This window comes from Rutilus rutilus, assembly GCF_951802725.1.
Source record: "Rutilus rutilus genome assembly, chromosome: 14".
Taxonomy (NCBI): Eukaryota; Metazoa; Chordata; class Actinopteri; order Cypriniformes; family Leuciscidae; genus Rutilus; species Rutilus rutilus.
In genome coordinates, this window is record NC_140219.1 from 31,016,346 (window position 1) to 31,138,241 (window position 121,896).

At 39.3% G+C, this 121,896-nt stretch overlaps 7 protein-coding genes across 9 annotated transcripts; 5 read left to right on the forward strand and 2 right to left on the reverse strand.

The window, feature by feature from the left end:
- Positions 1-22,642: 22,642 nt before the first annotated feature.
- Positions 22,643-34,262, forward strand: LOC311303605 (uncharacterized protein). Of its 2 annotated transcripts, none has more exons than XM_084430160.1 (7): positions 22,643-22,871; positions 26,889-27,039; positions 29,018-29,161; positions 30,929-31,060; positions 31,137-31,334; positions 31,974-32,099; positions 33,770-34,262. In XM_084430160.1, the coding sequence occupies exons 1-7, from the start codon at positions 22,780-22,782 to the stop codon at positions 33,995-33,997; spliced, it is 1,071 nt and encodes a 356-aa protein (XP_084286286.1). In that variant the 5' UTR covers positions 22,643-22,779; the 3' UTR covers positions 33,998-34,262. The 2 variants fall into 2 exon arrangements, with proteins under 2 accessions (XP_084286286.1, XP_084286287.1); XM_084430161.1 differs by having other exon boundaries at positions 31,140-31,334.
- A 1,218-nt stretch (positions 34,263-35,480) lies between these two features.
- LOC311304336 (L-threonyl-[L-threonyl-carrier protein] 4-chlorinase) lies at positions 35,481-38,354 on the forward strand. The gene is made up of 8 exons (XM_084431295.1): positions 35,481-35,526; positions 35,654-35,700; positions 36,047-36,279; positions 36,633-36,876; positions 36,966-37,057; positions 37,135-37,274; positions 37,739-37,843; positions 37,928-38,354. Exons 3-8 carry the CDS (start codon positions 36,150-36,152, stop codon positions 38,009-38,011), a joined length of 795 nt encoding a protein of 264 aa, XP_084287421.1. The 5' UTR covers positions 35,481-35,526; positions 35,654-35,700; positions 36,047-36,149; the 3' UTR covers positions 38,012-38,354.
- A 17,240-nt stretch (positions 38,355-55,594) lies between these two features.
- On the reverse strand, positions 55,595-59,551 carry LOC311304002 (glutamine amidotransferase-like class 1 domain-containing protein 3, mitochondrial). The gene is made up of 5 exons (XM_084430811.1): positions 59,437-59,551; positions 58,857-58,977; positions 58,563-58,734; positions 56,543-56,744; positions 55,595-55,929 (listed from the first exon to the last, which is right to left on the reverse strand). Exons 2-5 carry the CDS (start codon positions 58,962-58,964, stop codon positions 55,737-55,739), a joined length of 675 nt encoding a protein of 224 aa, XP_084286937.1. The 5' UTR covers positions 58,965-58,977; positions 59,437-59,551; the 3' UTR covers positions 55,595-55,736.
- An 824-nt stretch (positions 59,552-60,375) lies between these two features.
- On the forward strand, positions 60,376-66,404 carry LOC311303744 (uncharacterized protein). The gene is made up of 9 exons (XM_084430374.1): positions 60,376-60,490; positions 60,922-61,029; positions 61,654-63,330; positions 64,015-64,114; positions 64,196-64,344; positions 64,427-64,539; positions 64,616-64,705; positions 64,809-64,931; positions 65,030-66,404. Exons 1-9 carry the CDS (start codon positions 60,436-60,438, stop codon positions 65,255-65,257), a joined length of 2,643 nt encoding a protein of 880 aa, XP_084286500.1. The 5' UTR covers positions 60,376-60,435; the 3' UTR covers positions 65,258-66,404.
- Positions 66,405-84,839: 18,435 nt separating this feature from the next.
- On the reverse strand, positions 84,840-89,306 carry LOC311303738 (uncharacterized protein). The gene is made up of 10 exons (XM_084430368.1): positions 89,130-89,306; positions 87,490-88,977; positions 87,318-87,410; positions 87,120-87,224; positions 86,918-87,027; positions 86,619-86,810; positions 86,356-86,518; positions 86,009-86,174; positions 85,499-85,593; positions 84,840-85,409 (listed from the first exon to the last, which is right to left on the reverse strand). The coding sequence occupies exons 1-10, from the start codon at positions 89,284-89,286 to the stop codon at positions 85,324-85,326; spliced, it is 2,655 nt and encodes an 884-aa protein (XP_084286494.1). The 5' UTR covers positions 89,287-89,306; the 3' UTR covers positions 84,840-85,323.
- A 1,065-nt stretch (positions 89,307-90,371) lies between these two features.
- On the forward strand, positions 90,372-93,712 carry LOC311303739 (piggyBac transposable element-derived protein 3-like). 2 transcript variants are annotated; one of them, XM_084430370.1, is made up of 3 exons: positions 90,372-90,669; positions 91,317-91,376; positions 91,919-93,712. In XM_084430370.1, the coding sequence occupies exon 3, from the start codon at positions 92,101-92,103 to the stop codon at positions 93,520-93,522; it is 1,422 nt and encodes a 473-aa protein (XP_084286496.1). In that variant the 5' UTR covers positions 90,372-90,669; positions 91,317-91,376; positions 91,919-92,100; the 3' UTR covers positions 93,523-93,712. The 2 variants fall into 2 exon arrangements, with proteins under 2 accessions (XP_084286496.1, XP_084286495.1); XM_084430369.1 differs by having other exon boundaries at positions 90,372-91,376.
- Positions 93,713-94,337: 625 nt separating this feature from the next.
- Positions 94,338-99,231, forward strand: irg1l (immunoresponsive gene 1, like). The gene is made up of 6 exons (XM_084430371.1): positions 94,338-94,496; positions 94,872-94,935; positions 95,154-95,341; positions 96,906-96,998; positions 97,543-97,748; positions 98,139-99,231. Exons 1-6 carry the CDS (start codon positions 94,479-94,481, stop codon positions 99,064-99,066), a joined length of 1,497 nt encoding a protein of 498 aa, XP_084286497.1. The 5' UTR covers positions 94,338-94,478; the 3' UTR covers positions 99,067-99,231.
- The last annotated feature ends 22,665 nt before the right edge of the window (positions 99,232-121,896 follow it).

Sequence of the window (121,896 nt, forward strand, 5' to 3'; positions counted from 1 at the left end):
ACGTATAAAATGTAAAATACAGCAGCAGAAAAAATACAAATGCATAAATGCACATCTTCACATAGTACCTTACAGGTTCACTGTTTCTCGCAATGATGCAGTGGCCCTCTTTACTAATTAAGCTATCGGCCTATGAGGCATTCCACGTTCCATGTTTCAACATGCTTATTTTATGTTAACTCTTTTTTTCTTTCTATGTTTTAGGAACTACAGGATACACGACTAGTGGGTATACTTTTCTTTACCGTTCTTTGGGGGTAGGCTCTGTCCCGGTGGAATTATTCCTCCACCTATTTTTGGGGGTCGGCTGCGCCCCTGCCTTCGTCTTCAGGCAGAAAATGCAGATTCCGTACCCTCAGGTTACGAGCTATGGACGGGTTACGAGCTTTGGCGTAGCTATCTACGCCAAAGAACTTCATATCATACTATTTGCTTGCTGGGCTGTTAATAAATGTATATTTGTTACGGTATTTTGCCTCCTGAGTCTTTCTGGTAGAACTGAATTTCATACCTATCAGTCAATGGTGAAAGCTCATGGCTCATTTCTTCTGGGGATACAAGCAGTAATTTTTCTTGAGCCATAAACCATACAACCCACCACCACCACAACCAGCAATCAAATAATTGATTGTTAATCAGATGAGATTGGAATCACAATGCATGTTCGCTCTGTGGATTTTTCTGCCTGTTTTAACCTGGGCATCTTCAAAGACATGGACATGTATCTCCAGACAAATGGTAGATGCCTGCTATCTCTCTCTTTGCGCTTGACAGACCAGTCAATGCTTTTAATCAGCTGATTGGAAGCCAAAGCAAATCCTATTCAACACAGAGGCAGGTGAAGGGAATTGATTCACCAACAAATGGCCTTGGGAGATTCATTGCAGATGTTTACTCAGTGTTAGCTCACCGATATTAGATTCTTCCCTGACCCCGTAACGTTATAGCTGTATAGTGATGGAGACAACCCAGGATCATTGGAAAAACATGCTTCTACCTACATTTTTGCAAAACTTCATGGACATACAATTCACTGCAGTTTTCAGCTGAAATGAAAACTAGTGGTAGTAAAACACCAACAACTTTTATTAATTTGTACACAAATTATGATTACAAGGGCAGATTATCAATTAATAAAGACTTGCTGTTGTTTTTTTTTTTTTTTTTTTTAGTTTTTTGCCTTTATTATTTATTTATTTATCTTTTATGAATTGTTAAATTGATATAAAAGTAAAATTGTCATATGTCAAGGCATTTAAAGATGTATTTTTATTGTTGTCCATGCAGTTGGCATGGTCTTTCATTTAGTGAGCCTGCCCTAGGTTAAGCCAGTCTAAACTGAACCTTGGGAGGAAAAAGTGGGGGCATGCTGAAGCTATTTGTGCATATTTTTCTGGCTGTAGCAAATAGTTCCCTTTCAAATTGGAACTTGACACTTCATCCTGGATTGATGCTATGGCGAATGTCATCAGCGTGACTGGTGTCTGCAGCATGAGTAAACACTACAATAATACTCGCCAATAACAGTCCATGACGTCATTACCGGAGCACCCATGAGTATAGGAGGGTGACTGCAATGTACGTCATCAGCTTTTTTTATCTTCAGGATCCGGTAGTTTGTATTAGCGGGTATTCAAAGCAATCATCATGGATAAACACTCGTGCAAGGGTTTTAGGAGGTGTGTACCTCGGTGTCCCAGGATTTTGAGACCTGAGGATACACACGACCTGTGCTTTATGTGTTTGGTTGAGGGGCAAACACATTCAGTTCACGATGGAGCTGAATTTGGCCCTATTCTCGAGGGATGTGGGACAAGCATCTGCGCCCAGCAGCTCGGGTTATTTTTTCTAATTGTCTAATGAGTGTATTGAATGACTTTTATGAGGTAATATATGAGCTCTCAAGCTTTCTTAGTTTGAGTGATTATGAGACTTGATTAGCTTATTCATGATAGTTTATTTAGAAATGAGTAAAAAGGAAGAAATGATATTCAGTTTAGAAACGCTTGAACTGAGGAGCTACAATGAGGAGCTACAACACGTGAGATCAAAAATGTATTTTTTTTTAATTATTATTTACATTTGGTAATAAAATAGACAGAATTTGAAAAAAACTTTATAACAAAGCACAAAGCAAATTGTGATTTATTGGATAGAAGGTGCACTACAATGTTCTGTTCGTTTATCAACTAAAAATCACTGACTACAAGATTGATTCTTCAAATTTAAGAATTGATATTCCTTCATAAAAATAAGAAGCAATTAAAAATGTGAAACAGTTATTTTTACCCAGCCCTATTTTGAATCAATATTCATATGGATCATGCAAAACAAAAATGCAGAATGAATAAATTACTACTATAATCAGCAGAGATTTACTGTAATGCTTTGTCTGCATTAGGAGGAAAACAATTACATGAAAAAAGTAGAATGACTTATGTTTGGAGATCAGTGTTGTACTTTTACCAAATAATACTGTGCAGAGAGGAAAATTTTGCAAATACGATTGAGTCAAAAAAGCTTAAAGCAGAACTTGGTAACTTTTTTAACTTAATAAAACTGTCTAGAAATCATTTGGATGGTTAAACAACCTGTTCTGGTGATATTGTTGACTTTCCCCGCTCCCCCCAGCGTTCCCAGGCGGAAAAACCAACCTTGCAACTTGGGGACTACCATCCCGGCAAGATAGAAATTGGAAGTGTCGTGAGAAGCGAGAACGAGAACGAGCGCGAAACACGAATTGCTAAACGGCAATTCGACATAAACACACACGCATGTATGATGTATTACCCACCTCGGTAGACATAGCTCCACACGATACAGTTGGCTTGCTCCGATCAAAACAAACGCACATGAGCAGCGGTAGAGAGGGGGAGGAGGCCGCCGCAAGTTTTTTACGACAGTGTTGGGAAATATACGCCCCACAGCTGTAGGGGGAGCTCGTGGGGAAAACATGCGACAACAAAAGGGAAAATCAGCAAAGAAGTGACTAGAGTTCGCTAGAGTTGCCGAGTTCTGCTTTAAGAGCAGACGTTAAGGAAAACTTGATTTAAAGTTTGGAGAATTATGAGCATGGTTTGCTAAATTAGGAATGTGTTTTGGAGTTGAAATATTGAAAGGGGGTTATTATTCTGTTGTGTACTTGCCATATTAAGATCACTAGTTGTGAAACTATGGTTAAACAAATGGAAATGCTGAAATATCAAAATAATGAAAACAAATTTTAGAGGGCAACCAAATCATATAATGATTAAGATTGGGCTTATAAACCAAATTGGATTTTACAAGCATTGGACATTGATTCAAGTACCTCTAATGAGGACGAAGAAGATGATTGATGAGCCAGACCCTGGATGTATGTGCTAGCTAACCTCTCCCCAAGGGTGACCCTCTACGATGCGCAAAGTGTCTGGGTCGAAGAACATATCTACACCACAAGAAAACTTTTAATATTATAATGGATTTTTATGTTTGACATACTCTACATAACTGTGACAACAACAGGCAATGCTGAACCAATTTTATCCTCACACTTATAACAATGTTTTATTCTTTTGTGTTTTATTATCAAGTCTTTTACTCTCTTTAAAGAAACAAAATGAAAATACAACTGATAGAAAGCAAAATGTATGGAGAGAGATGTTTGGCTCGAATGTTCCTCTGGAGTGTGGTGGCATAATCTAGTTACTGGAAAGGAGAATGGGTGACTCAATTTAGTCACTAGGTAGCATAACTGAGGGGGCTGGATTTTGAAACTACACTCTGGAAAAGGATAGTAAAAGTGGGGCTTAAATAAGCCCCAGAGGAGGGAATTTAGAAGATTTTATTATTTAGAAAATAAGTAATTTAGCTATATATTTGTACACTATTATTTCCTCTGTGTGTGACTTTGGTTTGACTTTTGGAAGCCTGACGAAAGGCATGGAATGTTGCCATTCTATACTGAGAAGTCACATGGTACAAGACATTTACCCAAAATATCCATAGGGTGTGTTACCATCTTTGGAAAAGGATCTATGGTATATATGTGTAAGCTGAGCAAAAATCTGGAGCAACCGTCTGCAGAAGACGGTCAGCTTTGTTGTAAAATAATGTCTAATATTTCTGGCATCAAAGATCTCTGAGAAGTGATTTCGAAAAAGAGAAACCACAACAGTAGCCGAGGCAGAGTGGAGACTGAAGTTGTGGGGATCGTAGGTCGAGATGGCTCTCTTGCGTTCCTCAGTCACTCAGTCTGCTGAATCAGGTACTGTCTCTTGAGTCTTCTGATCCACCAGATAGCATGTTGTTGGAACCATCCCGCCAGGATGAGGCAGAGTGGTTGAGGAGGGCGAGGATATCGTGTGAGCCAGTGAGCCCTCTCAGACTGCCAGCCCCGCATAAGAGGAGTTGTTGGAGATGATGACCCGTGCCACGACTAGATTGGATCTAGTTTGGGGGTGCATGCAAAAGATAGGAAGTCGCTTGTGACAGACTCGACAAGTGGTTCATGTCAGGCCATAACCGTCCCGCTCCAGTGAGCTTTCCGTTTCCTCCTGAAATTCACACTTTGGAGAAGTCGTGGAGGAAGCCATATTCAGCTCGCATCTATCCCTTTCAGCATTCAAATGATTTAAATGGTTGAGGGATTGTGTGAACAGGGATATGTGATGATGCCTCCTCTTTGAAGCAGTAAGTCAGGCCAGTGGTGTCTTGCACACGATGGCCATGCTGCAGGCATACCAGGATTTGGATCAGGGGCAGGGACTCCTGAAGCGGTTGCTGAGCCTCACCACTGCACCAAACAAACAGCCATTGGATTGGTTTGCAGCGATCGACCTAAAGGATGCGTAGTTTCATGTCTCCATTCTTCCTTGACATAGTCCATTTCTACGTTTTGGTTTTGAGGCACAGGCAAACCAGTACACGGTCCTCCCATTCGGGTTAGCCCTGTCCCCTCGCATCTTCACGAAGATCGTCAAGACAGCCCTTGTGCCACTCCTGCAATACGGGGTTTGCATCCTGAACTATCTCGACGACTGGCTTGATTCTAGCTCACTCTCGAGACCAGGTTTGCGAACACAGGAACATGGTGCTCCGGCACCTCGCCCGTTTGGGCCTTCGGGTCAACTGGAAAAAGAGCAAACTCTCCCCCGTGCAGAGGATCTCTTTTCTTGGTATGGAAATCGACTTGGTCGCCATGTATGTGCAGCTTACGAACGAGCACGCGCAGTCACTGCTGAACTGTCTGAGTCAATTCGAGGGCAAGAATGTGGTTACACTGAAGTTATTTCAGAGGCTCCTGAGGCATATGGCATCCACAGCTGCAGCCACACCGCTCGGACTGCTTCATATGAGACTGCTTCAGCACTGGCTTTGCGATCAAATCCCGAGATGGGCATGGCAACAGGGCAAGCTCCGAGTACCAGTTACTCGGGCTTGCTGTCAGACCTTTACCCCATGGTCGAACCTCTCCTTTCTACGGGCCGGAGTACCCTTAGAACGAGTTTCCAGGCATGTTGTTGTCTCAACAGATGCCTCCACCACGGGCTGTGGTGCCATGTGCAATGGACATGCTGCCACGGGCTCCTGGAAAGGACCCCAGTGCCTTTGGCATGTCAATTGCCTCGAGTTGCTGGCAGTACGCTTGGCTCTGCTACGCTTCTGGGCGTTGCTCAAGGACCAACATGAACTAGTCCGTTCAGACAACACGGCGACAGTAGCTGCCATCTCTGCGCACCACAACCTTTTGGAGTCGAAAACAGTGGGACAGCATGACCTGGTCGTCAGGTTCCTGAGGGGGGTGAGGAGACTAAATCCTTCTCACTCTCCTATTATACCGTCTAGGGACCTCGCAGTGGTCTTATCAGCCCTGCAGAGAGCTCCCTTTGAGCCATTGCGATCAGTGGAGCTTAAGTTCCTGTCAATAAAGACAGTGCTCCTGGTCACTTTGGCCTCCATCAAGAGGGTAGTGGACCTGCTGGCATTTTCGGTTGACGAAGCGTGCCTAGAATTCGGCTCGGCTAACTCTCACGTGATCTTGAGACCCAGGTCTGGATATGTGCCCAAGGTTCCCACCACTCCTTTCAGAGATCAGGTGGTGAACCTGCAAACGCTGCCCTCAGAAGAGGCAGACCCAGCCTTGGCACTGCTCTGTCCAGTATGCGCCCTCCGTGCTTACGTAGACAGAACACAGTGTTTCAGGACCTCAAACCAGCTCTTTGTCTGTTATGGTGGGAAGCTGAAGGGAAAGGCTCTCTCCAAGCAAAGGTTGTCTCACTGGATAGTGGACGCCATTGTCTTGGCTTACCAGATGCAGGGTCGACCATGCCCCCAAGGCGTGAAGGCACACTACACTAGGAGTGTGGCTTCCTCCTGTGTATAAGGTTGCATTAAAATGCATACGGTTCATATGTGTATTTAAAAGTCTGTTAAAAATGTGCAATGCAATGTGTTAATGCATAGGGTGTCAAATGTTTTTGTAATTGGGTATTTTATTATTTTTTTCTGTAAAGGTTATCTACCTAATTTGAGTTTGAGCTTAAACCAACTTGTTCTACTAAAATAATTACTATTTCAAGTCTCTTATCTAACTGCAGACTAAGTTAATCTGTTGGGAAACTGCTCAATTGTGATGTGAATGGAAATCAACAGACTGCATACCAACTAAGATTGTAACAACTTTATTGAAGATTGAAAGTAAAGGCCATTTTTGAGATGATCTTTGTGTCCATGGTTGACTAAGCTTTTTTTTTAGTTAGAGGCAGGACTGATGTGTATAATCCAAGAAATAACTCGACAGCACAGATCTAAATATTCACCTTAGACCACTGGGGGAGCAGTTCTTTTTCGTTCTTTGCTTAAAAGTAATCGGATATTCCTTTGCAGCCATTTACAGTTAGCGAACATCCAGACGCCGTCCATGCTGCTGAGATGTGCTTTCCTCTCAATAACAAAATAACAGCGGTGAGAAAGAAGCAGTTGAGAAAGCATCTAATAATAGTGATGTGGATATATTTGCACAAGCTCTGCAATTCACCGGCATCATGTTGACAGGAGGTCATTAAAATTACGCTATTACAGTGTCGCGGGACATCGAAAGGGAAAGCAAACTAACAATATAGCTGACTACACCACCCTGTATACAGGGAAATGTTATACTCAATTTATTGCCCAAACAAGGGCACACAGGTTCATAGTTTCACAAAACTTCATTCAGCAATAATCAAGCAAAGACTTTAAAGTGGGCCAGAGTATGCACACAAAAGACAACCACTGCTGGAAGGAGGCCGAGGTTTGCCAGTGGCATGTAAGCTAGCTTAATGAGCAAAAAGCTCATATTTTTCAAAGTCTTACCACCCAGTGCACAAGCTCACCATGCACTCAATTGAAGTCACGCATGAATACACTGTACTTAGTGACAGGAAACCCACCACCACACACTAGGGCTGACTAGCTGCCTGCCCTGAAGCCTCGGCTCCTGCAACAGAAGATAAAATGAATAATATACAGATACAAAATAATAATAATAACAATAATAATTATTACTATTGTAATGCTTACAATTAAAAAAAAAGAAAAAAGAAAGAAAGTTGAACACAAACACCTACTAAGAGGTTAAAATAAGACACTAAAATGAGGTGATTATTCACACCACATCATTTGAGCAAGACAATTACAAACTAAGCAAAGCAAGTCCAAGTTAAGCAAATAAGACAAACTGAAACAAATACACACTGAGCAAAGTGGAGAACCAGTTTAGTAGCAGAGAATCGAATGCAGACAAAGCAGCACCGTCAGAGAGTGTTGCCCTACAGGGTTCACTGAATGAAAGGTGTCCGAGAACACAGACTATTCCTCCTAAAATTTAAACATAAAATTACTTATAACATAACTATTAATGAACGCTGTGCAACAATAGTGATAGTTCCACATAACTTTATTCCGTAGCTAGTTGAAACTCCAAAACACGCGTACACAGAAGGGCATCAACATGTCAACAGGACTGCGGGAAGAGAATGTGGAGAGGGAATGGCAGCCGCCAGCAACCCACAGCAATGGACTGGACAAACCAAATGAACTGTTGCATTAAATCACGCAACTTTGTGCTAACTGGTTAGCCAAACAGCACATACCTCCAAGCAGAAGGGATCAAAAACCAGAATGGGTGGTCCCTGGCAGTGACGTTTACAGACGGTGCTCAAACACACAAGCAGTGCCGTAAAATTCCCTTTTATACGCTCCCTCACGGGATATAATTGGATCACTTGCGCACCCGAAGGCATTAGGTTAGTTAAAAAATATATATAAAAAAATCAGTACGACCCACTACAATAGCTTGATGATAAAGTATATTTAAGAATATAGACTACATATATCTGGCTATGTGAGACTATAGTTTGAATTAATCCAATTTATTTGCATGACACATTGACATTACAGTACAGAATAGCTCTATCTGAAGAGATTATCCTGAACATTAGCCGCTTTCCGACCGGAGGAACCTTTTCACAGTTCCTAGAACTATTGGCTAAAGTACCCGGATGTCGGCGTGTTCGCACCGCAGGAACTAGGAATGATTTTAGTTCTAGGAACTCCATTTGGAGGAACTAATTTAGGTCCTACTTCAGAGTAGGGTCTAAACCAGCACTATAGGAACTACCCGTGACGTTAGTGTACGCTGATTGACCGAACGCACGCGGAGCACCAGCACCCGCCATTTTTAAAACAGCTAGAATGTAAACACACAGATTATAGCCTATATTTACTCCAGAAACTAACTATACAAACATGGAAAACAGTGATAGATGGGCCTCTAAACCTTTATGCTGAAGAGAAAATCCAACGCAACTTTGAGGGGACCAAGCCAAACATGATTATGTTTATCTGCCCAGCTAGCAACACTGGACATCAACCACACGGCATAGGCTAATAACCTTTTTTTAATATACTGTCTACTTTCTATAACAGTTCTATCTAATAACATATTAAACAGTACTGTTAGACAAATCGCTAACTAATAAACACAGAGAATGCGAGCATTGTTTGCTCTGGCGTTCTCAGCGCCGCCAAAATAAAGGTCCGTCGCGCCGTCAAAATAAAAGTCACCTTGCTTGCGTCACTCCCTTACCCCTCCTATCAGTTCCTATGGCCGCTTGGCCAGTGCGAACGCAAACAGCAAAACTGAGTTTGGGGGAGAGTAGTTCTTAGAACTGTTTAGAAGTGGACAGTTCCTAGAACTAAGTTCCTGTAACTACTTGGTCGGAAAGCGGCTATTGTATCTGTGTGTCATTGAATGGAAGAGAGGTTCCCAGGGGAGCTTGTAAACGTCACATCCTTTTGATTATCCTGGAAAAACATCCGAAGTCCTTCACATAAAAATCAGTCTACAGGATTTCATAGACACCCTAGGAAGTCAGGGAAGGTCTTGTTTTTTAAGTTTTGTTACAATCTGTTTACACATTGGCAATACAAAAGCGATTAATATATGAAAATTCATACATAAAGCCCCGTTTAACAAATCCTTGCTTCTCTCATGAACTCTCATAAACCTGCTGATTAGTTGGAATAAATTATTTTCGAGGACTTATGGCTTTTTCTTACTCAAAGCCATTGTATGGCTTTAGAAGACTTGCAAAATAGCAAAAGTCATATGGACAATGTGTATACTTTTATGGTGCTTATGTGCAATTTTGGTATATATTATTATGTATGCTGTTATTATTATATTATATAACATTCTTTAGACATTCATCTAATGGTGGTGACTAAATAATTATTTTCATTTTGAGGTGATTTAAACCCTTTAAATTTTCTCCACACTCTTGGCAGTGTTGAGGATGAATGAAAGATTTCATGATGCAACTTCCTGATTTTATGGCTCAAAGAAAGCAACCTTTTCCATTAAGAATAAAAGAAATGAACTACATGATAGATGCCATGACTGACTCAGCTAGATTTTAATTTAGTATGGAAACTCACAGATGCCACAGAGTGTTAGTGTTTATCACACCTCATGACTGTGTGATTCATCATTTGTCCACACGTCAATATTCATTCTCCCAATGCATGAAGCAACAGAACATTCTAGTGCCAGAAGTTGAAGAGATTCATCCTCATAAAAGCCAGCACACAAACACAGGATTATATACCACTGTATCTGAGAAGGTTGTAGAACGAGTGAAATATGTTACCTGCTCTTCATTAACACAAGAGGTCCACCAGTCGGCACACCCACAGACTGCAGATTTTATAACATGGACTGTGATATGCATATCTGACTAGAGTCCTTTTTGCAAATGTTTGCTGTGTTCTGTTCAAAGTCAGATCTGTGACCAAATGTTCTTTCTTAAAAGCTTCTTGTTTTTTCAGTAAGCGAAAAAGGTAGATGTAAAGGTGCAATTACATAAGCACAAAAAAAGGTCCATTAATCCCATACAGAAAAAAAAAAATATTGAAATATATTTTAAAGTGTCAAAAATATATGTGGCATATATTCCAAATACATTGAAATATATTTGCATTGTTGTTCACTTATATTTATCATTTTGAAATATATTCTGAAATATAACAAAAATATATGATGTTAAGTGTGACATATATTTACATTTATAACATGTAATGTAAAATATATGACAAAATATATGGTCATAAAATGTTTAGCTTGCTAAAGAGTTGCCGGTTCGATCCCTGACCAGTAGGAAAAATGTGGGCGGGGGAAGTGGTAGAGCACTGCTCTCCAATGCCCACATCCATGGCTGAAGTGGTCTTTCTAAAAAATAAATTGAAAATGTGTTGTTTGTTTGTGAAAATGTTAACTTTTTAAATTTCAAAATATATTTCAAATGAAACAATTTGCAAAAGTTAAAACATATATGAACATCTATTTAACTAAAATATATTTATTGGGCCAATTTCAAATATTTGCATATATTCCAAAAATATATTTTGAAAATATATTTCAAATATATTTCTTTTGTGTATGGGATAATACAGCAATGCACACAGAGTTCTGCTCACACAGAGGTCACTTTAAAACCAAGCAGCTTTCTGATGGTCAACACAGCGATTTTGAATGACCATCTTAAACCTGATGCAAAGCCCATGTGGGGAAATGTTCCACCCTCATGCGAAATTCCAGATCATGCCAATTCCTATTGAAATTACTATATTTTGAGCTTCAAATTTAGCCAAGCAAAGGTGAATGTGATTGCACCTTCAGTCTGAAAGCCAACTTGTGCGCAAAATTGGAATATTGCGTAAAACATTTGTGAATAAAGCACTGTTTCCATGCCGTGTGTTCAAGAGAACAAAATTGTCACTTCATGGGAAATTGCCGCAAAATAAATGTAATAAAAATGGAAGTTGCTGCAATTGGGGAAGCCGCTGTCGATCTTTTTTCCTCCATCATAAATGACATGCAGCTCAGGGTGTGCCGACAAAAAGCAATAAACGCTGTCATGTTCTCTTGGGCTCGGATGCCTGGTGAATGCAATCATGTGAGACACTTTTGGGCAGGAATTAAACCAAATCATGCTGATGACAGACTTTGGCTCAGGCATTTCAGAATGATCCAGCCAACATTTGAGATGCTGTGTGATGAAATTATTCTTCTGGTTAGTTCAGTTTTCCAATCACATCTACTGTTGAGGAAAAGTCAGAAAAAGAGTTTATTGTTGCACATCTAGGGATTTATCCAGTTAATGTGTTTCCAGCGCAGTGGATGTGGATGTCTCCAAATCGGAAAAAAAATATTTCCACCTTAATTGAGCGCATACGTTTTTTTATGCGCATTTGTACAATTTGTGGATGTAAAATAGGTGGATGGACACATCTCATTTTATTCCAACTGAAATAACTTCACAACATTATTATGACCATAGTAACGGATAACAAGGAAACCAGGAACTGAAGAAATGCAAACTAAAAGTCCCTGAACTAAACATAATGGTGACAGGTACATGGTGTGTCTTTGTACGTGTCTTTAGTAAATCCTGACAGTAGTTTTTTAACTCCAAAAGAGGGTTTGCAATGGTGCAAGCTGTTAGTAAATCTGGCCCAAAGGATAATATAGGGGCCATTGTGGACCCCTACAAGTGTTCATATAGGGAAAACCCCTCTACTGCAGATGCTATCTCAGTGTGGTTAATTTAGCCCATGTTCATTTGGAGAACAGATATTCATATGTTAGACTTTAATTCTTGGATTTTAGCTCAGCTTTTAATACTATTATTCCACAAACTCTGGTGAATAAGCTGGCAATGCTTGGTTGTCCATCTTGGTAGTCCATCTCTAGGTAATTGGATACTGGATTTTCTAACAAATAGGCCACATTGTGTTAGAATTCACAACCTCTCACCCTCCACCATTATGCTTATAGTGGCTCCCCACAGGGCTGTGTCTTGAGCCCCATTCTGTACACTCTATACACCTATGATTGCACAGTCATGCGCTCGAGCACTTGTATTGTTAAATTTGCAGACGATACTGTAGTGATAGTTCTAATTTCCAACAATGATGAGTCAAAGTACACACAGGAGGTGGATCTAATTGAGGATTGATGCAGAGCAAATCACCTCTGCATTAATGTGAAGAAAACAAGAGATGATTGTGGACTTTAGGAAAGGTGGCAACATCCCTCCTTCTCTAGACATTGGAGGAGTAGCTGTTGAGGTGGTCTCCAGGTTCAAACACTTGTGAGTGCATATTAGTAATGAGCTCACGTGGAGTAACAATAGCCTGGTAAAGAAGGCCCATCAACGCCTATATTTCTTGAGGAAATTGAAGCATGCAGGCATTGGCATTTCAATCCTCACATCCTTCTACAGATGTATGGTGGAGATTGTCCTCACCTCCTGTATCACTGTGTGCTGGGGATATTGTTCCGTTGCTGACAGGAGGGCACTACAGCGGATACTTAAGTCTGCCCAGAAAATCCATCAGTTTGCAGTTTGAGTACAGTTTGCCATCTGTAAGTGATATTTACATCACTAGATGCTGAAGGAGGGCAACTTGTATTATGACTGAGGGACCTTGCCCACCTAGAAAATGGTCTATTTTCAATTCTTCCTTCAGGAAGGGGGTTGCACAGCATTAGGGCCAGAACCACCAGCCTAAAAATATAGCTTCTTTTCAGAAGCGGTAAGACTGATGAACTCTACATCAAAGTGCTGCATTAAACTGTACCCAATTGTGTGATGACAGTATTAGCGATAAGTGTTATTCGCACATTGTTATACTAATTAATTGATTTATAGATTATTTTAGCGTTTAAGTGGAGGGTATTACTTATTTATTTATTAACTTCTATATTATTTTTCTATTTAATTTGTATCGTTATTTGTAATGCTTTTATTTCACTGATTTTATTCTATTACTTCTATTATGAATGTTGTTATCTATTGTTATTCCTGGGACCTGAGTACAACATTTCTTATCTTTCATGCACCGCATGATTTGGAATGACAATAAACTGCTACTACTAATTTGTACCAGATTTAAATCCAACTCCCCACTGATAAAACAGCTAAAACCAGCCTAAGATGGTTGCCTGGTCATGCAGGCTGGTTTTAGAGAGGTTTTGACCACTTATTTAGCTGGTCAGTCAGGGTGACCAGCTTGAACCAGCTAAGACCAGTCAACCACTGGCTGGTTAGTCAAAAATCTGGCTACCTGTATGTTAGACTGACCATGTACTGTAGTTAATCTCTGAATATCTGACAGGTGGCCTTGTACCTGACTCCCTGCATGCTTTTAAAGTGGTTTTCTTTCTAATCAAGAGTAGGGGAATAAAGCAAATTAAACCTTTTTTTCCAAAAGCAGTGCACTCTAATATTACAAGCCCTCAGAGGAAAGCCGCTCCTTTGGAAAAGAGAGAGCTGAGAACCACTTTTCCAATTAAAGGCCATGAATGAAATCTGTGGCAGTGCTCATTTGAAAGTCTTGATCTATAAGAGCTGTCTGTAGCCGAAGGCAGAGCCGTGACTCACTGCAGTCCAGCAGCCCACTGTGGGAGTCTGAAATCAAACCTTGCCAATTGTGTCCTCTTCCTCTGTCACATATTACAATGTTTATGAATACAATAAATAAAGAGACTAAAAAGTAGCCTGTGGGCAGGGGAAACAATTGTCACTGAAATCTCATTTATATGCCCCGCATTGCCACACCAAATGTTTCATTAAGCTTCATATGCTAAATCTTTCAGACAAAACAAACAAACAAACTTTACTTTAAAGCTGCAGACCATAGTTTTTCATCTTTGTCACCATCTCTGCTCGAAATCTGCAATTGCAGTTATTCGCGGAATTATCAACTTTACGTGGGTTGTGCCTCGGCATGGGACAGCGCGGATGAATTAATGTTTTGAGGAGAATGTGCGGCTGTCAGCGTCCGCACCGGTGTGGATACTGTCATTCCGAATCACAGATTCTACTTTTTGGAAGTATGACCAACAACCACCGGAAAATTTAATCAGAACAAGTACACTCAACAAAATTATAAACAAAACACTTTTGTTTTTGCTCCAATTTTTCATGAGCTGAACTCAAAGATTAAAGACTTTTTCTATGTACACAAAAGGCGAATTTTTCTCAAATATTGTTTACAAATCTGTCTAAATCTGTGTTAGTGAGCACTTCTCCTTTGCCGAGATAATCCATCCACCTCACAGGTGTGGCATATCAAGATGCTGATTAGACAGCATGATTATTGCACAGGTGTGCCTTAGGCTGGCCACAATAAAAGGCCACTCTAAAATGTGCAGTTTTATCACACAGCACAATGCCACAGATGTCGCAAGTTTTGAGGGAACGTGCAAGTGGCATGCTGACTGCAGGAATGTCCACCAGAGCTGTTGCCCATGAATTGAATGTTCATTTCTCTATCATAAGCCGTCTCCAAAGGCGTTTCAGAGAATTTGGCAGTACATCCAACCGACCTCACAACCGCGGACCACCGCAGACCACGTGTAACCACACCAGCCCAGCCCATGTCAGTGTAAGTAACATCCCATTTTGTTCTGACCAACTAAGGTAAAAAAAAGCATTGCATTAAATCTAACAATCGCTTACCATATCATGTCAAACCATGCAAATTATACTTTGTTCTCAAATTGTTAATGTTAACAACATCAGCATTGCGTGACTACATTTAATGCCCTTCCGATATGTACCTTGTTTTCGCATGGGCCCGGTTGCGGTCTCTTTTTTTCTGTAGCCACTCCAAAGTCTTTTGCATTGTACAACGGGTGAATCTCCAGTTGTCACTGGTAATTGTCGTTTGAACCTTTCTGGATCCGCCATCAAATTGATAAGTTTAATTATATCAAGTGCTGTGAGAAAAGGCTATAAATCTCCACTTCCAACATCCTCACATGCATTATAGCCTACTGGCCGAGACTCCTTCTTTATGTGTACAGATGTGACGTAATGACGCAAAGACATGCTCGAATTTCCCGCGGAAATCCTCCAGTACCACTGGAATTAAAAACATTATTACAAGCTTACCATTTTAAATCAAACTAAGGCAAGCAGAGAGTTTTGAACACTGGCTGGTTATGTACTTGCTCAAAAATTTATTTTGTATAATTTTTAACCCAAAAAAGTTGCAGACTGCAGCTTTAAGCTCATGATTTTCATTTTTAGGATGGCATGTCTCCCCAACTGGTAATAATCTTGCTTTCCAAAAATATGTTGAGTGTGTCTTGGGTCATGAACTGCATTTTATTATTTTATAATGTTCCCTGAGATCCACTTATAATGTTGGTAGATTTTAGATTTTCCTGCTTTCCTAGTGTGGCCTACTGTGCGCCTTCTCATCATCCCTAACCATTTACAGGTATAGTTGGGCTATCAATAGCAAACAACTAAAATAATATCTAGATGTGTTGTAGGCCAATACAGGAATTACTCTATCTCCTAATTAAAGGACAAAGGTGGACACTGCTGTAAAAAAAAAAACAATCGGTAACTGTGGCGAGCAGGACAAGGTGGCGTGATTGATAATGAGCGACACACCGGTCTCATATCTCTCACAGAGGAGCGGAAGCATAAAAGGAGGAGCGATGACAGTGAAGAGCGAGAGAGGAACAGGCCTGGACTTATTTTGTGTTTTGTTTTATTATATGTGACAGCAGTCGTCCGTGAGGGGCTGTTCTCTTTAGTTTCATGTTGTTGTTTGGTTATTTTACGTCATTAAAGTTGTTGAACGTTCACTGGTTCCCGCCTCCTTCTTCCCACAACGTCTAACCTCGTTACAGTAACACTTTATGTCTCCATGTTACACATCAAAATACAGGTATAAATAATATATAAATAATAGGCACCCATCTCCTTACAACAGTGGAATTACACAATTTACAGATTACCTTTTAAAACCGACAATAATAATAGAAAGAGAGAATAACAACTCCTAAAAAAAAGTACCATTTCTCTATTTACAGATTACCCTTTAATACCAGTACAATAGTAACAATACTAGCAAAAATAACATAGCAAAAGAAAAGATAAAGAGATAAAGCTGAGCACCAGGACGCTTTGCTTCTAAACAACTTTAGAACAACAGTTCGAGGGACGCTAACACACGCGGCTGAACACACACATAGCCGCTTGTTCAGTCTTGCGCAGAAGCGTGTTTTTAAAATAATTTAATTTTAATGTTAAAATTTGACATAAAAAGTGATGCACACATCTAATAAGTTCAGAAAAAAATGCCCCTGGAAATCAATTTAAGGTGACAACTGCATGAAATATGAATAATATGAATATCTGTGTGAGTCAGCTGTCAACAACAGGCCTAAACCAGCCATGGTACCAGCACAAAAATACACTCAGCAAAATATCATCGAATTATTATAAACAAACTTTGAAAATATCTAGATATTGGTTTTTTTTTCAAAATTGCACACCCCTAATGTACCCCTGTCAAAAAGCAGTATATATTATTTTAAAAACACTCAAAGCAAAACATAAATATTGTATTTGTTGGAATGACCATCAATCAACATCAGAGAACCACCAACATGCAAAAGTGGTTCAGCTGACAAAAAGTTTGGAAAACCGTACTTTCAGACAATAAACACAATAAAACGGCAAATAAAAATGGCCGAACACCCAGCAACTACCCAGAGCTTTGTGGACGTGATAAAATAATCTTACCCATGAACCTTTTCCCAATGAAAATGAAAGGTCTTTACTTTTCCATTTGTGTTTCTATGTCATTACTGGATGTTTGCAACAATCACATTTCTTGTAATAAATCTTTTCATGTTGAATAATAACACACAGTCATATTAATTGGTCATAGGGGCATTAAAAAGCCCAATTAATGGGGAATTGTAAGTACTTTGTGATTAACTCCAATAATTAATAAAGGCGCTATCAATTTGAATCAAGGCTGACCCATTAGAATCTTCTTAACAGAGAAGCATTAGGCCTGGACCACAGTGAGCTATTGAGATAAATGAACCTCGAAGAGCGGGGAGGAGACGAGACGGCTGCCTTGTGTTCAGCAAAAATGATAACTGAATGTCATTCATCTGTGTGTCAATGCATTTCTGCTCGTGCTGCTGATATGAAGATAAATGCTATTCTGCTAGCTACTGTTTAATGCACAAAAATATAGAAGTTTAATTGAGTTAGATAATGAGCTGTACATCCAGATCTTCCCATGATGTATGAGATGGCAATACCGTGCTATTTTTTATATAAATATTGCCACATGGTATAATATAGAACTGCATTGTACGGTGTAACGATGTAAAAAAAAAAAAAAAAAAAAAAAAAATTGTTTGTGTAATTTATTTTTACATGAAGTTGAAACTATTGCGTGATATGTTCCTGAAAAGTTTTTCTGGGGTGCGTTTCCCAAAAGCATCGTTAGCCAACTATGTTTGCAAGTTTCGTTGTTATCAGCATAGTTCAAGGAGTCAGTGTATCCCGAAACCATCGTTCCAACGAGCATTCGCAAACAGCAGGACCCCTGACTGCATGACCAAAAACCAGCTCAGCTGGACTGAAACCCAGCAACTCTTGTACCGTTTCTCGAGCTGCAAATAAAACGAGTGGAATTCCTTCATCCTAGTCTCTTTCTCTGTCCATACAATACTTCTCAGCATCGACTTTAAGGTCTGAGGAAACCGCTCTAGTGCTCCCTGGCTCTCAGGATGGTAACGCTAGAGGGTCGATGAACTTATAGACAGTGATTTCAACACCTGAGCGAACAACTTAGACAGAAAATTAGTTCCTTGATCAGTTTGAATGATTTTAGGGAGTCCGGATGTAGAGAAGAGTTTAATAAGATGTTTAGCTATAACTGAAGCTGTTATTATACGAAGGGGAATGGCCTCGGGAAACTGCGTAGCCACGCACATAATCGTCACCAAGAACTGGTTATCAGCTTTCGTTTTTGGTAACAGCCCAACGCAATCAACAATTACGTGCTCAAAAGGTTCCCCAATTACAGAAATAGGCACAAGAGGTGCAGGTGGAATAACCTGATTCGGTTTACCAGTTTGTTGACACACCGCACACGTTCCTGGTAAAAACAGGAACAATAAAAGAGTCTGACAAGTCAATTTCATCTCCAAACTTACGTGCCTGGGCTCGCGTAACCGCGCATGCTGAAAATACTTCGGGGAATTTTTTTTTCAGCTTGTCAGAGCTACAAGACACTTCAGGCACATCCAGTATTTTCGTCCAGCAAGGTCATTCCCGAAAATAAAGTCAACCCCCTGAACAGGCAAGCTAGAGCGCATCTCTACCTTCACATATCCACTAACTAAATCGCATTGTAAATGTACCCGATGTAGTGGAACTGGTATAATACCCATTTCAATGCCTTGTACTAATACGCTAGTTCCACAATACGACTGATTACCTGAGGGCAACGCTTCAGAAACAATAAAGGACTGAGCAGTTCCCGTATCTCGTAATATTTGAATCTCTTTCTGATCTTCGGGTTTACCAATAAGCGAAATTAAGAAAATGATACAAAACAGACCTCCTTCTTCTTAAGGACCTCTGAATAACCCCAGGGTTTGAAATCTCTTAAAACCACAGAGACTGGGACTTATAAAAATACATAAAATCATCCCAAAACAATTCTTGACGGACTTATAATCAAACATTGTGCAACTACATAATTCTATATTGTATCTACAACCTATATGTGTATCTAATATGCTTAGATCCCATATAAGTCATGTAATTGTTATAACTATTAGATGTTTGAATGAAAATGTGTCTCGTCTCAGTACGATCGTATGTTCTTAATTCAAAAGATGGCTTGATTGAAATCTGTGTAAAATGTATTCGTATTCTTATAATAGTAATGATGTCTAAACTGTGGCCTCTGTACTCTCTGCTAGAGCTGGAGAGTAAGGAGATCACAGATAACGCATGGTTTACGATGAGAAGTGAAGAAAATGCCACCGCTCAAATAAAGACAGTGATGTCAGAACTCATCCAGGAGGCTGGACAAACATTTGAGTTTAAAATCTTAGGACCCAAAACAAAGCTTTGGGAGAAGAAGAAAAAGTAGATTCAAAACCGATCATGGAGAAGCCATGACGGAATAACCAGACAGACGAGTAACCATGTAGACGAGCAGACGAAAGAACCCAAATCAAGATCAGAAGAACATGGGTTAAACAGCTTCATTCAAGCCATCTAACAACTCTCGTCACAATTTTCTTTCTTTTCTTAGTTTTATTTTCCGTTGTGAGTCTCGGTTCTAAGTTAAGTTTTGTGGCAAAGTTTCGGTCCACGATTCGACTGCAAAGCCCGCTTCCAACTTCAAAGACTTTCCATCCATCCGCCAGCACACCACGTGATTGGCCGCCCCAGACATCTATCCAGGCACGAGGAGACACCAGCCAATGAAGCCAAATCCCTTTTACGCCGACGAAGGGAATCTCCAAAAGGAACGCAAAAACAAGCAAGTAGCCTCCAGACTCTTAAACTGAACTGGTGCATTGATATAGATTTAATAACCCGCCTAAGAAACGATAGAAGGGTTAAATTAATGATTGATGGTTCTTTCAGGTCATGTCTTATAAGTGCATATAGAAACTTGGGATTTCATCATCTCACTCTTAAAACTCATTCTTCCCTCACTCTCTTTCTTTCTGCAACTCGTATGAATGTGTGTGCGTGTGTTTGTGTTAGATATTAGTTTTATGTGTCAGAATAATCAATAAAGTCTTGTTTGTATTTTAAAGAGAAGTGTTACTTGTGTTATGTGCTTACGAATTTAATGTATTAAACTGCTGATCTAAGTTACCTTGCTAATAAATAGTGTTTCACTATAGTTTGGATATTTATATCCGCTACAGAGCTGATAGTTATGGCCGGTTCAAATGAACCCCGGACGAGTCATTTGCTCGGTCGTAATAAGTGATTCTTTCGAATTCCCTATAAATGAATTAATAATTCCTTTTGAGCTAAATTGACCTGTCAGAATCACTCAATTACGTTACAACATCATCTGTGAACAGTCTTCAGGACATCTGTCAGTTCATGGGCGCATGCTTGATCATTGCTCAAAACAAGACCTCCAATCCGGAGGCCTCCTGTTGGTCTACTACCCCCTCTTCCTGGTCCATCCCATCCCTGGTCATATATTGCCAGGGTGGCTTAAGAAAATGTATTGCTCATAAATATTTTTGACCCCAACATTTTAGAGACCAGTGAAAATTCACACTGCTCTATTTCAAATTTTATACCACAGCTAAAGCTACTAGCCTAAATTATATAAATTTAAAACATTATTAAAGACCAGTAATACCGCTAGATTATTGTTTATATACTCTTTACGTTCACTCAAGACATAACCAAGTTTGTCTACTAGAATACTCACAGAGACATTTCTGGACATAATTTTGTTTGAATATGCCCGTTCAAGTACAAGGCGGCGTGAAACAGAGCTCATTTCAGTATTTGTGCGCTGTCTGAGACGCATATTTCTGGGCACACGCTTCGGATGTGTGTGCACACTAAACTTCCTACACAGCACTCAAGTTACGAATTGAGTTCCCTTTTGTGTCTTCTTACGCTTGAATGTGAAGGCAGTTCACTTTGTTCCCCTTCTCAAACTCCCATCTCCTGAGGACACAGCCCGAGTGGCCGTGGACCATCTTGATTGGATTCTGTATCTTTCTGCTTTTGGGTCCTCATTACAGATCTGTGACACTCACATGTTGTTTAGAACATGTAAAAATCTTCTTTCTATATTATTATTCATGAAAGTTATGAAGCAACCAAATTGACCCACATATCCAAAAACCCAATTGAAACTAATTAATAAATAATTAAATGCAAGGACAATATTTTCACATGGATGACACTACGTTTTGCTGTCCAAGATTGTGAATTTTATTATTTTAAATTAGTTTATTTCTTTGCATTTATCATCAAACTATAGTGCCTTCTGATTTTTCTGAATGAGCACCAGGTCATAGTTAATCATCCTTGTCCTTCACGTATGTTCTGTTTCAAAGCGAAGGGAGGACATTCCATTTCAGAGCACATTTTGTCCTTGATCCTGGTAGTGCATTGGGTCAATAAAGCCATTGCTAAATCACTCTCTTCAGCCATAGCTGACTACAGTTAATGCTCTAACTAATGCTAGACTCAGCAATACACTGATTGGCAAGTCGTCATATATGGATGGAGAAATCATGACCATTGGAAGGGTAATGTAGCCATTGTGGTAATCCATCTCTGGTATCACACCTGCAATCTTCAGAATGAAACACTAGCATACTTCCTACTATTTATACTGTGCCTACAATTTGTAAAAAATAAAACAACAAAAGTACAACACACATTTAGTTTACAATGTAGGCGCACCACTCAACGTGTAAACATGGTGTCAGTGTAAATGGGGTGTTTCTAGCTGTAAAAAGTCTGCACTGATCTGCAAAATTACTGATTTACACTCATCATTTGATTTCAGTAGATTTTTGCGCTATATTGTTCTTTTATTTTGTTTTAAGAAAAAAAATTCACAAGAAATTGTTCTTCCACTAAATACTATTAGTAATCGGTTAGTACAATGAAACTGTAAATTGTCACAAGGAACATCATCCACCATTGAACTTAATATTTCCCAGTACTTTCATGAAAAGTAATAATATTAAATCCATATAAATTTACAACTATCTATTGCAGTAGTAACAACAACTCTTGTAACTGGACATTTGATGGAAAATATGGTTACCATGGTACATTTGTTTACAGTAGGCTACAATTAAACAGACATCATGGGAGTTGAAAATAACCCTCCAATGTCCTTTCACTCATGTGTTAACAGGGAGACATTGTGGTTTAGCTTTTAACCGTGCTGCTTTTAGCTGTCTTTTTTCAGAAAGCCCACAGAAAACAGATGATACTGAAGTGGAAATTCCCTGAAGCCTACCAGCAAATCACTTCCTTATTTTGTATCTCAATCTAGTAACCTTTACGAAGATATAAAATCACCCTTTCAAATAATAAATCACACAATAGTGCTACATAGTTGGCTAAATTAATTATTCCCATTATATTGTTATTAGTTTGTAAAGATCGTTCAGTTTTGACATGTGGTTGTTTATTATTGTGTCAAGCTGAGCATTACTTCCTATTCTGCGATGTCTTGCATGTCAATGAGGGGGTTTAAATTTGAACTTCCCCTCCAGTGAATGACATTACGCTACCACACTGCCTTTTGGCTGTACACTTTACATCACTTGGATTTAGGAGTAAAAGACGACACGAGGATTAGAACTACAGCTATTTATCAGTTGGATTCAGATTTTAAAGGGTCATGGAAGGAAGTTCACAGTCTTCACTGTCAGAAGAGGACTCTTCAAGCAAAGAGCGCTCTTTACCTGAGGAGGAGAATGATCTTCAGTCTGAGTGGGTATTATTTTACTGACTTTCAGCATCTAAATTTGCAGATTAAATGGATTTATAAGGTGTGTTTAAATGGTGTTATAAGGTGTATGTGTGTGTGTACAGGCCTCTGAAATCGGATAAAGTGCAATCAGTTTGTCATAGAAGAAAACTGTAAACAGGATGTAGGGACTCTTTTTGTAATTATCCATTATTCCACAAATGGTTATTTATTGTCGAAAAACATTCTATAGATTATTGATTATCTATAGAATTATTATCTATATTTATAGATTATCTTCACAGTAAGAAAGAAATGGGTTTTTTTGTGTGTGTGTGTGTGTTTTTAAGAACTGTACACTGAATGGTTCCTTGGGTATGTAAAAATGGTTCTTCTATGGCATCGCTGTGAACATTTCCTATTGGAACCTCTAATTTTAAGAGTGTAAAATGGGTTATTTTGTACGATAGTACGGTATGTGATCCTTGGAATATTATAAAGAGCAATATTCATGTATATGATACTCAAAAGTACTTTTTTTGTTAGTGTGCATAACCTCCTGCGATAACCTCCTCTGATTTTGCAATCTCTTAGGAGACACAATAATTCTCTGCACTGTAATCACACATATATGACGTCTTAAGCCCTATTCGGACGGTATTAGTTTTGAGTATGAAGTAATGTAATTTTACCACAGGGCGTCTGTAATAATAATGGCCAATTCGCACAGGATAAAATATCTCAGTAAAACTTAGGGGTAAATCAATTTACGCACCGCCGTCACCTTACTGTCGTCATGTGCGTATTACTTTGCTTCCTGATATCATGTGTGCAAACACATATAACCTATATTTATATATATATAAAAAAGATAGGTCCAGTTGAACAATGTATCATTAAATTCAGATTGGATTATGTTGGTAACAGGCATTTACATAACGCAAAAAGAAGTTTTGTGCCTTTAACAAGTGCTTTCGACCTTCTTTTTTATATAAATGGTATGTGGAAAACACTTGAGTTTTGCCACAGACTTGCCCCAACGCCTAGAACACAACTGAATGCTTCTTCAAGCGGCTCCATACTTGAAAAAACACAGAAAATACTTTTAAACAGAAAATGACAGAATATTTACAACGGGTCTATTCGCACGTGATTAGTATTACCCGAGTTAATTTTTCTGGACATTTTTACAGAAGGTAAAAGTGATCACCATAATCTTTACTGACATTGTCCGTAATGATTACTGAGATGCACATTCGGACGGGACTAAAATCACTGAGAAGAAGCTCTGATAATATTTACTTTACCCACCTCTCCATGTTAAACTAGTCCCGTCCAAATAGGGTTTTAGTGACAGTTTCACCAATACAGCATCACAAGGGTGGACATGTTGACCTTTAGTTTAAATAGTCACTTTACATGACAAGGGCCACACCGCACATAAATGTTAATATAGTGAACTGACTTAGCATTAGCGTAACTGTTAACTTTAATGTTGATATATTTGTTTGATGTCCTGAGAGAAAATAAAAACCCAGTCTCACACAAAGGGAGAATAGAAACAGAAACCCATCCTAGCTCAAATTTCCCAAAGCTTTTAGTCATTTTCTTTTTATGGGCATTGGTGATGTGTTTGTCTAACTTTTATTAGTTCATACTTTGTCATAGTTTAGCATGAGTCATTCATCATGAGACTGAAATGAAATATGGGGACATTTGCATAACATCCATGACTTTATTTGAGCTGGTTCAGATTCTCAGAGTCCATCTACCCATTACTGTTTCACCACAGCAGCAATAACAGCAGCGTTAATCCCTAAGACTGTAAAAAAAAAGAAGAAAAAAAAGATAAATATTTCAAGAAAAAAATACGTTGTCTATTTAACTTCTCATTATCTATTAAAATGCATTTCATTTATAAATAAATTGTGGAGAATAGAAAAATCTGACAAGCTTTCGATGTACAAATATCCCCATGAGGAAATTAACTTCATAAAGGGTTTAAATAATGTTTTATTTACTAGAATAAACATATCAACAGCAAGGTTAGAGTACTACATTACAGGAATCTTGTAGAGAAAACACCTCGGTGACGTCATGAACCAGGAAACTATAAAGCATGCCCAAACAGTGCAAACCTAGCTTCTAAGAGGCTGAAGTAAGTCGCTGATAGGCACGCAGGAGGTACGGTAGGGCTACGCAGCGTCTCGTTCCCTCTTAAGGGAACCAAGGTTACGGTCGTAACCGAGGTGTTCCCTTTAAAGGGAACTTGTGCTGCGTCAGTGGAACATTTATACCCACACTGCAATAATGACAAGTATCTGTCAAGTGTGAAATCGTTGAAGAAAAGCACTAAGAGGAGAGCACCTGGGCCCCTGGTGTAGAGCTCATGTCCAGGTTGTAAAACCTCACGAATGTGTGTGGTGAGGACCAGCCTGCCACATCACAAACATCTTGAAGTAAAGCAGCCATAATCCTAGGCAAGTGAGCTGGGACTGCCGTAGGGGAAGGTGGTCTGGCCGACTCATATGCAAGAGAGATAGCCTCAACTATGCACTTGCTCATCCTCTGCTTAGATCCTAGGGACCCCTTGCTAGGAAACCCAAAGCAGACGAAAAGTCGCGACAGGCCAGCTCTGTGGACAATGCCCGAACTTGACTGGCAGATTGCTCTTTTCCTGGTCTGGATCTCAGAAGAAAGGATGACTGAAGGCCCTGCAGCACAATAGATCTAGCCACATTAGTGGGCACTTTAGGGATGTAACCTGGCCGAGGGTGAAGAAGAGCCTTCATCATGCCAGGTGCAAATTCCAAGCACGAAGGGGCTTGCAGATCTCCTATTTTTTTTAAGAGATGTAATGGCAAGGAGGATCAGTGCTTTAAGAGTCAGGAACTTGACTGGAACCTCTTCAATAGGCTCGAAGGGAGCAATGGACCGGCCTTGGAGCACCATGGCCAGATCCCCAGCCAGTTCCCCTGTGAGCACTGCAGGCCTCAGCCTCAATGTGCCATGGAGGAAACGTGTTTCCAAAGAGTCTCTCCCTAAAGACAGTCCACACAAAGGAATAAACAGCTATGGCCCCCACATAAACCTTTGAAGTGGACAGAGATAACCCTGCAGTAAATCGCTCTTGCAGGAACTCCAGCGCTGTACCAACAGTGGGGACCTAACTAGGTCCAGCTGACGACCACTGCACCAAGAAGTGAACACTCTCCACTTTAGGGCATACAGTTCCCTTGTGGAAGGAGCTCTGGAGTGAAGAATGATCTTAACAACCTCATTTGAGAGACTGACAACTGTTTTATTGTGCTATATAAATAAATAAACTAAACTAAACTATAATGAGGCATTGACCCCTTCTCCCCAGAGGTGACTACCCTCAGAGGTCTGGCGTCAGGACCTCTTTCCCCCACCCTTCTTGGTGATGATAACGGTCCTCAGATCCATCTTACCCTGGGAAGGCTGGTGTTTACAGTGCCTCACCAATCCCCCTTCTGTCTGGAGGGGGAGTTTGGGTAGCGACGCTCTGCTTTTGTGCGGAACGGTGTGAGGAGCTGGATTTAGATGTTTGGGGCTGCTCCCTCTCAGCAGGCCCTGAGAGCGGCGGGGGAGGAGCTTCTGGAACTCCTCATAGGCTGGAGAGTGAGGTGGCGGGTCCTCAGTATCTCCTGCCTCAATGCTTACAACATCCAACTCCTCAGAGCTGGATAGTTGCAGCACGCTGCCTCACTCAGGGCGGAAAAAAACGCAGCGCGTGCTTCTGAACCCTGAGAAAAGGCACTGGATCTAGGTGAGGGCATGGAAAAGGCCAGGTCCGTCTCTAACCCCTTTGTTAGATCCATTTGCGATCCCCATGACAAACAACACATAAATCATGTGTATCCCTACCTGTGATGTTGCGTGGGCAGGGAAGAACACAAGATCTAAATTGCTGTTTGCTCGCCATGATAATATATTTATATATTATTTATAATAATAATAATGTGAGAGATCTTAAAATATAAATAAAACTAATGTGTGGGTGTTTGCATGCGTTGTAGGCAGGTGGAGGATGTGGCACAGGAAGAGTCTCTTCTCTCCGGGGAGGAGCAGGTAACCCTCATCACAGAGAGCATGTCAATCACCTCCTCTGATGAAGAGAAGCTTCAGCTCCTCAACAAAAACACTGAACTGCGGAGACTCAACAAAGAGGTAGAATAAAACACCATAAACTCTAAAACTCAATTTTCATAATCCTCTAGTGTACCTGATGTATAATTATCTGAAATTCACCATAAAAAGAAAAGAAAAATATTTTCTCTCAATTACGAAAGCTCAGAATATCTTTCATTTAAATATTTCTTTTTCATTTGCATGTTCAACTTTTTATTTTTTATTAAGTGTCCTATATATTGAATTCCTATTATGATATTATTTTTAAACTATTTTATGTCAAGAAGTAAGGTGCCTTTCATTTTTGCGGATCCACTTTATATTAGGTGTCTTTAACTATTAGGTACTTACATAAAAATATATGAAGCTTGTTTCAGCCACAGAATAAAAAAATTAAAAAAGTTAATTGTGACTTTTTTATTCAAAATTCAGATTTTTTTTTTCAGAATTGCGAGACATGAACTGGCAATTGCATGTTATAAAGTCAGAATTGCGAGATATAAACTCGCAATTGTGAGAAAAAAAGTCATAATTGTGAGGAAAAGTCGCAATTTCCTTTTTTATTTTAGAATTGCAAGTTTATATCAAGCAATTCTGACTTTGTGACTCGCAATTGTGAGAAAAAAAAACAAAAGCCAGAATTGCGAGATAAAAAGTCAGAATTATCTTTCAATTTCTTTTATTCTGTGGTGGAAGCAAATAAATACATTAATAAACGAATTAATGTTTGGTGCAATGTTTTTATTGTGTTGATATTGTATTGTAAAACAATTGTGCTATTGAGGTGGGATACGGGGGAGGTTAGGACAGGTTTGGTGGTATGGGTAGGTTTAAGGGAAAGGCAACAGTGTAATTATAGACGTAATTACAGAAATTAAATACACAGCTGTAATTACATGCAGGCATATTGAAATATAAATAAAAACATGCATTTACGCAATAAGTGCATTGTATCAAATGATTCATTAAAATTTTGGTACATAGTGAAGACACTTAATGGGACTCATAATTTTAGCTCTATACAAGTGTTTTGGGTGTAGGTGAGTCAGATCTTGCTGTGTTTGAGGGGATCAAATGTCATTACAATGATAGTAAAAACAGGTAGACAATGGCCCATATGGTTTCTGCAGGGGTTTAGGGTTAGCATAGGGTTAGGATACAGCAAATACAAACCCTAGTAAACCCTAAGTTATGGACAATACCAATACCAAGGATTAGAGTTCTCAACGGGCCTGAAAATAACAACCCGACCCGACCCGGCCCGTGGCTTTTAAAGCCCGGACCCGATGTAACCCGACACATCAACATGAATTATCTGCCCGAACCCGGCCCGCGGCCCGACGCCGCGTCGGATTTTTTTTTTCTCATACACGTATTATCATGACCAGCAGACGGAAATTCAAATCAACCTTTAATGTTCACGTCTTTTAACAATACAAACAACTGAAACAATAAACTTTAAATATATAAATAGGCTGTAGTAGCGACGGTGAATTCACCTGAGGCAAGTTTACTTTTCACCAACTCCATCTTCTTCTCCAGGCTAAAGGCGACGGCGTGCACGCAGCGGCGTCAGGTCTGCCCCCGCCCCTCTCCGTGATGTGCTTGCACGCAGCAGCCAGACTTTCTTTACGGTGAACAGCAGCGATGATTAATAAATGGGTTTTTTTTTTTCACTGACTGGAAAAGATTAAGCCCGAGGTCCGACCCGACCCGAGTCATTTGATTATATTTTCGACCCGAACCCGGCCCGAACCCGCGGGTCCCGTCGGGTTTGTCGGGCCGACCCGACCCGTTGAGAACTCTACCAAGGATGGCAATACCAGAATTCAAGAAAAGCTTATAAATCATACTAAGTGAAATTTTTTGCTAATGTAGAAAGTTTTCTGTGATGGGTAGGTTTAGCGTTAGGGGATAGAATATACAGTTTGTACAGTGTAAAAATCATTATGTTAAAGGAAAGTCCCTATAAAACATGGAAACCCATTGTGTGTGTGTGTGTGTGTGTGTGCGTCAGCTGATGAAACTGAACGAGGAGTGGGATCATATCTACCACAGAACAAGTGTGGATCTCCAGCAGCGTGTGGCAACTCTCGGGGAGGAAAACACTGCCCTCAAACAGGTCAACCGCAGACTGCTGTTCAAAGTAGAACATGAACAGGTACGTGGGCAGACACACACACACACATTCTTATGGCAGAGGTGTGTTTAAAGCTAAGTGTGTAATTTTAGCATCATTGTTGTCACTAAACAGAAAAGTAAATATTGTTAGAGTTTACCTATTAACATCCCGTTTGCCAGTGGTTGGGCAAACAGGCAATCCTGCCCTGAACTCACACCACTGGTTGGACATGTCCTTCATACCACATTACCAGTGAGTGTGTTATCTTGTGAAGCTATTTTTACATTTCCTGACTCTCAAAGTCAGCATGAAACAAAAGTTGCAATCATCTTCTCGAAGATTGTAGGATAGGAATCGATTTTGTCCAATGGGAACTGATTGGATGGTGGTGGATTGCTATTGGTGGATCTCATGTGAGTGACAGGTTGCCCCGCCCTCACGCCAGTAAACACGTTATCAGAGAAGAGAATAGATGTCTCTGCAAGAATTTATTGAGTTATTTTAATTAAAGATAAAAAAATAAAAAATAATTATGTGCACGGATAAATCATTTATAATAAATACTGGAATATTTCATTAAAAAAATGTCACTTTCGATTTCATGGTGACTGCCAATGAAAATGACTTCCAATGGAATAATCTTAGCTAGACGGGTTGATTCAGTCATATTACAATTTGAATTGTTTTTCTTCACATGTGATAACATTGTAGCATTTTTTGGACATCTTCCATGGTAATACCAAGTTTAAAGTAATGAAATCACAATTATATATTGAGCTGCAACACTGAATCATTCAGGATGTCAAATAGCACTTGCTCTAGTACAATAGTGAGCACTTTCATATGCGATATTTAAAAAAAAAAAAAAAATTAGGCTGCTAACACATTTTGTGCATTGGTCTCAAAAAACACATTGTAATTGTAAAATGCAAGAGGAACAAATAAAATAGTGACCTGCTAAACAGGATCAAACCGAATCGTCAAAGAGAAACACAGATAAAGCAAAATAACACGTAAAGAAGGAACTATGAGAAATTCAGCACTGTGACGTTTTTGCCATGTGTTCTTGGATCAGCATCCTTCATCCCTGAACAACATTCCTATTAGCCAATCAGATTTCACAGTTGATGTTGAGTCTGGAGCACACCTACAGTATGCAAGTCCATAACCTGCTGCACAAACCCTGCTTCTTGGCTGAGTGACTGGAAAAGCAATATGTGTGGCGAGTCATCTCTCACCCGATTTATTACATCTGGACCGCTTTATATTTGAAGAAAGCCAGAGGATGGCTTCAGGTCATAATATGTTGTTTGGAGTAATTAGTTCATTTGATCGCTCGGCATGGTCGAGAGCCAGGAATATGAGGATCTTGCAGACTCACTCTGATCCCAGCACACTAATGCCCTATAACACACTGATGAAGACATTCAAGTGTAGATTTATGAACAGCTGGATGAACTCGAGCTCCCCGTGGTGTACCAGTGAACAGCTGTAATCTGAAGAGGGTTGTTTGGTTGCACTGGTGGTCAGCCAAGTGTTGGTAATTGTAAGCCATATTGGGAAGACTTGTCAATTACAAGTAACTTAATACCTGAGATCTTGGCTGCCTGAGGGGTGATTACATATCACATAATCCAAAAAAAAGGAAAAAGGGTTCATTAATTTTTGCAGCTCATCCTCTTAGCTGAGAGCTTTTTTTTTTTTTACATTTTCATGGAATGCTTATGGTGTGATTGATGTTTTGCTGTAATTCAGAAGTAGATACATGAGCAGACACTGACACTTTTTTCTGTTATGTGTGTGTAGAATAAGGGGGAATATTATGAACAAACACTGATGCAGGAGCTGAAGAAAAACCAGCACCTCCAGGAGTATATCCGACTGCTGGAGAGCCGACTGCACCAAACAGATCTTCATCAGTGGACTAGAGGGACACAGGTCAGCTTCCAGAATCAGTCAGACCAGAGATTTACAGTAGCTGTGATACATTTTGATTGACTTTTTCCTCTGTTAGAAGACCCCAGATGTGAGTGGCACCTCAGACTCTCAGCTACTCCAGCGGTCCTCTAAACCGTCGCTGGATGTACGGTCTACTGTGTCACCAGGCACAAAGTCGAGCCTCAGACTGGCTGCTATGGGAATGGAGATCCGGTCTGACCCGGTGAGAGAGGTTCAGGATCTGAAAGAGCAGCTGGAGGCGCTGCGGTGTCAGGTGAGTTCACATGTGATCATTACATCCAAACACAACCAACACAGTTTTAAATAGGCCTGTAGTTTTATGACGGATGATGTAGGAGAATATGGACATCTCAGTTTTATTCGGATGCCCAAACTGAGCGAAAATATGCAATTTGGTGCAGTTGCTGATCTTTATATTTTCAAAAAGAAAGATGAAATTCTCCTCTTCATAACAGTATAGCAGTATACTTACATAAAATGCATATAAATATATGTTTTAACTCTATCTCTCAATATATGTATTTATTGCTGTGCAATACGTTCTTCAAAAGCCTGATAGATCATATTTGATACTCATATTTGAACATGATTTTTAACAATGTTGAATATTTAAATATAGTTGGTTTAATTTTATTCTTCTTTTTTTTTATATATATATTTTTATATTACAGTAAAGCAAATGATGAAAAAAAAAAAGAACCTCTAATGGTCCAAAAATTAAAAATACAATTAAAAAAAAATAAACCTTTAAATTTGGGGTGAAATATGAACTGCTTATCGTTATTTAAAATGCTTGTTTCTTAGATGTTTTTACAAAAACATAATTTACATTTTAAACAAACAGGTGGAGATTAAAATGTTACAGGTACACAATCATGTTTCCCATCCACAGACTAAAATCTATGAGGCTGAATATAAGACGGAGCAGAAGGACCATGAGCGCATGCTGCAGGAGAACAAGAGACTGCGGCGCAGAGAGGGGGACATGCGTCAGCAGATGGCACTGTTGCAGGAGCAGGTGAGCACAGGACTGGACATCAACCCCGCCAGTTCAACCGTCTGTCATGCAGATGTCCACCACTGGGGGGCAGATGTTACCAGCTAATCACAATCTCCTGTGGCACACACTGATCTTCCTCTGTTTGTTGGCTGATTCCTCCAGCCTACAAAGAGTTTTAGCAGTCTGACACGTCAGCTACTGAATCATTTTACAGTAAAGTTTCATTTATTAACCAACTGCATTAGTGAACTTATCTAACAATGACACAACTTCTATAGCATTTATTAATCTTAGTTCCTGTTAATTTCAACATTTACTAATACATTATTAAAATCAAAAATCAATTTTTTACATTACATTGTGGGTGTAAATGAATAGGCTTGATCTTTGTGCTGGAAACCCAATGCACAAGACAATAGAGACACTAGAATAAAAATATTTATGATTCTGAAGATGAAAATACAAAATTGTTTTAAAACAAACAAATATTTAAAATAATGTAGGCCACTTTTTACTGGTAACATCAGACATTTGGCATTATCAGGACCTCAAATATTCTCCCATTGCATTATTATATATTATATTCAACATTATTATAGTATAATGTAGTGCTGACACTAAAACTCTGTAAACTTGAATTTTTATTTTGGGTGAATTATACACAATACATATTCTCACTATACACAATATATATTGTTGAATTTTTGTATTACGATAAATTGTGACACAATATATTTTTACACCCCTAATAAATACTGTATCAAATGTTTTGCTCATTGCTAGTTCACATTAACTAATGAGGCCTTATTGTAGAATGTTTGACTGACCAATGGCAGATCGCAATTTGCTTGTGTTACACTTGCCTGCGTCTGTTCCCTTATGCAATAGATTATTAAATTTAGGATTTTGCCAAGTAAGACATCTTCTGCTGATCCTGACACAGCATTACCTGTCCCTACCCCTAATCCTAACCCTAACCATAACTTATACCATAAATCAGAGGGAAATGGTAGGTGAGTTACACTCCTGTAGATGCACCTAACCCCGCTTGTAAGACTAAACTTGACATTAACTGTAAACCCATCTCTCAAATCTGATTGTTTGATTGGAATGTTGTTGCAGGATCAACATGTTGGATAAATTTCTTAGTGAAATCACGTTTACCTATTGGACACATGAGCAGAATATTAGACACTCAATTCACTTAGTTGATGACAAAAATATACATTTTCTATTTAAGCCGTTTTTGATATACTGTATAGTAAGGACAGATTGAATCGAAGTGTTTCTATAAGACAATGAGCCTTTATCATGATGTTGTCACCTGTAGATCAAGTTCATCAGACTTCCGTCAAAGATTTCCATTGTGAACTGTCACTCACATGAACAAAGAATCTTATGCAAAAGGAAGTGAACCTAATTATGACTCATGGTGTCCTGATGTTGAATATGTCATAAAACATATCTTAACAGGAATGCAGATAATTATCGTATCAGGTCTTAATGGATTGATGTGAACATTAATATTAGTTGAACCATTATTTACCGTTTCATTTCTGCATGTGAACTACAATACTGTCATTATACTGTACTTACCGCACATTTACAATATATGAAAGGCACAATCAAACCGATGTCTAATGTTTTTTTTTGTTTTTTTTATCTTAATTTGTTCTTTTTTTCCTTAGCTAAAGGTGTATGAGGATGATTTTCACAAGGAACGCTCAGACAAACAGATTCTCCAGAGACTGCTGATGAAGAAATCTCCAGCCGAGAAAGATCCGGTTCTGGTGCATCGCTGCAACAACGAGCAGGACCGGCCCAGGACCGACAGGAGGAAGAACCGAGAAGATCAGCGGGGGGGATACGTTTGTCCCAAACACTGCGAACATCACGGCCAGCTGGACTTCCCCTGAACGCTGACACGCTTTCATTCATCAGATTAAACAAGCTATTTTCTATATTTTAGGTCCCTTTTAAATGCTATATATATTTGAGTTTTTTTATTATTATTATTCTTTATTGTATTATTCTTTTATATTCTTGAAAGGATTGTGTTTGTACAATGACTGTATGGAAAATGTTATAGTTTTAATATGAGGCAATCTGAACCAGTTCAATGGCTGAACACATGAAACTCAAACAATCCATGTCAGACATTAAATATTGTAATCTTTATAAGCCTATTTGTTTTGTTTTGTTTTTTCCAGTTAATATGTCAGCAAATGGACCATTTCTTAATACATTACTAACAGGAAACAACTTCAGATGTTTTTGCACTTTGACTTTACGGAAACCCGAGGCCATTGGAATTTCTCGAATAATGACCTCACTCTTGATGACAACAGATTTTTCCAGGATATTTGCTCAATTGTGTCAATCAATAAAACTTTATTTAGAGAGCATGTTTCCCAGACAAATCAATGCAGTTCAAGAGCACGTGACACTAGGATAAAAACAACAAATGAAATAGATTATAACGATGAAATTAAAAAGTTAAAAGTGTAGAATAGTAAATCTACAATGAAAAAGAAAACAGGATATGACCGATGGTTAATTTAAATTAAATGTGGTTGTCTCTCAATAATGCCCATCCCTGCTCTTGCACCTGTTATATAGGTCAGGCATTGTTATTGTTTGTGTTTTGTGTTTTTTTTAAGATTATAACCAATTAAATGTGTCCCTTAGAATTGCTTTGAAATGTTCAACTACATTGTTTCAATAAAATACACATTAACAATATAGATGATTGTACTCCCCAAATTCTTTTATATATAATATATATAAAATTATTGCACATAATTTTTAGAGAGAAAAAACACAACAAAAAAATACTATAAATGTCACACATGTAATAAAATGGACATTGTTTTATTATAAATCTTTAGAAGTAGAAATAAGTCATTATTTTGTTCACCTTCAGACAAAGTCAGGGGGATGTAAGGATGATTTGAATGGATACAAACTATGTCAATAGTTTCATATATAGTACAATATAGTACAATATAGTAAATAACTATGGGTATGGGATGTATAGCCTCTAAGTGTTTTTGAATAAATGATTTCACTTTACCACAATGATGACCAATAGGTGACAAGCTCACGTTCAGCACACGCTGAGAGATGTCAGTTTCCCATTGTGTTTTGATGAGTAAGTAATCTCCAATGACAGATACACACAAAGAATGACTCACAAAAGGAAATGCTCTTCGAAACTCCCAGCATCATCAGTAGAACATAATTGCAACATTACACACCCTATGATATTTTTAAAAAAGTATGTTCAAAATATCCTCTCTTTTCTTCCCTGGAATCTGAACAGGTATGTATGATGTTGTAAAGGAGGAGGAGCCTGGTTCTCAAATGATTATAAATATTCACAGTTTTAAGGTAAAGAGCACAAACACCTCAGGGAGAAACAGCCTGAACAGCAGAGAAGCAGCAGGTATTGCTGATCTTTATTTCATGCATGGCTGTTATTACATTTTCTGTACTTGTTCAATTGTTTAATACGTTTGAGTGTGTGTTTGTTTGCTTTTTGGTCATTTTTATTATTATTTCCATCTTTGCAGCTTGCATCAAGACTCAGCAGAAAGAAACCAACAGCTTCCAGACTCAGGTGCGTGTTTCTTGTTGTTGCCAAACTCAGTGGACTTTAGCACTGAAAATGTGTGCACTAGACAGATGGCTAAATAGATGGCAGCATTTAACTGCTAACTGTGACTCACCTCCACCCTCATATGCTTAAGAGTAAGTTGTTCTCCCCATTTAATTGCTCATGGACTATTGCTTCCAGGCACCATAGGACTCTCTGTCCCTGCGTAAATAACCCTGAATAAATTTGCCGTGAATAAATGAGGTGGTGTAAGGCCAAGACAAGGAGGTTTTCAGAAGTCAAAAAAGGAAATGCCAGACTGAGCATGGACCCAAAGTTTAATTTCCATCTTTCTCTCTCTGTACCACAGGTTATAAAAACAGGTTCTCTCTCCCTGTGGAGTTTGCGCAGTTGAGATTAAGCCAAGCTCTTGAGAAAGCTAGAGACGAAGCAGACAAGCGGAAGTTTCAGACATGAACAGAGACGCGGCTGAGATTCGGGCCCAGTACGAGCAGCAGGGGTATCTGTCGGCTCTTCCCATCCTGAGTCCAGAAGAGCTCCAGCAGGCCCGGGATGCCTTCGCTGAGCTGGAGAGAAAGCATGGTGAGGTTCGGTATTATTGATCTGCCTGCATTGACAACATTATATGAGAAATGAACTGAGCTGGACGATGACATCACTGTTTTCTCAAGAGCGGACATATATATAAACTAACTAAATGAATAACTTTTTTACAACAAAAATGAACCAACACTGAACTTACTTAAGCTGGACTGTGATGCTATTTTCTTCTAGAAACAAACTTTGTTATCTCTGTAAAGCTGCTTTGAAACAATCTGTATTGTATAAAGCGCTGTATAAATAAATGTGACTTGACTTCAGTGGATCTGCTGCATTCCTGTTGTTGGCTTGGACTCGAGGTTTGGAATTGAAATAACCCAGGTATTCTTTTACAGGTGTAGATTACACTGCTTACAGCCTTCATAACATCCACAAGGATCATGACTGGGTGATGGCGCTCGCCAAGCACCCTCGGCTTCTTGAGGTGGTCACTGCAGTTCTGGGGCCCGACGTCATCCTGCTTGACTCCAGATTCATTTGTAAATATCCAGTGCGAAAGCCAGAAAGCAATGGTGTCATCCAAATGAGCAGTGATAAGAACGAAGCAATGCCGTTTGTGGCCTGGCACCAGGACATGAAGTAAGCACCATTCCACATAATCTAATGGTGTTGGGGTTTTTTTTTTTTGGTTTCTATTGGCTCAGGTTTCATCATGTTTTGGTCTTTAGGTACTGGGGTTTTGATGGAGGTCCCGTTCTGTCTGTGTGGCTTGCCCTTGATGACTCGCTTGAGGACAATGGAGCACTGCAAGTTATTCCAGGTACAAACACTGCTCTATGCGCCTCTATGTCTGATTTGGAATGGGAAGTGTCTAATTTGTCCTTATTTATCCAACAGGTAGTCACAACTCCGGTCTTCTGCCCCATCACCAATCAAAACGAGCAGGGAACATGCTGAGTGTCAATCAGGAGATCCCAGAGGAGCTGGTGCAGTCAGAGAATGCCCTCTTATGCCCACTTCAAGCTGGTCAGATGTCTGTGAGTGTGAATATGTATTTATATGTTTCCCTGGCATTTCTTTAATATCTGGAAAAACAATATGCAGTGTCAGAATGCAGGTGCACTACCCGTCAAGGTTACACTTTATTTCGATAGCCCACTTTAGACACTTTAAGAACCACAATTTGCAACTACATGTAAAAACCAGAGTATTAGTAGTAGACTGTTATTTTCTGCAAATACATGAGCCTTCTGATTCATTAGCCACTGTTAGTAAATAACTAGAAGAATAGCAGTAATGGAGTAAATGGTAAAACTGTTTGCACTCCAAACCAGTGTGTTTATAATTACAACAATACTTTGAAAATGACATGGTAAGAAAAACCAGTTCGCAATATCAATCAGCAAAATGAACAGCAAAAAATTAAATATAAGCAGATGAGACCAGAGCCCAGACACAGCATTTTCCAAGCATTCATTGTCTGAATTCTGTCCCCACACAGGTCCATGATGGACTTCTGGTTCATGCCAGCGATCCCAACACATCTAATAGGAGGCGCTGTGGCTATGTCATCCGATATGTCCCTACATGTACTTATCCAATCCAGGTAAAAATCTCTCTCAGTTCACAAAATCATGTAGTCATAGATATTTAGCAGTAAAGATCATAAACATGTGTGCTTTTCTGACAGGACCCTGAGCGGCCCAGGAGTTTTCCTGACACAGTGCTGGTCAGCGGTTTCGACAAATACAACCATTTCTCCTCCAAACTGTGACCGGTTTATTCTGAACTCTTTATTTAAGGCATGGGTGCTTTGGCTATAGGAACTAATTCATATCTAACAGTGTGTGTCCCCTCGAATGAAACATAGCTCTTATTTATTATAATTTATAATATTAACAATAGTTGACGATCAAAGAATAAAGTTACATATTTTTCTATGCAATATTTACTTTGTTATAGCACTACAATTATTCAAACTTTTGGGTATCTTTCAGGCTTTTCCAGAAATCATGTGTCATGGGATTTTAAACTATGATCTTATGTGTCATGTAACTGAATTGTCAAATTCTGAACATGAAATGTGATCTGAAATGCTCAATAAACTGTTCAATATTACCTTTGGATGTTTTAAGTCATTTGCAACATATTCAACAAATCTTTGTCAAAAATCACAACACATTAACTTAAAGGTATAGCGGAGGATTTTTTACTTCCGGGTGGATCACCTATACTATTGGTCCTCCTAATTGTCAATCATTATGGTGAATCAATCAAACTTATTCAAAAAGTGGAGAGGGCGGGTCTTATCTTAAATTCGGAAAGATCCTCCGCTATACCTTTAAGTATTCCACATGTGGTATCAGACTAGCAGATGCCTCGCTCAGTAAAATATGATTAAAATCATACAATGTAATGTCTAAGGTTTTTACCAATACTAATCCCATAGAAAGTGGAATCTGGCATGATAATGTTGGTTCAGGCTGTATATACAAATGGTCTGTGTCCAGTGGCAGTGTTGCTTTGGCTGTTGATCCAATATGTTGAACCTTGGTTTGGGTTTAGTAAGTAATATATAAAATAAAGAAGAGAAAGGAAAGAGCAGCAACAATACCACAAATATGCAGTCATGATCTTGTTATAGTCTTGGTCTTGAAACCTCTATAGACACATCGAGACATGGGCCCGCATGGGCGTACATTTCATCTAACAGTAGGGGGGACAATAAACAAAAAAACACTAAGGGGACACTAATAATACAGCCAAAATTGTACTACTTACACAAAGGCTCATCAAAATGTTTAAATATGAGTTAGATTCATAGGTTCACCATGTGGTGACATTATAATTATTAAATTATCTTGTGTCCTCCACATAGTATTTCTGGGTTTCGTCTGGGACAGACAAGCCCACTGATCTGCCACTTAACATCATATTGAGCAAATCCCAACACAACGGTAGATCTACAATATTAGCCTAATATCAGGTCACACATAGGCTTATCGCTGTGTTAGTTGTAGTGGGTGACTTACTATCCAACAAGCTATTGTATTAAACAAGCTACCAAACAAGGTAACATTATAATCGCTGACATAGCGGACTCATGGAAAAATAGATCGGATTTCATCATCTTTTTTTTTTTTTGTCATGACTAATTTATTAATGACACAGAATCATCTGTATTAAAGAGAAAAGAATCACATCCGATGATTAAAGTGAATAAGATATCCTTGACAGCCGACTTACTGGAGTTCCACAACTACTGAAGAACTTGTTTCTCTCTCCCAATGGACTCAAAATGTTTCTGAACATAAATCTAAGTTTAATTTAAGTATATATTATTTACAATACACAGCATGGTTGTTAATGCTATTTTTAGTGGGGGACAACCCTCAGATGGGGTGGGTCCTGACCCCCAACCCCCCACGATTTCTGCCTAAGCCCGTATGCATAAAACTTCTCAGATATGCTCTTAAGAATAGTCTTAAGCTTTGACTTAAATGTTAAAAAATGTGTCGAGCAGGAGAATTTTATGAAGAAGCTAAAAGTAACTTTCATCAAAGTCTAAGACTGATTCTTAAGTGCTGACTGAAGTGGGACTTAACACTAGAACTGCCATGGCGGTCATTTTGACCGTTTTGAATTTTATATCTGCAATAACTTTGTTGAAAAAATAAATAAAATCCTGCTGGTACCTGACTTTTCCTAAAAGTGTCTGTATTTTCATTTAAAATGTTTTTCATATAAATTACACATAAGGTAAAAAAACAAATGAACATATTTACCTATTTCGGCCATAGACGGTCAGATTGACCGCACTGAATTTCGCGGTATTATTATACACCAATATACACAACAATAAAATGTGGTAAAAAAATACACTAAACATATTCCACAACAAATCATTTAAATGGAATGATATTCAGAACAGAACAAGAATGAAAAAATAACTATAAACAAGCCAAAATGAAATAGGCTACTTTCAAGCGAAAGTGAAAGTAAGCGGCGTTGGGCTCACGTAACTCTCTAATTAGAATCAAAATGTTTCAACATTTGCGATGTATATGGATGGTAAACTATTCTTTATTATGCTTTGTAGGCTATTCACTCACGTTCCAATATCGACGGAAAAAATCTTCACATGCGCAAAATGGTACGAATTGTAGGCTACTGACTATATAAACAGAGCAGTGGATTTTTTATATGTTAGGTTGACTATTTCATTATTATATTTTATTATGGCTATAATGAACAGGCTGCGATGTCAAGATTGCAATGCTGCAATGTGTGTGTGTGTGTGTGTGTGTGTGTGTGTGTAAGGCGCGGGCGCTTTCGAACAGTAAACATGAAAACAAGCTGCTCCGTCATTTTGGACATCTACGGATATTATTATTTATAGATGTATAATTAAACTTGTTTAAATGTACAGTTTGGTGTTGTTTTGTTTTTAAAAGATATCCTAATACAATAAATGCATTAATCTCTCAATTGGGTATTTATCATTAAAGATATAGAGTTTGGAATCTAGCGGTCAAAATGACCGCTTGCGGCAGTTCTAGTAGTTATGGAATTCTGGCACTTCTAGTGTTAATTGTTGTGAACTATGTAAGAACAACCCAAAATGGCCGCCCTTAACCACTGAATCAGCCAATAGTGATCCAATAGTGAGGTCACAGCAGCATGACACCAATCATTTAATTGAGACACTGAAACTTTAATATTTACATTTATTTTATTTTATTTAAATTCTTTGTGCAAAATTAGCATGAATTAGTATTGATGCTGTGGAATCCTCTCCTCATTTGCAGTTGGAGCAATGATGCAAACATGAGTTCCATCAATGTCTCCAACAACTTTAGTCCAGTCATTTTATGAAAAAAGGTTGATCAAATTGCAACAGAAGCAAACTCAACTGATTTTGTATCCTCAATATGTCCTGAGTAAGGGGAAAAAAAGTCCCGAAGAATCCCATAGGGGAAAGTTTTGAAAAAGACCCAAATATATCCTATAGTCATACGCCTAATTCATTCTTTTTTTTACGTGAATTGGGTAAAACTTTTAACCTTTAGATATCACCATGAAATTTACTGAGTTGATTACTTACATCAAGACAAACAAAAAATGTATTACAAGTTTTTTGAAATGGTTTGTTAACATGGACAAACGGTGCACAATCTAATTACTTATGTGCTAATTTGCATAAATACCACAACAGATCTATGGGTATAGCCAGGTGAAAATGTCTTGTTGAATCTTGTTGACATATAACAGTAAAATACTTGATGTTAAGGTCTGAATGGAACCCATTTAGGCTACCCATGAGCATTAATACATAGAGGCAGGAAGAAGTACTTTAGAAACCAGCCTTTAGAAACCAACTTTCCCCTGATGGGATTCTTCTGGACTTTTTTTTTCCTTACTCAGGACATATTGAGGATACAAAATCAGTTGAGTTTGCTTCTGTTGCAATTTGTTCAAGGTTGACCCCCATTTTGGTTAAAAATGACTGGACTACTTGAGGAAGCTTGCAATCCTCATAAAAAGTGTCTTGCTTTTGCCACATGGTCTGAAGATCAGTTGGAAAGTCAATGAACTGCCATACAGTAGTGGCCAAAAGTGAGGCAAAGGAAAATGTACAGATTCACCCTTTATTCAAATAGTATTCAAAATGTGTTTTTGTACACATATTGGGTAGTTGTGCTTAGAGTTAATTATTGTATTTGTGATAATGCAATGAAACATGCCAAATGAAATGAACACATGCAAAAACAAGATCGAAACAGAGAAATATTAATAACCGAGTATGTTGTTGTCTGTTTTCTCTTTCCTGTGAGTTTTTTTTTTTTACCTATAGCTGTAGTTTGCCTTTTTTGCCAAATAATTTTGTCAGTTAAATACCTTCACTAAGTTTAGTGTGTTGTTCTTCCTTCATATTTAAAATAATTATCATAATTAACATAATTAAAACATTTAAAATATTTTCCTCATATTTTGATGGTTTAAGCAAACTTGTAAGGTCATTAAAAAAAAAAAAAAAAAAAAAAAAAACTCTTTTGGCCACTACTGTATGTTTGCTAAAATGTCCTTAATACTTTCATTACTAGTCATTACTAGTCATTGCTTTGTAGAGTGGGAGAAGTTATTACATTTCTTACAAGGTCAGTTACAAAGACCTTTACGATCAAAATGTTATCGTTTCATCAACGCCCTGTCATCATTCAACTCAAATGCATTATATATTTGATGGAAAGAATGTCCTCCTCCTCTCTGCTGTCATCTTGTTACTCCTACCTAGGTTAGGATACCTCTCCAGCACTATTAAATAATTTAGGAGCTGAGACCTAGTCTTAACTTGTCATTCTTAGAATTTTGACACACTTCAGACACAATTTTTACTCTGAGAGGCTTTATAAATGCTTTATACATATGGAATTGTGATTTGCATTGGCAAGAAATGTTGGAAACAGCAGTTTCATTGTGATCTATTGCTTCATGATCATGTGAAGCAGGCAATATTTCCTGAGTGTTGTAACACGGAGCAGTCAGAAAGTAGCTGTGGTAATGTCTTCACTATTATACACTCCCATCGCATTTCACTTCGGTTATTTATATTTGAGGTGTCATTGTTACAGTGTAATTACATATTTAAGTACTGAGTAATATTAAGCAACTACATGTACTTACTATAGGGTTTGGGTAGGATTAGGATTTGGTTGAGGGTTAGTTGCATGCAATTATGCATAATTTACGGTTAATATGTAACATACATATGTAACAACGACACTGTAAAATAAAGTGTTACCACTGATTTTCAGGAAAGATAGTAAAAAAGAAAAAAATTTGCCCAGCAATCATTGAAATGTAGCTATAGATACAATTATTTAACTTACATAACCTAAAGTAGCCAGGTTGCTTTGTTACTTTAAATTCACTTTATTCAAAATTGATTATTCTTTGTTTTACAATAAAGTTATTGTGTAAATTAGATAGCGTGGATCTTATTTCAGCAAATTAGCTCTCATTGTTACATCTCCCCAGCTAGTGTTACAACAGTAGTGAGGTAGGTTGTAACAACAGAACTCTTTGTGTTTGACATTAACTCACAAATTATGTGATTGTGTAGTAAACGTCCAAGTGAGTTTTGCCACAAATGTGGTTATCGTGTTTCAAAGTTTAAGAGATAAAGCACAAACAACAGCTGAGTTACTGATGCTCAAACAAAAAGTGTTACTTCCGTCCCCGGTCTCCCCTGTTTATTGATTTAGTCATTATCACTGTGAAAAGCACAAAAAAAGTCAATCATTACTTATTTAAAAAAAATAAAAACCTTCAAGGTACAAACTATTCTAATGTCAGATTGTGGGTCTCTTACTTATTTCCTCTTCCTGCTACAGACTGAGATTTCAACAGTCCTATAAGAACATTACAGATCACACTGTATGACATGGATCTAATAAACTTGGGTACGTATGTATGATGATGACACCTATTGAATCGCAGGCTATATACGACACGAGTTAGTATAGAAGAATAAAACATCATCAGCATGCGCTAGTGGTAAACAAATAGAGCAAGATCAATCACACTTCGGCAACTGTGGTTTTTATGTGCACTGAAAAAAGAGAAGGAACGAGGAGAATATGGATGCGGTCATGGCTAGGGAAAAGAGGCCAGATTGGCATGACAATTTTGCAAATGGAGTTTGAGGAAAGTAGTTTTAAGTTTTAGCGAACAAGTCGTGTTGATCACCACGCCATTTCATGTTGCATTTTTTTGGGCTAGTCAGAAGTAGGTCACACGCACTGTGAGACGATCATGCTTAATTTATGATACTGTCAGATAATTATCGCAGGCTATCTTTGGTCACAAGACAGTGACAACGACTGTCTTTAAACCTCTCACGATGTAGGAGTCACGACCTCAGAAATCACCACGACTGGTCATCTTTCGTCTGGGACAGCCCAAAATCTTTAGAATGTGTCTGATTAGGTTGATCAAATTTAAAACATATTCACTTATTTTCCCTTTTTTTTCTTTTTTTTCATGTCAGTATATGAGGATTTAAAGAATGGACCCTTTTCACATTTCAGGGTTTGGCCATGGAAGTATATGGAGCTGAATATGACAATATGATTTGAATTTGAATTGTGTACATTTGAATTATTTACAAGTGAAATCTAACAAAATTTAATTTTAGGTGGTAGTTTATGTACTGGTAGGATGTTTTGGATGTGTAATGTGCGCATGCGTGGCATTTACCTCGCTTTCTAAGAGATGACAGTCATCCGCACCAGCGCGGCGAAAACAAGAGTTTGTAAGTGAAGTTTCGAGGAAACAAACGAGATCACGCGATCGGTACGGCGGCAGCTGCGAGATGGACAGAGTGTGAGTGAGCTCCGAGACGATTAACTCCGAGACGAAGAAAATTCAATATAAAACAGCATCAAGGTAAACATATAAGATGGATACTTTGTTCTCAATAAGCCCGCCTGAACATTTCGACTTCAATGATTTTGGCAGCTGGCCAAATTGGATTAGACGATATGAGAGATTCCGCATAGCAGCGGGAATTAGTGAAAGAAGCCAAGAATATCAAGTTAATTCGCTTATCTACACAATGGGAGATAAAGCTGATGATATCATGTGCACGCTGGCTCTTTCTGAAGAAGACAGAAAAAAATATGACAAAGTTAAAGAAGCGTTCGAGAAACACTTCGTATGTAAACACAACGTGATCTACGAGAGGGCTAAATTCAACAAGAGGTGCCAAGAACAGGGCGAATCAGCTGAAATGTTCATCACTGCAGTTCATAAACTAGCAGAAAATTGCCAGTATGGAGTCCTTCAAGAGGAAATGATACGAGACAGACTGGTAGTTGGCATACGAGATCACGGATTGTCAGAGAGATTACAGCTTGACCCCGAGCTAACACTCATTAAAGCCATCACAAAGATAAGACAAAGTGAAGAAATAAAAAAGCAGCAGACGATCTTAAGACAAGCAAGCGGTGACTCAAATGAGGTAAACATGGACATGTTAAAATACAAAATGAAACCAAAATTTGCACATAAAGGACTGCAAAGACGACAAGGCAGTACAAAACACAATGAAGCCAGCAAGGGATGTGGCAGATGTGGAAAGCCACAAGCACACTCACTGAATAGCTGTCCAGCGAGGGAGGCTGAGTGCAGGAAGTGCAACAAAAAAGGCCACTTCGCTGCAGTCTGCAAAACAAAGAAAAGACTGGAGGAAATATATCATTGTGATGAGCCGGAGAGCATAGAGACTGTGTTCCTGGGAGTCGTAAAGTCTGAGAATTCGACTGATGTCTGGCAAAAGTTAATTGCAGTGAACGGCGAGCAAATTCTTTTCAAACTGGACACAGGAGCAGCAGTGACAGCCATCCCGGAGAGCATGTACTCAAAGACGAGCCACGGTGTTCTCAGCCCTCCGAACAAAAAGCTGTGTGGACCAAGCAACATGTCAATACAGGTGAGAGGGCAGTTTAAAGCATCACTTTGTCATCTGGGAAGAGTGATAAAACACCCAGTGTTTGTGATACCAAGACTGGTGTCCCCTCTCCTTGGACTACCAGCCATAAAAGAGCTGGACTTACTTCACACAGTGGATGCAATGCAAACAGCAGATCCAAACTACAAAGAGATGTTCCCAAAAGTCTTCACAGGACTTGGAAGGAGAATACAAAATCAAACTCAAAGAGTTAACCACTCCATTTGCTCTGGCTGCCCCTCGTCGAGTGCCCTTGCCCATGATGAATAGAGTGAAAGAGGAGCTAGAAAGAATGGAAGAAATAGGAGTTATAACACCCATTGAAGAAGCAACGGAGTGTCACAGTGTCTGGTTTGTGTTCCCTGGGTGTCCACTAGAGGTCCTCTTCCCGCACGGTGTCCTACACTCTGTTACTACATTTCCCATGATCCTGTCTGTCACTGAGTGTTCATTGTGTTCAGCTGTTTCTCGTCACCTCATTTAGCACTTGTGTATATATACCCTGTCAGTTTCAGTGTTTGTCACGGAGTCCTTGTTTAATGTCCTCACACTTCTGTTCCTGTTTGCTGCCTGTTCTTGTTTTATGTTCTTGGATTGACTTATTGGATTTTGACCATTTGCCTGAACTGATTGTGAGTACGGATTACCCCAATAAATTAACTGCACTTGGATCTCTCTCTTTTGTGTGTGATTCGTGACAGAAGGACTCCGTCACCTAAGAGATCCAGCATGATGGGGTTCCGTATCCTCCCTCCTACCACTGAGAAAGAGAGGATGGGGCGTGTCCAAAATTTGATGAGCTTTCGTCAGCAGGGCCTGCCGGTGGGTTGCATAGCTCAGTCATTTTGGACGCTCTCGAGAGGAATGGGATACAATGAGGCAGCATTAAAATAAATTTTTAATACCTGTCTTGATGACCCATTGCCGGGGTGGGAAATGAAGGGTCTGGAAGTCTTGGACTTTTGGGGTTTTACCAGATACCTTGAGCATCGGAGTCAGTGGGATACTCCAGCCCCGCCTCCAGTGGTCCCAGTTCCGGTGGTCCCGAAACGGAGGAGGAGAAGGAAGACTCCCTCCGTGACTGTCCCGGTGGTCCCAGTTCCGGTGGTCCCGAGTCCGGTGGTCCCGAGTCCGGTGGTCCCAGTTCCGGTGGTCCCGAGTCCGGTGGTCCCAGTTCCGGTGGTCCCGGGTTCGGTGGTCTCGATTCCGGTGGTCCGGAGGCAGAGGAGGAGGAGGAAGACTTCCTGCCTCCCCAATGGCCCGGAGGCCGTCCCCTCCGAGCAGCCCACTGTCATCCCTGAGATCGTCTCGGAGCCGCCCACCATCAGTCCTTCCACGGCCAAGAGAGTGGTCTTCCTTTTTTATGCAGTGGCGGTACTGCAGGCGTGGAGGAAGCACAGGACGTCTGCCGATCCAGAGACTGTTCATGAGCCTATGTCTTCGGACAAGATGGCCGCCGCCGCCGAGCCTGTTCACGTCACGCCTACCGAGCCTGTGTCTTCGGACAAGATGGCCGCCGCCGAGCCTGTTCACGTCACGCCTGCCGAGCCTGTGTCTTCGGACAAGATGGCCGCCGCCGAGCCTGTTCACGTCATGCCTGCCGAGCCTGTGTCTTCGGACAAGATGGCCGCTGCCGAGCCTGTTCACGTCACGCCTGCCGAGCCTGTGTCTTCGGACAAGATGGCCGCCGCCGAGCCTGTTCACGTCACGCCTGCCGAGCCTTTGTCTTCGGACAAGATGGCCGCCGCCGAGCCTTTTCACATCACGCCTGCCGAGCAGGTGTCCCCTGACAAGATGGCCGCCGTCGAGCCTGTGTCTGTTCCTGAGCCTGAGCCGGTGGTGTCTATTCCTGAGCCTGAGCCGGTGGTGTCTGTTCCTGAGCCTGAGCCGGTGGTGTCTGTTCCTGAGCCTGAGCCGGTGGTGTCTGTTCCTGAGCCTGAGCCGGTGGTGTCTGTTTCTGAGCCTGAGCCGGTGGTGTCTGTTCCTGAGCCGGTGGTGTCTGTTCCTGAGCCGGTGGTTCCTGTTCCTGAGTCGGTGGTGCCAGTTCCAGTGCCCGAGCCGGTGGTGCCAGTTCCAGTGCCCGAGCCGGTGGTGCCAGTTCCAGTGCCCGAGCCGGTGGTGCCAGTTCCAGTGCCCGAGCCGGTGGTGCCAGTTCCAGTGCCCGAGTCGGTGGTGCCAGTTCCAGTGCCCGAGTCGGTGGTGCCAGTTCCAGTGCCAGTTCCGGTGGTGCCAGTTCCAGTGCCTGAGCCGTTGGTGCCAGTTCCAGTTCCTGAGCCTTTGGTGTCTGTTCCAGTGCCTGAGCCGTTGGTGCCAGTTCCAGTTCCTGAGCCTTTGGTGTCTGTTCCAGTTCCTGCGCCGTGGCCGCCCGAGGGGTCTTCACCGCCGTGGCCGCCCGAGGGGTCTTCACCGCCGTGGCCGCCCGAGGGAGAGTCTCCGCCCTGGCCGCCCGAGGGAGAGTCTCCGCCCTGGCCGCCCGAGGGAGAGTCTCCGCCCTGGCCGCCCGAGGGAGAGTCTCCGCCCTGGCCGCCCGAGGGAAAGTCTCCGCCCTGGCCGCCCGAGGGAAAGTCTCCACCCTGGCCACCAGATGAACTGTCGTCTCCGCCCTGGCTGCCAGATGGACTGTCTGCTTCACCCTGGCTGCTGGCTAAGCTGTTCCCCCCTATTCCTGTTCCCCTCCATGGACCTGGCCCCCCATCCCGCCCCCTGATCCTCCACCATTTCACCTCCCGCCTGGACTCTTGTTTGTCTTGGAGCGTCTGGTAGCCGCTCCGTAGAGGGGGGGTTATGTCACAGTGTCTGGTTTGTGTTCCCTGGGTGTCCACTAGAGGTCCTCTTCCCGCACGGTGTCCTACACTCTGTTACTACATTTCCCATGATCCTGTCTGTCACTGAGTGTTCATTGTGTTCAGCTGTTTCTCGTCACCTCATTTAGCACTTGTGTATATATACCCTGTCAGTTTCAGTGTTTGTCACGGAGTCCTTGTTTAATGTCCTCACACTTCTGTTCCTGTTTGCTGCCTGTTCTTGTTTTATGTTCTTGGATTGACTTATTGGATTTTGACCATTTGCCTGAACTGATTGTGAGTACGGATTACCCCAATAAATTAACTGCACTTGGATCTCTCTCTTTTGTGTGTGATTCGTGACAGAAGACTTTCCCTCGGGCGGCCAGGGCGGAATCCAATAAGTCAATCCAAGAACATAAAACAAGAACAGGCAGCAAACAGGAACAGAAGTGTGAGGACATTAAACAAGGACTCCGTGACAAACACTGAAACTGACAGGGTATATATACACAAGTGCTAAATGAGGTGACGAGAAACAGCTGAACACAATGAACACTCAGTGACAGACAGGATCATGGGAAATGTAGTAACAGAGTGTAGGACACCGTGCGGGAAGAGGACCTCTAGTGGACACCCAGGGAACACAAACCAGACACTGTGACACGGAGTGGTGTTCAGGTATGGTGATAGTGCCGAAACCAGATGGCAAGATTCGAATCTGCGTTGAATTAACACATCTAAATAGCAATGTCTGCAGAGAGAGACATATTCTGCCTGCAGTTGATGAAACACTGGCTAAACTGACAGGGGCAACAGTGTTCTCTAAATTGGATGCTACTGCTGGATTCTGGCAGATTCCTTTGCATAAAGATTCGGTCCAGCTCACTACCTTCATTACGCCTTATGGAAAATACTGATTTAAGCGCCTTCCATTTGGCATTTCCTCAGCACCTGAACACTTTCAGAAACGGCTGACACAACTGCTGGAGGGCCTGGAGGGCACACTGTGCCACGCAGATGACATCCTGGTGTTCGGTGCTACACGTAAAGAACATGATGCAAGACTTATCAAGGTTCTGAACCGTCTGGAACAGAAAGGGTTGACACTGAACGAAAAATGTCAATTTGCAGTGCCTCAAGTTAGGTTCCTAGGACACATTGTCAGTGCAGAAGGCATACGAGCTGACCCAGACAAAATAAAAGCTATCAAAGAAATGCCAGAACCTAAAAATACGGCTGATGTCAAGAGATTCCTTGGCATGGTGAATTACGTTGGAAAATTTTCACCCAACATTGCAGAGTTGACTGGACCTATTAGAGACCTGCTCAAAGCTGAAAACGTCTGGGTGTGGGGGAGTCCACAACAACAAGCTTTTGAAAAATTGAAGCAAGAACTCAGTTCTTCGGCAGTATTAGCACAGTACGGTCCAGATCGACATACCAGAGTTTCAGCTGATGCGTCTTTCTTTGGATTAGGAGGAGTATTGTCTCAGCTGCAGCCTACAGGTGAATGGAGACCTGTTGCTTTCAGTTCGAGGAGCATGACGCCTACGGAGAAAAGATATGCTCAAATTGAGAAGGAGGCCCTAGCAATCACGTGGGCCTGTGAAAGATTTCAAACCTATCTTCTGGGACTGGATTTTGTGGTCAGGACTGACCACAAGCCACTAGTCAGTCTACTTGGCTCGAGACCGCTAGATGACCTGCCTCCACGCATATTAAGATTTCGTCTACGACTCCTGCGGTTCTCCTACACGATCATGCACGTTCCTGGAAAAAATCTGATCACAGCGGACACACTCTCCAGAGCTCCACTCAAAGACGAGCCATCAGAAGCAGACCTAAGAAGAGAGGAAGAGGTAAAAGTGAGTGTTGATCATGTCATTCAACAATTGCCAGCAACACCTACCAAGCTTGCTCAAATAAAGAGGGCTCAGGAAGAGGACGAAGTGTGCAGACAGCTAAGTTCTCTGGTACGTACAGGTTGGGAGGAAAAAAAGAGTGTTCCACCACACCTAGCATTGTTTTGGCAACACAGACATGACCTGCTCAATGCAGAGGGTTTGCTGATGAAGGGAAAACGACTAGTGATACCTGGCAGTATGCAAAAAGAAGTCCTAGAGAGGTTGCACCAGGGACATCAAGGCATCACTAAATGCTTGGCAAGAGCGCAAATGTCAGTATGGTGGCCAGGTATAACAAAGCAAATCAAAGACAAAGTAAGTCAGTGTGAAACATGTATCAAAAACAGCTACAGTTACCCAGAACCCCTGTTGACCACTCCATTACCTTCACGACCATGGCAGAGAGTGGCAGCAGATCTTTTCCATTGGAACAAGGGTGATTATGTTCTGCTGATAGACTACTTTTCACGCTACATAGAAGTAGCTTCTCTCACTTCAACAACATCAAGAAATGTGATGGAGAAGCTCAAAGCGATGTTTGCCCGCCACGGGGTCCCAGAGGTCCTAGTTACAGACAATGGCCCTCAGTTCGCAGCATCAGACTTTGCTGACTTTGCAAAAGACTATGATTTCCATCATGTAACCAGCAGCCCGCACTATCCTCAAAGCAACGGAGAAGCGGAAAGAGCAGTGAGAACTGTTAAAACACTTCTGCGTAAAGGTGAGGACCCTCACAAAGCACTTATGTCTTACAGAGCTACACCATTAGCATCAGGAGCTTCACCTGCTCAACTCCTGATGGGACGGAACATCAGAACTACTCTCCCAGTGAGTCCATCCACACTGAAACCAGCCTGGCCAAACCTCAACACCTTCAAAAGAAAAGACAAAGAGTTGAAGGTAAAACAGGCTAAGTGGTACAATAAACGCCACAGAGCACATACAAAACCTGCTCTACAGTCTGGACAATCAGTCTGGATTAAGAATGTGCCAAACCCAGGCATAGTCATGAGTCCTGCTGATGTTCCACGTTCCTACATTGTAGAAGGCCAGTCTGGTAGTTTGAGAAGACACCGTTCCCATCTGAGAGCAGTTCCTTCACAGCCAAGAGAGATTAGGGACTGTGTTAGAAGCAGAGTGGGCAGGGCGATCAGACCACCATTAAGATTAAACCTTTAGAGATTGACTTGTTATTGTCCGTTCTGAGGTTATTTCCCTTTCTTCTGTTGAAAATTAGTAATAATACCTGTGTTTTGTTTTTCTCCTACAGAGACATTGTTCTACAAAAAAAAAAAAAAGGGGAAGGAATGGACTGACTGAGAAAGTAATAGTGCAATAATATGTTATGTTTATGCAGGGAACGTTCTTTAGCTAAAAGGGGGAGATGTACTGGTAGGATGTTTTGGATGTGTAATGTGCGCATGCGTGGCATGCGCAGGAAATGGAGTTTCAGTAAAGCTTCCATGTTAAGAGCCCGCTGTCTCCTGTCTGTTCATTACGAATAATCTAACAGTTTAAATAGTTCTGAATTAGATTTTTTTTTAAACGAATATTGAACATTTGAAATTTAACAAATTGAAATGTTTTTATGGCTGAATTTTATAGACATGTATTTTCAAACAGCTATTTTTTTTTGTTCTGAATTCGTATACTGCAAATATTCAGTTTAAAAAAATACAGATTCAAGGTTACAAGATGAAGAAATTCGGAACTTTAAATTCAGTTTTCTAAAATTCAAGTTAAAAAATTCAAGTTATTCATCACATCACACCTACAACTGTCCAAAAGGGAAAAGGAGAGAGAGATGGATTATGGCAATGAGAGAAAGTGGCAAAGTGTTGACTAGTTTACCAGTGTATTGGATCATATCCCACAGTGATCTAAATATACTTTAAACATTTGTATAATAAAGTCATCATCTGTGATAAGAATATGACTTTTCAACATGAGGAAATAAGATAAGATATGAGTATGATGAGACTTGCTGTCACAATTAGCAACACTGGAAATTAGTATATCTAATATCTGTATAGGTCTAAATAAAAGAGTAATGTGTACATATAGAAACTTGACAATGATTCTGTACTGTAATGAGATCTTAAAAAGCATCACTGGATGCTTGTATTCCTGTTTTTGGATTATTATATTAAAGACTGTTATCTCAGATCGGCATGCAATTAATTACAGCCACAGTTTAGCGTGACAACTGTTTTGTTGTTAGGTCTACTGGAAAAATTAGATTTTCTCTGTGCAACATTTGATGTTATCATGTAATTGATTATGTTTGGAATCCTTTTCAACTACCCACATTGACACCACCAAAGGGAAGGATAAGCGCTGCCTAGTCCAGGAGGAGGTGAGAGCAGTGGTCGAGGAGGAGAGAACCTGCAGGACAGTTAGGAATGAGGCAACAGGGTGCCTGGACACGATGGGAGAACGCGATCGAGAGGAAGGTGACATGGGCGGAGCGTGGAAGGCAGAGCCACAGCGGATCAAGTTTCTCATCCAGGCGGTATACGATGTGCTTCCCAGTCCATCAAACCTTCACATATGGGGCAAAGTGGAGTCACCAGCATGCCCACTGTGCTCCAAGCGTGGAACCCTAGAGCACATTCTGAGTTGCTGATCAAAGGCACTGGGAGAGGGAAGGTACAGGCTGAAGCCATTGCTACAGGAGTAGAGTGGGCCAAGCGCTCCCGCCCCTCCAAGCAAGCCATCGCCTTCGTCAGAGCTGGAGAGCTGCCAAAACCAGCCGCAAAAACATCTGCAGGTATCCTGGCCACTGCGAGGGCTTGGCAGCTGTTGGTGGACTTGGAGCAGCAACTCAAGTTCCCCAACCACGTTGTGACCACCACCTTAAGACCAGATGTTGTTCTCTTGTCGGAGTCCACCAAATAAGTGGTTCTGTTGGAGCTTACAGTCCCTTGGGAAGACCGCTTGGAAGAGGCCTTTGAGAGGAAGCTCGCCAAGTACGAGGGACTGGTCAGCGAGTGTCGACAAGCCGGATGGAGAGCAAGGTGTCTCCCAATAGAGGTAGGATGCAGGGGCTTTATAGCCCGATCCCTGTCCAGAGCCTTCAGTCTGTTAGGCATTGATGGAGTGAGGAGGAGAAGAACCACCCGCAATACCACTGAAGCGGCAGAGAAAGCCTCAAGATGGCTATGGCTCAAGAGAGGAGATCCATGGGGGCAGGGTAGCTAGATTTGCCAACTGGACACAAGCTGGGGTCTGATCAGCCACAGCTGGGTCACCTGGATGAGGGTGTATGATGTTGAAAGACCCGAAACACCCAATGATTCCAGGAACATCACTGAAGATGTGTCCAGTAGCATCAGTAGATGTATTTGCACAGGAATTGCAACGTATTTATTCTGTTTAATGTCAATGAAATCAAATTTATATAAACAGGAAAACTAGGAACATGATGACATTTTTTAATGAAAGGAATTCTTTAATAACCATTATTGATATACACTCACCTAAAGGATTATTAGGAACACCATACTAATACTGTGTTTGACCCCCTTTCGCCTTCACAACTGCCTTAATTCTACGTGGCACTGATTCAACAAGGTGCTGAAAGCATTCTTTAGAAATGTTGGCCCATATTGATAGGATAGCATCTTGCAGTTGATGGAGATTTGTGGGATGCACATCCAGGGCACGAAGCTCCCATTCCACCACATCCCAAACATGCTTTATTGGGTTGAGATCTGGTGACTGTGGGGGCCATTTTAGTACAGTGAACTCATTGTCATGTTCGAGAAACCAATTTGAAATGATTCAAGCTTTGTGACATGGTGCATTATCCTGCTAGAAGTAGCCATCAGAGGATGGGTACATGGTGGTCATAAAGGGATGGACATGGTCAGAAACAATGCTCAGGTAACAATGCCCCACACCATTACACCACCACCACCAGCCTGCACAGTGGTAACAAGGCATGATGGATCCATGTTCTCATTCTGTTTACGCCAAATTCTGACTCTACCATCTGAATGTCTCAACAGAAATCGAGACTCATCAGACCAGGCAACATTTTTCCAGTCTTCAACTGTCCAATTTTGGTGAGCTTGTGCAAATTGTAGGCTCTTTTTCCTATTTGTAGTGGAGATGAGTGGTACCCGGTGGGGTCTTCTGCTGTTGTAGCCCATCCGCCTCAAGGTTGTGCGTGTTGTGGCTTCACAAATGCTTTGCTGCATACCTCGGTTGTAACGAGTGGTTATTTCAGTCAAAGTTGCTCTTCTATCAGCTTGAATCAGTCGGCCCATTCTCCTCTGACCTCTAGCATCAACAAGGCATTTTCGCCCACAGGACTGCCGCATACTGGATGTTTTTCCCTTTTCACACCATTCTTTGTAAACCCTAGAAATGGTTGTGCGTGAAAATCCCATTAACTGAGCAGATTGTGAAATACTCAGACCGGCCCGTCTGGCACCAACAACCATGCCACGCTCAAAATTGCTTAAATCACCTTTCTTTCCCATTCTGACATTCAGTTTGGAGTTCAGGAGATTGTCTTGACCAGGACCACACCCCTAAATGCATTGAAGCAACTGCCATGTGATTGGTTGATTAGATAATTGCATTCATGAGAAATTGAACAGGTGTCCCTAATAATCCTTTAGGTGAGTGTATGTTTCCCCTGTTACTCCAGTCTTCAGTGTCACATGGTCCTTCAGAACTTATGCTAAAATGCTGCTCAAGAAACATTTATCTGAAAAAGGTTGTGCTGCTTATTGAAATGAGAAATGTTCCTAATAATCTTTTAGGTGAGTGTACATACTGTATTGTGAGTAGCCTGTGTATCATGATACGTCTTGTATCGTGCAGTATGAGGTTGCCAGGTCTGCGTAACAAAACTTCCCAATAGCCAATCAAAAACAGCCCAAAATCTAGGCATCAATTTTTTTTTAAATAAGCCATTCCCATACCTAAAATAGATAAATATACTGTATGTGTTGTGACTGCACTGTTATGCAAATTGAAAACCACTATATTTTTGTGATCATAAACACAGCTCAAAGGCTTCATACCAGTGGCCCTCCTTCACAAAACATAACATCTTCCACAGTTTTATCATTGGTACAATACAATATATTTCATATTCATGAAAGACTGAATAAGTGTAAAATATCAATACGAACAAGGAAATGTTTAAATTCAGTTCAGTTTTATTGATAATAGGTTACCACAACAACAAAAAGATTGACAGATGGTTTGTTCTGTTTCTCCTTTTCTATAAAAAACAGGTTTTGTGATGAATTTGTTTATAAATAAATAGACTTCTGTTAAAGGTTAGGCTAGTTTGAGAACTTCTTTAATCATGACACCCAGGCCATCAAAGATCTCATGGATGGGAGCGTTGCACATGAACGCACTTGTAGTCACCAGTTTGTTCTTGGAATCCACATGCACCTCACCGACATTTTTATTCAAGTGTTTGCTTCCCAGTTCTGCCATGGTTACGGCCACCTGAGCGTACGGCCACCTGCGGGTGCAAGAAAGACAATATCAACCAGTTGTATCACCAGAACCCACTTTTAAGAGCTCTACGGCTTACTGGTGCATTGTGTAATATTTAGGAGGATCTGTTTACAGAAATGCAATATCTTATACATAACTATGTTTTCAGTGGAGTATAAAGACCTTACATAATGAACCGTTATGTTTTTATTACCTTAGAATGGGCCATTTCTATCTACACACACCGCGGGTCTCCTTACATTGAAATAGCCATTTTGCGCCGCCATGTTTCTACAGTGGCCCTAAACGGACAAACTACTACAGAACGCGTTTCGTCACTATGTTGTTCTTCATGTTAAGAAGCTAGCTAAAGTCTGCGTATAAAACACTGACACAATGATGAACAAGTAACAATAATATTCGCAATAACATTGTATAATTAAGTAAACCTATTTTTTGTATTTATCTTTGTAAAGAATCTCTGCTGTCTCAGACGACGACATCACTTCCTGTCGACCACCGTAACTTCTGTTGGTTGCAATTCGCAACCTCACCACTAGATGCTGCTAAAGTTTACACACTGCACCTTTAAACCATCATCTCTATGAACCCTGCAAGAAGACATTGCCCAAACTCACTTCTCACACTCGCAGTCGTGTCCGACGGTGATCTCACATCCTGGGATAGCTTTGGCTGCCAGCACAGGGGAGATGCAGCACATGCCCATGGGTTTCTTCGCCTGATGGAAACCTTTAATGACCTTCTCAATCTCAGGAGTGATTGAGTAGTCCTTGCCTTTGGTGGCCCAGTCGCTCAGGTTTTTAGCCACTCCAAAACCACCTGCATGGCACATTAAGAGTTCATTCACCATGAATTGAGAAATCAAATTTTCCTTGATCTTTGAAATATAGGAGGTCAATGTAAGTTATACTGTAAGCTGTTATTGAAACAAGTTTTATTAGACAATAGAGATTAATACATCAGCACAAGCCTGTCTGCCAGACACAGATCCACACTCACACACAGTATATGGCCAGATAAAAGATCTACTACAAAAGGATGATTGTAACAGGATAGCTTTACCTTTCAAAGGATCCTAATAGGAAATTGTCGGTTTACTATGCAAAATTCTCAGTAGAACATTATTTGTTTGTTCAGTTCTTGTTAATAGTAGTGGGCGTTTATATTGAAGTCTTGTGACACATTTAAACAGAGCCTTTGAATCAGAGGGCTAAAATCGGGGTAGAAAATATAATTTAATTTCTAAATTATCATTTTATTTTTAAAAAAGTAACATTTTAGAGTAATGGTCCATCATTAGCTATGCAGGAATTAATGCAGCACAAATGAGTAGTACTACATTAACACTTCAGCTTTAACTAATATAGAAAAAAAGCTTAACTAGTCAGCAAGTAAAATCACATTTAGGACGAAGATAGTTTCTTAAGTAATCAATAATTACTGAATGAGATTAGCATCATTAAGAACTATCAACTAACTATGACAAATTATAAAGAATTACCAATTAATTACCAATCACAACATTAACAAGTGTCTGAGATGTGATCAGTGGTTGTTTTTTACTCTGAATATGGTCATAAAATGCATTAACAATAACTCAAGTTTTGCCTAGTCACTCTGCAGGAACTACTAGTGATCTGGACCATTATTTTAAAGTGACAAACATGTTCAGAGTAAAAAAGACAATCGGTAATGTCTCTCCCAAATGAATAAATACATCTACTAACGTTTAAAATATAAAAAAAATGCAGTCCATGGTTTCATTTGGAGATTTGGCTTTCATTAAGAACATTGGCCTGCATTTAAAACACCTATTTGTGCTTGTTTTTTTGTGAAGTTGCTTAGCCAGGGTGTTATCACTTTAAGGGCTTTTGAACCGGGTAGTTATAGGAACTAGCCACCAGGGTGTTTCCCAGATAACTAATAGTTCCCTTAGGAAAATTTTCCTGGTTGCATTCGCACCGCCAGTATGAACTCTGAAGTGACGTAAGCCGCGCTTGTTGTTGTGACTTTTATTTTGACGGCGCTGAGAACGCCAGATCCTGAGCAAACAAACAGTGCTAGCACTCTCCGTCTTCATTAGATTATGATCTGTTTAACAGATCATAATTAATACGTTATTGGAAATAACTGTTATACATGGAAAGTATGCCGTGTGGTTGATGTCCAGTGTTGCTGAGCAGAAATACATAATCATGTTTGGATTGGTCCCCTCAAAGTCACGTTGGATTTTCTCCTCAGCGTAGAGGAGGTCCATCTATTACTGTTTTCCATGTTTGTAGAGTTAGTTTGTGGAGTAAATATATTGGCTATAATCTGTGTGCACACACCTTTTTTTTAAAATGGCGGGTGCAGGTGTTTTGCGTGCGTTCGGCCAATCAGCGAACACTAACATCACAGATAGTTCCTATAGTGCTGGTTTAGAACGACTCTGAAGTAGGAGATAAATTAGTTCCTTCAAAAGAGTTCCTAGAACTCAAATCATTCCTAGTTCCTGCGTGCCAAAATCCGGGTACTTCCGCCAATAGCTCTAGGAACTATGAAAAGGTTCCTCCGGTGCGAAAGCCCCTTTTTGTATATACAGTATAGTAATATGTAATCTATATAGTACTGAATTTGTGCAGATGTTTCGATTACCTGGGATGACGAGAGCATCAAAGGCGCTGACGTCGAGCTTGGCCAGGTCAGTGATGTCCCCCCGGGCGATGCGGGCGCTCTCCTGCAGCACGTTCCTCGTGTCTGTCCCAGGCTGTCCTTCACAGTGATTCACCACATGCATCATCTCAATATCAGGGGCAAACATCTGAACCTACACCGCAAAGTGAGCTGCATTAAAGCCGAGTCCAACTGAGACGCAAACGACAAGTTTTATTTTCTTGTCTTATGTGTGTGTGTGTGTGTGTGTGTGTGTGTGTGTGTGTGTGTCATTACCTTGGCACCTGCTCGACTGAGGTGTACCATAACAGCAGACGCCTCATGAACCTCTGTGCCATCATACACACCACATCCTGACAAAATCACCGCCACACGCTTCACCATCTTGCCTGTTACACTAAACACAAACAAGGAAAACAACTTTTAATGCTGCTCTTTTACTGTAAGTACTCATTTGAACACAATGTGAAGGTTCATAACAGTGAGAAGAGATATAAGAAGTAGGCTACACAACAAATGCCAGTTACATACACACTTGTAGAATTAATTATTTATATGGCTAACACCCCTAGAGAGTTTTGCCAAGGTAACACGTCAGTTTCCAAGGAGTTAAAGCAAACAAGTGCTGAAAACAATTTCTTGTTGGTTTTATTATACACATAGCCTACTCTATACAAAATGTTGGTTACAGTAAGAGTAATAGTGAGAATAATATTAATAGTAGGCTACCATTAAACAACAACCTTAAAAATAATCAGAAAATGGATATGGAAATAATGATGTTTCAGAGTTAATCTTAAAGGTTTCAGTAATCCAGAATTGCAGTTTTTACAGTAAATCCATTGCTTTAACCTACCTTGTTAAAGGAGTTGTCTTTTCAGTGAAGTGTGTAGTCTTCCTGAATGTTTCGCTGAACGCACAGATGAACACACGGGCTGACTGCTTATATTACTGAAGGTTGCGGTCCCTCCCACAGAGGCGTGTTAAACGGTCACACACTGCCAGAGCTTCCTGGAAGGAAAAAGAAAGCTTTTGTGTGTTTGCCCATACAGACAATGCTTAGTCATGCCAAAGTTCTGTCTGAGGTCAACTGTATTTACATCGGTGCCATATTAACTGCACTGCAACAAAGCCAAAGAAAGTTTCATGTAATTGACAGGATGTGATTTGGAGAACTGTACAGTATAAGGATATAAAACATTACTAATACATATAATTAAAAAAAAAGAAATATTGTATAAATATTTTGTTTATTATAAATTTGTTTTATTACATATATAGTATATAGCCTATAAACGCTGGTGTTATATATATATATACATTTTTTTCCCGCAATGACTAGAGATGATTGTTGTCACAGACATTTTCCCTGGATATATGAAGTCAGATCTCCTCAGATTCACACAGGTGTCCTAGCAGAGTAATGTGTAGTATTTCACATTAATTATGCAAATATGTTCCATTACCTTTTCGTAATGCTTTTCTTCATTATTAGCTCTATATTTAATAATTTGAAATGAATGATTCATTTGAAATCTAACACTTCTGTTAAATAATTTTGAAAAGTGTGTTTGTGCTATTTTTCTTTAAAATAAATGCATATTTTCTATCTATATCCACATTTGACAAAAAACATGGCTTAAATAAAAGTTAAACAATTGAAACGGCATACTTTTTGTTTTGTATTCCCATCAGTGTTATATGAGGTTGAGGAAACTCCAGGAAAGAAGGAAATAAACCTTTTGTGCGAGTGCTTTTCTGACATCATCGTGTAGCCTACGTCGTCGCGGGTGTGTGTATATAAAGCTCAGTGCGTGAGAGAGAGTGTGTGTGTGTGTGTGAACTGTGAAGAAGGATGGCGGAGTCTGAATCGCTGCACTTATCCATCGGAGTTCTGGGAGTATCTGGAGGTATGTGCAGAAAATAGAAAAACGTTTTGTGAGCTTTTAGATCTTACAAATGATTTATTAGCGAAGAATTTTAATGATTTTGTATCGCTGTTTTTAATCTCGAACGGTAAAAATGTTTTGTTCTATTAATCAAACAAAAGTGATAAAAACTGATAAAGAAATGTATTTCGAATTTAAACATTAATTTGCGATGTAATTGCATTTTTAATCTTTGTAAATGTTTTATGATAAGCAATATGTAATATCCTCATGATTTGTAGGCTGTTATTATGTCTAAAAAAAAAAACGCCAGTAGAGGGCAAAACTAACGTGTGTAGGCTACTGTGCAATAAGTTAACTACACGCTGAAGGAAACACTTGACGGTAATCTTTTTTTTTTTTTTAGACTTGAAATGATAGTGATGCCAATAATAATAGTGTCTTATTAACAGGTTCTTTGTTGCTTCTGGTGAACAACTATGCTCCAGACAGACCTCTGGTCACAGACACAGCTTTAGGAGTTCTGCTCCTCATGATTGCGGCTCTGCTGGCTTATTCAGGTAATATATTGTTCACAGAAATGTGTATATACTGTATATATAAATATATATATACTGTATATTTGTAACATATTTAGATGTTTAACATGTGCAGGATGATGATGTATCAGCCAATGTGTTATTACAGGAAATTAATACATTCGCTAATTTAGCTGTAATAGCACAAAATATACAAAATGTAAAAAATAAAAAGAGGGGTAAGATGCCCATATGACATCTTACCATATTAGAAGACTTGTCAACCTAACATTTTAGGTTGGCAATTTAGCTGAATAATTGAATAACCGATGACAGACAAAGCAGAATCAAGAACAATATAAACTAAACATAATCACATAAACTAAATTGTCCAGTCCCTTGTTCCATTAAAATGTATACAAAATGTTTTATTGAGCTCTAATTATTTATTTGTTTTACTCATTTTAAAGTTGTTGATTTGTAATAAGTAAGGAGTATGCCATTCAAATTGATGAAATTTTACTATACAACTGAAATTCATAAATCTTAAAGTCTTATCTTGAGTGTACATTTTGTGGAAATCAAATGTTTTCATCAGCCCATGTAAATCTCTCTCTCTCTCTCTCTCTCTCTTTTTCTCTCTCTCTCTACTGTCCTTTAATATAGGTGTACGGCGCAACCGGTCCCACAATGCAATTTTTGGTAGTTTGTGCTTGACAGTGTCCGCCCTATGGAGTGGTTCAGGTTTAGTGCACATACTTTCAGGTGAAAAGATAATAAATGGCAGAAATGAGCTGAGAGATGCTATGGTGCCAGGTCTTGCAGCTTTCACTCTGGCACTGCTTGTTATTTGCATTGTGGCTGTTATATGTCATGAGGTTGTCCTCTCGTTCATTGCCCTGGCCATATGTTTAGCATGTGCCCACCAGATTGCTGGTTTGGCAGATTTAGCTTTCGGACAGGCAGCCACCGCTGTCTGCTACCTCATGGTCTGTTTAGTGGGCGCTTACTTTGGCAGTGGCCGTTTGTTGTCTCACATTACACAAAGAAAGATTCAGCTACCCGGAACATTTAAGAAAGAGAGCTTGAAACCGTTACAGAATCAAGAAGCTAATGATGTCGTGACCATTGGTATAATCATGAACCTGCTGTCAGCTAGCGTGCTAGCTTGTCCTCTGCTTGGTGTTGTGCCTAAGCTTTTCTCTGGCCATGTGCCATGGCTGTGGACCGCTGGTGTCTTTCAGCTGGGTGTGTGTGTCAAGAGCTATAGATCTATGGACACCCTGGCGGCCACTTTCTATGGCTTCACGTCGATTCTACGCTTCACTGAAGGGTACACTGCACTAGTTGTGCACTTAACAAACCAGGTGCCCTATTCCCCAGTGCCTTTTCCAGCTGTATTCTCTGTGTTGTTTTTCATCCTGGCTTTGTTTAGCTTGCAGGGAGGATTTGTGAACACTATCTACCAACTGTTGTTTGTGGCATACTGTATAGCAATTGCAGCCGAACCCCAGAGCTTCTTTCAGAGAGGAACACAAGGTGTACAGGCTGCCATCTTTGTTACGTCTGCTTTTGTGCTCTTTATGACCCTTTATAACATGGTTTCCTTAAACAAGATACCCACAGGTGCCGGGTTCCTTAAGAACCTGTTGAGCCGCAGTAATACATTTGTTTTACAAACCCATGACAAAGATCTACATGCTCCCTATCTGGGCTACTCTAAGTATGCAGACGCTGAGGTGTTAGGCCATGGTTGCAGTGTCCTGGCTGCCTTTTCAATTACAGCCTCACTTTCAAGTGGAAACCCCTTGGCCATTCTCATCCTACCTTGGGCAGTGGTTTCAGGTGGTGTGCTACACCTAATATGTGGTTTCGTTGCCTTTGCGCGAGGAAAGACTCTAGAGAGTACGACTTTCATCCTTTACGGCATCATGTGGACCGTGTGGGGACTGACGCGCTTCGGCGGCCTCTATGGAGATGTGCGTGGCCTACACCTAGCTGTGGGGATCATCAGTTTCATGATCTTCAATGTATTAGTGACTGCTGGGGCTCTGTTTCTCAACAAGGCTTGGTTCGTCTATACCTTCACCTTCCAACTCATCCTCATTAGCTTCTTACTGGATGCAGTAGGCGTACTGCCCTACGGCTACGATATCGGTGTGAGCATCATTGTTGGGCTGGTCAGCTTCTACATTTTCCTGGCCAGCATTTTCAACTCCACCTTTAAAAGTCCACAACTGCCATTCGGTGATCCTTTCATCAAGTTGAGTGGCTTTGGAGGAGGCAAAGACAGTTGCCCTCATCTTACAGCCAGGAGGTCCACATCTGTTCAGCAGATTGCAGGTGAGCCACTATTGAAAAAGTGAGAACATTTCTATGTATATCCTTAGTCAGGGAATATGTCATATTGTACACAAATGAAAAGCTGTGAGGGATAGACTCTTTACAATGGCATGCCCTCTAACCAAGCAGTCCTGGCCTAATGGTTAGAGAGTCAGACTGGTAACCCGAAGGTTGTGGGTTCGATTTTCAATACCGGCAGGAAATGACTGTGGTGCCCTTGAGTAAGGCACCGAACCCCCAATCGCTCCCCGGGCGCCCCACTGCTCCGGGTGTGTGTGTCCACGGTTTGCTACACGTATGTTCACTACTCACTGCTCCTAATGTGTGTTCACTAACCTGGATGGGCTAAATGCAGAGGAACAATTATGAGTGTGGGTTACCATACTTGTTCTTCACGCCATGTTACTATAAATGTATAGATCACATTTAATTTTCAAAACTGTTTTATGAGGTTTTTGTTTGTAGAAAGTCTTTGGCAAAGATGTTTCATCAGCTTAACAATCAGTATGTTGTTTGACAACAGTACACTCCATTGAACACACTCTACTTCTATCCCTCACAGCCTCGGTTTCATTCCTGTCAAAAATGAAATATGGCACTACCCTGACTAAGGTCTATTGGCCAATCTGTTTGCATTTACATGAGTTTGTATGTGTCTATAGACTTTCCTTTCTTTTATGACAGAGATCATGAAGAACGGGGGCATATGTGGAATGCCCACAGACACGGTCTATGTACTTGTGGCAGCTTGCAATCGCCCGCAGGCTGTTGAAAAGGCATATAGGTAAGACTAAACGTAAGAATAACCACTTTTGGTTTCTGTTGCTCCATTAGTGTCTCTAACCATGCAATCACACCTCTATAGTGTAAAGAAACAGGCTAAAGAACGTCCCATGTCCTTATGGATTTCATCCATAAAGCAGCTGGAGCCAGTCAAACAACAGATCAGCCCTGTTCTCTGGGACTTTATGGAAGCTGCTTGGCCATCTTCCATTAGCCTGGTTATAGCAAGAGGTGGGTGATGTGATATTAGCAATGGACCTGACGTGTACCAAATTATGTAACATTAAATCCAAACTTCACTATTTAATCTTAGCTCCATGGATGGAGTTCTTTGGATTGGGCGAATCATCAAAATATATTGGCACACCACAGAGCATCGCCATTAGAAACCCAGACTGCGCTGTCGCTACACACCTCATAAATGCGGTATGTGTTGTAATTGTTTACTCATGGAAATGTTAGACTTTATCATAGTATAAACCGTGCATTCCTGTTTGACTAGGTGGGTCCCATTGCAGTCACATCTGCTAATCCTACTGGTGAGGCAGATACTACACATCATAACCAAGTTTATGCAAAACTTGGTGACAAGGTACAAAGGTGGTTTCCTTCTTTTTTTTTTTTTTCTTTTTTTTTTTTGGATTCATAGATATACCCATCGGGAGACTAAAATGTAATTGGCCCAAATCCTGCAGGTAGATGGGGTGCTGTGTGATGGACCGTCACCAGAGAATATCGCCTCCACAGTGGTAGACTGCACCAAAATCGAGAGTGGCCAGATTGGATTTTTCCGTGTCGGTCTTATTCCTAAATCTAAGGTAACTAGTGATCATTCCAGCACGGATGTCCTACTATTCACAGACGTATGCAGCTGTGTGGAGTTAACAGAAAATCTGTGTGTTGTGATTTTCTGAAGGTTCTTCAGATCTTTGAGGGGATTCAGAAGAAGCATGTGCATGGTGAACTGAATGCAGCTTTCGAGACAGATATCGCAGACCTCCACAGAGATCTCACAGGCTCTCAGACAGACTCGGCAGAGACTAGAACAGACTCTGGGTTTGGTCATGTGACCCCTGCCGACTCACAGAGCTCTCTGGACCTCAGCCAACATGACCATCAGGAGGAGGAGGACGAGTCTCTATAGATACTGCCAATCACTGAATGTGCTGCATTTTAATTGTTGAATGTGTGAATTGTTGTACAGTACAACCTTTTGGTGTGATGACATCAGATGCTTTGGACAAATGGGTCAGGAAACAATTACATTACATTATGATTACATTTAGAATTATGGTACTTATATGAATTAATAAAATAGACTCAGTAATAGGCCTCATTATTGAAAGTAGATAACATTAATGTATTGTTAATTTCTGTGTATATTCGTTTGAAACCATTTTCTACTTATTTATTATTTGTATTAAATATCAAAATGTAAAATTGTATATTTTATTCATTGTCAATGTGATGTTTTATCTTGCAATATATTGTATAAAAAAATGAATCTTAGCGCATATTTCATGAGTAAATATGGAGTCCTAACTAACTAAAAACATTCACAATAATGCAGAGAACAGTAAAAGACCAATGAGGACCAGTTGATATACTATATGTAAATAATATGTTAACGTTTTCCACTAGAATTTTTCAGTTAAGGCTGCTGCAGAATTACATTAATTTAAAGCGATGTTTTGAGTATGGTGAATTACCTTTTAGGCCACAATAAAACACATTTCTAAGTAACATGAACGTAATAATTTTCAACATGAATGCAAGTATTTAACATGATCCAACATAATGTTTTAAGTAAGGTGAAGAAGTTTTTTTTTGGCCACAATAAAACACATTTCTAAGTAACATGAACTTAATAACTAAGTTGATCTCTGCAAGAGTTGAGCCCTGTCCTATAATAAAGACATTTTGTACAAAATAAAAGTTTTTCAAAACAAATTTCCTGGCGAAAAATTTAAGTAGGCTAGACTAGTGTGATCAACAATGCAATTTTTTTCATAGCTTTTTCATAGTTTTGTTATCATCAATATTAAATTGCATAATATTAGCAAAGTCTATGAATCGCCATGTATTGGGGTGATACAAAAAGGCTAATATTTTAAGTAAATTTTATATTTTGCTTGTGAATAGGTTGACAACGCTACAACAGTATTAGCCGGATAATTATGTTGCTAATGCTAATCATTACTAGACCTATCTCTCTTTACCTGTTGCCACTTGTGTTTGTCCTCTTGAAAATAAATCTGTAAGCTTGGCACATTTGGCAGCATCCTCCTCCAATGCCTTTCTTTTTTTCAACCTGGCTTTTTAAGCCCCTCCTGGCCTCTTCCATCCTCCATCCATCCTCCCTGACGCGTACCGTTACGGTAGGGCCGGCCCTGCTATTGGTAGGCGCCATAGGGGTAGGCCCCGGCGGTGCCGCGGTAGCCTACCTGAGAAAACGTTTTGGAAAAGACGGGCTATGGACCCAACCAACTCTATGGGAGGGGAGGGGAGAACTCCCTCTCATGGTACAACCCATGCAGAGGCTGCGCGCTGCGGTGTCAGATTGCAGAACAAGTGTAGCCTAATGTAATTAATGTGAAAAATGTAAAAAAAAAATAATAATAATTTTATGAAAAAAAGAAATTCCTCGACCGGGCCAAAAGTGAAGCGGCCCACCAGGATTTCTCCCGATTCTCCCGATTACCCACTCCGGGCCTTCTCAGTAACAGTCAGTCATCTACATCACTCACCGATCAAATAAGGCTTTCCACTTATCACTCCACGCCGGTGTGGTGAACAAATGAGTCCTAAGCTCGGACTCATCTCTTCAATCGGACTCATTTGTTCACCACACCGGTTCTGTTACTGAAGAATTTACCTTCTGACGAAGAAACAAAAATATATCGAATGCATTTTTTTATTGATATTGATTACATGTCTATTGCGAGACATATCGTTATCATTTTATTGTCCAGCCCTACTTTAATCCATGTTTTTAACTAATTATTTATCACATGTCTTAACATGAATATTAACCCTTATAAATGAAATATGGTTCATAAAAATAAATTCTCAACAGACAATGAGAGCAGGCTGTCAGAGTGTTTCTGTTGAAAACAAGCACTGAGACCCTGGGAGAGAGCAGCTGCTCGCTAACAGCAGAGAACAGGAGACAGACGCTGGTCATTTTTATTTAATTTGTGTAACGTTACATTTTATGAAGTTTTATGTAACAAAGTTCGGGAGGAGCATGTTCAGGTAATCATCCAATCAGCACAAGAAGAAGCCAGTATAAATAAAGCCTTCCCTTACCTCCTGTCTCATGACAAATTTCTCAGCATCCCGCCACCACCCCATCACCTCACATTCAGATGGGTCTGCTCATAGATACCTATGATCTATACATTCATAGGGGGGAGTACTCTGGGGTCGGGCCGAATTCCGAGCAGCAAGCCAAATACGCATTATAATATTACATCAGATTTCATTAACATGTGAACTCGTGAAATTCATAAACATTGAAAACACACTTTTTTGTGGTAAAATGTGAGCAAAAAGTAAAAAATAGAATTCCAAAAAATTTGAATGAAAAATAAACTAAATTTGGAAAAATAAATAAAACGAAATTTAGGAAAAAATAAAACGGAATTCATAGGGCCCTACATAACTCCGACTGGTTTTGAGCAAAGTATCTGAACAAATAGTGTAGCTGCTCAATCAGTGACAGGCTACAGCTGCTAGCTAACTTTACCTCGGCACACAGACTGCTATCAACACTGCTCAAATTTCAGAGTAAGGACTTTCAGATTTCGGTATTCGGTTACAGTAGGCTATCACCAACAGGATCCTGAGCGAATGCGAATATGTGCAATTAAGCATAAAATGACTTACCATTCACCACATTATGCTTCAACGAGTTTCAGCTGTAGCCCCACTAGTCTGGCCTTGAACATGCGCGCGGAAACTGTGGGCTGTTTACACGTCATCAAATTGTTTTTTACATTAACAGAACTTAAAATGTAATTATATTTTGATTAACTGAAAATGTTAAACTCTGACAAGTCATGATAGTACATTTAATCAATAGGCATAATTTGTGTGTCATCCAAGCTCAATAAAATAACAATTACAAGTAAAAAGTCTAACAGCATCTCAGAACTTGATTTTTTATTTCACAACAATATTTAAGTAATGACTAAAGGTCCTCTGTATTAGTTTTAGAGCTGTGTTTGAGCAGTGCAGGCATGAGGTGGACTTCTTCTGAAAACTTGTTGTAAATACAGCATTAGGGTCAAGCACTGAAGGCAATGAGTCAATAGCAGCCACAGAATGCGTAGTAAAATGTTGAGAAATTTGCCAACGATTAATCTGGCTAATCTGTTTAACATTTAGGTCACAAATGTGAAATTAACCCCACCCTTACTCCTAAACTCATTAGCAATAAATGTAGGAATTTTTTAGAAAAACATGTAGTTACACAGTAACAGTCTTGTAAGGCCACCTAATATAGTGTGACCAAAGTTTTTTTTACAGTTTGGTTTAATAATGGAATAACTGATGACAGACCAAGCATATACTGTACCAGAAAAAGATATTCATCTGAAAGGTAAATGTGGTATCTGTCCGGAGTTAGTAAGCAATGAAGCACATAGCGAACGTCATCCATTTTGTTTACTCATCACTTCCATTCTCGCACACATTACGCCAGAATACAACACTTCCTTACAGTAAATTTATTCTATGACTTAAATACAGTACAGACATATATTTACATATATTTCTAAATTATATTTATATATTTAATTGCTCATATTTTGATTAAAGTTTGTTCATAATAGCAACCCTTTGAATTCAAATGTTCTGATTTTACTCACCTATAGGTTTCAATGAATAGTGTAGATGTCTGAAAGTGCATCTAATTCGGTAACACTTTATTTCGATAGTCCACTTTAGACATTCTACTAACTATAAGTAACTTTGCAACTACATGTCAACCATTTTATTTTGATGCTCCCCCAACAGACTATAAGTAACTTGACAACTACAAGTCAACTTATTCTACTAACCCGAACCCTAGTAACACCTAACCATAACCTAACAGTCTACTGACAGTCTACTAATACTCTAATAAGAGTTAGTTGACATGTAGTTGCAAAGTTACTTGTAGAATGGACTATCGAAATAAAGTGGAACTTCTAAATTCATATTGAATAATAAACCCACTAATTGTATATTTTCACTTCAAAATCTGTCCAGCCATTGTTCAAACCTCTTTATCCTTATTAGAGTCTCCTCAGGCGGGACGTGAGGTTGTAGCTTGTTCATGCTTTGGCATATTAAAATGAATAACTTGAGACCTTGAGAATACTCCCTGAGAGTACCATAAACGTTTACAGAAGTCACTTACTGGTCAAAACCTCTGCACATAACCTTTGAAGTATTGGCATAAAAAATGTTTACAATATTTTTGTCAATGAATGCTAATAATGTTAGAGCATATATGTTATTTTTTTATACTGATGAACGTATTAAGCATCTGAAATGATTCTGGATTTTATAAATGCCTTAAACAGAAGAATAATATCGTGACCATGTGTGTCTGAGAATAATTGAGCAACAAATGATTGATACTGTACATTTTTTTGCTGCAATTAGTTATATCAACTTAAAATTTGTTGAGATAACTGAAATATCCAATTTAATTACCCTAAACGGTAAAACTTTACTTGAAGGGGTGTGTATAAGACTGACATGACACCTTCATTATCATGACATGACACGTCATGAATATGAAGGAGGTTTTACGCATGTTTAAGACAACTGTCATTCGCTCAATTATGAAATTTTTTATGCAAATATGACATTGTTTGAGATGTCTTTGTTGACATACAACCAACACATCATAATACATCATAAACTGTCAGTGTCTTTGTCATGACATAGCAGATAAATGATCAAACTTACATTACATTAAACTGTCATGTGGTTGGTTTTGACATTGGCTGTCATGAGGCCATTATAACTGTGTCATGAATATATTTCTGACCACTTTTTTTTCCAGTATTCCAGTATTAGTTATAAAATAATTTGACAGTATTAACACTTAATGACATTTTAATGATAACATTTTAATTCATATCACTGTAGTTGAGGTCAACAAAAATATTCATGACACTGTTATAAAATAATTTGACAGAGTATTAACACTTAATGACATTTTACAGTTTTTCTCGATTGCTTAAACACTATAACCAGGCTTTTAAACAAAAATTTCAAAACCATAATGCCATTTATCAAAAAGCACACCCATTTCCCTAAACTATAAACACTATTCCCCGGTTTAGACACATGAGTCAGATTTGTTGAACTGTCACTGCAAAACTTTATACACAAATCCCTTCATTTCTCATTGCCTACACCATGTTGTCATTTAGAAAGCACTAGCATTCAATATTGTTCACTCAAGCCAGCACAGCTTCAGCTCAGTTAGCACACAATTACCCAGGTGGAAACACTAAGAGTCAACATTTAACACACATCTATCAGATCCTTCAATAGATATATAAAAGGGCCCAAATCAGTTTATTGAGTTTTGGAACAATGGATCCAGAAAGACATGAAGGAAGAGGGATAAGAATGAGGAGGAGCAAAGGCAAGAAGACAAGCAGTCTCAAATGAAATTCAAGCCACTCTAGTTGCACATGTCTTTATCAATGGTATGACTATGAGGGAAGCTGGGATACGAGTAAGGCCAAATTTGAGTCGCTTTATGGAGCTGTGGTGGCAAACAAAATTCTATCACTGAATAAGAGACAAACATTTCCAATAGTCTTTGATGAGGTGTATTTTCTTGCAAGAAAAGGCCAGCAGTCGTACAGTCACACAGAGTGGCACAGAGTGTGACAGTGAAGGGAGGGCATCCTTTCTCCTTTATAGTCTTGACTCGCAGAATGTTATCTTTCTAGGCCGATGATGGTATTTCAACCATATGTGGAAAATTCGTAGACTTGTTCATCATATTGTCTCCTTGAGTGGCGGCCCTCCTGTCACGTACTGTACCAACACTCTTTACCATTCCAATACAATTCCATATTAGAATATGGTTTGTGTGTGCTATAAAAAAGCATAAATATTAAAAAAAAAAATTAGAGGAGAGAGTAAAAAAAGAAAAAAAAGAGTAAAACGGGAAACCAAATGTTTGTGTGTGTGTGTGTTGTACTGTGTAGTACATGAATGAATAAAAATGTGCCAATGTATCCACTGGTTGTGTCTTTTGTGTTCATCATGTGGAAAGGTTTGTGAGGGGGGGAACCACACGCAACATAACTTACCAGTTTTGGAAATGTTGTTTTGAATTTATTGCACCAGTGTCTTAGACTATGTGTGTGTGCTTTTTAGGGCTTGTGTGTCCTGTCTGAGGGCAAAGTTTGGTTTTTCAGCAAGAGTGAATGGTTTTGAGTCATTTTGACCTGAAAATAGGATGTTTGGGGAATTGGGTGAGACGTTATGGATTTGTGTTTATAGTTTTGAGAATACGAGGCATAGTTTCAAGAAATGTGATTAAGCAATCGAGAAAAACTGTAATGACAAATTCAATTTGTACCACTGGGAAAAAAAAAAGTAGTCAGAAATATAATGTAATGTTAACCCATAAAGCTAAGTAGTTTCTTAAGTTTGATGATTAATCTGCTCTGTCGTATTTATGACTGTCTTAAACTGTTTTAAAAATATCTCAGACAATGTCATATTTGCATAAAAAATGTCATAATTGAGTGAATGACACTTCATGACAGTTGTCATAAACATGCATAAAACCTCCTTCATATTCATGATATGTGTCATGTCATGATTATGAATGTCATGTCCGTCTTACGCACACCCCTTCAAGTAAAGTGTTACCAACTAGACTGAAGTTAACTGCACTTAATATTTTAAGTCAAGCACAAACACATACTTTTTCATTATATTTTGTAAGTTGAAACAACACATTATTTCTTATTCTAATGTTGAATTGTAAGTTGTGATAAATAATCACAGTAATATTTTTTTACAGTGTAGATACACATATATATATATATATATATATATATATATATATATATAAACAGTCATCATCTGCAGTTTGTCAGTTTACATTGTTTTTATTTTAAATATGGTTCTGAGCATCATGAGAGTCTGTAGCAGGTAGAGCAGGTAGTTTATTTCAGCACCTTGGGATTTCTACCGTATTTTTTTTTATTTTTTTTTATTCCCTGTTAGAAATATGATAGAAATGAATTTGATTGTAGAAGAATGTGGTTATGCCACACAAGGGAAAGAATGCATGAATTGTCTTCCTAGGTGAGCTGAGTAATCACTTCCTTGTTACTAAATAAGAGCAAGTAGATTTCAAAGAACCAATGGGCAATCAGAGAAAAACTACATAAAAATGTAAAGATTATTATTATTTTTTTTATTTTATTTTTTTACTTACTATTATGAGTTTTTTTTTTTTTTTTTTTTTTTTTTTTTATAATTCTCAAACAGCTTAGTTAAGATGAGGAAGTAATATTGAAGTTAATTATAGACAACGGTAACAACAAATAGTTTCCTCGTCGACTTTTAGTTTTCGGATTTGTTTAGTTCTGATTTAAAGGTTCATTGTCAGGAAGAACAAATTAACCTGGGTCAGATTTCACCTAAAGGAAGTATTTTTTCAAGTGAAACATTAAAAGAATTTAAAAAGACAACTAAAAGACTTATTGTTTCCTAATGGACTAATACATGAGCTAGTCATTATGGGCATGACCTCCAACAGCATCTCTTACAAGAAAAGGTTTCTTTCCAGGAAATTGCAACGAAAATAAGACGCTGATGCATATCAGAGCCAGATGAGTTTGTTTTTGGGTGGATAGCTGAGCCAATGACCCTGCCCTGTCAGTTTATTTGCCTGACTGCCTGCCTATGAATGGCCTTCTATAATGGCTCCTTGAATTCTCAGACTGTGTCATGATGTCTCATGCAGCTGGAAAAACATCCCAGAGCATCATGTTTAAAGTCGCATGAATCTGAGACTGTTTTCGTCGTGCAGTTCGGATGGTACATTCCTGTAGTTCAGTATTGTGTGCTGTACAGAATGGCCGTTTTCTCAGTTGACAAATTTCCTTCGTGACTTTTGTAGTAAAGGTTGAGAGAAGCAAGCACACGTAACCCAAGCTTCACTGTCTGACAGTCGCTGAGGCAGGTGTGTAAGGGGCCGTTCACACAGAACACACATTTCCATTCCAATGCGCTACTTTTCCAATGTTTTTCTATGTAAACACGCGCTAGACGGACGTCTTGAACCGCGTTCTAAAATCGGGGCGCTCAAGTTCAAATAAGTTCAACTTTTTCAAAAACGCATCTCGTGTTTTTCACAGCAAAAACGCGGTCTGAGTGAAGCAGCCCCACACAAGCACAGGGTGTGTTTATAGTAACAGGAGGCTTCAAAAGCGGCATGTAAATTGAAACTTTGCTTTTATTCAGTCTGAATGGATTGAGGGAAATTTTTTACATTTTTAACAATAAGTAAAGTTTCTATTAAAATTACTGAATGAAGAATACTTTCTGGGAGGAGGAAATGGTACAAAAAAAAGCCATGCAAAGTTACAGCAAGACAGGTTTGTACCTTAGTATCGTGGTTTTCTTTCAGTATAAAGATAAAACACTCACACACTCCTCTGTGGAAAAATACCTAACACTTCACGTAGCCGGATGCATCATTCTTTCAAATTATAGGAGGTACTGTCTGTCTGACGACTGAGAGTTTAGGAGTGACTTCATTGTTAGTAAGGTCAAATGAAATGGAAAAATCTAAATGGAAAAACTTCAATATGATCTCATTGGTATTTGTTTGTGAATTGTATCAGTCATCCCTAATTAGTCTATTTGAGAATTAGCTTTTGAAAGCTGTGTTCTACAGTATTAACATAATCCTAAAAATGACAAACAGTCAACATCAACTAACATAAATGATTAGGGCTGTTGATAAATAATAATAATAATAATAAAGCTAATCAATTAATCTAATCAATTTCTGTAACTGATTGTGATTAATAGCACATAACATTAAAATGTGTAATCTTAAAATTATTGTCACATCGACTCTCCAAATGTAAAAAAAAAAAAAAAAAAAAAAAAAAAAGTTGACATATTTGTTTAGTGGCATCTGATGAAATATATATATATATATATATTTTTTTTTTTTTCTGGGGATACATTTAGTAATTATAGCCATTCACCATTAATCAAAAGCCAGGGTTTAATTTTGTATTTGTTTTTATCTTTCTTTAACAATTACTGAACATTAAACATATTCAGTAACACTTTATTTTTCAGTGTCATTGTTACATTTGTTACATGTACTTACCATAGTAATAGCAGTAAATCATGCATAATTACATGCAACTAACCCTCAACCAAATCCTAATGAAAAAAGCTATGTTGTTTTATGTGCGTTAATTAAAAAAAGTGTTAACACATTAAACAACATATATTAATCACAGAATTTTTTTTTTTTTTTTTAGCCCTATAAATTATTCACAATTAAACATCTGCAAACTGCACCACAATGACGGAAGTTATACAGGAAAAAGCTCAAAAGCTATTGATGACAATCAGTTATGTTGCATAACAATACAGTTCTAAAATAGCAATTATAGTAAGCCTACAAATCATGACATTACTAAATGCTGACTCATTTTCAAATAAGACTGCCATGAAAGTGTAATGTTTTGCTGTTGTTGTTTTTTAAACAGTGAGGATGAATGATGTATATGAGGCATATTTCACATACAGACACAACACAATAGCAGGATTGTTCTGTTTTATTACTGTGAGTTTTTGTAGTGATTTAGTGAGGAAAGAGAAAATAGATTTTTCTGACATCTTTTTGGTTGGATGCTACTATAAGAGCCATGGCCACTAAGAGCTTATGCGATCTCATTGTTCAATTGTTTCACTCAGAGAAGGGCTACAAAAACATTTCCCAGGCATTAGATGTACATGGAACCCAGTAAAGATAGTAATCAACAAGTTTACTTGGAAGTTTACTTAAGGAATTTGGAAACATTATCAAGAACAGGGTGACCTTTCGAAATTGATGAAAAGACAAAGAGAAAACTGGTCAGGGAGGTTGTCAAGGCTGTCATCTGTCTGGGCTGTCTAATCTTAGCAAATATGTATATATATATATATATATATATATATATATATATATATATATATATATATAGAGTTTCCCAAAACCATGTAGAAAAAAAAAACGTGTTATGGTCTGATCAATTGAATTTTCTGGCCAAAACTGTAAAAGGTAGGGGTTGGCATAATGTCAGCTGTAGTCTGTATTCTAGGTTCTTGTTTGTTCCCCTGGTTGTTAATTAGTACCACACCTGTTCTGTTTTTCCATGATTGTGCCCATGTGTATTTAAGGTCAAATGTTCTGTATTGAGTATTTAAGGTAAAATATTCTGCATTGTTTATTTTACTGTGGAAACCTGAAAAGATTTCATAGTGTTCTTGATAATGTCAGTACGTGCCATACTTTCTCTACTTATTGATGACTATATTGACTGTGTTCCATGAACATCTAATACCTTGAAAATGGTTTTGTAGTGCTTATCTGTGTGAAACCTTTTAACAATGAGATCCAACTGATACTTCGTAAGTTCTTTGTGGCCCGTGGCTCTTGTAGTAGCATCCAACCAAGAAGATGTATGAAAAATCGTACAAAATCAGCTGAGATTTATTTGGAGTTAATCAGAGTCACTTCAGGTCAAGACAGGTGTGTAACATTTCACATGAGCTACGCGATTAGTTTATTCAAATTTTTTTCTCGATTGCTTAAACACTATAACCAGGCTTTTGAACTAAAAAGGGGAAGGGCAAGAAGACAAGCAGTCTCAGATGAAATTCAAGCCACTCTAGTTGCACATGTCCCTTTACCATCGCCTTGAGAACCTTCAGGGAGGTGTGGTGGCAAACAAAATACTGTGTGGTAGTTCCCGTGTGCTCTGCACACTCATCAGCAGACATATACAGTATAGAGGAGACCACCAAAAGCAAACAAACACAAGATGACCAACTGAATGACGAGCCCGAGTCCAGCAAGTGAGAACAGTCTTGCTACAATCTCCCCGTCTTTGGTTCCGTAGCATAATCACAAGCAGGTAACTAACAGACACAAACACACATGAATGAGGGTCCAGAACATGAAACATCCACGCGACATGAATAGTGGTCAACTGACAACAAGAGGGAGACACAGCTGGGAATATAAAGGGTAAGGGAAGCAAGCAACAGATGGAGGAGATCAGTTTGCGATTGTGCACATATTGCTACAAGGCAGCTCTGATTGCTCAAATCACGAACTGCAGAAAATGACAGGACCATAAAAAACAACAGAGAAGAACCAGTGACAAACCCTGACCCATGACAGAACCCTTCTGGCGTCCCCGGAGGACTCACCTTGATGCCGATGGAATTTGTCAAGTCAAGTCAAGTCATTTTCATTTATATATCGCTTTTAACAATGTAGATTGTCTCAAAGCAGCTTTACAGAGATAAATGTATAATTTAACGTAAGATTGTTTTGGCTTTATAGCGGTTCTTTAATAAAGTTATTTTCCAGCTAAAGTTAGTTTTGATTGATTCGCTTCCGTCGCAACGATCATTTGTTTTTAAATTAGGGGCCGCTAAGACGACACCATTCTCTCTACACAGACTTTAAACGCGAACCTGTGAGAAATGCTGATGGCGTTCAGATGCGCATTAAGAACGGGTTCTATAGTTATGTGCGTTTGAATATATGTGTGCAGGTTTGGAATTCCCTACAAACCAAGCCTAAACAAATTACTGGTGTTTCCTTATAGTTTTGATTCAGAATTTTATTTTATTTTATCAATTCGGGGTAGATACGCAAATTGAGTTTTCCCGACGACGCGTTATCTGTAGAGTGGGAAAGGGATCCTCCATAGGGAGAGACTAGTTGGCACTTCAGCACTGCGTTGACATCGGGTCCAGGCGAAGGTCCTTCATCAGATCTGGAAACGGCCTGGATCCGGCAGGCTGCGGGAAAACCTTGGGATAAACAAAGACACTAAAATTAGCGTAGATGCCATTCTTCTCATGATGTAACAAGTACATCAGGATTTATGGGAAGTGTTCCCGGTTCCAGCTGACCTAATCTATGCAGCCTAATATTGAATTATAGAAGTCTATAATGTATTATGTGAACGCTATGTCAAAGAGATGTGTCTTTAATCTAGATTTGAACTGACAGAGTGTGTCTGCTTCCCGGACAATGGTAGGAAGGCTGTTCCAAAGTTTTGGTGCTAAATAGGAAAAGGATCTACCGCCAGCAGTTGATTTAGATATTCTAGGTATTATCAACTGGCCGGAATTTTGAGATCGCAATAGACGTGAAGGACTATAATGCGTTAAGAGCTCGCTCAAGTACTGCGGAGCTAAACCATTTAGTGCTTTGTTAGTAATCAGCAATATTTTAAAATTGATGCGATGTTTAATAGGGAGCCAGTGCAGTTTTGACAGAACTGGGCTAATATGGTCATACTTCCTGGTTCTGGTAAGAACTCGAGCTGCTGCGTTTTGAACTAGCTGTAGTTTGTTTATTAAGCGTGCAGGGCAACCACCCAGTAGAGCATTACAATAATCTAGCCTTGAGGTCATGAACGCATGGACTAATTGTTCCGCATTTGTCAATGAGAGCATATGTCATAATTTAGATATATTTTTAAGATGGAAAAATGCGGTTTTACAGATACTAGACACGTGACTTTCAAATGAAAGATTGGTATCAAAGAGCACACCCAGGTTCCTAACCGACGACGAAGACTTAACAGAGCAGCCATCGAGTGTTAGACAGTATTCTAGGTTATTACGTGAGGAAGTTTTTTGTCCAATAATTAGAATCTCTGTTTTTTCAGAATTTAGAAGTAGGAAATTACGAGTCATCCAATTTTTTATATCAGCTATGCATTCTGTTAATTTAGTGAATTGGTAAGTTTCGTTAGGTTTTGAAGAAATATAGAGCTGAGTATCGTCGGCATAACAGTGGAAGCTAATTCCATGTTTCCTAATGATATCTCCTAATGGTAGCATGTACAGAGTGAACAGCAGCGGTCCTAGTACTGAGCCCTGTGGTACGCCATACTGAACTTGTGATTTGTCAATGAGAGCGTGGCCCAGCATGTTCTCCGAAGTTTGCCAATTCTCCCAAGCACCTATCAATCAATTAAAGCTTTATTATGGACACACACGATCCAAAAACACATGCAATAGAACAGACCATGTTTTTTTTTTGTTTTTTTTAAAGAACAGAAGAGTCCACAATATCACATATTTACATTCTAAAAAGTGTAGTCTTCACAGATCCTGAGCACATACTAAATTTGAAAATGAACATATTATCTCGTGCATACATCATCCAACACTGTAAATGTCCCTATCATCAGACAGGTCATCAGTTATATAATGTTCTGATTATTTAGCCTCATATATCACACAATACCACACAGAGAGAAGTCAGGAAGTGACAGTTTCCTGTCCTTCCTACAACTAAAAATCATTACTCTTCTTTGCACTGTATTTAAGGCCAAAGTCTGAGCCATATTGTGAGCAAATCCTCAGTATATTGAGCCATGTTGTGAGCAAATCCATCCTCCCCTTGTGCAAACACTTTGGATTCTTCATAAAGCATTTCTTTGTCTAATTTCTGCTGTTCTTCTTCCAGATGGCTGACATCAATAGGCGGATGCTACAAGCTGTCTGCCCTGTGGTCATCCTCCTACTTCTTCCCATCTTTAGGAGTTCTGCAAATGCACATGGACAAGGGACTTTCCCCTTGTTAACTCCTCGACTACATTAAACCCCAGCAATAGCGGCTCTGTCATCTTCCCCACAAGGAAAGGCACTTGAATAGCCACACTTGGATCATCATTCCTGGGTCATCATTCCTCAAAAACACTATGTAAAGAAAACCTGTGAAATTTACGGTAACAAAACGTCAGCTTGGATGCCAGTATTTTACCGTAAAAAATATGGTAGCAACCTTACTTTGGACTTAAATTTACGGCAAAAAAATAATTAAATAAACAAAACATCAGCTGTGGTTCCCAGTAATTTACCATTAAAATACAGTAGTAACCTTTTAGTTTTTACATGACAACCCTTATGTTTCATTAGCTGATAAATATTATTCATTTTCACTAAACCATTAAAATCTGCTTTATATCTTTGTAATATACTGATAACCACCATAATAACACAGGGCAGTAAAAAAGAAAACCACATTATGATTCAAAGTTCACCATTAGTTTTCCACAAGCTGAGGCACACATTACAGTTTTTCTCAATTGTTTACACACATTTTCTGAAAGCAATGCCTCATATTCTCAGAACTCTACACACAAATCAAAACACACACACAGACAATGGGCAAAACCCCTCAATTCTCCTGCAAAATGAAACTTTACATTCAAAACAATGTTATTTCTTCTCAAAATGGTATTTTGTTTTCAAATGACACACACAAACCATCATATGAATAGACATTTATAAGAACCAGTTGAACACTGATGTGCTCAATGTAAAACACTATGATGAATGCAAAACACTTCTTCTCCATTCATCATAATGACGTAGGCCTTTTTTTTTGTTCAGTGTTACACTTTCTACAGACAGTACATACATAAGTGTGTTGTAAAATATTTGAGAATATTGTTTTTATACTCAGAACACACAAATACACGGTAACAAATATATTTTATTTTTCCCACAAAAACAATGTACACAGTGTACATCCCAACCAACACAAAGTTGTACATACAGTGGTCTACATACAATACAACAGAAGAATTGACTGTATACAGTTACTGTAAAAAATGTTGGCATCCATTGCTCCATTGAAGAGCTGACCTGTTGCCCTTTTCTGCTAAAGCTCTGATTGCTAATTGTAAACCTGTGTGACGGGTGTTTGCCCATGTGATGAGTCAGTGTGCATGTTTGAATGGCAGTGTGTTCCTTGTGAAAACAAGAGATTTTCTGCATGAAAATTGTGCCAAAAGCAGAGAATTGTGTGTAGTGTTTTGAAAAAGGTGTGTTTTAGAACTGCAATTTGAGTGTAAAGCAGGAATTGTGCTTGTAGTTTAGCAGAATTGGTTCAGGGGGTTGGTGAATGAGTTACATGTTGTGGTCATTGTGTCTCAAGTACCAGGATTTGTGTGTGAACAATTGAGAAAAACTGTAACTAAGGTAGTTAACTAATGAACCTTATTGTAAAGTGTTACCATATCAATAAATATATAAATATAAATAATATAGCACGTACATGCTAAACAGGACTGTAAAATAAAGTGCTACCTGGATATGTGTTCCCTAAACTAAAGTGTAACAAATCTTCATATCCCAAAATTGTATTAGACAGTAATTAAGCATATTTTACATGTTTAACATGTGAAGCTATATTAAAGTCTTCTCTTCATATGCAAAATAAAACATCCTTTACATTAAACAGCAACTAGAAGTGCTATTGAAGCTGATGTTAGTTGTAATTTTTACTCGTTCAAAGATCTGGCTCTTTCACTGGCTTCTCCTGCTCCTTCCATCTCCCTGGTTTCTCCTGCTGGTATTTCCTGCTCCCTATTCTTCACAGTTCCTTGTTTGTTCTCATGGTTGTTAATTAGTACGACAACTGTTTTTTTTTTTCCCCTTAATTGCTCCCTTGTGTATTTAAGTCTTCAGTTCATTCAGTTCCACGTTCGGTATTGTTTGTTACTGTGGAAGGCTAAAACGATCTCCTAGTGTTTCTCATTTGTCTTTGTTCGTGTGCGACTTTAAATGTGACAATGTGTGCGCACCCTTTTATAGTTGGGTACGTGTTCAGAATTAACTAATCGTGAAGCTCATGTGAAATATAGTACACACTTGTCTTTACCAAAAGTGACTCTGATTAACGCCAATTAAATCTCAGTAAGATTGAACGATTTTTCTGACATCTTCTTGGTTGGATGCTACTACAAGTGCTTTGGGCCATAAAGAGCTTTTGAAGCCTCAAGGGGATATCATTGTAAAAAAAAATCACAGATAAGGCCTACAAAAAAAGTCATTAGATGTAGGCTACAAGGAACGCAGTGAACATAATTATCCACAATTGGAGGAAGTATGGCAAACAGTGACATTATTAAGAACATGGCATCCCTCCAAAATTGATAAGAAGTCAAAGAGGGAACTGATCATGGAGGTTATCAAGAGGCCTACAGCAACATTAAAAGAGTTATAGCTCCTTCCAGTAAGAACTGGTTGCTTCCTACATGTGACAACTATATCCTGTATTCTTCATCGGTCTGGACTTTGAGACGCAAGCCTTTTCTGACTAAGAAAACACCCCAAGCCTGGCTAATCTTTGCAAAAACATATATATTAAGTCTCCGTAAACCATGTGAAAAATATGTGTTACGGTCTGATGAGACCAAAATTTAAGCTATTGGCCAGGTATGTTGGGTGCAAAAGCATGTATGTAAACTAAAACCAAAACACACAGTTGAATTTAACAAAAGAAAGGCTTCAGCAAAGCAAGATGAATGTTTTGGAATGGCCCAGGCAGAATGGGAAAACAAGTCAAGATGTGCCGAGCAGATAGACTTATATACAAACAGACTGAGTTCTGTAATAAAATCAAAGTGCTTCAAATAAATATTTGTTCAAAGCTGTGCACACTTACGCAGTTAGTTATTCCAAGTTTTATATATTTTTTCTCTGAAATGTGTCACTTTGGTTTTAAATGGCATTGCATAGGTTGTCATTTTTACATAAATGTCCAAAAGTTCAGATATGATTCATCCTTGTTCATTTTTACATCACAAAAAAACAGGGGTGTGTAGACTTTTTATGTATACAGAATTTGAATTATACGTATTTGCACATATATCATCTTCAAACTTTTGCATATTGTTTTCTGAACACATTACTTTTATGTATTGTATATTTACTATGTAGTGCAATGAATGTTTTCAATTGTTATATATTTTCCCGGTAAAACTTTAAATACTGTTCTGTCATTATTTTTTTGATCATTCTTTATTTAATCTGGGACAGTACACATTAATAGTACATAACAATTTGTAAAATGCGCCAGATTTAGCCAACACTGGCTAATTTTCATCCGTTGTCCCTTTTGCAGGTTGATGTTAAGGACATACAAAACACAACACAAGAATAATAATAATTTAAAAAAAAACACCTTACCAGAATATCTATAAATGTTCACAATTTTGAGTCAACATTAACCATATTTTCAGCTTTTTTGAGAAACCACAATGACCTGTTATCTGCAGTTATTAATGAATAACTACACAGGAACAAATGAGTAACGCAATATTAACATTCTAGTAACTACTATTAACTAATAACTAATATGTCACGTGCGTACACTCTGCTGACACGTCAGGGCTGTGTTGTGGTCATGTCTAGAAGCCATTCTTCTGATGTAACGAGTTCATCAGGTGTTATGGGAAGTGTTCTGGCTGACCTAATTTATGCAGTCTAATTTTACATGTAGAAATTGATAAAATGTTATGTGTATACGTTAAAGAGATGTGTTTTTAGTCTAGATTTAAACTGACAGCTTTAAAAACACTGCTAGGAAGACTGTTCCAGATTTTTGGTGCTAAATAGGATCTATCACCAACAGTTGATTTTGATATTCTTGGTATTATCAACTGGCCAGACTTTTGAGATCGCAATAGACGTGAAGGACTATAATGCGTTAAGAGCTCGCTCAAGTACTGCGGAGCTAAACCATTTAGTGCTTTGTAAGTAATCAGCAATATTTTAAAATGTATACAATGTTTAATAGGGAGCCAATGCAGTGTTGACAGAACCGGGCTAATATGGTCATACTTCCTGGTTCTGGTAAGAACTCAAGCTGCTGTGTTTTGGACCAGCTGTAGTTTGTTTATTATGCGAGCAGGGCAACCACCCAGTAGAGCATTACAATAATCTAGCCTTGAGGTCATGAACGCATGGACTAACATTTACTAATTTGTCATTGAAGAGCATATGTCATAATTTAGACATATATTTAAGATGGAAGAATGTGGTTTTACAGATGCTAGGAATATGCCTTGGTGTCAAAGAGCACACCCAGGTTCCTAACTGATGACGAAGACTTGGAGCAGCCATCAATCGTTAGACAGGTTATTACGTGCGGGGGGGGGGGGGGGGGGGGGGGGGGGGGGTTGGTCTAGTAACTATTTGGAGTAATTATTTGGATCAGGTTCAACATTAATGTAAATAATGCATAATGTGTAATTAATTCTAAAGTGAAGATCATGGGAACCACACAGTAGTGACTCAAGTGTTACCAAATAATATCAGAAGGAATTACTATCCAAAACCTTACAATGACTTACAATGACAATGATGAGTCATTACCAGGCATTTGTCATGCTTTTCACTTTAGAATACTGATCCAAACAATTAGTAATTCCTTCTAAAGGATTTGGTAATACTTGAGTCACTATAGTCAAATTGTTTTTGTCATGTCTTCTGTTCCATTCATGCTTGAGTTTCATAGTTTTCTAGTATGGTAATTGTTCCGAATATAAGACAACCCTTCTTTCAAGATGTACCTTGAAGGCCTTTTGAAGTCAAAATCTTTTCTTTTAAAGAAAATTATTTATTTGAAAATAATTTTCATACTGCATTTTTTTTTATATATATTTAAATGTTTTATTTTTGTATTTAAACAAGTATTTGAAATACTGGTAAAATGTATCAACAACAATCACATTCAGAAATAAACACTTTATGCCATAGCTGCCATAAAATAACCTGAAGCTCTCATTTAGTAGATTTCACTATGACAAAAAACACAGGTGTTTGATCGGCATTACTGATCCAGGGTGGATATGAATGTTTTTTCCTTAGGCCGATCACATAGCGCAGGAAAGACAGCAGTTTCTTCCTGAAGTCGGAGGGCAAGCAGCGCACTAATCTAATTTGACACGTCTTATATTCGGAACAATACGGTAGTTCTGTTCTTTCTGTTCCCTGACTGTTTGTTCACATAGTTACACATTGTTTGATTCATTCAGTTCAGGTGTTCCTTGTTTTTTAGCCCTTGTGTTTGCTCTCTATTTATACCCTCAGTTTTGGTTTGTTTCTTTGTCTGGCGTTAGTCATATTTTAGTTGTGTGGTATTGTTTTCCCTTGCAGTTTCTTGGATTTAAGTTGTTGGATTTAAAATAAACACTCTTGGATGTGTTCTCCTTCACCTTCGAGAGTGTTCAACACAGCAACCGTTGACGTTACTAGTGGGTTACCATTACCTTCACTTTAGAATTAATTATACATTATGCATTATTCACATTAATTATGAACCTGTATATAGTAGTTCTTAGTAGTCTACTACCTACTACCACATTTGACTAAGCACTATTACTTACTAATTCCTTAATCAGAGTTTATTGTTAGTTAATAGTAGTTACTATAATGTTAATATTATATTATACGGGACAGTATTCTGAAGTGGCACATTTTTCCTTGTGTTTTGTATATTGTCCCTTGTGTTTTGTGTGTTCTGTTTTTATTGTCTTCACTGATTTTGTTTGGTTCTACTGCAAACAGCATGAAAACTTGGCATTGTGAAGTCATTGTATCAGACCAACTTTGATGTTCATGACAAAACAAATCTTAATATACCAATATTTTATTAAACAGTAAAGCACCTTGGAAAAAAAATCTCATGCATACAGTTTCTCATTTCGCAATATACACAAAGCATACTTATTACAAAGATATATTTCACTCACTCTGGTTGAATTGCTCGTTGATGTTTACTCTTAATCAACAAAGGAATGATCCATTGAAAGAATATATAAATAGCAATAAATTAAAAGAACAGTTCAGTATTACAACACATTTAAACCTTCAAAAGCATTGGCAAACATACAGTAACAGGTTTATGTAGCTATAACGCTCACTTAATATGAGCTTTAACATTGCTCACGTAATGGTTTCATGGTGATACTTGCTCAGAATAACTGATAATGCATTTGAGCAAGTGAGATTAAAATTGACTTATTTTCATGTGTCAAAGTTTTCTCTTCATGTGCAAAATGAAACATCCTTCATGTTAAAGACAATAATTAGAGGTTGAAGCTGATTTTAGTAGAAATCCTATAGCATGTTGTTTTTTACTCGATCAAAAATCTGCCTCACTTTCAAAGCAGGTACACAACCTTCACGAAGAATGCTGATAGTTCCTGGAAATGAACAAAATGCATGTTATTATTAATAATGGAATATATATATTATTATGACACGATATAAGCTCTTTGGGATATCTGTTTACCTTCATCAATTTTGAGGCAGTTCACTACAGTTGATGCCACCACCTCATTAGATTCTCCATCACACAGGACTCCTTCAATCTTGTGGCCAAGACGGCTGTTTCAGGACAAAAGAAAACAATGCTCCAATTAACCCTTGAGACCTGCAATCAGGCGACACTGCCAAATCTAACATGTGTTTCTATTGCAATTATTGTTTTAATATAAAATGTCACGACCAGCAGTGAATACATCCTTCCTAATAATAAAGTTGGCTTCTGAAGAGGTATGCTTTAATATAAGGTAAACCTTTGATCGTAGAACACACTGCTAATTGTGCCTAACATTAGAGTATCGTGGTTTGTTGTTTCTGAATTTTGTAAAATCTCAAACCTTAAAACCATATAATATTCCCTTGTTTAGGCTACATTATTTATTAATTTAATACAATTCCGTGTACAATGCATTTGATTTGTGGAGTTTGTATTCCTTCACTGTAGCCTCTAACTATTGTTGGGACTTTTTAAACTTACTTGATGACCATATCATGATGTGTACTGTCAGCTTCTCCACTGGGATTGGCTGATGTAATGGCCAATGGACCGGTGAATTCACACAGGTGAGCAGTAGCAGTGTGGTCAGGTACTCTTATCATAATGCTTTCTCTGGTCCCCACATAGTCATATGCAGGACCCACACCTGTGAACAATAGGACCATTGAAAATGATTGGAGATAATAGATAATCATCACAGATTCCTGAAAACGTTCTCTCAGTAAAGTTTTAATTTGGTTTGTTGATTGTCCCAAGATTGATTAGAGTTGGAGTTAGGGTTAGGTTAGGTGTAATTACAAAATGTTAATGCATGTTTATAACCTTACCGAGTTTGAGGAGCCATTCGCCTTTCGGGACAATGCAACTAATGCCTCCCGGGTAAACGTTTCTCATGAACTCCCACAGCAAAGGACTGAAGGGAGGTTTGGCTGCCACAAGTTGATCCACACTAGAGATACAGATACAAATTGGCTTTTCTGCAGGACGGTCCTACCGAAGAGAAAGGTTTATGGGTCAGTGGGTCAGCTGACAAACACACAGGCAGCTGATCATTTGTAAAAGAATATTATGTTTCACAGCGTTTGTGTACTTTGATACTGTAGATCTTCTCAATTGCACGGGGGTTCTTGCATGAAGCAGCCAATGCATAGACTGTATCTGTAGGGATACCACACACTCCATTGTTTTCCAACAATTTTGCAATCTTGAGGAGTCCGCTGGTTTCCCGAGACTTGGCAATGAAACATGGATATGTGGTCTCAGATTCCTTCTTTTTCTTGTCCTTCGAAAAAAGCAGACGTTAATCAGTTGGAGTGTTTTGTCTAACCATGAATGTATGACATAATTAAACTTCACAAGCACTTCGTCATCATCATTGAAATATAATACCTTGATAAGGGAAGGTCCAACTGGTATCAGGGTCTTGGAGAAGATGGCGTTCACAAGGGATGCTAGCATGCCATACAAACATATGATGGCGAAAATTGCTAGCATAGCAACTAAAGAAAGAGTTTCAAGAAAATGTGAGGTAACTTGTACACATTGTTGCATTTCTTTACAATCCTTTTCTTAACAAAATGCATTTCTGTACCTTCTAACTGATAGGGCAGTCTTCTAAATGTAGAGAGGAGAAAACAAACTATGATGACCTCCATGACAGTGGTCAATGCCAAGAGAACTAGATTGCCATAGGTTGCTGTAAAAAAAGAAAGAAGGTCCAATTCATAATCCTTCAAACGGCAAAAGTCAGAAGTGAGGATGTATGTTATGTATTAGTAAACAAACCTACCAACTAGAATCAAGAAAGCATTAATGACCAGGAATGCTATTGCCCCAGCTGCAAATCCGTTTGCTGACTCTGTGGATATTTGCAAGCGATGTCCTGCAGGAAAAAATATGAATCTTAGAATTCTACCCAAATTTTTAGCCAAGTATTTTTTTTTAATCTTACATTTTCATACCTGCAAACCTAAACCAGCTCCAAGTTGCCCAAATAGCCACATAGAACGAGGGAATGACAGAGCCAAATCTCTGGCCACCTTGTACTTGTAGTCGACTGACGTAGGCCTGGATAATAGCTCCTGGGATGAGTACCCAGGGAACAGTTAGGTCGAAAAACGCCAGGCCGGACTGACTGCTGTGAATGGCTGAGAGTGCGGCCACTCCATTGCAAAGGTAGAATAAAGCATCGGGGAGCTGTGCACCTTTATCTTCAGGCTCATCCAGTTTAGATCTCTTCAGGTAACTGAGATATTTCTGCAGGGATTCAGTGGAGACAGGCTGGGGTCCAACTGGAATCAAGGACTTCTCAGCAATAGTGTTGATTAGGCGTGCAAAAGTGCCATAGAAGGATAAGAGAGTGAAGAGGGAGCAGGTCACTCCAAAAAAGATGTAGTACCCGTCGATGGGAATCTGGGAGATGGTTGATATGGTCACCAGGACAAAAAATGAATTGTGAACTAGCTCAAGAGTGTCTTTGTTTAGACTTGCAACGCAGAAAACCAAAGCAGCAGACAGGAAGAACCAGTTGCCAACCATGGCATGCCTTACTTCACCAGCTTCAGTCCGGCCAATGGTTTCTGTAACCACATACTCTTCCCAGGTCTTCACCAACCAAAACGCACAGTGCAGGCCAAACTTGGTTGCATGGTAGCAATCTTGACGCAGATATGCATAATAGCTTGACAGAAGCTGAGCAGCAGAATTAATGCTTATCCAGATGGCAGCTACTGGGATCGATGGGAAGTAGCCAAAGGCGTAGAATGCGAATATAAATGGTGAGACTGTGTCGCAGAAGAATCCCAAGGCCATAGGTTCGGCATATTTGGTGTTCTTCTTCTTCTCTTGGCCCAAGCTTTGGGAGCTGCTAGCATTGGTGGTTCCTAGGAGCAGCACATTAAAGAGAGGGTTTCCAAAACCCTTCAGCACGTAGCGTTGGGCCAATCCCTTGATTAGCAGTGCTGATGAGCCATATATGGCAAAGAGCAGGATTAGGAGCTCCAGAATCCCAGAGACCACTAAAGCCCACCCTGCTACCAGACCCACAGCCTCAAATATCAGTGTGAGAGTGATGGCCCCAAACACAAAGGGCATGATGTAGTTTACTGTTGCTGAACAGAAGGCCAGTAGAAAGGAAAGCAGGATGTAAGGTACCAGCCCAGCTATGGCAGACTCCTTGATGTACATTGGAATGTCGGTGTTATTGACACTGGTGTTATTGACACTACTGTTTGTGAGCAGATTTTGAAATGTGCTGTTAATCATTGTTGATTCATTAAATAGGTTTGGACTTGGTTGGTTGGCACCTAGAAAAATTCTTGTGGCCCCATAGCTCCCCCACAGAGCTGCGTATCCTACAAATGACGTTCCACTCAGATGGTCATATTTTCGGAAAGACAGTAAACCTGCCACAAGCTGACACACTCCACCAATCAGAATGAGATGAACACCTGTATAAATTGACATAAGATGCAAAGAAAGGGATGCATGATGTTCAAGGAAGTAAGCTGTCAATGCAAAAAATGCATTGTTTTCTGCTATTAGCATATAAATGTATAATTCTTACAAGTTGTTTGTTAAATTAAAATGACAAAACAATGACCTGCTAATATGTTCTCCACTCCCTCTGCAGGAATGCCAGTCCTGGCCCCATGGAAGTTCTGCAGTAGGACCAGGAAAGCACTGATGCCATTGGCAAGGAGTCCAAGCACTCCTGGCTCGCCATAAAAACTTGCCGGAAAGTCACTCGCTGATGCCATGAACTTCCCCTTAAGTGTAGCTTTTGCTGATAGAATTAAGTTGGATAATATATAAATATATGATCATAAAAAATACAAATTCTAACATTTGTGGCAAAATGATATTTTGATCAGTCAAATTCTCTCTGAAATATTAATAATTAATTCACAGTGAGCTTAAATATTTTTTCCTGATTTTATCAGCCCAAATTAATTGACATTATGAACGTATCCAGGTTAATGAAAGTTACTTTTAACTGATTGATATCATTTCAATTTTAATCAGCATGCTAAAATGTACTTTCTGTATTCTGTACTTTTAGTGGTGGGACAAACATGTCTACAAATAAATTTAGTCTATGTGATATAAAAGATTATTAAAAACCTTCATAAAATGAAACCTGTCAAAGCCTCGTTAAGATGTGCCAAAAGATTTATCTCTCGAGTGAGCACTAAACAGCCTATTTATGGGTGTGTTTAGTTTCATATTCTCCCTCCCCTCCGTAAGTAAGCAACACAGTTGTCTATTCAGCAAACAGCGGAGCAGGAGGCAAAAGCTTTTCACATATAGTGGATGTTTTAGTTTTCAGGCTTTAAAACTAAAACTGCCTCTCTGACACAGATGTGACTGTTGGCTGAAGATTTATACTATTACAGCCTATAGGTGACGGTACAGTTTCATCTAAAACAGCCAGCAGACAGGTGTCATCATACACAGATAGCTGTCTGTGGACAATGCTTGAGGATAAACTCAAGGTAAGTTTCAACAGACTTTTATGTCAACTTTTCAACATGGTTTTAACATAGTAACATAGTAAAATATTTTTATTTTTATTTATTTTTTCATGAGGAAAACAGTATAAATCATAATAAATGTTTTTGTGAAAATGTAAAAATGCTGAAAGTTTTCTGTTATTGGATAGGTTTATGGGATAGAATATACAGTTTGTACAGTATAAAAATCATTATGTTTATGGAACATGCCTATACGCGCATACACACTTTAAATAAATAGACACAACTACATTAACATTTTTAAAAAAGACATAAGAAACTTACCTAATGAGAATCCTTGATCTGTAATGAAGTATTGAGATGCTTGTGAAGAAAGCTTTAACCCTCTACCGCATGATGTTGCCATATGGCAACATACTCTTTCTGTTCATTTCCTTGCCACGGTCTCTTTAAGAAAACATTCTCGTGTTTTTTGTTGGAATGAGAAGACCTTAGTTTAGCCAATGATGTGCTTTGGTTAAGTCACATGACATGCAGGTTTTTTTTCTGGCGCGATTTCTGACAGACTGCGTCTCTTGTCGGTAGTTTCTGAAAGCAAATTTAAACGTCATTCAGAAACAAGGACCAGCCCATATCACAAACACACAAAAAACGGAAACTTCACCTCAGGTAAGTTATGATGACATATTCACCACTCAAAAAAGTTTTTATGAAATTAGTTTTTGGTAAATCGATCAAATGTCTATGTTGCCAAGCGGCAACACTGTGCAATAGTGGAATGACATTATTGCAATAGTTTAGCTAGCCAGAAAGGTCAGCTGCAATCTGTTAAGCTGTAACAATAACAATATTAATGCCAGTGATATAATGTTTATTAGTCATATGTTAAGGACTGCCTAGGCATTTGTATTATGGAAAAAAAAATCTAATTTAAATGGCATTTTTACTTTTGATTAGATACAGTATGAATACAGATATATCAGTGAGCACTGCCATATTCTATGGCAAGGTAAAGAAGAGAAGGGCAGAACTGGCTCTTCCTGCAGATGAAAGTGAGGATGAGATAGGATTTAGTGACCATGAGGATGATGTGGATTGGACAGTAGATGGGAGCAGTGATGGAGACAGTTCAGGTAAGTTAGCTCAGAAGCAGACAAGACAGGTATTAGTCTAGCAAACAGTGTTAGGTAGATTATTCTGATGCATCTGGATACGTTAGACTTGTTTTTTATTAATTATAATATGTATTGGACCTACTGTATATTGTCTGTCAACACAAACACTGTATTGTTTTGAATACTTTTTAATCCTTTCAGCAGATGAAGAGCTGCAGTTTGAAACTGAAGAGGGAATTGTGCCAGCAACCGAAGAGAGAGGTACATAAATGCTATCTATTGTTATAGAGAACTGTGTGTGTGTGTGTGTGTGTGTGTGTTCATGTTTTTTCTATCCTGGTGGGGGACTTCAACCTGAATGCACACAGACTCATGGGGACTCGTGTCACCGTGGAGACCTAAATTGAGGAAACAAGCTTATAAATCATACAGGATGAGTTTTTTTTGAAAATGTAAAAATGCAGAAAGTTTTGTGTGATGGGTAATATACAGTTTGTAGTGTATACAAACCATTACATCTATGGAGAGTCCCCACAAAGATAGTGAACCAGACGTGTGTGTGTGTGTGTGAGAGTGATGGGTAGGTTTAGGGCTAGGGTTAGTGTAAGAGGAGAGAATATACAGTTTAGTGTAGTGAACCAGACATGTGTGTGTGTGCGTGTGTAGGTTTGTACTTGTGCAGAAAGTGACAAAGAGACAGAGTTATGGGTCAGGTCAAAGAATAGGTCCAGAAATCGAATCATCCGTAGCTTCCTACATGTTTTTCACATAACATTAATGCATGTTTGCTTATGTTTCATTAGATCAAGAAGAGGTTAGAGCTGCCCTGTGCCCACCATTCCAAAAGACGAAGAACCTGAAATGGAGGAAAAAGAGGAGCACTGCTGCCGTTCCAGGATGGAAGGGCAGCCTCCCTCATGCTGACCATGTTAAGGAGCCCATTGCATACTTCAGGGGTCTTCTGAGCAGAAACACAATTGAAAATATGGTGTTCCAGAGCAATCTCTATGCCATCCAGTGTGACCCAACCACGCCCTTGAATGTCACTTTTGAGGAGATAGAGCAGTTCATGGGGATATGCCTTCACATGTCTGTACATGGCCTGCCACATACCCGAATGTTTTGGGGCACAAAGACAAGAGTGGATTGTGTGGCTGACACAATGTCAATGAAAAGATGGGAGGCTATCAAACGCTTTCTACACTTTGCCAACAATGACGAACAGGTGCCTGCTGGACAGCCTGGCTATGACAAGCTGTTCAAAGTGAGGCCACTCCTAACAGCTTTACAGGAGAGTTTTAATCACATCCCAATGGATGAGCACCTATGTGTTGATGAGCAGATTGTACCATTCAAAGGTAAAAGCCAGCTGAAGCAGTACATTCCAATGAAGCCGAAGCGTTGGGGCTACAAGATCTTTGTGCTGTGTGATCGGAATGGCATCGCCTACAATTTTGATTTCTACACTGGTCCAATCACTTCAGCGGAGGGTTTTCCAGACATTGGTGCCAGCGGAAATATTGTTTTGAAGTTGGCCTCGATTGTGGTGCAGTATATGTCCCACAAAATGTTTTATGACAACTGGTTTTGTGGTGTTGATCTTCAGTTGCAGCTTGAGAAAGTAGGGATCCACAGTGTGGGAACTGTAAGACAAAATCGTCTGGCTGGATGCACCTTCACAGAGGACAAGGTTATGAAGACCTACAGACGTGGAACATATGAAGAAAAAGAGACCACACATGACGGTACAGCACTAACAGCAGTGAAATGGTTCGACAACCGCCCAGTTACCCTCCTGAGCACATTTGCAGCAGCCACTCCAACCTCAAATGTGGAGCGGTGGGACAAGAAGAGGAAGGAGGTCATTACAGTGACGCGTCCAAACATCATTCAACTCTACAACGAAAGCATGGGTGGGGTGGATCTCATGGATTCTCTCATTGCTCTTTACCGCACCAAAATCCGCTCAAAGAAGTGGTACCACCGCATTGTGTTTCATATGTTGGACTTGACCACGGTGGAAAGCTGGCTGCTCTACCGCAGAGACTGTAAGGATGTGGGGCTCACACAAAATGCACAACTGAGTCTGCTTGACTTTAAAATTGACATTGCTCACTGCCTTTGCAAAGAAAACAAGGGAGGGCTGAAGCGCAAAGGTAGGCCCTCACAGAGCACTGAATCAGCTTTGGATGGGAAAAAACATCGGAGACCTGCCTGCCCACTGCCACCACAGCCAGTACGACTGGACCAGACCAACCACTGGCCTACCATGGTGTCTCAAAAAGGCAGGTGCAAGTATCCTGGCTGTAAGGGTATTGTTAGGGTGAAGTGCACCAAATGTGAGGTGTACCTGTGCCTCACCTCTGAAAAAAACTGCTTCGTGAAGCTTCATACAGAAAAAAGGTGAAGTTTCAAGGATTATGGGATGGGGGTCATGTTCAGTCTTTCTCTCATAAGATTGGGTAATGTTGAATTTCCATGAACTGCAATGTTTTTATGTAAATGGTTTTATGTCAATGTTGTAAGATACATGATGAACAGTATTATATTTGATATTAACTGTATACATTTGCAATTTAATAATATTAATAAAAAAATTTATGAAATTCAAAGAATATAAAGCATTATTCAGTTAAAAAGAATGGAATAAATAGAATCAGTTGGAAGAATCATTTGTTGGAAAGTATGTATAAGGTGTTGTTTATAAGTACTGTGTTAAAGCTTATTATAGCACAAATTGAATCAACACAAACAACAAAAATATTAACTATAAGTAAATTTACACTTATTCTAAGTCATTTCCACTATTGTATGTTGTTGCCGTATGGCAACATATCATAAAGTACCTTAGAATAATATATTTTTTTTTTTTAAATTCTACAGCACTTCAAGTTAAGCCATTCTAAGAAAAGAAAAAGAGTCAAATATTTTTTTATATAGGTCTAGCATAATGCGTGCGGTAGAGGGTTAAGTTTATAGAAACATCCTCATGGAATCTGGGAGGAGTTACAGTGATGTCAACCAACCCTTGGTCTTACAAATGATGACATCAATGACCCTTTACACAAGAAAGTTTGTTTCCTGCTGCGAAATCCCACCTATGAACCTAAAAATAAACTAAACTTGGGAATTCCAGCCCTTCCTCACTTCTTCAGTGGGTGTGTCATCATCTTTTGTGGTCCAGTACTGTATAAAAAAGGAGATGTGGAGACACCTGACTCTAGCACATCATCATCACCGACCTTCAATCATTCCATCTCGACACTGAGATAGGGAAAAGAAGACAGCCTTTCTTCAACTTCGAATCAACAAACAGAGATATCAAGCCTCTTCGTACCCAGATTCTGAACAAAAATTGACAACATGCTTTCAGTTGCACAGGTAGAGAAAATTTTGTGCTATCATGTTGTCATAGATGTGTAATTTCTAGATTTATGCGTGATTGCTCGGTGTATAAAAAAAAAAAAAAAATTACAAGTTTTATAAATTATGGGATTTTTTTATGAAGTGTCTTATTGAAGCCAAACTGTTTACAATTAGAGTTTAATTTTTTTTTTTTTATGTTTCATATAAGAAAAAACTTTCATAAAATATTATTAAATAAAGAAGGTTTTTATATTGTATTTGACTAGGCTTTTTAGCAGTGCTTTTAAGGTACACTTAAAAGAGAACAAAACATACACTATACACTAACTAAATACACTGTATGTACATACTATAGAGCTGAGACACTCAAATATAATTGTTTGTACACAGAGATCTACAAGATGCCTGTCTGCTTTTTGTGCTGCTCGAGGACTCCATAAGTCTGCACTAGATGGTGAGCAAGCTCTACTTGTCACAGCCTTATTTTCAGTAAACTGCTGGCAGAAAAGAAAAGTGAAAGTCTGGACTTTTATTTAGGGTCTGGAATTTAGATAAACATTAATGTAGACTGAATCGGCTAATCTAGGATAGTCATTGGCACTCAGGATGAGTGCTATCCAGCAAAGGAAATTGTTTCAGTGTTCATTTACACTGTCTCTTGTCTGTTTTTAGTGGCAGAGCGTCCTGCCCCTGAGGAAACAGTGACCAGCAGCTTTGGCAGGTTTATTCGGAGCGTACAACCAAGGCATCTGTCACCAACCGTGCTGCAGCGCAGCAAACGCATGATTCTGGACAGCATCGGCGTTGGGCTTTTGGGAAGCAACACTGAGGTGTTTGAACTGGCCCTTCAGCACTGCCAGGTAGGGCACAATGTCAATAGTAAATAATAGTAACCTTTAGAGAAAACAACATGTTTTTCAATCTACTTTTTAGTAGGGATGCACCGATCCGATACTCAGTATCGGTATCGGCTCCGATACTGCCATTTTTGGCGGATCGGGTATCGGTCAGACAAGGCCGATCCAAATCCGATATTGTGCGTATACTATTCAGTGTTATTGTTCAGCCCCACAAAAGGCACACAAACATTATAAAGCACCATAAGTTTTCGTGCACAATATTATAAGTGTTCTGAAGCCGTTATATAGTATAATGTGAGATATAAATTAATATTTAAGTCGTTAAATTCAAGATCACGTAAACGTTTCCCTCAGCTGCGCTGTCAGTCATTCTTCATTCAAACAGCGCGTCGCGTTCGGTTACAACAGTTAACACAATGAAACTCTCTCCAAGATGATTCAGTGTTACTATTATTATACTTGATCTGTAGATAAAGGTCTATGGTTCGCATAAAACAACTTTATCTTGCTGGACTTTATTGCTGTACCTTAATCATGTTACTTTCTACCGGGTGTCTGTTAGATCACAACACTGGAGTAAAGTCAGAGCACTATTTGTTCTTCACGCGCACAGTAACTGAAATTTAAAACTGTTAAAAGAAAATGCTGAATAGACTATTGCATAGATAGATACTGTACAATACACTACGCATCAATATGTATTTTCTTTGTTCTATAAACTTTTCAATGCGGACTCGACGCGCTGCGCGCTGTGACTCATGTTGCTTCAAGCGCATCATTCTGCGCTCGGGATGCGCATAAGCGCTTTGTGCCGCTCTGTATTGGAGCCTTTCATATCATAATACAGTGACGCAATGAAACAATATCAATAGCCGTTCTTGTTCTGTCCTATCTATTATGTTGCTACCTCATTAAACAGCTGTGCTATACATTTAAAAAATGTCTCAATTTTATTGTAGGCTATAAAATAATTTATATTTTTGATTTTTGTTGTTGGTTTTCATGAATGTATTTTACAACAAAACAAAGAGCAATGTGTAAAGTTTTACCAGATTTAGTGTTACACTTATTGTCTCTAATTTGTTCCCCACTAAACATTTTTTTTCCACAAAATGTTCAAATTTTATACAATTATTGTGCACTCGTAATTTTTCTAGACTAAATTTTACTGCTGAATTATCCACTAATCTAGTTTATAATAGCATTTATGTCAGATTATGATCATATATTTTTTTTGTTGTTGTTTTTCTTTTTTCAGTTCTTATTATCAGTTCAACACAGAGTTATAGAAATTCTATTTGATTTAAAAAAAACTGCGCTGGTATCGGTACGGATCGGTATCGGCCGATACTCAGAATTTTTGGTATCGGATCGGATCGGTTCTGAAAAAATGGTATCGTTGCATCCCTACTTTTTAGTAGAATGATGCCAAGACTTAACAGAGTGCAATTCTTCCCTGGACATGGTTTAGCAATGGTGTACAGAAAGTGATGCACTTCTAATTTGTTTGTTGATGTGTGAATGAGTTGGATCTAATGACCATTCATTTATCCTCTTCCCCAAGCACATGTATGCTTCTGACGACGTCAGCTTCGTCTATGGGCGCCAAGGAGTGAAGCTTTCTCCAACCCTTTCAGCTTTTGTCAATGGAGTTGCAGTAAGTATAATGAAGTGCATTGTGATGTCATTGCAGTTCTTAGTTTATCTTACAATGGAAGAGTGATTCAACATCCTAGACGCATTCTCAGTGTTTCTCCAGAAAGTCCTGTTCTGCAGATCCTGAAATTAGTATCCAGCCAGATGAGAAAATGAGAAATGAAAAAAAAAAAAAAATCTCAGTCATGAAACCTCAGCACTGTGAAACCTTTATGGTCTACAGCAACATCCATGCTACTGTTGGAAAGTCTAGTATGTAAACCATCAAAATAATGTGTGGTTAACCTCTAACGCTTCAGGAAGTGACAGACCGGACAGACCGGGTTATTGGTTCTTGCTCATACTATCAGTAGTCATCCACAGCTTTTTCCTTTTCCTTGTGGCATTTTGGCTACGCTAGTGTAGCTATCTGAAGGCTATGACATGGTCTTCTGAGACTATGTGCAGTGAGATTTAGAAACACAAACCATCATCCCAGGACAGCCAGAATAAAGAGTACTCTAGACTTTACTCTAGACATTGATTGACATGTTGGTATTCCACAGGCTCACTCAATGGACTTTGACGACACTTGGCACCCTGCAACCCACCCCTCTGGAGCGGTTCTGCCTGCACTCCTGGCTATAAGTGACATGTTGCAAAAGAACAGCAAACCAAGTGGGCTCGACTTTCTAATTGCCTTCAATGTGGGCATCGAAGTACAGGGTCGACTGATGAGATTCTCCAGGGAGGCTCACAACATCCCTAAGAGGTTAGAGTCAATTTCTTTGTCTCATTCTCAACTAAAGTGACTGAGAGCGATAACTATATTTCTAAGTACAGCACAGCCTGAATATGGGAGTATAACAGCATGGGTATTGTCTGAGGTCGTAGACAAACAGAGAGCTAGGTGGGTAAGAACACTGCAGATTCCATGTGAAAGGTTGTCAAGGCTCCTTCAGACAGGTGTTTATGCAGAGCAGTTCTGTTTGTGCTCCGAGAATATAGTTAAACACTTATAATTTGTTATTTCCTGAGTACTCTGAAAACAGAATCCACCTGTGTCCTAGTATAATGTCTGGTAGCTATAAAATATAAATGTCTTAAGAATGGCCGAGCTTGTAAAATAACGACTGTGCTCTTTCTCTGTCTTCTCTGCTAGGTTTCATCCTCCCAGTGTGGTGGGAACTCTGGGTAGTGCTGCCGCCTGTGCTCGCCTCCTCTCTCTGGACCTCAATCAGTGCAGTAATGCCCTGGCCATCGCTGCATCTTTGGCAGGTGCGCCAATGGCTAACGCCGCCACACAATCCAAACCTCTTCACATCGGAAACGCCTCGCGCCTCGGGCTCGAAGCAGCCCTGCTGGCATCTCGTGGGTTGGAAGCAAGTCCTCTGGTCCTGGATGCAGTGCCTGGCGTAGCTGGCTTCAGCGCTTTCTATGAAGACTACGCCCCGCACCCCATCCCGTCCCCCGAGATGGATGAGCATAGCTTCCTCTTAGAGAAACAAGACATTGCTTTCAAGCGCTTTCCCGCACACCTGGGGATGCACTGGATCGCTGATGCTGCCGCTGTTGTGCACAAGACCCTGGTTGGCCTGAGAGGAGGCAGCGTTTCTCCAAACCTGGTGCAGGATATCCTGCTTAGGGTGCCGCTCTCCAAGTACATCAACCGTCCATTCCCGGAGACAGAGCACGAGGCGCGACACTCCTTCCAGTTTAATGCCTGCACTGCCCTGTTGGATGGAGAAGTCACAGTGCAGTCCTTCCACCCAGAAGCCATCCAACGGCCCGAACTTCATGCGCTCCTCTCCCGCGTCCGTTTGGAGCACCCCCACGACAACCCGGCCAATTTCAACATAATGTACGGTGAGGTGGAGGTTACCTTGGTAAGTGGAGATGTCCTAAAAGGGCGATGTGACACCTTCTACGGCCATTGGAGGAACCCACTTAGCCAAGAAAGCCTGCAGAATAAGTTCTGTAACAATGCAGGCACAGTTCTGTCCAATGAGAGGGTGGAGAGGCTGATCGAAGCTGTTGAAGGCCTGGAGCATCTAGATGACTGTAAACCACTGCTAACTCAACTGCAGTAAACAGCTTGGTGCTTTTATTACAAAATGACACCAATAATGTAATATGAATATAGAATTTTTGTGAAACACAACTACTTGTATTTATTTAATAGAAGTACTACTCAAACATGTTATACTCTTTCTTGATGTACATACTGTAGACTAGTACAAACCTTCTTATTTTCCTGCTGTGGATGTCTGTTTTCATGTTTTTACAATATTTATTTACACTATTTCACAAAATGACAAAAGTTGAATATATGTTTGTAAATATAAATTTAAAAGCTCTTTTTAAATATTACATAATATAATCTTCTTGATGACTTCTGCTTTTTGTAAAATCTTGTTTACAATGAAACTCAATAAACTTCAAAATGTATTACTATACATGATTTCTTGTCCAACGTACATTTTGTCATATAAACACACATAAAATTGAAATAGTCTGGGAGTCTACATTACTGTATGTTTATGGTAAATGTAGTGGGGCTGCAAAATGTCATACCTCAACGGGATGAATTACAACAATCAAACATCATGTTTGGCTACAAACTGAAAGTAGGTATTGGCACGTCTTCAGGTCTTTGTTATTTCTGGCCAAACCAGATAGACCGCTAGTTGGATCTTGTCAATCTGAGATCATGCAGGTTCAAGCTATTGGTAGATTTCTTCTACTTATATTGAAATATGATTTAGGGCAAAACGTTACAGGATTTAAGGTAAAAAAAATACATGATGATATCAAGTATGGTGTTTGAATATCACAGCGTAATGGGATTGAGCAGAAATTGAGGGCCAAATTTAGCATTTTCACAGAAAGATTAAAGGTTTTTCCAACTAAAGTAAAAATTTAGGTCTATGGGGCCCGTCAAAATGTAATGATTTGGGACATGGTAGGAGCTTGTATGGCAATGAAACATAACTATTTAAAAAATAAAATGAATTTGCGTTTTTTTTAGATATATGTTATTCTAATTTAACTATGGATATTTCATATATGGTATAATCTTCATATATCCTGAGGATGTATATATGTAATAATAATATATTGCCTTATATGTAACAACAACACCACTTGCGATATAGTGACATTGACATTACAAACCCCATTTCCAGAGACGTTGGGACATTTTGTAAAATGAAATAAAATCAAGAATCTGTGATTTGTTAATTCTCTTGAACCTTTATTTAAATGACAAATGTACAAAGAAAACATTTACAATTTACAGTCTACTAGAAAGACATATAAAAGATAATAATAATAATTATTATTATTATTTTATTTTTTATAGCGCCTTTCAAGAACCCAAGGTCGCTTCACAAAATAATACAAATAGTAGATAGACAAAAGAAACAAGCAATCAGCTTATTAGGCTATATCAAGCAAACAAACAGAAAAGCAGATGGAAACAAGCAAACACAACAAATAATGAACATAAGTCAAAGATAACAAACATATAAGCCTTTTTAGCAACATATACATTTCGGCAAAGTATGTAAAATAAAATACAGGTGAGAGAGTGGTAGACAGAGAAATAGAACTGAAGATTATTTATTGAGCATGGTAAATATATGAGTTTTAAGTTTTGATTTGAAGATCTGGAGGTTGTCGATGGGACGAAGATTAGGGGGCAGTTTATTCCATAGCTTAGGGCCTACAACACTAAAATCCCTACCACCCACAGTAGATAGTTTAAACCTGGGGACGACAAGCAAATTTTCGTTGCTAGATCTAAGAGTCCGGGCAGGAAGGTATGTTTGCACTAACTCAGCGAGGTATTGAGGTGCGGGACCGTGACAGGCTTTATAAACTATGGCCCGGTTTCACAAACAAGGCTTAGATTAAACCAGGATTAGGTCTAAATTCAAATAGGGCTTTTAAGTAGCTTTTATAAAAGTGCCTTAGAAAAAACATTACTGATGTGCATCTTGAGACAAAACAATAGCACTGACATATTTTAAGTTATGTCAGTGCAAGTTGCTTTCAGTTCAGACAGCTCAAAAATGCATTTTAGTTTGGGACTAGTGTGACCACTACGGGTTTTCTTTATATATTCTCAATACTACTTAAATCAAAAACCCATAATTATAAAATAGTCAGTTCAAAGAACTACCCGGTGGCACGCAAGCCACCCTAATTAAAGGACGTAGATGGAAGCTGGTGTGTCAAAAAAAATATACATTTATTTATTTCACAATAGTTCAATTATATAAACAATTCTAAAAGACAACAGTAATACTTTATGAAACTTCTCTCAATCAAAACACCAAATGGTTAAGGGTGTGTACAGAGTTTCCCTCCTGAGACGTGTCTGAATATAAAGCACACCACACGTCACTCTTAATAAATAATTTAAGAAGAATACATAGGTGAAACAACCCAGTTACATATTTCACGTGATTCACAGCAATTTCCCCCCTTCACTTCACACACACACCACTGCAGGCGTTTGTCCCTTTAGGAAACTACACATTACCCAAGTATTTCAATTAAAAGAACCTCACCATGTATACATGAGTTATCAGAGAGAGTCAAGACAAAACAAAACAAACAAACATACAATGTAAAAGCTCAAACCTCCGCTCTCTCTCTCTCTCCCTCCTCGCATGCCCCAAGGGCAGTCAACAAACAGTCGTATAAATTATGGTAGGCAGTTGGTATAACTAAAACTAAAACAGGAAAAACAGTGACTGGACACACGTCCTGTAACAATAATAAAATGTCATGAAATAGGTTTCTTTTGTAACAACATACAATCAATAGTTATAGGCATGTTCATACCTGAATAGCAAACAAATGTTTGCACAATGCGTCTTCACCACAATCGCACTGCGTTACCGTGACAGAATAGGATGCATCCTCACCACAATCTCAAACTGTGTTACTATGACAGAAGATACAAAATCAATATACCAAGCTTTTACGATCATTCACAACATTTCATAATCTAACTTGGTACCTGCAACAGTTTTTCCCAGAACAACCGTTTTGTCCACTGGCCAATCTCCAGCCTCAAGCAATGACAACAGCACTGGTTTGAACCATCGATTTTGGTGCTTTCATTCCCCACGCTGTACCGACACACTATGCTGGAATGCTAGCTTGGCTTGTCGCTCTGTGACTACGTCACACTAAATAGCCGGCTGAGCAATGACGCGCTCTGAGGTGGTGTCTACTGGGTCCTAATGTCCTACCCCTTACATTCACCCCCCTCGTAAAATGTCACCGTCCCGGTGACAGAAACAAAATAAAGTCAACACCAGGGTCTAAACACAGCATATAATGCATTGACTGTAGGGTGCGTTGTAGCCTCCTCCCCACCCTCCTCATTTCTTACGGCTGCACGAGGGAGATGAAAACGATTTGAGTGCTGGCCTGCTGTTAGCCGGGTGGTTCGTCGAGTTGTTTGAATTGATGCTTGTTCTTCTTCCTCCGATCTACCACACTCAAGGTCTTGACTCAATTCCATGGAATCGGAACTTGGACTAGTAGGTTGTTCATTTAGCTGCCCGGATAACAACGGGGCTGCAACACATCTCGGTCTTTCTGAATCATATGGATTCAACGGTGCACACACCCCCAAGTCAAATTCCTCGTCTGTGCTAGGGTCAGGACTAAGTACTACATCCCCCTTGGGCACATCTCCAAATAACTCCACCTCAATCGCACATGGGTGCGGGGAGCCTAAATGGATTGGCAATGGGCGCAATTCTTGTCGATGGATATTCCGCTCTGGGCCTGACTGACCCTTGGGCTTGATTTTGTATAATGACCCAACCTCATCCAGACATCGCACTACTTCATATACAACAGGCTCCCACTGATCTTGGATTTTATGGCGACCAGGGGGATGACTTCGCCTGTACACAAATGAGCCAATAGGCAGAATTGGCAATGGGACCGAACGATGTTGTGCTCGAGAAGCGGCTGCGTCTTCCAATTGAGTTCGCGCTTTAAGATAAATTGATGTTAAATGCTTCTGATGTTCTTGAACCCAATCTTCTACTGTCCCACCCGATGTCACCTCAGTCAGTCCCAGAAGCGAATCTATAGGAAGAAGAGGCTTTCTCCCAAACATCAACTCGTAGGGAGAGAATCCTGTAGAACTATGCACTGAGGTGTTATAGGCAAACAACAACTGAGGCAAATGTTGAGGCCATCTCTTTTTCTGTTCTGGAGGTAAAGTGCGCATCAGATCGTGCAATGTCCGGTTGAAGCGTTCACATTGCCCGTTTCCTTCTGGATGGTAAGGGCTAGTTCGTGACTTCTCAATTCCATACACTTGACAGAGGCGTTTCAGTAGCTCTCCCTCAAAGTTTCGTCCTTGATCTGAGTGGATCCGTTTTGGGACACCATAGGCATAAAACCATCGTTCCGTGAGAATTCGAACGACCGTCACAGCTCTCTGGTCAGATGCGGGATATGCTTGTGCAAACTTAGAAAACACATCGGTCACAACAAGGAGGTTCTCTCTACCATCACTAGCTCGTTCAAGCGTGGTAAAATCAATGGCCACAATCTCTAGGGGTCTAGAAGCAAGCAGGCTGCCCATAAAAGTTCTCACCTTTGGCTGTACAGCTTTGGCTGTCAGGCACCTAGTACACTCTTGACACCAACGTTCAATATCTTGACGCATGAAGGGCCAATAACAGCGTTGACGTACAAGGGTGGTAGTACGTTCCACCCCTTGATGACCGTGATGGTCATGGAGATTAGTAAGTACTTCACTTCTCAGCCTCTGTGGTAACAACAGCTGTAACACCTCCTCTCTACCCCCAGGGACATGACTTCGCCGATACAAGACTCCCTGCTGTTCTTGGATTCTACTCCACTGGCGAACCATTTCCAGGACTGCTGGAGATTCCTTGGTCCGCTCCACAGCTGAGGGAACGCCACCACGTTTCCAATACAGCAAGAAAGCCTGTATCACCGCATCTTCTGCCTGTAACACTTGAAGGTCAGCTTTACCTCTTGCTGGAGTTGCCTCAATAATAGATGTAAACGCAGAACACCGCTGATGGTTTTTAATGCAAGCTTGTTCAACCTCTTCAGGAACTGAAATACCAGGGGCGACTTCTCCCATAGAACTTGGCAGCGGGGCAGGAGGCAAGCGAGAGAGTGCATCTGCATTTTTATTAGATGTTCCAGGTCTGTACATTAGAGTGAAATCAAAGAGTGCCAGCTGTGATGCCCAACGTTGTTCTACGGCACCTAGTTTAGCAGTACGGAGATAACAAAGGGGGTTGTTGTCTGTGAAGACTGTAAATTTAGAGCCGAGAAGGTAATCTCTAAATTTTTCCGTTACCGCCCATTTGAGTGCAAGCAACTCTAATTTCATAGCTGAATAATTTGTCATATTCCTCTCGGTAGGTCTGAGCCCACGGCTTGCGTATGCGAGTGGCCGACGTTGCCCTCCTTCCTGTTCCTGGGACAGGACTGCCCCCAGCCCCAGATTACTAGCATCCACTTCCAGGACAAATGGTCTGGTAAAATCTGCATACCCCAACACTGGGGCCCCAATCAGCTTTTCCTTAAGCAAATGGAATGCCTGTTCGCAACTCCAATCCCAGTGATCACTCCAGGAGCTATTTGATCTGGGCCTAGCTCTTTTACTAGAAGGCTGCAATTTTGCTACTAATTTGTGGAGAGGGGCGGCATACTTTGCAAAATCTTCCACAAACCTCCTATAATAAGAGGCAAAACCCAAGAAGGAACGCAGTTCCACAACAGTAGATGGAGTTTTCCACTCCTTAACAGCACTGATCTTTTCGGGGTCAGTGGCAACACCAGATGCGGAAATTACATGCCCAAGGTACTTTACCTCTGGCTGGAAGAAGTGACATTTTCTGAGCTTAAGTTTCAGGCCATTCTGTTGCAACCGGTGTAACACTAGCTCCAACCGCTCCAGATGATTCTGAAATGATGATGAAAAAACAACCACATCATCCAAATATAGGAGGAGGGAGTGAAATCGTTCATCTCCAAAGATGCGCTCCATCAATCTCTGGAATGTCCCTGGTGCATTACAAAGGCCGAATGGCATTCGCTGAAATTCAAACAGACCAAAAGGTGTACAGAAAGCAGTCTTAGCTTGATCCTTCTCAGCTACGGGGACCTGGTTGTAACCACTCGCCAAATCCAATGTCGAAAACATGCAAGCACCAGTCAGGGCATCCAAAGATTCCTCTATGCGTGGAAGGGGGAATGCATCCTTCCTGGTTTTCGCATTTAATTGGCGATAATCAACACACAGGCGAATTGACCCGTCCTTCTTCTTGACCACCACAATGGGAGAGGAGAAAGGGCTACAACTCACCCGCACTACCCCCTGCTCTACCAAATCTTGAATATGAGCCTTCACAAGATCATACTGAGAGGGAGGGAGTCGTCTATAACGTTGGCGAATAGGTGCATTATCTAGCAAGGGAATCTCATGCTCTATCAAGTTTGTGCATCCTAAATCCCCATCATTCTGACTGAAAACCACACTATACTTCGCCAACAAAGCCTTAGCATCTTCCTGTTCTACCTCTTCTAGATTAGGCCATGATATATTGGCCAAACCAGGGACAGTTCGATTCACTACTTCAGCTGACTGAATGAACACGGTAGGGCTTTCACAACTCTCTTCGCTGCCGAAAATTACGGGTTGACTATGGGGACATACACTCACCATTTGAAGTCTACCCAAAAAAGTACGGGGTCTTAACCACCTGTCCTGAGTACCTATATTAACCACGGGTACAGAGACAGTTCCCTCCCCAATAGTTACCAAGGAAGATGGAATAAGGAGGTCTGCAGGTAGTTGCCAGTCACCTATACCTGGGGGTTCTAAAAATGCGGCAGGAATAAGTGAACCAACTCCCTGTCTACATGAGGCTGTGACTAGCTTAAATGACCCAGAGGGAACACAAATGGAGGGACCTGGGGGAATTGAGACACTACCGATAAATTCTGAATCAGTTAAACGTTCAAGAACCTGACACTCAGACATAGCGTTTTTCAGCACATCAGGTACAGCTGGTGGGGAATGAAATAACGCAGTGCCATGTTGACCAAACAGCTCTTGATAACAACTTTGCAGAATATTCATTCCCAACAAACCGGGAACATTGCGTTTTCTTGTCTGAGTCTGTACATCAGGGGGATCTCGTACAACCAAAATACCCATTCGAGACAAAGTCCTACCAAGTACTTCTACATCCAACTCTAAATATCCTTTATACGGGATATCTAGTCCATTGGCGGCTTTCAACTGTAGCCAGCCACATGACTGCAAAATACCCTGACCCTGGGGTTGGAAATGTTCTGCAAAAAATTCCTCTGTAATAGTTGACACCATTGAGCCTGTATCAACAAGACATGGCACAACTACACCTGCCATTACAACCTTCATTACTGGACATTGACCAATGAGTATAGAATGTGAAGGTACCGTTGATTTTAAAGAGGAGCCACCCAATCCACCATCTAGAGCCTGACTCTGAGCACTAGATGAAGCTAGTTTCCCGAGGGCCCCATGACATTCCTGCCCCGACCCCCAGCTCTACTCTGAAGCTCCCCGGCTGCAGCAGCTTGATGGGCTCCCTCCCAATTACGACAACGCCTAGCTATATGACCTGGGTGTCCACACCGCAAACAGATAGGTTGACCTTCTGAATCAAACCGATATCGCCTAGGCTGGGTGCTAGGGCCACTGGGGGCAGCATGCCAAACTGGGTTAGACAAACGTTGCAAAATTGCATCTAACTGTACTTGTTGCTTGCGCAAAGTTTCTTTTAATTCACTAATTTCTTTAACTGGTTCTACCGCTACCGCACTTGAGTTTACCCCCAATTCACAGGCATCAATATGGGTATCACAAGAATAGGCTCTAGCCCGGGGAAGGCTAGGACGCTCCCCGTCATCTGACCAACGCAGAGCTTCACTGCGAACGTCAATAAAGGACATACTAGGTTGTAATCGTATGAGACGTTTTAACTCTCTGCGAAGCATATTATCACGGACATACTCAGCAAAATGATCACGAATTACAATATCAGAATCAGGAATTCCCCCTGGATTCTTACGCTCAATTATCTCCATTAAAGACATTACTGCATGAGAAAATTCACGTAAAGATTCCCCATCACGCTGGCGTCGTTGAAAGAATTGTTTCTGAGCTTCAATATAAGATTGAGGGCAACCAAATGTTTCAAGCAAAATAGCCAGGATTCGATCAGGGTTATTTCTATCTGCAGTGGGACGAAATCGGATCTCTGACTTAGCTTCCCCATCCAGATGGTCATACAGAAACAATGCCTGCTCAGTAGGGGTCATATGTTTGGAATTAAAACATCTACGGGCTTCTTCTACCCACTCCTCAACCCCCAGACATCCAGTACTATTATTACCTGAAAACCTTGGGCATTTCCGCTCTCTTGGGATAATGACATACCTTGGGTTGACTAAACTTTCTTGCTGACTGCTGGTTGCCCCTCCCTGTCCTGCCACAGCATTTGGTTGTGCTACTGCTTCCTGTTGAAGCCTGGTATTAACAGCCTGCAGCTGCTGGAGCTGCTCGGTCAGAGCCCTAACCTGATCTTCTAAACCTACAGACATGACAACAACAACAAAAAAAAAAAAAAAAGATAATAATGAAAACAACAATGATAAACAAAGTAACAATAATGATAAACACACAAAAAAAAAATTTGTCTTGAGGTTAAAGTCCAGCTGGTCTTGGGCGGCTTCTCCGATCCTCCTTGCCAGCCACTGTTTTTCCTTTACCCCAATAAACCCAACTGCCCACCAATTATACAAATAAACACCAAAAAAAAAAAATTTTTTGTAAAATATATATATATAAATATATATGAGGAAGGGGATGACACTACCAGCAACCACCCTAACGACCCTGCCGTCTACGCCAAATGTGACCACTACGGGTTTTCTTTATATATTCTCAATACTACTTAAATCAAAAACCCATAATTATAAAATAGTCAGTTCAAAGAACTACCCGGTGGCACGCAAGCCACCCTAATTAAAGGACGTAGATGGAAGCTGGTGTGTCAAAAAAAATATACATTTATTTATTTCACAATAGTTCAATTATATAAACAATTCTAAAAGACAACAGTAATACTTTATGAAACTTCTCTCAATCAAAACACCAAATGGTTAAGGGTGTGTACAGAGTTTCCCTCCTGAGACGTGTCTGAATATAAAGCACACCACACGTCACTCTTAATAAATAATTTAAGAAGAATACATAGGTGAAACAACCCAGTTACATATTTCACGTGATTCACAGCAATTTCCCCCCTTCACTTCACACACACACCACTGCAGGCGTTTGTCCCTTTAGGAAACTACACATTACCCAAGTATTTCAATTAAAAGAACCTCACCATGTATACATGAGTTATCAGAGAGAGTCAAGACAAAACAAAACAAACAAACATACAATGTAAAAGCTCAAACCTCCGCTCTCTCTCTCTCTCCCTCCTCGCATGCCCCAAGGGCAGTCAACAAACAGTCGTATAAATTATGGTAGGCAGTTGGTATAACTAAAACTAAAACAGGAAAAACAGTGACTGGACACACGTCCTGTAACAATAATAAAATGTCATGAAATAGGTTTCTTTTGTAACAACATACAATCAATAGTTATAGGCATGTTCATACCTGAATAGCAAACAAATGTTTGCACAATGCGTCTTCACCACAATCGCACTGCGTTACCGTGACAGAATAGGATGCATCCTCACCACAATCTCAAACTGTGTTACTATGACAGAAGATACAAAATCAATATACCAAGCTTTTACGATCATTCACAACATTTCATAATCTAACTTGGTACCTGCAACAGTTTTTCCCAGAACAACCGTTTTGTCCACTGGCCAATCTCCAGCCTCAAGCAATGACAACAGCACTGGTTTGAACCATCGATTTTGGTGCTTTCATTCCCCACGCTGTACCGACACACTATGCTGGAATGCTAGCTTGGCTTGTCGCTCTGTGACTACGTCACACTAAATAGCCGGCTGAGCAATGACGCGCTCTGAGGTGGTGTCTACTGGGTCCTAATGTCCTACCCCTTACACTAGCTTAAACCTTGTTTGTGAAACTGGCCATAAGACTAATAGTTTAAACTTGATGCGATTGACCACAGGAAGCCAGTGAAGTTGATGAAGGATATGTGCAGATTTATATGTAAGAGTTTTGTACCATTTGAAGGCGATGTATTGCTTTGGTGGGTAGGCCGCTGTATAAGGAGTTACAGTAGTCCAATCTGGAGGTTATGAAAGCATGAATAACAGTTTCAGCATCTCCAAAGTTAAGAGAGGGGCGTATACGAACAATATTCCGCAGGTGAAAGAAGCATGATTTAACAGTCTGACCAATGTGTGAATGAAAGCATAACGTGGGGTCAAACAAAACTCCCAGATTCCACACAGTTTTTAAAGGCCTAATCTAAACATCATCAATATCAATAAAAATGTCATGTCCGGGTAAACTCTTTGATTTGGGGCCAATTAACAGGATTTCAGTTTTCCCAGCATTAAGCTGTAAGAAGTTATCAGACATCCATGTTTTAAGTTCCTGAAGGCGGGAGATAACAGAAGCGAGTGGACAAGCTGAGTTGGGGTTAATCGTGAAATAAATTTGAATATCATCAGCATAACTATGAAAGTGATCTGACCTATTGGCAGCAAATAAATGAGAAATAGAAGAGGACCAAGTACAGAACCTTGAAGTACAGAACCTTGAGTTTTACCATTTTATGACACCATTTTATGGTGTAGAGTGTTTAAGAAACCACTCAGTTTTAAGCATGTGCAGAATGAGCCTGGCATTGACTTGCTTCTCAGGAAAGATGTCATCTTGATGGCAGTTTTTGTGTCTTTATAATCCAAATATATGCCTCCATGTCAAAGGTACCTTCACACATTTGCAAGTCACCCATACTGTTTGCACGGATGATAATTGTTTGCCTTTGCACCTGTCGCTGATAAAAATCTGGATGAAAAACAAAGTTTACAGTAATGCATGAATAAAAGAAACTCTGATTAGAGGCTCAGATATCTGATTCATTGTTATATCAAGAAGAAGGAAGAGAAAGATTTAACTTTTAAAACCTGGGCTTTACAGGAACTCAATACCCATAGTCTTCTAATCTGTTTTGATCGCAAGGGCTTTACTGTGTTTGTTTTATCATGAGGAAATCTTTGAACACTGCTTGGTGCTACTGTAAGTCGGGCAGGTGGACATCAGTATTTTCCATTTATAAAAAAATAACAAATTACTATCGATCAATCCTCACATAATAAGACTCTTAAAGACCTGATGGTCCCTTTCGTTTTTGGGACTGAGAACTCCCAAGCCCATCCTGGCCTCTTAGAACCATTTTTTCCAAAAACAAGCTGAAACTTGGACTCATCTGACCACAGCACACATTTCCACTGTGTTTTTAGACCATCTGAGATGACCCAGACAGCAACATAGTGTGTGCCAGATATGAGCAGACACTATGTTACTGTCTGGGGAGCTCGGTCCCAGAGAACTCGGTGGAATCTGTTTTAAATATACTTTCTCCTTGTGTAACAGAGATTCCAGTTGGTCTCCTGTCTTGCCTTTTATTTTGCCTTTGTCCCAACTCTCAACTGGAGTGTGTTGTAGTAGCCATAAAAAAAAGGTGTGATGAGTTTGAAGTTCAATGTTGTGGTTAATACCTTGAAAGGACGCATTAGCCTTTGAAGAAGCCACTTAATGCCAGGTTGCGCCAAGGATATTGTTCCTGTAATAAATGTACTTTAGACACTATTACAAGTGTCCGCTAAATGACTACTTTCCAGCAAAGTGGTTCAGGATATAGCTGATCAAAAGGTGTCTTTCCTGCCGGTCAGTGTATTACTGTACCACAGAACGTAGAAGAAACTTCTCTCCCTCAATGACATGTCATGTTGTGAAGACAGAAGAGCGAATTTCCACCATTGTTCCTGGTGATTCATGTATTGTACAGTGTTGAACACGCAATAGTGTCCTCCCTAGGGATGCTCACCAGTTTCGTTTTTCCTGTCTCGTGAGATGATTGCGATCATTTTTCTTTTTTTATGCTTTCAATCAGAAATATAATATGATTGTTTATCATCATCTTACACCACAAATGGCCTTTGTTTATTTGGTTTCAGCATCTGTGATCAATGCATCACCTGTTGTGAGGAGTGTCATCAATGTCAATTGCTATGGGAGACATACTTCCAGTTAGGAGTTATGTAACACCTACAATAGACTATTGACGTATACAAATTGCTAACTATGAATTGAAAGAAAGATTTTATATTTTAAAACTTCCTTGAAACACACTTCCGTGTCACACATCATATCTTTGTCTGTTTTACTGATTAATCATCAGGAGACTTTTTCTTACATTCGTAGACAAAACAAAAGATTTGCGGAAAAAAATGTGTTTTGGTCATATACAGACACCTACATATCCAGTAGGTGATTTCCGTATGCTGTCAAAAGTTTGATTAATGATTTACATTTTACTGGACTATTTTTCATATTCACACAATAACAGTGTCACCCGAGAGAAAGTGACACAGTCAGTAGGAATTTCTGAGAATGTCACTGATTCCTAAATAAGGAAGCTGGAAGCACTTAGATAGATTAGATTATAGATTATCTTGAAAAAAATATAGTCTATAAATAAAAGGTCAATCCAAAGTCAACAGAGAGTGGTTTAAGAGTAGTTACTAAATAAATAAACTTTGGCAAACCATTTGAAAATAACTTGAGCAACTGAATCATTAAGATTGAACAAACACAATAAAAGAAGGAAGTTCATTCATTTGTGGGAAGGGAGTCCAACAAACTGAAGTTTTACAGTTTCTTCAAAGCCTGATGGAGCACTGCAATGGCCTTTGTGACTGCTTTTTATGAAGGACAAATCGTAAAAAACAAATACTGAAAGGATTGCGAATGGGTTTACAGTAATGTATGAATAGAAGAAACTCTGATTAGAGGCTCAGAAGAAGGAAGAGAAAGATTAACTTTTAAAACCTGAGCTTTACAGGAACTCAGTACCCAAAGCCTTCTAATCTGTTTTGATCGCAAGGGCTTTACGGTCTTTGTTTTATCATGAGGAAATCTTTGAGCACTGCTTGGTGCTACTGTAAGTCGGGGAGGTGGACATCAGTATTTTCCGTTTATAAAAAATAACAAATTACTATCAATCAAACCTCACATAATAAGACTCTTTAAGGAACTGATGGAATCACTAAGCTGTCAGTTAGATAATAAAACAAAATGAAATAGTGCAGGGAATACATGGAAACATAATGATCAATCAGATGACCATGAGCAATCCGGATGAGTGTTCAGTTATCATGTGGAATTTCAGTAAAACCATTGAGGATGTAAAAAGGCTGGGGAGTTACATATTCATATGGACTTATAAGCACTTATTTTCATTACCTTCATTCAAGGTATACATTTTATCATTATGTCTTTAAAACGCCATGGCAAAGTGTTGCCAAAGGAATTATCTGACAAGAGCATTCAAACCACTGGCCTTAAAAAATCGAAGTAAACTTACTTGGTTCAAGTAAAATGGACTTGGCTTTGGTTGCACATTATCTACGGTGTACTCAAGAAAGCTGAGTAATAAAAGGCGTCTACATGGACTTATATTTAGGGTTAGGTTCTGGGTTAGTGTACCAGGTTATTACCAAGTTGTTGTACATTCTATATGTAGGCTACTTACAGTAACACGGAGAACAAGGCAGTAAAATAAAGTGTGTCCCTTCAAAGAGTGAATTTTAAATAAAGGTCAGCAGTGGCAAATAGAAGCAAATTTAAATAGAACACATTTTAAAATATTATAACATGTATAGACCCTAAAAGATAAATTCTGACTCTGGGTCAGTGATTGAACACTCTTGATTCAGCTCAATACTTTACTCAGTACAACTGCAAGGGCTTATGGGTATTTTCCACAGTCTCAGTATTTTACTTCATCATTTTGAGTTATCAATGGCTAAAGTTAGGGAAGTCCAATTCTGCCCCAGGAGGGCCAGTGTCCTGCAGAGTTCAGCTCCAGCCTGGAACACACTTGCCCAGAAGTTTCTAGTAGACGAGCTTGATTAGCTGGTTCTGGTGTGTTTGATTAGAGTTGAAGATAAACTTTGCAGGAAAGTTCAAGTGGCTTCCCAGGAACGGGTCTGGACGCCTGATTAAAATCTTTACTTGATGGATTTTGAAGTCAAAGACATAGCTAAGTGACTCAAGTTTTGGAACTATAACTCCAATAATCTTATGATTCCAAAACATAATGTGTTGAGTAATTGGTATACGGTTCATTAGTTAACTATATGTGGCGGGACATACGGAGTTTAATTAATTTAATGCGTGTGGGTAATGTAGTGTCCAATTATTCCGCGAGGGAGTGTATAAAAAAGATTCGAATGCACCGTGTGTGTGTGGTCACCGCCTGTGCGTCATGGCCGGGGACCGTCCATTCCGGTTTGTTTCATCCCGTCCGCTTTGAGCATTATGGCCGATGGTTCATTGGCGGCGGCTATTCATATGCCCCTCCGGCATTCCCGTGCTTTTGTGACATGGTGGTATCCTTCTGTGTGTGCGTGACGTGGATGTGCGACTGCATAACTAAGGAGGAATAGACTGTTCGGCGGGGAAACGCTGTTTGACGCTGCTGTTTTGTTTCCGGATTCTCTCCTGTGACAATAAGCTTTCTCATCAATACGTGCGCGTTCGACCTGTGTGTTTGGTGTGACGCCTGCTCTCCAGCATTTGTCCTTGTGATCGCGGTTTTTTCTTTCTTTTCTTTAACTAGTCTTTCAGTTTGTTTGTAATTTATGGAAGCTTGTTTCCGCCAATGAATAATAAATAAATAAATAATAATAATTGCGACTTTTTATCTCACAATTCGGACTTTTTTTCTCACAATTGCGAGATATGAAGTCAGAATTGCGTGTTATAAAGTCGCAATTCTGGGAAATAAAGTCGAAATTGCGAGATATAAAGTCGCAATTCTGAGAAATATAAAGTCAGAATTGCGTGTTATAAAGTCGCAATTCTGGGAAATAGGCTAGTCTAAAGTCGAAATTGCGAGATATAAAGTCAGAATTGCACGATATAAAGTCGTGTTGTAAAGTCAGAATTGTGAGATATAAACTATTCCTAAGTCCGTCTTTTTTTCCCCTTAGAATTGGACTTTATATCTCACAATTGTGAGTTTTTATCTCACAATTCTGAGAAAATATGTCAGAATTGCGAGATATAAACTTGCAATTGCGTGTTATAAAGTCAGAATTGCGTGATATAAAGTCGCAATTGGGAGAAAACAGGTCAGAATTCTGACTTTATAACACGCAATTCTGACTTTATAACATGCAATTCTGACTTTATTTCACGCAATTCTGACTTTATATCTCGCAATTCTGACTTTATAACACGCAATTGCGACTTTATATCTCGCAATTCTGACTTTATAACACGCAATTGCGACTTTATTTCAGAAATAAAGTCAGAATTGCGAGATGTAAACTCGCAATTGTGAGATAAGCAATTATCTTTTAAAATGTTTTATTTTGTGGCGGAAACAAGCTTCCATAGTAATTTGCTTAATTTGCTTTGGGTATGTTTATTTTACTTATTTTTTCCAGTGCATTCCTTTATGGATGTTGTTTTGTTTAATTGTATTTTATATTTGTCTTTTTGTAATTAAGTGTCCTTGTTGTATGTTGAGACCAGTGTGGTAATTTTGCTTCCGTTACAGGAGCCGAGGCTTCGAGGCAGGCCGCTAGTAGGCCCTCACGTGCGGTGGTGGAGGTTTTGTCACAGAGTGCTGTGCGTTCATGCTTGACCTTATTGGAGTGGGTGTGTTGATGCCCGTGCACGGGGTGGTAAGAGTGATTATAGGAGCCTTGTGCTCACTAAAATAGTGTACCTGCCATTGTTAAGCCTCGGCCTCCTTCTTGGTTTCGCCAGATTTGTGAATGTTGAATGATAAATGTTGAACCAGTCTTTTAATGTAGTCTTTTGATTGTCGTTGACTATTTGAATAAACTTTTGTATTTTGTGGTATCCACGTCTCAGGCCCTTCTTCGATAACCACGTTCCTGTGTGTCCTTTGTAGGTGGTTAAATTGATTCATATTCTTATTTCCCTGTTTAACAGGGTGGCGTAGTCGTGCATGTAGAGGTAGTTTTCTCCTCTTGAGGTTCCAATACACATAGTTAACATGAACTAAGAATGAACAATACTTCTATAGCATTTATTAATCTTAGATCATATTAATTTCAACATTTACTAATACATTATTAAAATCAACGGTTGTATTTTTTTAACATAAGTCAATGCACTGTGAAGTTACGTGAAAAAAAAAAAAAAAAAAAACAATGAACAGCTGTATTTTATTAACTAACATTAACAAAGATTATTAAATACTGTAACAAATATATTGCTCATTGTTAGTTCATGTTAGTTAACTAATGTACCTTATTGTAAAGTGTTACCAAGTAATTTGTAATCAGAACCACTTCATTGATATGGTTTACATTATAACAGTAACTTAATTTACTCTAGTAAGAATTGCAAAAACGTAAGTTTAATTCATCGAATTAGTTTAATTTGAGGAAGCTGTTGTCAAACCCATGTCTTTTGTGATGGCACAAAGCCAGTGTCATCTTCAGTATGAGGATGATCGGGAGCAAACATAAAACAAACAAACTTTCCACTGAAACTGTTCGTGTGATGAAACAAGGAAACAGCTTCCTGTCAAGAATTCTATATTACATACCTTAAGTAGTTTGTCTATATTACATAAGTAGTTAGAACAAAGCCCTTCTTGTCCAGCAAAAATGTGAGAAAAGGAAATCAGTCAGTGTGAAAATGAAAATGATTTTATCATATATGACTGACGAGAAGAATGAGAAGAGAAATAACCATTCTGTGTTTTAGTTTGGGCTTTAAAGGACAATTAAAGTTGAGTTCTGTCATTACAACGCTATCTCACGACCAATTCGTACGAATTCGTACGAATGATAAAAAGTTGGCTAATTCGTACTAATTCGTACGACCTCACTCGTACGAGTTTGTACGATTTGTCTAAACCCACGTGATGGGTAGGTTTAGGGGCGGGGTCAGGGGTAGGTCATTCGTATGAATTCATACGAAATGGCCAATTCGTAAAATATGTACGATTTTGCAAAAAAACGTACGAGTCTAGTGTTATAAATAGCATCATGAGACAACATTCATTTATTTGTGTGTCGTTGTTGTCACGTGTTCAGACTGGAGCACCAAAACTAGTATTGTTCTTGTAAACATGAGTCTTCTTACTTTTGTTTTATTTTTAAGACCAAACCTTTGATGCGTGGCTATGTCCACAAACAGCCCAGAAACTGATGAAACTCTTGTATACAGATGCGGTGTGTGTGTAGATGGACAATGCTTTTCTTCTACTTCAGAGGTTCTGCAGAGAGGCTTTCCTTAGTCAAGTCAAGTCAACTTCATTTATATAGCGCTTTTAACAATGTAGATTGTTCCAAAGCAGCTTTACAGAGATAATAGGAAATTAAAGTAACAGAGATTGTTTGGCTTTACTACTCTAGAATAAAGTTATTGTCCAGCTAAAGTTAGTGTTGACTGATTCACTTCCGTCGCAACGATCATTAGTTATTAACTTAGGGGCCGTTAACACGACACCGCTCTAACAGAAAACCCCTAACGCCCTCCAGTCCGCTCATCTGCACCACAACAGTGCCTGGCGGCTCGAGAACGCAAACATTGAAATAGGTACCAAGGTGCAAGCCTTGAAAAAATAAATAAAATAATACTAATTATCTCTGCGCAAACTTCAAAAACGCAAACCTGTGAAAACGCTGACGGCGTGCACATGCGTATTACATGTTTAGTCTATAGGTATGAGCGTTTGAATATGTGCGCAGGCGTGTAGTCTTTCTTTACAAATTGACCTCAACAAATTACTTGTCTGGCCTTAAAAAATTATAATGCAGAATAATTAATCGCTTCCGCGTAGCCATGTGAACTGGAATCTGACCTAATCTACACAGCCTAACATTAAATTACAGAAGTTTATAATGTATTATGTGTATGCTAGGTCAAAGAGATGTGTTTTTAGTCTAGCTTTGAACTGACAGAGTGTGTCTGCTTCCCGGACAATGGTAGGAAGACTGTTCCAAAGTTTTGGTGCTAAATAGGAAAAGGATCTACCGCCAGCAGTCGATTTTGATATTCTAGGTATTATCAATATCTACCGAAATTTTGAGATCGCAATAGACGTGAAGGACTATAATGCGTTAAGAGCTCGCTCAAGTACTGCGGAGCTAAACCATTTAGTGCTTTGTAAGTAATCAGCAATATTTATACAATGTTTAATAGGGAGCCAATGCAGTGTTGACAGAACAGGGCTAATATGGTCATACTTCCTGGTTCTGGTAAGAACTCGAGCTGCTGCGTTTTGGACCAGCTGTAGTTTGTTTATTAAGCGTGCAGGGCAACCACCCAGAGTAGAGCATTACAATAATCTAGCCTTGAGGTCATGAACGCATGAACTAATTGTTCTGCATTTGTCATTGAGAGCATATGGCGTAATTTAGACATATATTTAAGATGGAAGAATGTGGTTTTACAGATGCCAGGAATATGCCTTGGTGTCAAAGAGCACACCCAGGTTCCTAACTGATGACGAAGACTTGACAGAGCAGTTATCAATTGTTAGACAGGTTATTACGTGCGGGGGTTTTTGGTCTAATAATTACAATCTCTATTTTTTTCAGAATTAAGTAATAGGAAATTACTAATCATCCAATTGTTTATATCAGCTATGCATTCAGTAAAGTTTCAAATGAAAGGTATCAAAGAGCACACCCAGGTTTGCATCCTTACATCCAAAAGGTGAATCTGATTGTGGAACAATTCAACTCTTATCTCCATGAGAATTCCTTCAGGTTTCATTTACAGAGAACTTCCAATGGTTTCATCGGAAATTGTATCCGGATTCTCTCCTGTGACAAGCTTTCTCATCAACACATGCGCGTTCGACCTGTGTGTTTGGTGTGACGCCTGCTCTCCAGCATTTGTCCTTGTGATCGCTGTTTTTTCTTTCTTTTCTTTAACTAGTCTTTCAGTTTGTTTGTAATTTATGGAAGCTTGTTTCCGCCAATGAATAATAAATAAATAAATAAATAATAAGAATTGCGACTTTTTATCTCACAATTCTGACTTTTTTTCTCACAATTGCGAGATATGAAGTCAGAATTACGTGTTATAAAGTCGCAATTCTGGGAAATAAAGTCGAAATTGCGAGATATAAAGTCGCAATTCTGAGAAATAAAGTCGCAATTGGGAGATATAAAGTCAGAATTGCACGATATAAAGTCGCAATTGCGTGTTATAAAGTTAGAATTGCACGATATAAACTATGTCTGTCTTTTTTTTTCCTTAGAATTGGACTTTATATCTCACAATTGTGAGTTTATATCTCACAATTCTGAGAAAATATGTCAGATTTGCGAGATATAAACTTGCAATTGTGTGTTATAAAGTCAGAATTGCGTGATATAAAGTCGCAATTGGGAGAAAACAGGTAAGAATTCTGACTTTATAACACGCAAGTCTGACTTTATAACATGCAATTCTGACTTTATTTCACGCAATTCTGACTTTATATCTCGCAATTCTGACTTTATAACACGCAAGTCTGACTTTATAACATGCAATTCTGACTTTATTTCACGCAATTCTGACTTTATAACACGCAATTCTGACTTTATATCTCGCAATTCTGACTTTATATCTCGCAATTCTGACTTTATATCTCGCAATTCTGACTTTATATCTCGCAATTCTGACTTTATAACACGCAATTGCGACTTTATTTCACGCAATTCTGACTTTATATCTTGCAATCCTGAGAAATAAAGTCAGAATTGCGAGATGTAAACTCGCAATTGTGAGATAAAAAGTTGCAATTATCTTTTAAAATGTTTTATTTTGTGGCGGAAACAAGCTTCCATAGTAATTTGCTTTATTTGCTTTGGGTATATTTATTTTACTTATTTTTTCCAGTGCATTCCTTTATGGATGTTGTTTTGTTTAATTGTATTTTTTATTTGTCTTTTTGTAATTAAGTGTCCTTGTTGTATGTTGAGACCAGTGTGGTAATTTTGCTTCCGTTACAGGAGCCGAGGCTTCGAGGCAGGCCGCTAGTAGGCCCTCACGTGCGGTGGTGGAGGTTTTGTCACAGAGTGCTGTGCGTTCATGCTTGACCTTATTGGAGTGGGTGTGTTGATGCCCGTGCACGGGGTGGTAAGAGTGATTATAGGAGCCTTGTGCTCACTAAAATAGTGTACCTGCCATTGTTAAGCCTCGGCCTCCTTCTTGGTTTCGCCAGATTTGTGAATGTTGAATGATAAATGTTGAACCAGTCTATTAATGTTGTCTTTTGATTGTTGTTGACTATTTGAATAAACTTTTGTATTTTGTGGTATCCACGTCTCAGGCCCTTCTTTGATAACCACGTTCCTGTGTGTCCTTTGTAGGTGGTTAAATTGATTCATATTCTTATTTCCCTGTTTAACAGGGTGGCGTAGTCGTGCATGTAGAGGTAGTTTTCTCCTCTTGAGGTTCCGATACACATAGTTAACATGAACTAAGAATGAACAATACTTCTACAGCATTTATTAATCTTAGATCATATTAATTTCAACATTTACTAATACATTATTAAAATCAAAGGTTGTATTTTTTAACATAACTCAATGCACTGTGAACTTACGTGAAGAAAAACAAAACAATGAACAGCTGTATTTTATTAACTAACATTAACAAAGATTATTAAATACTGTAACAAATATATTGCTCATTGTTAGTTCATGTTAGTTAACTAATGTACCTTATTGTAAAGTGTTACCAAGTAATTTGTAATCAGAACCACTTCATTGATATGGTTTACATTATAACAGTAACTTAATTTACTCTAGTAAGAATTGCAAAAACGTAAGTTTAATTCATCGAATTAGTTTAATTTGAGGAAGCTGTTGTCAAACCCATGTCTTTTGTGATGGCACAAAGCCAGTGTCATCTTCAGTATGAGGATGATCGGGAGCAAACATAAAACAAACAAATTTTCCACTGAAACTTATCGTGTGATGAAACAAGGAAATAGCTTCCTGTCAAGAATTCTATATTACATAAGTAGTTTGTGGAAACAAAGCCCTTATTGCCCAGCAAAAATGTGAGAAAAGGAAATCAGTCAGTGTGAAAATGAACATGATTTTATCATATATGACTGACGAGAAGAATGAGAAGAGAAATAACCATTCTGTGTTTTAGTTTGGGCTTTAAAGGACAATTAAAGTTGAGTACTGTCATTACTACCGTCAATACATGTAACGTAAAATCTGACCTAATCTACAGAGCCTAACATTAAATTACAGAAGTTTATAATGTGTTATGTGTATGCTAGGTCAAAGAGATGTGTTTTTAGTCTAGCTTTGAACTGACAGAGTGTGTCTGCTTCCCGGACAATGGTAGGAAGACTGTTCCAAAGTTTTGGTGCTAAATAGGAAAAGGATCTACCGCCAGCAGTCGATTTTGATATTCTAGGTATTATCAATATCTACCGAAATTTTGAGATCGCAATAGACGTGAAGGACTATAATGCGTTAAGAGCTCGCTCAAGTACTGCGGAGCTAAACCATTTAGTGCTTTGTAAGTAATCAGCAATATTTTTACATTTATACGATGTTTAATAGGGAGCCAATGCAGTGTTGACAGAACTGGGCTAATATGCTCATACTTCCTGGTTCTGGTAAGAACGCGAGCTGCTGCGTTTTGAACCAGCTGTAGTTTGTTTATTAAGCGTGCAGGGCTACCACCCAGTAGAGCATTACAATAATCTAGCCTTGAGGTCATGAACGCATGAACTAATTGTTCTGCATTTGTCATTGAGAGCATATGGCGTAATTTAGACATATATTTAAGATGGAAGAATGTGGTTTTACAGATGCCAGGAATATGCCTTGGTGTCAAAGAGCACACCCAGGTTCCTAACTGATGACGAAGACTTGACAGAGCAGTTATCAATTGTTAGACAGGTTATTACGTGCAGGGTTTTTTGGTCTAATAATTCCCATACACAAAAGAATTGTATTTGAAATATATTTTCTGGATATGTTTTGGAATATATGCAAATATTTGAAATTGGCCCAATAAATATATTTCATACTTATATTTCATATATTTTTGTTATATTTCAGAATATATTTCAATGTATTTGGAATATATGCCACATATATTTTTGACACTTTTGGGGACCCGTACAGAAAAAAATACATTGAAATATATTCTGAAATATAACAAAAATATATGAAATATAAGTATGAAATATATTTATTGGGCCAATTTCAAATATGTGCATATATTCCAAAATATATCCAGAAAATATATTTCTTTTGTGTATGGGTTACAATCTCTATTTTTTTTTCAGAATTAAGTAATAGGAAATTACTAATCATCCAATTGTTTATATCAGCTATGCATTCAGTAAAGTTTCAAATGAAAGGTATCAAAGAGCACACCCAGGTTTGCATCCTGTAAGATTCCCAAAGGTGAATCTGATTGTGGAACAATTCAACTCTTATCTCCACGAGAATTCCTTCAGGTTTCATTTACAGAGAACTTCCAATGGTTTCATTTCATACGTCAGTTTCGTTTGCTAAGTCTGACCTTAAAAGCAAATGATAAATGTTGTAAAAAAACACGTCCTAATGATCCTAACCTTTGTCTTCATATCTAAATCTCAGTTGGCC

What these genes read in the sequence shown, in the direction of transcription:
- LOC311303605 (XM_084430160.1), top strand. Translation starts at nt 22,780, where the DNA reads ATGGAAGGAAGTTCACAGTCTTCACTGTCAGAAGAGGACTCTTCAAGC. An exon ending in GAGAATGATCTTCAGTCTGA is followed by an intron (nt 22,872 to 26,888) that starts GTGGGTATTATT and finishes CATGCGTTGTAG; the next exon opens with GCAGGTGGAGGATGTGGCAC. An exon ending in TGGCACTGTTGCAGGAGCAG is followed by an intron (nt 32,100 to 33,769) that starts GTGAGCACAGGA and finishes TTTTTTCCTTAG; the next exon opens with CTAAAGGTGTATGAGGATGA.
- LOC311304336 (XM_084431295.1), top strand. Translation starts at nt 36,150, where the DNA reads ATGAACAGAGACGCGGCTGAGATTCGGGCCCAGTACGAGCAGCAGGGG. An exon ending in GCCTGGCACCAGGACATGAA is followed by an intron (nt 36,877 to 36,965) that starts GTAAGCACCATT and finishes TTTGGTCTTTAG; the next exon opens with GTACTGGGGTTTTGATGGAG. An exon ending in TTCAAGCTGGTCAGATGTCT is followed by an intron (nt 37,275 to 37,738) that starts GTGAGTGTGAAT and finishes GTCCCCACACAG; the next exon opens with GTCCATGATGGACTTCTGGT.
- LOC311304002 (XM_084430811.1), bottom strand. Translation starts at nt 58,964, where the DNA reads ATGGTGAAGCGTGTGGCGGTGATTTTGTCAGGATGTGGTGTGTATGAT. An exon ending in TCAGTCGAGCAGGTGCCAAG is followed by an intron (nt 58,735 to 58,856) that starts GTAATGACACAC and finishes TTTGCGGTGTAG; the next exon opens with GTTCAGATGTTTGCCCCTGA. An exon ending in CACGACTGCGAGTGTGAGAA is followed by an intron (nt 55,930 to 56,542) that starts GTGAGTTTGGGC and finishes TTGCACCCGCAG; the next exon opens with GTGGCCGTACGCTCAGGTGG.
- LOC311303744 (XM_084430374.1), top strand. Translation starts at nt 60,436, where the DNA reads ATGGCGGAGTCTGAATCGCTGCACTTATCCATCGGAGTTCTGGGAGTA. An exon ending in GCTGTTGAAAAGGCATATAG is followed by an intron (nt 64,115 to 64,195) that starts GTAAGACTAAAC and finishes ACACCTCTATAG; the next exon opens with TGTAAAGAAACAGGCTAAAG. An exon ending in TAGCCTGGTTATAGCAAGAG is followed by an intron (nt 64,345 to 64,426) that starts GTGGGTGATGTG and finishes ATTTAATCTTAG; the next exon opens with CTCCATGGATGGAGTTCTTT.
- LOC311303738 (XM_084430368.1), bottom strand. Translation starts at nt 89,286, where the DNA reads ATGGCATCAGCGAGTGACTTTCCGGCAAGTTTTTATGGCGAGCCAGGA. An exon ending in ACTGCCCTATCAGTTAGAAG is followed by an intron (nt 87,028 to 87,119) that starts GTACAGAAATGC and finishes CTCTTTCTTTAG; the next exon opens with TTGCTATGCTAGCAATTTTC. An exon ending in CGAATGGCTCCTCAAACTCG is followed by an intron (nt 86,175 to 86,355) that starts GTAAGGTTATAA and finishes TATTGTTCACAG; the next exon opens with GTGTGGGTCCTGCATATGAC.
- LOC311303739 (XM_084430369.1), top strand. Translation starts at nt 92,101, where the DNA reads ATGGTGTTCCAGAGCAATCTCTATGCCATCCAGTGTGACCCAACCACG.
- irg1l (XM_084430371.1), top strand. An exon ending in TGGCCCTTCAGCACTGCCAG is followed by an intron (nt 95,342 to 96,905) that starts GTAGGGCACAAT and finishes CTCTTCCCCAAG; the next exon opens with CACATGTATGCTTCTGACGA. An exon ending in CTTTTGTCAATGGAGTTGCA is followed by an intron (nt 96,999 to 97,542) that starts GTAAGTATAATG and finishes GGTATTCCACAG; the next exon opens with GCTCACTCAATGGACTTTGA.